This window comes from Clarias gariepinus, chromosome 6 (genome assembly GCF_024256425.1).
Source record: "Clarias gariepinus isolate MV-2021 ecotype Netherlands chromosome 6, CGAR_prim_01v2, whole genome shotgun sequence".
NCBI lineage: Eukaryota > Metazoa > Chordata > Actinopteri > Siluriformes > Clariidae > Clarias > Clarias gariepinus.
This window is the reverse complement of record NC_071105.1, coordinates 31,686,478-31,813,406: the sequence shown is the minus strand read 5'-3', so window position 1 is coordinate 31,813,406 and position 126,929 is coordinate 31,686,478. Positions and strand designations below refer to the sequence as shown.

The window sequence follows — 126,929 nt, the reverse complement described above, 5'->3', positions numbered from 1 at the left end:
GTCTCCAGTTTTCCTCATGATAGGGCTAAACCTTGTACAATTCTGCATTCACAGCCAACGTCTTGGCTGAATGTCATTTGTCCAGGCAGAGTTTCTACAAAATGAATTAAGGGAGTTTTACACAGGCTATTATAGCAACCAGAATATAATGTTGTTTCAGAGTGGGAAAAGAGACAAGATCCTTGCTAGATCTTCACATCTGACAGCCTAATTTGAAAAAGGTTCGAAAAAGTTCACACTGGAGTAGAAGAGACTCTATAACCTACAGTACTATAATGAGAAGCCCATAGGTGATGTCTGAGAGATCAAAGGAGGAAGGAGGAGCAGAGAGTGATGAAAACCGAGAAAAGAAAGGACCTTACGAGAACGGAAAGTGGCATTGTGTGAGAAGGATTTCATTCATCTTACTAGGAACAGTCACAAAGTAAGAGATTGATTTTGTTGACTTGTATGATAAGGAGTTGATGCTCATAAGATAGGGGACTATTTTGAATATTTGACAGGCAACACCAGCAGATTTCTTAAAAAACAGTTGTCAGGGAATTTTTCCTAACTCCCACTAGCTCTGCATTAGAGATTTATTCATTTATTTATTTGTTTGTTTGTTTGTTTTTTTGTTTAACCTGTATACAATGCTTCCAGATTTATAATACCATATCATGGTAGGTACTGTGACACTTCGGGAATCTGGAAAAAGATGCAATCACTCCTTAGGGAGTGTTCTTGGTACGTCCAGCTGGGAGGAGGTCATGGGGCAGACCGAGGACTAGGTGGAAATAATTTGTCAGCACACTGGCCTGGGAACGCCTTAGGATCCTCCAGACAGAGTTGGTTAAGGTGACCTGGGAAAGGGAAGTTTGTGATTTCCTACTGGAACTGTTACCTCTGCGACCCGACCTCGGATAAGCTGTTAAAGATGGATGAATGGATGCATGGTACTGTGGCATTAGAGTGGGTGGATGGATGCATGGTACTGTGGCATTAGAGTGGGTACCATGGTAGGACTACGGTGTATACAGTACATTAATGCTTTGGTCAATATCATGTTACTTTTGGGTATTACAGTGACTACCCAAGTTCAGCAGGTAGCTACAGTAATATGGTATGTTTCAACATACACTATGGTATTCAATTAATGTTAATGTTATGTAAATAGGCAGCATGGTGGTGTAGTGGTTAGCACTGTCGTCTTGCACTTGATTCCCGTCTCTGTGTGCATGGAGTTTGCATGTTCTCCCTGTACTTGATGGGTTTTCTCCGGGTACTCCGGTTTCCTCCCACACTCCAAAGATGTGCATGTTAGGCTAATTGGTATTCCCCAATTGCCCGTAGTGTGTGTCAGTGTGTATATGTCAGTGTGTACTGCCTCATGCCCTAAGCCTCCTGGGATAGACTCCAGGTCCTAATTACCCTAAATACAGGATAAAGTGATATAGAAGATGAGTGAGTGAGTTAAGGAAATACAATGGCATCATACTGTATAAATGTTACCATTTTTGATTAAATTAGATTAACATGAATAACATATTTTTGACATATTTTTGGTGTGTAGGTGTTCCATAGCGCCATAGTACAGTACATGATAGAACCATTTATCATACTTTAGTACATGTGACATTGTACTGTACCAAAATATGTACCATGTTATAACTATGTACAATAATGTGGTACATGTACTATGTCAACAAATAAGTAACATGTTACTGTGCACGGTACTATATACTATTGTACATGTACCATAGGACTTATACCATGGTGAAATTTCTTATGATGCAAAAGGTTGGAAGCCCAGGCTTGGACAGAAAGCAACGCATTATAAAACTTTGCAACAGCAGACACATAAACAAAGATATATAGCATAATAAATAAAAAAACCTGCACAGAATATGAGACATTTATTTACCATAAAACAGGTATTAGCACCTAAAGAGGCTTACTAATTTTAGCATGCTAAGACTTTCCCCTCCCCTCTAATATCTTTGTTTCTGGGATGTGGTCTGTACAGCTTGTTTTAATACTTAATTTGTGTGAAATGAAGTCTTTTATGCCTATTAGAAGTCTTAAGGGTATTGTCTGAGACTGGATTTGGGTTTCTCCAGAATTTATTCAAAGAACCTGCATCTTATACTTATCTCTATGAAACCTAAATTTACTTTGAGTAAATTGGAAATACATAGCATTTGCATATTTTAGTTCTGCTCACATTTGGGACAATTTAAAATTGCCTTTATGTATCCTTAGTTTGTTTCACATTGTAGCTTTGTAATGTCTAATTGCACAACTGTGATGCAAAATAGTATTAGAAATAGTAATATAAAATAGTAAAAGAAATAATAATAATAAAATCTGAAAAAATAAAGAAATAGTCCCACCAAATGACTTTTGCATGAATGTTTCAATAGAGACCATTTTTGGCCATTTATAACTCTAAGCATCAGTAGACAGGAAGGAGAAATGTGATGGACACCATGGGCTGTCTGAATTACTGGTGAAAAAATCATAATGCATAAACGAAAGACTTTGTCACGTTTAGGAAACATTTCCCATGAATCCCTGCCCTGTGTCCATGGCAACATTGATGGCTGCGGTTTAGCTCAGACTCCTGAAGTAATTGGGTCAAAGCAATGCATACCTCCACCAAATTAATACGACTACCGCTTCATATCTCCCAGCTGCCCTCTCTGAGATGCACTGGGACATGATTGATAGAGTTTGCATGTGAGATGCAGTTTTCTTAAATAGTGCAATAGAGCATCTTTTTGGAAGAAAAATGAAAAAATACCCATCTGATACATAATACAAGAAACTAAAGCTCAGTGTCGATGTTCTGTAAGTTTATCAATTTCTCAATAGAAATCTGACATTGTTTTATTTCTAAGATTTTGTTTCTTTTGTAATTAAGATCTGTTTAGTTTCTTTCACCATACCCAATTTATTTGTTATAACTCGTTTTGGGGATATAATGACAGATTCATTTTTTCTTTATTTGAATAGTTTTAATGTATGTTCACTCAGCACCCACTTGAAAAGGAACATCAGTGATCGTGCACAATCATGCAATTATCCAGTTATTGGATTTCTTGGGATTTTCATAAACAACAGTGCATAGAGTTTACACAAATTGGTGTAAAAAAGAAAAAAAGTAAGAAAGAAAATTATTCAGTAAGCTGCAGCTCTGGAGGCAGAACTGCCTTGTTATAGAGAGAGGTCAGAGAAAAATGGTAAGACTGGTTAACCCCTGTGTTCCTGTTGATACTGCATTGTTATTTGGGGTCCCAGAGACCTCAGTGTTGCACTTAAAAAACGAACACACACAAAAAAAACAACAACGAGCATTGAGTGCACAATAGGAAAAAAATCTTTTCAAATATTTTTATAAGTCTATACCAAAGATTCTAATATTCAGTACACTAAATAATATAATTATATAATACTGTGTTTGCATGTGAAGCAGAAACAGAGTCAGCTTTACACTCCTGATAGAATCTAAATGTGCCAAAAATCTTTTCACATTATATATTATATATTTCACATTGATATTTTAGAGCTGTTATTTATATATACTGTATATAATATGCAAAAGTTTTTAATACAAACTTTTTTTTGTAATTATATTTTTATTTTAATTTCATGATTTGAGTCAGTTTTTCGATCACCAGAATGATTTTCAAAAACCATTACTACTCAACCTTAAAATGAAACGTTATATAAAAATATTTGTATGCTACTGTAGAAAAAAAAAACAATTAATTTCTGTTTTCTAGCCTTTATTATTTTTGATACTATATAGTATAAATTTGCATATATATTGGCAGATTACACAGAATTAGAAAAAGTTGTGAAATACAGTATAGTGTTAATAAAATAATAAAACAGAACATAACGACAAGGCTGACAGAAAATCTACTGCCGTGAACTGGAGTGTAGCTTTGGTGATTGTGTGCCCACCTCTTTTGTTGTAGCCCATCTACCTCAAGGTATTAAGTGTTATAAGATGATTTCTTGTTTACCACAGTTCACACAGACTTACCACAGCCTTCCTGTCCAACCTTTCCTCCTGGACTTCTCCCATCAATAAGCTGCTTCCATTTTCCCCCATTCAATGTGAAATGCAAATATTAACTAAAGCTCTTTAAGTGTAACTGCAAGATTGCATCCATTGAGCTGCTGCCACATGATTGGCTGATTGGTAATTTCATGACTTCCCACATGTACAGTTGAATTATGTACAGTATTAAGGTCCTATTAAGGTGGCTGGTGAGTGCACTGTTTATAAGAATCATAGCGAACTGCATGTGAACTGCATGTATTGCTTCAACCTATTTGGTGAAACAATCAGTGGTCTTGATCTTTAACTCTTTGAACTGAAACAAGATGCTAATATATTACACGATTTTCACTGCATTATACAGGGAGGCATGTGATACTTGATACGATTAATATATTCAGAAACACCCCCAGGCTGATAACCCCTGCATAATGTTTATTCTGACCTGTGCTTCTCAGCTGCTTTCTCTGAGTTAAAGCAGTATCGGAGTAATTTAACACAATTTAACCGATTTCAGCCAGATTCCATCTTACTTTGTGCGAAATAGAGATGCGTTGGATCAAGTAGACTTGAAGGAAATTATCTTTCTTGTTCAATAGCTTTTGGTTGTCCTGTTGAATCAGCATGCCTTGCTCTAAGACTTTGTTTCATCTGAGGGCATGTTTTACATTCACAGGCACATTAGTTAAATCCTCTGTCTGAGACGACCTCTTTGTCAGGGTGTGTTTTACCAGTTCCAAAAATCAGCATAACATGAGGCTATAATTAATGAGAACATCAAACCCCTGGTCCCATCCCCAGGGTGCCATTTTGATTTGGGTCACAGCCTTGATTTGCCTTGTAAGTTGAATACTTAAATCTATTAACCTAAAGCTATTTTTGTGCCATCATGATGAGTCAAGGAGGCTTTAATTAGCTAAAACGAAAGTGTAATTCAATCTAATGAGCCATGCTGTGGCACTTTGGCACCCCACTGCCTTACTCAGCCAGAGTACTGATAGGTTAGTGGCTGTTTAAGCAGCACCCTGTTATATTTAATAGCGCATGGCATTCAGTCACCATTTCAGCTAAACATTACCATTAGTGGAACCAGCTCCAGCATCTACTGTAAGTATGAAGGTAAATGTTAAGTACAAATGAAACTCCCTAATTAATAACTCTTGGTGGGATTCGCGGTAAAAGGTAAGAACAAAAGGCCTTGTGTTCGGTGTTGCATAAGAGAATGCACTGAGAGATTTAAAGTGAAGCGTTAAGTGCAGACGTTGCCCACTCACTAGCCCTTGTAATGGCTCGCATTCGCAGTAGGTCTAAGATTCTGTTGGTCGGTCCTTAGACAGAATAATAATGTGCATTTAACATATTCACAGCACTTCAAAAGGAAGATACGTGGAGGGTGAGACTTGTGCTGTCTGAAAGCCTATGATAAGATGTCTTTAGCAGTGAGGACACTGTGATAGCATTAGATTGTTACACTTAAGCATCATCTCACCGAATGCCTAAAACCTAGGCGATTCATCCATTAGTGACATCTTTCAGCACTCACTGAGACCTGGGCCTGTGCAGTATGAAATATTAAATAGTATCTACAAATTTATGCACATAACCCATTAAAATTGCATTCATAAGAATGCAATAAATATGCTGTCCTCACCAAGAATCATATCGAGTCCAAAAAGACAGCGCATGAATGTGACAGCGCTGATGCAACACAACTTCAGCCATGAAGGTCTTTCCTTTCAGGTTTGATGACAGTTAGGAACACTGGCGAAAGAAAATCTGTGTTAGCCAGTGTGTATATATATATATATATATATATATATATATATATATATATATATATATATATATATATATAGGCCTATATATATATATATATATATATATATATATATATATATATATATAGAGAGAGAGAGAGAGAGAGAGAGAGAGACAGAGAGAGACGCTACATTGCATAAAAGGTATGTATCATATATATCATATATATAGACGCTACACTGGATAAGAGGTATGAAAATTGGATGGATGAAAATGATTAAATTATGTAAAACGTCAAGCGAAAGTGAAAAGAAATCACATTTAAAAATAAGTAGATATTTTATCTATATTGTATATACAGTATATACACCTTTATATTTAATCATTAAATTTTGTTAGCATATAAAAAAACAACAACATTATTGCTAAATTTGAAAAAACAAACAAAAAAAAAAAAACCAGGCAGGTTTTTCTAGGCTGCCACACATATACCTTTACCAAATACATTTATATCTCTTTCTCGTTTGATTAGACCTCTTGTGTAAAGATTTATGGAGGATTAATACTTGTCTCAACGATTGTACTTATTTTACAGTTAATTTTACAAATAATATAGAAAATTCCAAGATGATTGTGTGAAAGTATTTGAAGTCTCATGCAGAATTATTTGTGCTTTCTCGAAGATGGTCTGCCATGCGGCTCTATATGCTATCAGACAAAATCCCATAAGAACCAGGAACAATGAACATAGTGTGAACAACAATTAAGGCTGATTAACAGAACTTTGTTTTATCAGATGAGAAAGGGGAAATAAATAAATATTGCCTTTCAAACTGTTTCAAACAGATGCTATGTTAATTCATGTGAATTCAATAGCTTTTCCTCTAATGGAAATCTGAAAACAAAGACATTAATTAGTTACATATTTTACACTGCCAGTATAATCTTCATACTTTATTTTAGTTTTTGAACTTAAAGTAAAGCATATGGCTCACAGTGAGTAGGAATTAATTGTAAGCTCTCAGGAACAGATTTTTACCCATCTGGTATATCAGAGGCAGGAAAATAAACCAAAAAAAAAAAAAAAGAAGTGTAAATAGCATGCTGCTTTTTAAGGATGGCATTGACGCACCTAAAAAAGATTTAATTTAAGATTTCAAAATACCTTACCTCCAATCCCTTCTTCCTCCTTTACACATTATGCTCTGATAATCCCAAAAGCTGGACAAAAATAGTTAACAGTTGCATCAAATCATTTGTGAGAGAATCACTCAGTATCAATAATTTTATCTAACTTCAACAGAGAAGACTCTCTAAAAATAATTTCTTATAAATATTTTTAAGAAATTTCTAAGTGATAAAAAAGTATGAACACCTCCCTGTACCTCATGCATTGTACTTCACATTCAGTGAAACATCACCATAAGCCATTACTACAAATCTCATCTTCTTCCCTTTAGGGCCTTTTAAACATCAAGAGCAGAATACTGATGCACAGAATGTGAGTAATAAAAGAGGAAAGAGATTATAGGCAGGGAAATGATCATGTAGAGGTAATCACTGAGGATGAGACAAAGCTTGTCAATGCCCACATTCTGATCATTTCAGTTATCCAGTTTTGTTACTTGCATGAAAGCTTTCAGGTAAACGTCTGACATTATGTGAATAATATGAAAATCTGAGATTTGAGAGTCTGAGAGTGGTTAGCAATGTTGCTAATAATGGAGATTAGCACTGTTGCCTTTAGTAATGAGGCTTCGAATCTTCAAATTTTGTGTCTGTGTGTCTAGTTTACATCTTCTCCTTGGAAGGTTTCCTCTGAGTACTCCAGTTTCCTCCCACACTAGCAAGATCTGCATTGATTTGCATTGCACTCTAAATCAAGTTAACAGAAATAAATCAGGACAAAAATGAACAAAGTTAAAAATAAATCATATTTTTTTAAAATACATTTGAAAAAAATAAATCAATCATTAAAAATTTGACTCCAGTGATGCCAATAGGGATGTCTCAGCTATCAACAATTATAATCGTTTTTAGACATTTGACCTTTATGTGAACCTGAATCTGTTTGGATCAATTCCAAGAACTAATCAGTACATCTGTTGTTTACAAGAGGATTTCTATATAAATCCTACAAACATTCAACCACTCGTTCTTAAAATATCATGCCTTTAATATTTTTGGAAGCATGGATTGACAGACAAGACAAAAAAACGTCTAAAGAAATTTAATTATAGACAAAGTAAACAGACCAAATACTTATTGATATAGCTTGTTTGGAAACATATAAATAACAGGGAAAAAACATATTAGTTATTGGGGTATTTTTGTAAAAGATTATAAATGTCTTAAAAATATATATGTTATATTTAGAAACATATTTATTCACATTAATTTTGCTGTCAGTGATTACTGGGCCATCCTGTCTGACTGCCTCACCTGAGTCAAACAGTGCATTATCTCACAGAACATTTCCTCCTGACCATGTTCTCTACAACTCAATGTCTCTCCACTATCACACTTTCAACATGCTCTGCTTGTCCAATCTGCTTCATTCCCCCTTTACCACACTTGCCTTTCATCCCTTTTTAACCGAAATTGATGATTATCGGCAGGTAAGGGAGACCGCTGATGAAATCACTAGAAACAAGGACAAGTAAAGAAAAGGTGCCCTGCTATGTGCAATGAGAGCTAACGTGTGGTAATGACGAAACCAGTTGTTATTTTATGCCTACAGTTTCTGATTTCACAGCATTTTCAAAGCCTTTCTTCCTGTCAAAAACTGTCTTTCTAATGATGGTCACCTATAATTGAACATGAGCCGTTGGCAGGGGGTGACCTAAAAATTTTTTATTATTTTTTCACAATCGGTTTTGCCTGCCATACAAAATTATTAATTCTAGTGTCTGTTCTGTACTAGTCTAACTCCATAAGGTCTCACAGTCTGTTAAATTTACAGAAAACAAAAGTAAAGTCTTATTCATTTTATAGACTTTAGTACGAAAAAATACAATACATTTATTTTTAAACATTAGTAAAATATTGTGTAAAATATTGGTTAGTAAAGTTCGATTTGATATTTAAAAAGGTTTTTTTCTGTTTCCTTCTTTTTGCAAAAAATAACCAGGTTATTCTGAAACACCCACTATCTTCTCAGTTTATATCACACTTATTCAGAAAGGTCTGCATGCTGATACAAATTCTCACCTTAGCAGTACTCTAGTAAGATTCTGTTATGTCATCCAACTTTTCCCAAAGTTCTAGACGTACAAAGAGGAGTTCTTCTAGATTCATGTAGACTTCAGGATTACTTGGTCACTATGGTAATCTCTATCACTCTGAACTATGATACTCTCATATTTACAATCGTGATGTGGGTTATGATTTGATAATGAGATTAAACTAGTTTGATTTGGTACTTATTTTTATTGAAATTGATTACCAGATATTTAATATGTTATGCCATAAAAACTGTGTAGCCATAACACGCAACAGCTTAAACATGTAGAAGAAGTATAACATGTAAAATATATATATATATTGTTAAGTGCCCTGCTCTAATCATGCTTGTCATCTGACCTTATTATTAATCATTATCTTCATCATCATTTATACTTTCACCATGTTTATTTAACGATCTAATATCTCTTTAATCATCCATAAACACAGGTTTTAGAATTTTATCTACTGTAACAAAATGACTGTAACATTCTTTAATGGGTCTTTTTTTTTACTAGAGAAAGTATGGTACTACAGGACATGTTCACACCTGTCTAAAGGTGGCTTAAATTGCTAGTGGATCATATGGCCATTTTTTTGCATTTCTATTGGTTAGTGTTGTGTTCTCCCTTGAAGATGATAGTGAATAGACTTTTTTCTTTTCCTGCAGCAGGCCAAATTTGTTCATGTTCCCTGGGGGCAGGTACTGTATATGTAAATCATTCATTTCTACAACCATGCATTCATATACTGCCTAGCCGAAAAGTCCCACACTCTAAGATTTCATTCAATCATCAATGTGATCTCCAGTTTATTTGTAAAAATGATTCATAATGCTCCCAGGACCATTCTTTCATGACTTGAGTCCTAAAATATGCCTGTGCGTTCAGGGAAGAAAAAAAAATCCACTGATGTAATACCCTTGTCATTCAGTATTCAGGTCATCAGCTGACTTCGTTTTATTGCCACAAAATGTGACTGAGCCTGGACCTGACCAACTGAAGCAGCCCCAGATCATAACACTGCCTCCAGGGGCTTGTACTGTGGGCACTATACATGATGCATCCTATTCTTTCCTTTTGACCCTTATGCACCCATAGTTTTGGAATATGGTCAACCTGAACTCATCAGCCAAACTACATCACATTACATTTTTCCATTGCTCTACACCCAATCTTTATGCTCCCTAAAAAAGCTGAAGCCTTTGTACAGTAATCTCACTGGTGACTACACAGGGGTTTACTCCCAATCGCGTATGGAAGTGTTCTTACTTTCACTATTAAACATACAGTAGCAATGGTTTTGAGTGATTTTCACCATGCAACGTTACCAAGTGTTAAAGTGATCTTTAGTCATATTCATGATTCATGATATGACTTCATGATATTTTCTGACCATACTGCTTCTACAAAGTTGACGTTCCCCACTATTCTTCCAGGTTGGACTAATGTGTTGGAGGGTAAACCAGTTCCAATAATTTCTTTGCTTGATGCAGCCCAGTAATTTGGCTCTTCTGTAATGGCTAGGCAGTGTATTTTCTCCAAAGATTAGTCTGATATGACATATTTGTAAAACTGTAAAACCTGATAAGTAAGTAACAAAATATTCATTTAACAATGGTTCATCAGCTAAGGAGAGTACAAATATGGTGGTTTCCTTGCAGAGCTTGTAAAGTTTTTCCATGTGTTTATTACCTAGCCAAGAGTTACATTGTAACAGCATAACCTTCAGTTCTAGTCCCTTACATTCAAGTCGGTGAATTGGAGACCTCACTGATGATGAGAATCACTGTCTGTTCATACTGATTCTTAGTGAGGCTGAGAATCAATCAAAATACCAACGTTTTATATCTTAGAAGCTATTCGGGAACTGAAAGTAAGAACTGCTTCAACTGCAATAGAAGGAGACTTAATGCATTTTAAGTACCCACATCGTGAGACTGTTTTGTGTTGAAAAACAGGGGCTGATTACACAAATGGAATAATGTGGGAGAATCAGAATTAAAATCCAAGGGACGGAAAGAAACAGATGCCATCAATAAACAGGTGAGTGGGAGCAACGCAATAACCAGATTGGATTTTGTAAGTGTTGTTTTGGTTTCTAGACTTGCAGTAGATTCTGATATGACACCTCTTCACAATGTCTGTTAGTGGCACACATTTTAGGACTGCCCAGGAGGTAACCATAGCTTGTGTCAAGCATCATATAATGGAAGATGGCACCTCTTATTAATGCTACACTACACAATAGCTTCAAGACAATTGTTGCACTAGTTTTCCAACACAACACTATTCTTGCGTAGTCCATGTGCAATGTCCTGTGCATTCATTGTCCAGTGTTTTTATTGTCCTGTACTTCTCTCACACTGGTTTGCACTTTATCTATTCCTGCGCACAGTGCCAATGTTTTGCACCATGCTCCTGCACAAATTATAGCTTGTTCCGATGTACACACAATGACAATAAAACCCGCTTAAGCTTGAACATAAATTTGAACTCTTGGTCTGCAAGCATATATGTGTGCGCACACATTTTTCCAAACAGAAAAGCATATTTGTTTTTATCCTCATAGCACACTAAGAGCTAGGGCCAGATCGCATCTGCAAGTGCAGATACTGTAGATGGATAGGTTCAATAACATTTGTGACAAGTTTGAATCACGGTCAACCACATAAGCTTTTTCTAGTGAATGCAATTCAATGACCCGAAGTCTTACAGTTTTCTGGTAAAAAAAAAAAAGTTGTTTTTGAAAAAGCCAATTTATATACATATTTCATTTGGTTTATTGCAGAAACTGCCTAACACCACATTCAGGTCTTACTCTAGGCACATTAATATGCAAGGGGAGCTATGTTAGAGATATGATTTACCTTTGAGAAAAGTTTGGAATAAACAGATTTGCATCTAGAAGAAAGCAGGGGAAAACGTACAGTCTTAATTTTTTATTTTTTTTTATTTGTGCTTGTGTGTCTTATATTGTCTGCCGTGATACGGACATTTGTTGTCTGGAAAAAAGTACCTGTCTTTTAGTCCAACCTGGCCTCAGGCTCTGACTCTGTTAAGTCTTTGAACCACCCTGGACGGAAATTTGTCTTTTTAAAGTGACTTCCTGCCTACCACAGGTGTTCTAAATTACCTGAACTACCTCTGTCCAGAGACTTACTGTGGGCCAGTACATCAGTTGTCTGATCTCAACACCCTAATAGGGAGGTAGCTTTCAGAGACAGAAGGTGTGCATCTGTCTATTTCAATTCTACACCACTGAACTGCATGGCCCTAAAAGGACTAAAATGGCCCTTTTTCTGATTGACTTTTAGTTCCAGGGCTTCCAGATGTGAAATCAAGAGCTCCATCTGTCTTGTCACTTGCTGCCGAGACTATCTGCATAGCAGCAAATCATCTAGACAGGAAAGTACAAACAGACCCTGGCATGGGATGGGCTCTAGGGTGACTAGTATACACCTCACGAACACCGTGGATGCTTCAGCAAATGCAAAGGAGAGTCCCTGAATTGGGAATGTCACTCTGCTTATGTGGAAGTAAAGAAATCAATATGGAATACGGAAATATGCATTATTCAGATTGGTAATTTGCTCAATCTTTGATTGTCTTGTCTTGCCTGAAACACATGATTGTTGTACAAAGTGGCACATGCTCTATCTTGCATAATAATATTAATCTGTGCTTGCAATATTTTTAAAAACTCAAATCGGTAATCACTCCTAGTAGTAGCCTGCTGTACCACTTCACTAGATCTGCAAGGAAACTACAATAATGATACTTTACTTAGGTGATGAACCATTAATAAATGCTTATCCTGTTTCCTTATTACATGAAAATGGGTTATGAACGCTCCAACATATTACCAAAGCCTGGAAAAATAGCGGTGAGCTGTCAACTTCAACATCTTTGACTTTGTTAAAGAAATAGGGTAAAAAAAATAATAAAATAATAAAAAAATTGTTTATGTTTCAAACAAGGAGAGTGAATCATTTAGTACCTGCTGAACCTGTGCAACCTGCCTATAAATCAGCAGCAAGAATAACAAAAAGTTTTTATGATGATCTGGCAATTGACAAAGCCAAACTTACCTTTCATATTCATATTGACAGTGATTTGTGGCACTGGCAAGGTTTCCTATCTTTCTATCGACAAGACTATTATTCTTATCTATCACAAAGAGTCTTTTTTTGCATTTTGTTGCAAGCCCTTTAACATTTATTTCAGCCCACATTCTTTATGGCATTGTTTCAATAACCTTATGCTACATCATAACTTGTCCATTGCTCCAACACCCAAAGGTTTACTTCCTAACTTTAGCTTTACCAACAAATGCTTTTCTTATGGCCCATAAGACACAGCTGTTTAGTCCCAATCCTGCGAGTGCATGTGAAGATGACTATGGATGCAACTTAGCACTTAATTTCTTCTGTTAAGTTGACAATTCAGTACTATCCTTCCAGGGTTTAATAATGCATTGGACAGTTTTTTTTTTTTAAAACTGTAGCTAGTAATTTAATTATTGTCTTTAGTTGTTATAAAGAAGGTACGAATATACAGTGGTGTGAAAAACTATTTGCCCCCTTCCTGATTTCTTATTCTTTTGCATGTTTGTCACACAAAATGTTTCTGATCATCAAACACATTTAACTATTAGTCAAAGATAACACAAGTAAACACAAAATGCAGTTTTTAAATGAAGATTTTTATTATTTAGGGAGAAAAAAATCCAAACGTGCATGGCCCTGTGTGAAAAAGTAATTGCCCCCTGAACCTAATAACTGGTTGGGCCACCCTTAGCAGCAATAACTGCAATCAAGCGTTTGCGATAACTTGCAACGAGTCTTTTACAGCGCTCTGGAGGAATTTTGGCCCACTCATCTTTGCAGAATTGTTGTAATTCAGCTTTATTTGAGCGTTTTCTAGCATGAACTGCCTTTTTAAGGTCATGCCACAACATCTCAATAGGATTCAGGTCAGGACTTTGACTAGGCCACTCCAAAGTCTTCATTTTGTTTTTCTTCAGCCATTCAGAGGTGGATTTGCTGGTGTGTTTTGGGTCATTGTCCTGCTGCAGCACCCAAGATCGCTTCAGCTTGAGTTGACGAACAGATGGCCGGACATTCTCCTTCAGGATTTTTTGGTAGACAGTAGAATTCATGGTTCCATCTATCACAGCAAGCCTTCCAGGTCCTGAAGCAGCAAAACAACCCCAGACCATCACACTACCACCACCATATTTTACTGTTGGTATGATGTTCTTTTTCTGAAATGCTGTGTTACTTTTACGCCAGATGTAACGGGACACGCACCTTCCAAAAAGTTCAACTTTTGTCTCGTCGGTCCACAAGGTATTTTCCCAAAAGTCTTGGCAATCACTGAGATGTTTTTTTAGCAAAATTGAGACAAGCCTTAATGTTCTTTTTGCTTAAAAGTGGTTTGCGCCTTGGAAATCTGCCATGAAGGCCATTTTTGCCCAGTCTCTTTCTTATGGTGGAGTCGTGAACACTGACCTTAATTGAGGCAAGTGAGGCCTGCAGTTCTTTAGATGTTGTCCTGGGGTCTTTTGTGGCCTCTCGGATGAGTTGTCTCTGCGCTCTTGGGGTAATTTTGGTCGGCCGGCCACTCCTGGGAAGGTTCACCACTGTTCCATGTTTTTGCGATTTGTGGATAATGGCTCTCACTGTGGTTCGCTGGAGTCCCAGAGCTTTAGAAATGGCTTTATAACCTTTACCAGACTGATAGATCTCAATTACTTTTGTTCTCATTTGTTCCTGAATTTCTTTGGATCTTGGCATGATGTCTAGCTTTTGAGGTGCTTTTGGTCTACTTCTCTGTGTCAGGTAGCTACTATTTAAGTGATTTCTTGATTGAAACAGGTGTGGCAGTAATCAGGCCTGGGGGTGACTACAAAAATTGAACTCAGGTGTGATAAACCACAGTTAAGTTATTTTTTAACAAGGGGGGGCAATCACTTTTTCACACAGGGCCATGTAGATTTGGAGTTTTTTTTCTCCCTTAATAACGTAAACCCTCATTTAAAAACTGCATTTTGTGTTCAATTATGTTATCTTTGACTATTAGTTAACGGTTTTTGATGATCCGAAACATTTAAGTGTGACAAACATGCAAAAGAATAAGAAATCAGGAAGGGGGCAAATAGTTTTTCACACCACTGTATATATATATATATATATATATATATATATATATATAGAGAGAGAGAGAGAGAGAGAGAGAGAGAGAGTTTTCCCGTAGGTAGGCGTGAAGGTATTGGATCAGTGGTGTTGAATTGTTTAAGAGATGTTCGATTCACATTGTCTGTCTGTGGGTTGTGCGATCACCTAATTACTGCACATAGCAGCATATTGTTTGCTGTGTGTACTCCAAAGTCTGCTGACATGGCATTCCGTAACCCTAGCCAATCAATGATGTTCCTAAACACTCCAGGTTTGTGTGTGAACAGTGTGTGGACTCCTCTAGTGTTTAATGTAAGAGAAGAAGTACCCAGTCAGTGGGTTACATCAAAAACTCAATGCATAACAAAAAAAACTCTTCTAATTTCTCCCCTGAATGTGGCATGGCCTTCCGTGCTCAACAATAACTATATGAAAAGACTTTTTTTTTTTAAGTGTTTCCACAACTTAATTCTAAAGTCTATCCCCAATATTAATGGGAAGCAATAACACAGTAACTTTTAATTAACAAAATCTGCCCCTGATACAGGCATTGTGTTTATCAGTCATAAAACCGGGGCACTGTGTTTTCTTGTTAACTCCTCCTGTTGAACAGCACTTCACGGCAGGGTCTTCCATCGTGCTGTATAATTAGCTGCTAGCGTTTAGCCTCTATCACCCTGCAATCACAATCACCAATTAAACAGCTCTTTTTGTTGTGCTATTCACTGCTTACTGTGTAATGATTGTGTTTTTGTTCCAGTGTTAGATAGAGGTTACTGGAAGGTAGTTTGTAATTTCACACATATGAGTAGAAAGTAATGGGAATAAGGTGGCGTCCTTCGACAGTTATTAATATGATCAAACTCCTTTTTTTTTTGTGAATGCTTTTCTATATATATATATATAAAATAATAATAAAAAGAAATAAAAATCCAGGACACTGAGCACTTAGTGTTTGCTGCAGGTTTTAAATACAAGAGATTAGATTAGGAGTGTAAATCCTATTTCCTCCCACATCATTACTTATTTTAACGTTCAGTAAAGCGTAGGTGGCAAAACGGGACGAGGCAATAGCCTGAAGGGACAATCTGGGGTTGGGGTGTAAGCGACAGTGTTCAGGAACACAAACCTAATTTCTTGGAGTCTGTGTTAGTCGTTATGACACCTGGAGGCCATCTTAAACTGGCCTGTAATTCTCTCTAACTCAATCAGGCCTTTATTGTGATGTAAGCTGGAGGTCGAGTCACAAGCCAGTGTATGTGTGTGTGTGTGTGTGTGTGCGTGTGACTGGATAGAGGTGGTTATATTTATTTATTAATGTGTTTTGAGAAGCTATTCATGGTTCTTAGGATCCTAATGGTTATGTCAGCATTCAATTCAGACTTTACCACATCAGCGTTTAGTACTGTACAGTCACTGCAGGAACAACTAAACATCTAATAACAAAAATAACACTTTCCAAAAGTGCACTTTCCAAAGTATAGCAGAAGTACTACACCGTACAAATACAGCACATCCTATTTGCAGGTAAAGTCTAAAATTGCCTTCAGGTAATTATAGCCAATCATCACGTCTTCAGAGAGTCTTATAAAAACAATAGCTAATTTCTGAGATCGCGAAATCAATTTGCAGCAGATTGTGATTACCCCTAGGCTGTATTTAGGAGAGTGATTATGACTGATTAAAAAAGGCACTTTAATGACCTTTTAATTGTGTCATCAAATTATCATTTCAGGTAAAGATCGATTAGCCCCCAGGAGAAGTAATACAAGCAGATTAATTAATTAAATCCAGCTATATTAATATGAATAGGTTTGTCCGGGGATGTGTTTGCCTAACATTTCATCGCAAATGCCAGAAATGATTCCGTTGACAGGGCAAGAGAGAAATGTCATATTATCATATGTTTGTCCTTGTTGAGGCTTCAAATAGATTTTCCTCTGGACACAATTCAATAAAAAAGCCTTTTCTCGACTGTAGTAGAACACAAGTCATAATAACAATGCAGTATGATCCAAGCAGCAGGTGCATATAGCTGTGTGCATGCAGGTGAGTGGAATCACTGGCCTTTCTAGGCACCTGAGGGTGTCCATCAGTCACCACACCGATAACATGGCAACGTTTGGGTGTCGCAGTGACAGGAAATCGATACTGGCCCTGTTCGCTGTGACTGTTTAGCAGTCAGGACAGGGCTTGGTGCAGAGTGTGGGTCTCTATTAGTCAATGAGGCAACACACAGACACCCTCTCCCTATAGGTGCATAGAGCATGAAACTAGTAATGCAGATAAGGACAGAATTAGACATCCGTAGCAAATTTATGCCTTGTCCTGTCTGCTTAGGTCCTGACTCTCCTGGAAACGGCAAATGCTGAATTTAAAGGTTCTTTTAAATTATGCCTTACACACAAAGGAAAAATAGAAATCTCAGTATAGGCTTTCTAACCCTCAAAGAGCGCTGTTCTGCCCAGATCATGTTCACACAAAGCTTCTAATGCTCACAATATTGCTGAGAACTTGGTACTATTTTCAAATGTCTCACAATGCTGCAAAGCTGGCTTAGAGCACTGTAAAACTTGCGCTGACAATTTAAAGCAAAATCGCACAGAAAAAAGAAATGCACCCTCAGTGCCCATCTCACATCTTTCTCCCATCCTTCCATTTCTAACTCCCACCTCTACATCCTCCATCATACCACACTTCTTATGAAAGATAGCAACAACTGAGGCCTCTTCATTTTGAAAAATGACACGATGATAACGGTTATCAAGTTTTATAGAGCTATGAATAGAAGCGAGTGCGTTGCCAAATCCTGTTGCCATAACCCTGACATTATTATTTATTTTTTTCACTGCATGGTTTAGGATTTACAATAAATGCTTGTATGCTTGCCTCTATCGCCGGACTAGAGGTATTGAGGTGGACGAGTGCTAAGCTGCACAAACATTGCCTCTAAGGTCCTATTTTGTGTGTCTGAACCCAGTGTCAAACTCATTACTGTGGAGGATGGTAGGTTCATCTGGAGCCTGAAGCCAAAGAAACACTTGGTCGTGTTGAGAGGAACTCACTGATCTGGAATCAGGTTCGATAAATGTATGTGCTATTCCCCACAGAGGGATAATGAACAGGGTCAATCACGGGCTGATGAAGAATCTCGGGGAGTGTTCAGTTCACCCACTACCAAAAACACTGGCTGGTTAATCACTATAGATTCACATTTATGTTACAGAACAGCTTAAAACTGTCCACACGGTTTGAAATGGCGGAGGAGGAAAAGGATTTGTGTTTTAAGGATTCGCAGCGGTATTACCTACTCTGACCCTGGGTGTGCAGCTGAAAATGAAAGATGAGTGTGTATTCATGAAGTGCTGTTTAGGCGCTTATTCGTCCTTTATCGTCGGCATATAAACAAAGTATTCTCACATCCATACTAAATCCTTTCCCATTGTTTACGCCTGCACTTTCACCTTTCGAGACTGGAAGAGGGTGAAAGTGGAATACACTACTATTTATTTATGCGGAATATGAATTTGACTTCTTCCTTGTACTAAGTGAGGTCAGGAACATTGAGAACCAGGATTTAACTGTAAGAAGCTCTAGCCAAAAAGATTTCTGTAGCCCAAGTAACCCCAGGGCAGGCTAGTGGACACCAGGAATGATGGAAGCCGACAGACTTAAGTTTATATTGTTTTTTTGAACAACATTTATGGTTACAATTTGGCAATGAGAGGTAAAAGAGAACAAAGTGTATAAATGAGATACTAGTCCACTCGGGGCACCAATCATGCACACATATACTCGCTCACACCAATTGGGCATAGTTAATGCAAAACCTACTGGTGGCACAATGGCGTAACATTTAGCATTGTCCCTTTGCACCTCCAGGGTCCAGGTTTGATTCCCATCTTGAGGTCCGTGTACTGTATAGAGTTTGAGTTCGCATGTTCTCCCCGTGCTTGGTGGGTTTGCTCCAGGTACTCGCAATTTCTCAGATTTCTCAGATTAGGCTAATTGACATCATGTATGTATGTATGTGCAAATTGTGCCTGGAATGTTGAACTGCAAATGGTGTAGGAAATAAGCAAACGATGGTTCATCACTTTGCTGAAATGGACAAGCAAAATAACCAATCAATCGCTGCACCTTGCTAGAGCACAAAAACATAAAGTTCTTACGAGAACTGGCAATAATTTCATGCACACCATCCATTATTATCAAGGCCAACATAGTATTACATAATTATCTGTATAGGTAATCTACTGTGCATATATTTTTATCATTAGTTTTGTTTATGTGACAAAGGGAATTAGGGAATGGTATTGTCCATCTTGTAAACCAATCAAATCACATCAAATGTACAGTATAAGTTATAAGTAATAGGCATTTCAGCAGGATACTGTATGTTTTGTAATGTACCAGTTTTTGTCATAATATGTAATCAGTATTTTATTTCAGCAGTGCACATTTTCATCAGGTTTCTAAGATGCTTACATTACCTGAGTAATGCACGGAGGAAGATGTCTAAAATGGTGACATTGCAGGGAGTTCTAAATAGAGGAATTTTTCCAAGAAAGTTCCCTTAACCAACATTCCCTGCACAGGGAACAGGGGGCACCAAGTACACTTTTTAAGTACACTGTGGAATGGAATGCAGAATTAGTATTAGTGTTACGCCCTTGAGAATGTAAATGATCTTTATTAGCACTGCAAGCTGGTGCATTAATTAACAGAATGAAATTAGATACATGATATTTAAGATTAACATTAATATAAGGTTATCTATAGAGTGCATGACTCACCTGCATATTAACATATACACTTTGTGATTTCCTGGACAGCTGAGGAATAATTCATCATTATAAAAGTGTTGGTTAAGCATTAGGCAGCACGGTAGATTAGTGGTTAGAACTGACGCCTTGCACCTCCAGGGTATGGGTTCGATTCCCACCTCTGTTCTCTACCTGCTTGGTGGGTTTCCTCCGGGTTCTTTTTCACCTAAGACATGCAGATTAAGCTATTTGGCATTCCCAAATTGCCTCTAGTGTTGAATGAGCGTGTGAGAGTGAGTGTGCCCTGCAATGGATTGGCACCCTATCCAGGGTGTAACCCACGTCGTGCCCTAGGTCTCCTGGGATAGACTTCAGGCAGACAGAAAGTGAGGGAGTAGTTAAGCATTAAGAAGTGATAGAGTTGTTTTGAATCATTAGCCACCAGATACTGAAAATGAATAAATGGGTGACTTTTATTTATCTCCCAACCAACAATCCTGTATTAGGAATCCTTTATGTCATGATTAACAACTATGAATTAACTATGTATTAATAAGAACACCTTTACTATTAGATAACATTTGGGTTCCTTGTTTATGGTGGTTTCTTTCTTTCTTTTTTTATCCCTCTATTTTGAAAAACAGAATTTTTGCTTCCCTTCCTCCAACCACACTGAACGCTTCAAGCAGTATGTTACTCTACACACCTTACCACTGAATGAATTTATGCTTTAAAACATAAGGTCCATTGCTGTATTTGTTATACACATACTGTAGTATCTAAACCCAGCCTTAGTTTAGATTTGGCTCTCCTTACCCTCCTTCTTAGTACCCGTTTGAATGTAAGTGTAACAGCTTACAGGATCTCATTTATTTCTGCTGTTCTAAACCATGTTTTCCTCTCCAGGCCTGAGGTGCTTGTTTGCTTTTACAATAGCATAATGCGTCTTGAAAGAGAGCCATTGATCACAGTGCACTGTGAAGTGTCACCACATACTGTACCTACCATACAATGCAGCAAAGCAAGCTGTCACCCATATTCTACAACTCTCATTAATCCCGTCCGTACTGTTCTTACAATTTCTTGTACAATGTACTGTAGTAATACAACAGGTCTTTAACATTTTAAAATGCAATAATATATACAGTTTAAATCATTATACAGTAAGATACTAATTTCTGACTTTCACACTGCTTTTTCTCTTTTTCTTTTAGTGATGTAGAGCATTACATTAAAATAAATACATGACTTATTTTTAATGACACTAGGTAAATAAGGTATATTAATCAGGACAGCAAGATTACTGTTAAATATAAAAGGATTTTCATTAGAAGTGTCTGATTTGTTATTTACAGATAACCATTACCATATTTTTTAATGTGTATTATGGTGATAATGTGATAATGGTTAACAAGGACAGAACATGAGATTGATGTTGTGAATCACATATTAGATTTTACAATAAAAGTCTCAATGCTGTTATTCTTTTCTGAGAAGCCTTCACTAAATATTACAGTAAATATACAGTAGTAGGCTGGGTATGTGGTGGGGTGGGGGGTCAAATCACTTCCTTTCAAATTAGCTAATTGAGCATACAGACTTTCAATCAACATGCGAGATTGTCCACCACCGTAAACAATGGTTGTTGAAATGTTTGCCTGAGATTTAAAAATGATCTAATTTAAAAATTATATCTGTTCAATAACATGCAGAAATTTCTCACACCCATGGTGCATGGCCTCTTCTCTGCTCTAAAGACATGTCTGCTCTATTGACTGTCCAGATGGACAGTTAATCATTAAAAGAAACAAGTATTTTTCATTTAATGGAGAGGCTTATGAATTTTATAACAAAAAAAATATAGTTTTGTCAGTGAAATATTTGGACAAGAAAAAATTGTCACCACAATGGGTTTGAATCGGTTTTAAAATAAAGCAATTGAAATGTGACTGAATCCACCTGGGTCTTCTGGAGACATTCTAGGGATGTCTAGAGACATTTAGAATTTTAGCTTTATTTCAAGGGTTCTGACACAACAAATCAACACCAGACCTCCTTAAGTTGTTGTTATGGAAACATGCCCCATCTGTTCATGAGGCCATCAATATGTGTCAATATATATATACTTACTTTAGGACCTTGGAAATAAATAGCTGTAATTCCTGAACCGTTAATGCAATATTTTTGGTAAACCTCTTGCTAAACACCTTATCAAACGGGTATATTTTGTGAATATCATCATGTGAGGTTTTTATTATAGATGGAATTAAAAGATGAAGACTTTGTACAAGAAGTATTCGAGTCAAACCCAGGACTTTTTACTGTATAGAATAACAGAACACAGTTATAAGAGTAAACCTTTATTTCTCCATATGGTCCCCTACTACACTAATGCATTTATCCCAGTGCTTCACTAGAGCTCTCTCGGTACCCATAGTGCACTCACTTTTTTGAAATGCATGTGTTTGTCATTAATAGTGGCTATATCTCCCACAGACAGATGTGTCTCTTCGGCCACAAGTTATCTGTTGATTTTTATTGACCAGTTGTTTCACTCACCGAATGTTCACTGGAGCAATTGAAGTGTGTCCGAGCCACCTCGGCTGGGATCGTCATTTATCAATGTATGGCTTTCTTTAAAATGTGTGCACCATTCACATTTGACTGCGATTAAGAGACCCATCGCCATAGTGTGCTTGAACTCTTCTTCAAATGTCACTCGTTTTACAGTTTCACTCTTCTGCTCATGAGAGTTACAAAAAGGTGTTTTCTTGCTAGCATCCAGCATTTGTAGCATAAAATGGTTATTATCATGCAGAAACATTGCTTAAAGTAGATGTGGTACATACATGAGACGATGCCTTTTACATGAGGATACTTACAAAAAAAAAAGGTAGTCGTTATTATGTAATATACTCGAATATAGGGCAGTGCCTCATCAGGACTTTTACAAATAGTTGAATACGCAAATATTTTCACAATCACAATATTCTGCAGCTCTCTTGGTAGCTGTGCAACTTAGGTCAGCACAGTGTATTTCAAGACAAGTCTCCTGACAGCTATAATGGCAGAGCAATTTCATCCTCCACTCAGTATAAAGTAAAACATCATCTCCCCAGCGCTACTGCTCACAGCTGAATTGATGGAAAGAAACATGCAGGACCAATACCACCTACCCCACATGAAACAAAAGTACTTCATCTAGCTGAGAACCCTAAGGAATATGTCATGATTCTCATCTCCTCGCCATTATCTTGGTTCGCACAAAAAATGTGCACCCACCTTTTTGCTGAACTGAGATGTGCATCACCCAGGGGTGGAAATGTTCTCCCATAGAGTGGAATGTGAATCCCCCATAGTGGAAAAGATATCTCTTTAAGAGTTTCTTCTGGACAGTAAGTAGAAAAGAAAATATTTTTCTTCTAAAACACAAGACGCTAGTGATATCACATGTCTTAATTTCAGTTAAGACCTTAACAAAGTCCCACATTAGACTCAGATCTGCCACGTCCAAGTGCAGTAATTAAAGTGCTTGTATTCTTATAGTGAATCAGGAATAATTCTCTTCTTGTTCTGCTAACTTCAGTCCAAGAAACAGAGGAGAAGATCAGAAAAGCAAAAATAAGGAAGAATTTATTAGCAAAGACAAGGGCAAAGAGGCACATCAATATAGGATAAACTAAGTCCCGCGGGTGAGCCGATTCAGCTGACTGACCGCAGAGATCGCTCTCGGTCGGCCTCTTTTCCCACAGTTCACATTTCAATCCTGAAGAGACCTCTGTGAGCTTAAAGGCATGAAAATCGATGAAGAGTATGCTCTCTTCCTGCTTGCCAGGTGATAATAACATTTTTGTTTCGTGTTTTGTTTTTTTACATAACCAATATTATTTTCCCATATTTGGTAAAGTTTTCTGTTACAGGTAATCTCAAGTAGCAGTTTACGAACCTGCAACATTGCTCACATAACTTGCCATGCCTTTGTCTAGTCTAAGGGTACTGTAGATCATACTATTTGTCTGTATATGGTTTGTGAAGGGTTTTACATACGTACTGTAAAAGAAGACCCCCAAATACAAGTTGGTGCCTTGCTAGCACAGTTGGATATTTTGGATTGATCCACACTACAGGAATAACACACACACACAAACCTATTGATAAACTTTTGGAAAAAATGGCTTGCTGTGAGACCCAACCTCCAGACCTTGGTGATAGCAAAGTGCCAGCCGGGGAGGTAACATCACAAGTTCAGGGATCTACAACGTCCAGCTCCAATCGTCTTTTCAGCCTGAGTCTAGAGACTATTGCGACTTTGTTTTCCATTGACATGGCTTAGCGACAAATTTCTGGAAACTGAATATTTAGATATATGGGCCATATCAACTTGGAATGGTACAAAAACTCTGCATTGGTAACTAGTATCTAGTAATTATCGTCTGCGAAGTTGACTGCTACTGTAGATGTAAACCTTTTTATTTACAATGGAAGTTCCCTTGTGTCCTTATTTCATTGTTCTAACACCCCCCCCCCCCCCCACACTGAACACTAAGGAGGTGTGAAAAATACAAACTGCGAATTACAGATCCAGATGCTCACTATACTGTATTGTTGACGGAGGTTTTGATTATGCAAATCTTAATTTAGTGCTCACTAAATTCCTAAATGAAGTAGACACACTTGATCCTGGAGTACAGCTTTGATGGCTTTGGTAATGCCTGTCCTTGATTTTGGGGATGGAGCTTTTGGGTGAGCACTGAAGTGCGGATGTGGTGGGATGTGGTGGTTTGGGGGGGGGCAGGCTTGTATTTGTTTTCCTGTTGAGTTAAAATATGAACAACATTTCTCCATAATCATTTACTCCACCTTTAATAACAGGGCAGTTATTAAAGCCATTTTATGTTTACTACAAGCTTTCTAATCATTCTACAGTAATTATTTTTTTTATACACCCATCATTAGTTTTATTAACAACACTTGTTCACCTGCTCATTCATGCAGTTAGGAGCCATCAGTTATTATCATTATGTAGCAGGGGCATGGTACATGCAGACCCAGGTCAAGATCTTTAACATGATGGTGGTGAGTTATCAGGGAAGAACCTCGGAACACACAACACATTGAAACCTGACAACGACAAAAGACCAAGTTCCATTTCTGTCCAAGAACAGAAATCTACAACAGGTATACACTAGTTTACATACCTTAGTTTCTCCATGTATGTACCATGTCGTATGTTTGGATGCTGCATTCCCCCTTCTATCATGATCTCACTCTGGTTGGTTGACAGTGAAGTGGCTGGTTGCCTTACTTCTCGGGGAGCCCTTATGTCCGTGTTAGCTTCTGGCGTTCCTTTCTAGTTATGCTGTCAAAGCAAGTTCTGACTTACCTGCTTGCACTCTGCACAAAACATTCATTGGCCTTATTTATTTAATGAGTGAGTATACTGTACATAACTACTTTTTCACTCTATCTATTATGTATGTCAGTCTGTTTTTCTGTCAAGCTACACATAGCACTTGTGCCTCTGGTTGCAGTTCTCATCACATGAAGACTACTAACTGATGCTGAGGATGGCCCATATGGTCTGCTGAAAGATTAATGTAATAACTGAGGACAGTTTCCACCCAATAACCATTAAGATGGCTTGGATTGCACTTACATGATCAGTTTTACTATGATGACTTATGACTTTAGTAAAGACTAAAATTGTCACAAACAGTTTTTTACCCAAAGTTCCATTAGTGAACAATTGGTAACCTCAACCAAGTGGACTTTAAATCAACTAAAGCATGTTTTCTGTTATACACTTGCACTGTCATCCTCATGGCACACAGTTCCAAAGGGAATTTATTTATAGTATCACTTTCTGGTGTCACCCAAATAAGGATGGGTTTCCTTTTGAGTCTGCTTCCTCTCAAGGCTTCTTCCTGGCATGATCTCAGTTAGTTTTTACTTCCCAATGTCACCCCTGTCTTGCTCATTAAAGACAATAATTTTAAAAAATTTATATCAAAAACTTTTATTTCTGTAAAGCTGCTTTGCAACAATGTCCACTGTTAAAAGTGCTATACAAATATACAAATATATATATATATATATATATATATATATATAAAAAAAGTGCTATACAAATATACAAATAAAATTGATTTGAATTGAATTGAATTGAATTATCCAGTCTGGCTTTCTCATCGACAAGGACAGCTGCTTGCTTAGATGTTTTTTTTTTGTGTGTTTGCATTTTTAAGGATAAATCCTCTGACTTTTGTTGGAAATCTCAGAGTATACGCAGTTTAGGTAGTATCAGTATTGTGATGCTAGACTTGGATTGGTTTGAAAATCAGAGGAATCTCCTATTCCTAGCTTTGACTGAGTGGTAAGCACTGTGGCTGTGCACCTTCAGGGTTGGGATTCGATACACGGCTTGGGTATGTGCGTGGAGTTTGCATGGTCTACTCTGTTTTCCTTCCACATCTCAGAGACGTGCAGATTAGACTAATTGGACGGTAGTACCTGTGTGCCCTGTAATAGATTGGCACCTCGTCTAGGATGTGCCCGTCTAGTGCCCTGAGTCCCCGGGGATAGGCTCCAGACTTCTTGTGACCCTGAACAGGATAAGCAGTATAGAGAATGAAAGACTGAGAGTGAGTGGATACACAGGACATTTTAAATACGGTTTAAATATGGCTCATACAGTGTCTAAGCAAAATGCGTTGTTGTACTGTGTGTCATTTCAATGTCTTGAAAGCCGAGGAAGTAACCCAGTAAAGCAAAATGATTCATAAGTATATAACAATTTCCTTGTTAAACATTGAGTGAAGGACAAAGGAATGTTTAATTGCAATTCACTAATATTACAAATTGTTGTTGGTCTTACTGCAAAGCTACAAAATTCAATTGATTTGGCAGCAAAGAACAAAAAAAATGTCTCAATTTAAGCATCAAAAATGCTATCATACTTCAGACAGAGTTTTCACTCTTTGGCATGAAAGACGAACAGCATGCCTGCAGCTAAATTGGGCTGCATGGTGATTGTTGATTTCTGAGTTAATGTATTCATATATTTTTTCCCCCCACACCCCTCCCTTTTTATTATTTTTTCCCTCATTGCGAGCATCAACAATGGCATTCACCATCTCATTAAAGACCTCGGCGCCTGAGGCGGGCCGATAAACAGAAACCATTTGCATAAATATGAAACACCTCTATTTCGGAGTGGCGCGGGGCTAATAAACCTCGTGCACCTAGCTTAGGCATAAAAGCGGATTGACTGGCGTTTGATCCTGCTGGAGACAGATGGACTGCTTCCACCAGGCAGTCTGATGTGTTAAAGCTATTTGTTGAGAAGGAACACTTGTTGATTTGTAATGATTAGCTTTTTTCCCTCACTGTTCAGTTAATTGGGAGGCTCTTTACAGCTCCAAACGTATAAGCGTGCATAACTTTATAAATTGGGTTTGTTCAGTCCATTTTACTAAGTCAGAGGTCTTACTATGGGCCGAAAAAAGCCTGATACATACAGGGTTCTGGACACAAACAAAGCCTAATGCTTAATTGCAAAATATCTCCATTATGAGCTCCTGGATGAAATATCTCACCTTGCAAATCAGAATACGTTAAAGAACAGAGGAATAGAAAAGGATGAAACTCGAAATTGCCTCCTATTATACAAGTCTGAATGAGTCTTTTTTGTGATTAACAAACACTTGCTATATAAAGCACTGTTGTCCTAAGTCTTCCCAATTACATATTAATTTATTTTGCTCAGATCCAATTAGTGTTTTTTTTTTTTCTCAGACTCAATTGCAATATTTTATATTCACTCTGTCTATTATATTAGTATATTTTTGCCTGTGTTAATGTAGCGCAGCCTCTATTAGATATGCCACCAACAGCACGGGTCACAGAAACACAATCTTTTGCTAATAGTAGTGTTCTCTTGGTTTCATATTGTTTTTACCTTTTTTATTTAGATCACATAAAAAAAAAAATCTAAACCAAACAGTTTCTGTCTGACTGACTGAATGTGTGTGTGTGTATGTGTGTGTCTTTCACTCACATAAATAATCAGTATCCCTGCAGGAGAAGACACTACTGTGCTCTCTGTTTTCGTCACCCAGTTTTCCCCCTGCTCGGCACCTCGTCGTACTCTCCATCTCGCCCTCATCTTTGCATGTCAAATGATGAAAGAGTTTTCCGAACAACTCACTGTAGTAAGGGGTTATGATCCAAAAGCATTCATGAATATCACTGCAGGGCACAAAACAGTGAAAAGCTGTTTTAAAATGCATACTGACTTGATGAACCGAGTTAGATAAAAACCTTCAGTGTCACAATCCTGCAGTCCGCAAAAAAACAAGGCATCTGAACTTAAGCAAGATCACTTCCTTGACAGAAGCTACACACACTATTCGAAGATCATTCAAACACATTGAGGCATGCTATCATCAAAAAATAATCAATATATTTTTTTATTTATGAATGGAAAACATGAATCATTTTATTGTATTATTTTGTATATATTTAGTTTTTGTATACGCTTACACTTAATGCTGTGGAAGGTCTGTATAAAAAAAAAGGTTGTTCCTATTTTCACTTAGTTTATGGCAATAATATGAGAGTTGAGTGCTTACCAGTGTTTTTTTTTTTTTTTTTTGCCTCTCTCTTTAAGATAATAAGACAAAAAGTGCAATTCATCAGAACCTGAAAATATGTCTCTCCTGAAGACTTTTTAAAAGTTGCAGCTTTACTTTTGACTGCTACAAAGCAGTGGCCCTGGAGACTTCTTTAAGAAATACCAAGTAAACATCTCCTCATACACTTCAGGTAATGGTGTTCCTAATTAGATTTTTTTTTTTTTATTCTGATCTGTGTTTTTTTTTTTTCTACATAAGTGTTAACAGCACACATCACAGAATCTGATCTTTTCAATTTACAATTCTTCCACTCCAATATTTGGCCCTTAATCAGATACAGGTTCGATTTTTGCAATGTGACCTCAGACTGAACAGTCAAATCAAAATTTGTGGGATTTTACAGTATGTCAATCTAACTTGACTTTTGTCATAATTTCCCACTAGGATCAACAAAGGATGACAGTGAATTTCACTGGCAGGAAAGTGGGGTAACAGATATCAAATATTTCAGCTGATGTTGGTGTAAGAGCCAAATTATAAGGCACATATTGGAATCCCTCTGTATTTTAAGAGATCTTAAAAGAAATAGTGAAAGTGGTCAAAGGAAAAGCTGATTGCAGTGTCAAAAAAAAAAAGATAAAACTTTAATAGCAAATTGTTAAAGAAACCAAGGTAAAGTCTAGTAGAAAAGAAAAGAAGTTTCTAAATAACCAGGCCATTTTACAGCAATCATGAATGCATCATAACACATAACTTATTGTTACCTTGCACTTGCAGGCAAATTTAAGAGCACGATCTGTTCAGAAATAGGTCACATCGAAAAAATAATATGAACAGCCCTACAAAAATTTGATTAGTAAATTGGATATGTGCCGAAGTGTAAACATAGCCACACTAAACATCACCATATCCCCCATGCAAACATATTTTTAAATCCAAGTTCTTGTCTAAGTTGTTACTATAAAAATTATAGTATAGCAATTTATATAGATATGTGATTTGCCTTTGCCTTACTCTCAGAGCTGTATTTATATTTAAAAATATATATTTAAAAGCTTCCAACCAATTTGAATCCAGCTTTTAACATCACTGGTTTAAATGACTATTTTTGTATCTTGGACATTTTATCTGTTTTTACGTATAGGTGCAAGTGGACTGCTATAGCTGGTGTTTGAAATTTGAATTTGTCCACATAATGGTTTCACAAAATTACAAAATATCTTAGCTAACCTTACATAAATAATATGGCAGGTGCTAGTGCCCTGTGCCTTAGTACCAGTGTATTCTAATCACAGGCTATGCAGAGCCTATGATCCATTTGGAAGTCAGACACAAATTAATAATAATAATAATAATAACAATAAATTCTGCAACATGTAGCCCCTATTGTTTACCTATATACTGTAGGTAGATGTGAAATAATGTATTTTGTGTACCACATAGTCCAAAGTATATCCTACTTATACACTGATCAGCCATAACATTATGACCACCTGCCTAATATTGACAATGTCTCCTCCTTTAGCCACCAAAACATTAATCACTTCTGTGTTTATAGAACACACTGTGCATTACAGTTTTAATGGCAAAAGGAAATATATTAAGTGAGTGGTCATAAAGTTATGACTGATCAGTGAATACTAGGTCGGTTGGAGCTGAAGGGACGGCTACAGCAACAGGTACAGTATGAAATGCTAACTTTTGACTTTAAAGTGTTGACTTTTACAACAGTTATGAAATGCTTTTCTGCTCACCACAGTTGCATGGAGTGTATTTGGGTTACTGTAGAATTCCTGTCAGCTCGAATTAGTTTTAACATTCTCCTCCGGCCTTTCTAGCCAAGGCATTTCTATACACAGAACTGCTGCTCACTGATGTTGTTTTTTTAGTGACTGAAAGTCCCAGGAGGTTAGCACTTAAAATCCTCAAACTATCCTGTCTGACACCAACAACCATGCCACCGTTATTACTGTACATATCCTTCATTCTGATATACACTGTAAACGTGTCCAGTATGTGTATGCATCGTGCACTGTGAGTTGATTCAGTAATTGCATGATGAATTGCATGAGGTGCACAGACAGTCCTAATAAAGCAGTAGATAAGTGTATATTGCCACACACTATGTAATGCCACCCCATGCAGTGCGGCGCCATACCCATGTAAAACCTATATAGTATTCAACAGGGAGCCATTTTGAAATCATAATAGTTGTCATCAGAGAGTAGCTGCAGTTCAACATGGCATCTGAGGCCCCAAAGTTCTTGGGCAAGAGCAACCCAATTAGCCTGTCACTCCAGAGCCGTGAGGGAAACGGCATTGGGACGACTCGGTGGAGGAGGAGAAGTCACGCAGCACTTAGTTTCATATCAAATCTTTCTCAAGCTTTGGGGGTGTGTGTGTGTGTGTGTGTATCTGGCAGTGTCATTACCTGAGGGGAGTTTAATAATTCATGAGAATGTCGGTGAGACTCAAAGATTCCCTCTGCATGGCAGGCCTTTTGTTGCATGCTAACGCGCTCTACTTCACCGTGGTACGCGACGTTACACACCCTGCAGTAAAGGCAGAAGACAGACTTCGCTTCTTGAGCTCTTGGATGTCTTTATAAATATTAAAAATGTCTTTGGTCTGTCAGGAGTGTGACTGAGAACACGCTCGAACCTTTTGAGTAGCCTGGTGGCTAAAAGGTGAAAGAGTGTAGAGAAAAAAGAGTGTAGGAGTTTTCTTTCTTTCTTTTCTTTTTTTTTTTAAAGAAGAGAAAAAGGGTCAACATTTTGGCGCCAAAGTGGTGTATGGTCAAAAGTGCTCTGTATTGCTGCATTGTACTGAAGAAAAAAAAGACAGAGCCACTCATGCCTCAAGTGCTCATTCTGTTTGCCAGGGGAGTTTTTGTCTAATGTTAAAACTGAGTCACCTACAGGCACTTAGGACCTGCTGTGATTTTCTTGTAACTCAACGTGTTATTTTCATGTGACAAAGTAACATGACTTGACATATCTCTCTTTTCTCACCTGCCAATGAGATTTTGGAACTATACAGATAGCCACATTCAATTACTAAGCATTTTGTAGTGGGTTTTTTTCCAGTAGTCTGTTTGCCCTCTCCAAAAAAAAAAAGATGCATTACATTACTTTCCTGTCAGATGGCTGTCATAGTGAATAAATTTCAGTAGGCTGAATATTTGTCAATTCGACTGATAAAAAAAAAATGCATTATAAAATAAGAAATTAAAATTCAATTTGAAACCATTTTACGTACACATCTATCAATAGGCATGAATGTGCATATGATGAGCGTGTTTAGCTGGAAGTAAGCACACTGAGTTGCTGATTTGCGATATGATAGGTGTGTGCCGAATGTGTGTGTGTTTATACAGACAGAGCTGGAGGGTCACACTCCTCTATTATCACTCGTTCACCCGTCTGTCTGATCAATAGACTGTCAGTCTCCGCCTGAGAGGGAGATTGATCATCAGCAGTCGCCCCTTGCTCGTTACACTTCTCTCAGTCTTCATTACGTAGACCATTAGTCTCTCTCTGAGCCCCTCTCTCCTTCACACATACACACACACACACACACAAATACATAGAGCATAACTCATAAACTGTCTTTGTGTTACCAGACACACACACACACACACACACACACAGATACATGCACACACTTATGTTCACTATACTGTACATATACGCCACAATTATATGCACAGATGTAGCATAGGAAATTGCATTAATCACACAGGCACATACATGAGCAGGTTCAGGTGCATGCATATACATATTCAGGTATTTATTCACACGTGACAAACAGGCATGCACCTGCATTTCCAACAATCCGAAAGCATCATTACAATGAGAATGATGGAAAGAGCGAGGCGGATGTGTACTGTATGTATGAAAAAGGATTAAGGAATCTATTTAAGTGGATGGAATAACCTGCCATTGCTTGGGAAATGCAAACCCCAGTGGATATGAATGAGGTCTTTTCTGCCGAAGGAAAAATAAATCACATCCTTTTCTTATCGTCTCTTCCTTTCTCTACTTTCTTGCTTTCTTCTCTGCACCTTTCTCTCCTCCCTCCTCTCTCCTGCATCAGGTCGTTGCGAGGAGTTTTTCACTTTGCACTGGTTTGCTAGGCTTAGACTGTGTGGCTAGTCTACAGACTGACTATCTCTCTCAACTATGTGTGTGTTTCTTTCTCTCTTTTCCACTCTCTCACTCTCTCTTGGTGAAAATGCGTGTGAGAGGACTTTGGGCATCAGCTACGTCAGAGGCAGAGAGGAGTCGAAGAGAGAGAGAGAGAGAGAGAGAGAGAGAGATGTGGAGCTGAGTTGACAAGCAAAGCAGCGACTCACTCACACTCTGGAGCATACAGCACTGAGCCTCTCCTCTTTCCCTTCTCTTCGCTCACCCTGCTCCGCTTTTCTTCACCACTGGAGGACTCTTGTGCTTCTCATTTGCTGGAGTTTGAAGGACCACTGCTTCAGTTTGACTTTTGGAAACAGAGAGTAGACCAGAATAAACACGAAGGATGGAGGAAAAGAGAGCACAGAAAAGAAGAAAGTGTTAAAACAGACAGGAGTTGTGTAAGGAAGCGGGGGAAGCCAGCTGGAAAAAAAATAGACGAGAAAAAGTGTGCAAGGGCAGAGAAGTAGTAGGAAGTGTTCTCTAGCAAGTGAAAAACTTGAAGAGTAAGACCGACAAGCAATTCTAAGGGACACTGGAAGAGTAAAAGCCCTGGCGGCCCACATGCCCATCGAGTTTGTGTGCAAAATCAAGTTTGCAGAGGGAGATGAGGCCAAAGCGACCCCATCCAAAGGAGGTGGCAGCCACACCATGGACAAAGGGGCAGGCATGGCTGACCTGGCTGCTTTCGCCAGCTCTTCCTCCCTGCATGGCTTGGCCCAGGTGATGGGGTCATCAACATCGGGCCGGGCAAGCATGAGGCGGACAGTGTGGGCACTGGCCCTGCTGGCATCACTGATGCTTTTCCTATATCAAGCATCACGCAGCACAGGTACTTACCTGGAGCACCCTCATGTGGCCGCGTTGAACGAGGAAAACCGACGTGAGCTCACTTTCCCCGCCATCACCCTGTGCAACGTCAACCGCTTCCGTTTCTCTGCACTTACTGATGCTGACATTTACCACCTGGCTAACATGACCGGGTTGCCGCCGAAAAGCCGTGGTGGCCACCGACCAGGTGAGCTGCAGTACCCACCGCCTGACATGCTGGACATCTTCCAGCGCACGGGCCACCAGCTCGATGAGATGCTCAAAAGCTGCAACTTTAGCGGACAAAACTGCTCGGCAAATGACTTTAGAGTGGTAAGTATGCAGTCTTCCATTTGGCTTTGGTGAGTGGTTGTGGTACTAGCTGATTATATGTGATGTTCTTGTTGGGTGGTGGCTTTCAGTACTGGATTCTGGATCTTTTGGCACAGATAGTTACAATATTGACATGCGAATCTTCTTGATTAACAGTTGAACATTTGAATGACATAACAGCGCTTGTTGATTAACTTGGCTATCATAAAAGGTGTAAGCTTTTTAATTTGGTATACATAGTCAAGAGTAATGCACCTATTTAAAGAGGTGATGACTTGCATCACAGGTATCTCCAAAGATCAAAACCTGTTGCTAAAGAGCCGGACTTTAGGCTTGAATAACTTGGTCAAACAAACTTGAGTAAAAGCAATAGGGCTGCTGTATATAGTACGATTAACTTTTCTAGTGAAAATGATATAACAGATAAATTCATTCATGAAGTGTTGTGTTTTGCGTCATTATGGTTTAAAATCTAAAGAAATTACACTTTTACTGCTAAATTTATTTTTTTAGTTAAGCTATGGATTTCATTAGATCAAAAATGAATCGGATTGGATTAAAAAATGTTGTGTTTACTGTATATTATTAGCGTATATAATTAAGTGCTGTGTGATGCTAGTTCTGTCTGAAGCCCATTGTAATGTCTTTATCTGTGCGGCATTGTAATCTTGTTCTTGGTATGAAACATGTTCATAAATATATAGATAAAATCAAAGAATGATAGAAGCTGTATTACAATCCCAGTGCTTTTCCTGTCTGCTCTTCTTTACTCAACTCCTCATCGCCTGTCTCTGTCTCTTCCTCTTTTTGTTACCTCATGAAGAACACAATTTTGGCCACAGAACAGATGAAATATGCAGGAGATGGACAGGAGACATGATTCTTGCATCAACTAAATCAGCTTAGACCAAGAAGGCACTTCAGCGCAGTCTTTAAGATACAGTAGGAATGTGTGGTACAATTGCTGCAAATATAGCTTTTTTTTTTTTTTCACCTGTCCTGAGAATACCTTTCATTAAAAGATGCTTTTCCCCCCTCAACCATGAGTATTCCCTAAAGGTTGTGGACTAGATTAGTATTTCAATAGTTGAAGTTTTTTTTTTTTTTTTTTTTAAGTATACACCTACACTGCAAAAAGTCATATCATACTGTTAGGAAAAATTATTTTGCCTATTTCTAAACACATTTTATAAAGTTTCAGTTTTTAAAGCTAAAAGTTTAGGCATTCCTTTCAGAAAATTTTTTTAACAATATATTCATGCTTAAAAATATTGAGAATAATATTAATAATAATTTTTTTTATTTGAATAAATTCAAGATATATTCACTTGTTAATATATATTTTTTTAGGTTTGAGACTTAATATGAGGTCGGTTTGGCTAAAATTAAATCTTTAAAATTTTATTTATTTATTTATTTATTTATTTATTTATTCATTATCCTTACATTGTACTTCTTGTTAGATTCATTCATTCGTCTTCAATAACAAGCACTAAATAAGGAAAATGGCATCACTGCAATTACAACAAGCGACAACAAAAAATTGTTGCATTACAATTAATAGCACAACCCAAAGTTTAAGAAAGCGTAAGGCTTGAATCTTGTTTATGGCCCTGTGTGCACCGTATGTCTGCTTCCTTTCCTTTTAGAAAAACAACACATTTCACTGCAGATGCCTTTAGGTGCATGTGTGTGTTATAGTCTGTTTTTCTCCTGTGCTCTCTCAGGATTAGGGCGACACGAGGGTTTCATTTTTCATTGCTTGTTTGGATGCGATGTTCAATTCAGCTACATTCCATGAAACCATGTGCGTGACATTTTGTGTCTGTTATTCGTAAATCCTCCCGAAGACATCTTTCAGGATTACATTTGTTTGAACATGATCGGAATGTGAAGACCTTCAAATGGGCAGAGGACACCTCTTCTTTCCAAGATGCTCTTATAATATTCCTGCCATTTTATTTATTTATTATTTCTTTCAAGGCTTTTTTGATAACCTTGCAGTTTTGATTAAACAGTCTAATCACAGTAGCAGAGATAGTAGCTTGTATAGTGGCAGACTGGGAGGAACATGAGCTAAAATGCTTTGCTCAAGGAGATACATACAGTGAAATCTTGAATTGCGAGCATAAGTCGCTCCGGAAGTAGCTTGTATATCAAAACATTCGTAAATTAAAGGAATAAATTGTGTGTGTGAAGCTAAAGTAAGACAAGAGGAGGAATGACTCCCTAACTCCTCTCTTATTTGAGAGGGGGGAGGACTATTGTGCAGGACGACTTTCACACACACTAATGGGCACGCTATCCAATGACAAATGAACAAACACTACCGGAATCCTTGCAGGCTGACAGAGAGAGAGAAACTGGATCTTTAACCTCTTTAAAGAGAATTGCTTTTGCTTAACATGCGTGCACACACGTGTTATAAAAAAACATGTGCATGTTAAAGGGCAACTTTCACACACAGACACATATACAAACACAAAATAAAAGACATGTGGTCACAGTGTTATAGTAAACAGTACACATGCGCACAGATGTTGACTATACAAGTAAGAGACACGCATTAAGACAGAGCAGTGGAGATAATTACCCACAATTACGCAGCGTGCAAGAGATAAGTATCATTGGCTCAGTTGTGATCACGTGACACTCGATGATGCTTGGTACTTATAAATCAAGGCGCGCTTGTTTTTCAAGTCAAAATTTATGTAAAATATTTTCTCGTCTTGCGGAATGCTCACAAACCGGGTTACTCGCAATCTGAGATTCCACAGTATATATGAAAATACTATGCAGTACAGGTGATGGAGAGGTTAGCACCTCCAGGATCTGGATTTGATTCTCGTCTCGGGGTCTGTGGGCATGAAGTTTGCATGTTCTCCCTGTGCTTAGTGGGTTTCCTCCAGGTACTCCAGTTTCCTCTAATTGGTGTTCCCAAATTGCCCATGTGTGTGTGTGGCCTGCAATGGATAGGCACCCCATCCAGGGTGTACCCCGCCTCATGCCCTAAGTCTTATGGGATAGGCTCCAGGCCCCCCCGCGACCCTGAATACACAATAAACCGGTACTGGTGATGAAAGAGTGAGTGTGATTAGGGACATACTTATGTTACCTTGGTTTAGTTTTTCCATCCTTTAATGAATATTATAACAACGCAACCACTGAAATCTGAAGCTCTGATGTGTGTGTATGAACAGAGAGATTTGTTGCAGTTTAGTTAATCTCTCTCTCTCTCTCTATTACTGATCTCTTTCTCCACACGCCTGGTGGCCACTCTGGAGTAAGTATATACAGTACAGTATGTAGTGCACTGGCACATCTGCACTTAATATAACTTAATATCACTTAAGGTAAGGCCAGAAAGGTTTGCCTTAAAGTGTGCTCCCATGTTTTTATTTCATTTTATTACTTTAACTAAATAGAAACTCCAATCCTCTAATCCACTGAGAAGTTAAACAGACATCAGAGGGGTCAAGTGATTATGAGATCGCGTTTGATATTAAGCTTTAAAACCAGTTGAGATTTTGTAGAAGTTGAAGCGTCTCGTATGTGCTTGTAATGCTGGTGTCCACATTTATCAGCCTGTGGATGAACGTGTACAAGGTGTACTGTTGTTTGTGCATTGTGTTTGTGCGTGCTTGTGTGTTCACGGCAATCTCTTCTGCAAATAATGACTCCACAACAACAAGCTGGGAAACAAACAGAAGCAACAAGCTAACCCCCTGAAGGTCACCAGAAGCTCGAAACATGGATCAGCTCTCAGTCCAGCCGCTGTCTTTTGGCGCGGTAACGATTTTGCGCGTTTGATTTTTCCGTAGCGGAGCTGCATAAATTAGTGATAGTCATGTAAAACATTAATCAAAGCCCTCCTAAGCTGTGGCTGTAATGGATGGCTCTGTCCTGGTACGCATCCCATCTAGATTTAACTAATCACCTATCACGTGCTCAGACTAGCACATATGTTATAGATCTAACATGGCGCGTGTATTCACCTGAGAGCAACATAGCGCCGACCAAAAATCCTCAGGCTGTCACGACTGCAAATGAGTTAATGACAGCAAAGCCATAAAGCTAACATCATAGTTTTTCAGTACGACGTCTGATTTCCGCAACAAAACTGCAGTGAAGTGTGGATTATTTAGTTAGATGGACAAATCTAACTGGATCCCTGGATATCGAGAACAAGCAGAATTTTTGTCCAGGCTATTCATTTTTTATTCATAGCTGTGGGGAAGGTTTAACAACCAGAGGAAGACAATAAACCTTACTTCCTATCAGCGTTTACAAAGTTTTAATATTGTATACATATTTCAATTTAATGCACATTATGGTCCTACACTACATAGCACCTCGATAAAGTAATTATAGTGTGTGCACATTGCTCGCTGGACTACATGCATCGGATGACTGTAGAACAATTTTTACTAAGTAGATTAATTACTGTACATAGATAACGTACAAGAGGTAGTAGAAACACTGATAAAAAAAACTGAACATAAAGACTCTGCTCTGTAACTCTTCTGCTAGGACAATATAGAGAGATTTGTGGTAATCAGAGAGCCTTGTGGTCAAAGATGAAACCCTGCTGGCGATAGGTGGCGCTTGTGTTGGGACCATTTTCCCTCAGGTAGCATAATCATGAAATAAATGTTTGGTAAATTTAACAATAAATATGTTAAACATGATGTTCTTGTGTTATGTAGAGCATATACTGTATATTTTTGCTCCTCTGACTGCTCGCTTGCCCAAGTCAACTGGTGTTGGGCTGTTTTTCAGAGGTTTCTCTTTTACAGTAAAAGGAAATCTTAATGCTTCAGCATACCAAAACATTTTGGACAATTTCATGCTTCCAACTTTATAGGGTACAGTTTAGGGAAGGGCCCTTCCTGTTTTAACATGACTGCGCACCAGTGTAAAAGCTAGGTCCAAAGACATGGATGAGCGATTTTGGTGTGGAAGAACTTGACTGGCCTGCTACCTGATAGAACACCTGTGGGATGAATAAGAGCGGAGTCAGCCTTCTCGTTCAAAATCACTGTCTGACCTCACAAATGCGCTTCTGGAAGAATAGACAAAAATTCCCATTAACACACTCCTAAACCTTGTGGAAAGCTGTTACAGCTGCAAAGGGTGGGCCAACGTCATATTAAATCCTACGGGGAGTAAATACTTTTGGCAATATAGTGTATATATATATATATATATATATGTGTGTGAATACGTACATGAATACTAATGGTATTCAGTTAGAATTTATTTTAAAAAATTGTTAAATCGCTGTTTTCTCAAAGCTTAAATTAGAAATTTTTTTCAACCTATTTTTTTATTTAATCAGTCCGGTTATATCCTGTGCACCAAATGGCTAAATACACCGGTTTAAATGAATGCGCAGCAACCTCAGACATCTTAGTGACAGGTCAATAGCAAGGTAGGGACAGAAATAGGTCAGAAACTGATGTGTTAATAACAGAATGTAAACTATGCTGACATTCTGCTTAAACAACCTTTCGATTTGACTAAATTAAAACTTCCCTAATAAGAGAGCTATACAGTAAATATCAACTTATCGTAAAGATGCACTATTCTCGAAAGTTTTTTAAAGAACAGGTGGTGGATAACAAAAATTGCATAATATGCAATGACTTAAGATTTCTTAACATACATCATTATCTGGTCTTGTGTCATATGGTTAGTAAAATCCATAGGTTGATTTCAGCCAACAGTTTATCATTATTTGTCTGTTACAGGGATGATTGAAAGACAAAATGGTAAATGTTTTGAATGTGGATCTCATGACTGCAAGCATTTTTGCATTCACTCCATAGTAAACACGTTGAATTGCTAGTCAGAGACACAAATGACATTTTTAGTGACAGTGTCCATGGGAATTCATATTGATCCATTTCTCTTAGTCTGCATTAATGTATTTAACTAGCTAAATGTCCACCTTTATCCTACAGTAGGCAGTGATATCTGCTGGTGATATTGGCATGCAGGCTAAAATGTAATATATCTCAATATCTAAAGAAATTACACTATCAGGGTTGAGCAATGTATCATATCAAGAGGTCTCAGTAAGTGTATAATAAGAGTAAACAGGAAAATACAGCACTGGCAACCTATTGGAGATTATTTACTTTCCTGCCTAGTTTTTGATTTCCTCCAATGCTCCACACCTGATCCAGTTGATAACATAATAATTAATCTTAATAATCATAATTAATCATAATAATTAATCCTAAAATTTTAAGTATCATTGGCTGGTGGAATCAGATCCAACCCAGCTCCCTATGTCTGGCCGGAGTTCAAAAGAAAGTCTAGGACAGGGTTGACCAACCCTGTGGTTCTCGAGAGCCACAGCCCTGCACTTCCTACTGCTATTTACCGAGTGAGTGCAATCGATCAGAAGCTGGAAGATACCGTCATAGATGAGGGTAGAGTGTGGGAAGGCAAAATGAATTGGTATCTTCCAGCTTCTGATTGACTGAACACATGATCCAGGTAATCAGCAGTGGGATTTGGAAAACATGCATGGCTACGGTTTTTGAGGACTAGGGTTGGCCACTCCTGGTTTAAAGTTTGCAGTGTTTCAGAGTGGATAACCTTGTTGTTAAGCCACTTGCACTTTGTTAAAATTCAGATATAGGCTTATTAGATTCCTGGTTAAGCTCGATTCCCGTCTCTGAGTGCATGGAGTTTGCATGTTCTCCCCACCGCTTGGTGGGTTTCCTCCGGGTACTCCAGTTTCCTCCCACAGTCCTCCCACAGGTCAGACATGCAGATTATGCTAACTGGTGTGTAAATGAGTGTATGAGTGAGTGTATGTGTGTGTACCATGGTATGGATTAGCACCTGTACCCGCCTCATGCCCTAAGTCTCCTGGGATAGGCTCCAGCCACCCCCCACCCCCCAACCGACCGTGAATACAGCAAGCGGCATAGACGATGAGTGAGTGAGAGTGAGTAGTTACACTATTCCTTTACCCCATAATATACAATATAACAAAAGAGGGGGTGGCTCATAGGTAGGTTTTTTTTTACCTGCCATGCAGAAGGATTGGTTTTGATTCCCAAACCCCCAAGCCTGGATAAAATGGGAGGGTTGCATCAGGAAGGGTATTCGCCATAAAACCAAGCTTGTGTGTGAACAGGATGGTCTGCTGTGCTGACCCCTTGACAGGAGCAGCCAAAAAAACAACAACAAAAACCCTACAGTGAAACTAAATGCAGAATATCTTTTTCCAGAATATTTAAGTCGCACCTCCGAAAGAAAATATATTTTCTCTGTTCTACCTTTTCTGTTCCACACTCTGTTCCCAGAAACAGATGCTCCTTTTTGACAATCCGGTCTAATTGGATGCTTACTGCATATATACTGATGAACTGACATGTTTACCTCGATTACAGTGTACTTGATGTTTCTGAATTCTCAATTGCAGTCTACATGGACTAGATTATTTGTTACTTCGGAACTACATCCTCTCTGGTGCTATTGATCAAATGTATTCTGAGTGAAATCCTGAGCCAGACAAGATGAGTCACAGGAGATAAAGTGGATTCAGTTCAAATCCCTGATAAAGTCACATTTAACCCCACTTGCAACTAGAGTTTCTGTTCTTTTAAAAAATATACAATTGCATAGTCTGCATTAAAACACCCCGAAGTAACAAAAACATCATAAATACCACAGTATACACCAAATTATAGGTGTTGGTTTTTCACATCACTTCTATAGTTTCTTATGGAAAATGTAATGTAATTTGAATAATGCTTCGTTTCCCAGGACTGCTTGAAAATGAGAACAGATAAGATCCAACAGTAACAGCTGCAGGCTGAATCTTCTGTCTTTTGGAAAGTCGTGATACATGCTGATACACAGCTCGTCTTTTCGATGCAGATCTGCAGATTTTACTGCGTCTTATCTACAGCGCAGATCCCCATCCCCCCCCCCCCCCCCAATCCCCATCTTATTTTAAAAACTTCTGATCTGATTTTAGGTATGATTTTAAAGTCTTCGTAAAAGCAAGGTACACTTTGTAGTACATTTCATACGTCTGTCAATCTTTTATAAATTAGGATACATTACTATCGCAAAGGCTATGCAAATTAAGCAAATAATTGAAGTGAAAATGAGTTTTTTTTTTTTGTTTTACCAAAAAAGTCTTGATTAACATTTTAGATATGAGCTGTACTGTATGTGCGTGAAAGTGAAAGCAAGGTGACTGTTTAATCACAAACTGGCAAGTTTTCTGACAACTCTTTCTACTCCTAATTCTGGCTCAATCCTGACAGTATATTCAGGAAGAGAAGTCATTTGATGCTTGACCCTGGTGCAGCAGGTGGTTGGGTCGTCAGAAGAGTACACATCACAGCATCAGTGTACGTTGTGCCTTTGTACACCTGCTCATTTATGCTATATATCAAAATTTCAAGACTTTTATGATATTTAACCATCCAGTGTTTCCCATTGTGGCCTCAGATTCCCATACTTGGCTGACAGGAATGGAATCTGAACTGGGTGTTGTAGCAAATGCTGCCTCGAGACTCGACATACTGCATTCTGGGATGCTTTTCTGCACACCATGCTTGTAAAGGGTTGTTATTTAAGTTACCATTTCCTTCCTGTCAGCTCGGCAAGTCTTGAGATTCTCCTCATCAACAAGCCTGACAGGCACTGCACACTTTTTTGTTATGCATGCATGTCTGTGTGTGTGTATGTGTGTGTGTGTGTGTGTGTGTGTGTGTGTGCATGTGAGAATGATGTACTGTATACTGCAATGACTGACTCTCACAAGTGGAATGCTGATATCTTACAAAAAAGTCAGGCACATCAGGAGGGAATTCACAGGGCTAATGATGAATCCGATGCTTTATGAGCCACACAAACACCTCAGCCACAGGTGGTGTGAGACACAGCCTACGCCGAGGATGGCAAAGTGTGCTGGTGATGAATCAGCTGTGAAAATGCTCCAGACTGGAAAGCGTGTTTTTAGTTGGAATGCTGTCATTCTGCCTCTCACTTGTTCTTAGTCACAACCTTTCTATCTCACCCTCTCGTCATGAAGAGCCATTAAAAACGGCCAAGGATTGCTACTTTTTTGTTTTTCTTTTTATCAGTTCATAAATGTTGAGTGAAGCAAGGTTTGTGCTTTTTCGAATGTTCTCTTTGTCTCTCTTTCTCTCCCTCCCTCCCTGGCTGGTATGCACCTGTTTGTCATTTTCTGAAAGCTGAACTGAGTTTTGTTTGCTTTCGGATCGAAATGTGTAAATGCCACATGTGTAAATGTCTCATCTAAAAATCCTGTCTTCTCATCTATATACAAATTAGAAATGCATCAGCGGAGTCCCAGCCTAATGCTCCCTGTTAGACGTTTTGCGGCTCCCTTTTCTTTTGTCTGTTCTCAAACCAGTGTGAACGATATACATTATGTAAAACTTTCAACTGCCCTGTTTTTTTTTTTTTTTTTTTTTGGTCACCAAAAACCACTCTTTTGTGGGTATTGATGCAGAAACTGATTATTTCTGCCTTTAAAACTAAGCTTTTTTTACAAGAACCCTCCAGAAAAAATGATGTATCTCTTTAATGTTTTTCAAAAGAGTCCATCGGATAAAATGGTCACAGTCTGAGGACTTTTTATCTTTTTATTGTCTTTCAAATTTGTCTGTCAGAAATAAGTAGCGGGCTGAACGTAGAAACAGCATGGAAGAGCAAAAAGCAAGAAGGGATGCATCCGATGCCTTGTAGTCCCATGATCTGTTGGTGTTTCCGGGGTTGATGACCCAGAAAATCACTCCAATTGATTTGTCAGGTATCGGCAGGTTGGAATGATTGTAATGATTGGATTAGGCTCAGGGGGGAAGGGCTTGTGTTTCGCTGAGTTGCACTAATCTGGCCTGGGGTTCTGACCCATTTCTGGCACACTTGGAGGCAACACAGCTGCATCCTTCTGTTCTTTACTCACACTGAGAGCGTGGGAATGGTATCATATGCATGATAGAGCATGTGCCAATAAGCGTGTTTCCATTTTACATTAGTTCTAAAGTCTCTAAGTGAGACAAAAAAAATGGGTCAGAACCCCAGGCCAGATTAGTGCACTTCAGCGAAATACAAAACCTCACTCTGGGCATTTACCCACGGTAATCCAATCACTATGATCGTCCTGGTACCCGCCAAGCCAATCAGGACGGATGAACAAGACAGTACATGGAAGTCTGTACTCTGCAACTTCTATAGCTCAGGGTAACATAAAGTCTATTCCATTGTAATCAATGCATTATCTTGAGGTTTTATTATTAAATTTGTTTCCAGAAATCCAGCACTACAATAGCAAGTTTAAATATGGCAGGATGATTGAAGTAATCTGTACTGCACAAAATGTTCTTCATAGCATTAGGATAGTAACAAAAAAAAAAACTAAGAGTGATGTTCAACTACAATAACAAATGTACTATAATATGAAAGACAATTCCTTTTACAAAGCTTTTATGTCTAGAAGTCCTTAACAAATGAGATCATTATTCACACCAGTGTGTAGCTTGACTGACACAATCAAAACATGTTCATTTTATATGGGAAATGGAACAACTCCTCCAGCTTTAAATGCTCCAGGACAAACATTGCCTTTCACTGTCCATTTAGATTTCTCATTTGTTAGCTATGTGTGAAACATCAGTCAAGTCCTGCCAGAAAATGCAGCCTGACTCATTAATCCATCAATTTTGACATGAAGTGAATGGATTGGCAATTTATGAGGGGCGTTCAAGTCAAACCAGGACTCGTGATAAAATTTGTCATGAATGAAGGCGTAAAAAACACATTTACTTCAAGCACAGCACGGTGATGACTCGCAGTAAAACATTAGTGCAAATGTTTTAAAGAAGGCTGGACAGAGGCCGCTGCAATCGTTCCTATGAACATTCAAGTGAGTGGAACGCCTGATCCTTGAAAATCAACATATAACTTGTGAGAGAACAACAAACTTGTGAGAGAGATACATCTGTCGAAGGCAGTGGTTCTCAAACATTTTCTTTCATTCCCCACTTAAGGGGGTAGGCAAATTTTCAGGCCCCACTTGTAAACAAAATAATAATGAAATCAGCCAAGTTTACTATTTATTGAAATATTAATTTCTAAATCAATAAGATCAAATAACACCAAGTTCAAAACAAATAAAATACACATGCAATTGTTATAACACGCTTACTTTGTCACTTATCTAGAGCTTTCTTTCAAAGAAGTCGAGTGGCTTTTTAACGTGACTGGGGTGTGTTGTCTCTAAGTGTCTTCCTACTTTGTTGGGTCTCATGCTGTCTGCTGCCAGCGGTTTAAGACACAAAACACACACAGGTCTCTCCTCTGCCCTCACCATCACCACCATGAATCCAAGCGCAACATAAACTTCATCATTTTCCTTTCGGCTGGCTTTTTGGTTGATTAGGCTGATAGTGCTGAATCACCTGCTTTTTTGTGGTCCATGTAACAAATGTATCCATTGACGTTATTATGCTCACTACATACAGCACGCTACTGACCCGGTTTGTGTCCACGGTAAAGTTAGTTTGATATTCGCAGCTCCGAATTCAATAGCTGCGTAAATAAACCCGCAAATACTGTAAGATACCCACATATATTTCCTCTCTACATTGTCTTTAAGCTACATCCGCCTTAAATTATACATGTTTAAAAGCATAAACACCATTATTCTCTACAGCGCAACTAATGATTTAGGGATCATCGCAAAATGCCGCACAGCAACAAAAAGCGTAGAACGATATTGATCTTCCCTTCTGTTCAGCGCCTGAAGGATCAAAAAGCAACTTTGTTGCCTCACTGGAAACTAGAAATGCCAGACTAGTACTGCCTGATAAAATATTAATGTTTAACAAAAATACAGAAACATCAGCATACACGTTGGAATAAATCAAATTACATATATAATACCGAATGTTTCCTTATATATTGTTCCTCTGCAATTAACATGCCGACGTTAAACCGTTATTGTTGCACTATGGTTCCACTTTTTCTCTGATGTTATTTTAATTTACTTGTATTAATGATCCATTTCTTTGCGTGTGATTGTTTAGTTTTGAGTGTCCGATCTTTATTGTCAATAAAGAAAAGCATAAATTATAATAGGTACTTTCCTATTATTTTTCACTAGTTCCCTCCCGTTCATTGCGCCCCACCTGTCATGTTTATATTCCCCACTAGTGAGAACCATGGGTCTAAGGGAAGTGCACAGACAATAATTCACGAGCACCACTTGCACGTTACAGAAACTCAGTTTGGAGTTATCACCCTATCCCCTTACAGTCCTGACCTTGCTCCAAGCCATTTCCATATATTTGGGGCGTTAAAGGAGTTCCTGGGAGGCCAGTGTTCAGAAGTGATGCAGGTAGTCTGAGCATGGCTCTGGCATGCTAAGAAAACTTTCTAAATGAATGGTATCTTAATAAAATGTTGGGAAATGATGTTGGCACTAATGTAATGATGGAATAAGTGCATAAGATTACTTACTCACTCATCGTTTATAACGCTTTATCCTGTATTCAGGGTCGTGGGAACCTGAAACCTATCCCAGGAGACTTAGAGCACGAGGCGGAGTATACCCTGGACAGGGTGCCAATCCGTCGCAGGGCACACACACTCACTCATTCACACACTAGGGGGAATTTGGGAACTCCAATAAGCTTAATCTGCAGGTCTTTAGTCTGTAAAAGGAAACCCACCAAGCACACGGAGAACATGCAAACTCCATGCACACTGAGACGGGAATCGGGGCTGGCCAGGAATCGAAACCAGACCCTAGAAGTGCAAGGTGACAGTACAACACTCTGCGTGTGTTTAGTTATTCTGCACAATTAAATATACAGTATCCACAAATATGAAAGGTGTTCAGCACACACACTGACATACATACACACAAACACTATTATCAATTATATACCAGTAAACTTGCAACAGGAGCACAGACACCCAAGGCTCACCCATGCCTGCAGGGACCGAGGTGAAGCCCAAGACCACCAACTCCCCAGATCCCAGTCCGATTGAAGAAGAACAAGGAAAACCCAAATCCTAGGTGGTTATTATGTACATTTTTTTTATATCATGGCTGATCTTTGTAATCAGTACTAGTAGCTTTCAGTTATGACCTAACCACGTTAATGATTTTGACTAAACAGCCATAAGAAAATTTCTGATTTAAAAAAACTTTTCACAGCCTCTGTGTATTCTTGCTGAACAGAGAGGACACAGAAGGAATATTGTGCCAACATGATCACCAGCCTGAGAGAATGAAACCGGAGGCAGTACGATCTGGATCAAAACCCACATACCACAGTTCGGATGATGTCCAACAAATTAAATTCAAGTTTTAGTGCAAGATACGTTACGCACCTTAAAGCATAATCATCTCACCATTGAAAAGAATATCTCTAATTGAGATAAATAGGAGTTCAGTGATGCAGAAGTGGAGAAAGGCGCATATTATGGAAAGACAAGAGTCTCTAAGGGAGATGTGGTTCTACATACCTCGCCAAACACCCACAAGCCTCCCCTCACTAGCTATTCAAGCAGCTCTCCGAGCAGTGGGCTAGTTTACAAAAGTGTGAATCAGATGAAATCTGATTTGTGGGGAAGTGAAGAAGGAAGCTTAGAAGAAAAGCTCCATCTGTAACTGACTTAAGGGTAAACAAGGCTCACAGTCGACCTCAAGATAAAGATGATAGAAATTGTAATAAATTTAATAGACATTGTAGTAAGATTTTTCCACTGTAAATTTGGTAACCTTGCAATTGCACCTGAATATTCTTTATATACTGTAATATCTTTAGCAACTTTAGCAACTTTAATTCAATTCAATTTAATTCAATTTTATTTGTATAGCGCTTTTAACAATTGCCATTGTCCCAAAGCAGGTTTACACAATCAAAATAATTATTTAAGTTTATATGGAATTTATATGTGTATAAATCAAAATGGTCGGATCGTCCCTGGTGAGCAAGCAGAGGGCAACAGTGGCAAGGAAAAACTCCCTGAGATGGTAGTAGGAAGAAACCTTGAGAGGAACCAGACTCAACAGGGATCAGGGATGTGTTAGTTGGCAGGCAGTTCAGCATAACAGTTGATGTTAATTGATGTTAATATGGAGTCCAGTTAGTTATTGAAAACTCAGGTAGACTTGTATAAAGTTCCAGTCCTGATCTATCGAACGGTCAAGTCCTCAGAGAAACAGCTGCCAACATCAGTCAAGGCCAGAACCATCTTCTAGGTAGAGAAAATCATCCCCAGACACCAGACGCATCCCAGAGAGACACACGGGGCATCCATGTGACAAGATCTCCAACCAGAAGCGGGGCACCAGGATGGGTCAGACAGGTCCGGAGGCGTTGTAAGAAAAAGCTCTGCCACCAGCTGTAGTTTTCATAATAATAAGCAGCCTGAATCCTTTGATCGAAGTAGGCGTGGTGGATTGTAAGACACTAGCAGTTCACTCAGATACTGCGGTGCGAGACCATTTAATGCTTTATATGTCAAAAGTAGTATTTTAAAATCAATGCGAAATTTCACAGGGAGCCAATGAAATGAAGATAAGATAGGTGTGATGTGCTCGTATCTTCTGGTTCTAGTGAGGACTCTCACTGCTGCATTCTGGACTAACTGAATGCACCTAGTTGAACAACCAGACAGTAGGGCATTACAATAGTCCAAAGTAGAGGTGATAAAAGCATGAACAAGTTTTTCTGCATCGTTTTGCAACAATATATTCCTTATCTTGGCAATATTTCTGAGGTGAAAGAAGGCTATCCTAGTTATATTATCTACATGTGCTTTAAATGAAAGGCTGGAATCTATAATCACACCAATGTCTTTTACTGTTACACTTGATGAAACAGAAAGGCCATCTAAAGTTACAGAGTGATCTCGAATCTTACTTCTTGCTGTATGCGGTCCTATTACTAGAACTTCTGTCTTATCTGGATTAAGCAGAAGGAAGTTAATTAGCATCCAATTTCTTATATCCTGCACAAATTGCTTAACTTTAGTAAGCTGGTTTATCTCATCAGGTTTTGCTGAGACACATAACTGTGTGTTGTCATCATAACAGTGAAAACTAATACCATGCTTACGGATTATGTTGCCCAGAAGAAGCATGTAAAGGGAAAAAAGCAGTGGACCTAAAACTGAACCCTGTGGAACACCAAACTCCACTAGAGAACATGCAGAATAATCCCCATTTAAGTCTACATACTGATACCGATCGGTCAAATAGGATCTGAGCCAGGAGAGGGCTGTATCCTTAATTCCTACTACATTTTCTAATCTGTGAAGAAGAATACTATGATCAATGGTGTCAAAAGCTGCACTGAGGTTAAGGAATACAAGCATGGTTACACAACCTTGATCAGAGGCCAATAGGAGGTCATTTACTACTTTAACGTGTTTACCGAGTGCTGTCTCTGTGCTGTGATGAGGCCTAAATCCTGACTGATACAGTTCATGTATGCCATTTCGATGTAGATATGAGCATAGCTGCTCCGCTACTATTTTTTCCAGAATCTTAGAGATAAAGGGGAGGTTTGATATTGGCCTGTAATTGGACAGCTGACAGGGGTCAAGGTCAGGTTTCTTTATAATCGGTTTAATAACTGCTAATTTAAAAGATTTTAGAACATACCCAATGCTGAGTGAGAAATAAATTATTTTTCAACAGAGGTTCTGTTATTGCTGATCTGTTTAAAAAAATGTGTCGGTACAGGATCTAATATACAGGTTGATGAATTTGCAGAAGAGATGAGTGAAATTAGTTCATTCTCTTCAAGGGGAGTAAAGTATTCTAGGTTCCGATCTGACATGGCTAGTTTAACATCTGCATAACTTACATTGTTTGGTTTCAAAGCCTCAATTTTATGCCTAATATTTACAATTTTATTATTTAAAAAGTTCATGAAATCCTCAACTTTAGAGTTTTAGCATCTTTAGAGTCTATCCTAGCCTACACATTGGACGGCACGATAATTTATTACAGCAATGTAAATGTAAAGCTTTTTTTTGTATAATATACCAATAGACAAAGCCTTTGCATTTGTAAAAGCCCACTTAAGACTTTCCGCTTCAAATTATTTGCTTGTTCTTGTGTCGGTATCAAACAGATTTGCACATTGGTTTAAGGAGGCTTAATAATGATGGCTTCTCTATTGCATTGCCTGCAGCATCAAAGCCAAATCTGGCCACACTAACGGGATTTAAAGATTATATTTCTGGACCGGCGGTAAATCTATGGGCCTTTTGAAGTCGTCCTGGCACAAATGCAGCACTGCGCCTTACTCAGCAACATGTAAATAGCAGGGCACATGAAGGCTGAAGGAGAGATCACGAGGAGAAGAACTCCTTGGCCTTGCTCAGCATGGATCATAACGCAAATCTCACCGCACTCTAATGGTGCCCTACTTCAAAGCCTATCACACCCAGCTACTTTCAATCAACACTTTCATCTAGTTTCAACCCAGCTACTTTCAATCAAATCTGCTTTAGTTACTGCAAGTGTAGCAAAGGATGTGTGTGTGTGCATTCTTGTGTGTAGATGACTCTTCATTATGTAGTTAAAGACTGAGGAAATGAAAATAGCACTCACTTCACTGAACGGCCCTTGGTGAATGCTGTGGCTAATGAGTTGTGTGTTATCTGGAGCAGCATTGGGTAAATACCCTGGATGTGCATAAGCATTCTACTTCACTGTAACAGCACATATTCCAGCTTGACTTCTGATTGATTGTTTGGCGAAGCTAGATCAAACACTTGTCCAAATACTCATCAATCAATAATGGCATCTTAAATGTGTTCGAAATCTGCGGCAAATACGATGATCTGTATGCTAATGGCTTAGTCAAACAAGCAACTTCATATAGAAAGAGATGTAATGGTTTTCTTCTGCTGACTGAATAATCAGGATGTATTATATGATGTGTGCATTAGGGATGTAACTGAACACAATTTGAGATGAAGGAAAATGCAGGTGCAGATCTGTATAATTAAACAGTGCATACATCACAACTCAAAATCATATATGGGAACACGTACAGGGAATGAAACACAAAGACTATCTGCAATACTGAGAAACAAATAGTCTTTGAAAACAGGAACTTAAATAACCAGGGATTGAGCAGACACTACCTTAAATAAACTAAGCCTAGCACATTTTAGATTGTGATACTTTCACTGAGATCAAAAGGAATGCAGTGTTACGCTTATAACTGCTTGAACTATAAAAAAAATTTCACATTTCAAATGGAATCTACTGATGTTATTTCACTATTGATTCAATATGGTGCTGGCATCTGCTGGCAGTTACGTCGGGTACATCAATCCACTCTATATAAGATGTCTAAGGTGATGAGATACTTGTAACATACCAGGGCTGATGGGAGATGAAGTCCAGTGCCTCCATAGTGCTACGATGAAACAAACACAGGCTAATAATTGTGGTGAAATAGAAATAATTATATTTTTAAAATTATATATTTTACTATATTAAAATATAGTAAAATCCCCATGTACATGTGTAGTTACGAAGAATTATACTTACTTGTGTTTCATTATTTATTATCATTATCATTATTACTATAACACTATTAGTGCTGTTACATCATGAGATTGATTTTTTGATTCTTTATTTATTTAGTTGACTAAAATTTATTTAAGCCAACATAAAAATAATAATTAAAAAAAGTTCATAAATCAAGCTAGGTTTTGACTGCGCCCACTTTGGGTTTAAATCCGGATACAAATACACAATGGTTACTCATAAAATTAACTCTAAGCTTTGGGTGCCCCTTGGGGTGTGGCTCTGCAGGGCCTCAGCGGATGGGCCGTGATGTCTGGCACTGGCACATTGGAAGCAGATCCTGTAGGTGCTGGGGATTAAGGGATCCTTGGATCTGTGGACTTTTTTACTACATTGGTTTTTCAATTCAATCTAGTCTAACTCAATTAATTTTTAACTAATTCTTTTAACAATGCTTATTTGTTGCAAAGCAGCCTTACAGAATAAAGATAAAAAATTGAGAAATTAGCGAAATGTGTGAAAAAATATGTATAAAATAATCCGATTGTCCTTAATCAGTAAGCTAAGTCTTACGGTGGCAAGGAAAAACTCCCTGAGATGACAATGGAACCAGACTCAACAGGAAACCCATCCTCATTTCTTGTGGTATTACTGTAGACAGGCTGGTCTTTGGTCCCCATGAGTGCCATGATCCTGTCACCAGTTTGCTGGTGTATAGTTGTTGATTAATTTTGTTCAGCTCACCTGATGGTGTTTATGTTATGGCTGATCTTTACAGATATTAATATAGATATCATTTTGTTGCCCATCTAATGCAGATGCCAAGCTTGTGTAAGCTTGTTGTACTGTCTTATTCAATAGATTCCAAATATATACATACAGTATGTGTATATTAAAACACTATTTATAAAAAACTATATGTATATTACATATTTATTATATATTTTACATCGAAAAGTTGCAAGCACAGACTGGTCATTTTATTGTATTTATTCCTGTAATATTATAAAAATATATATTCCAATGATAATACTGACCGTGCTATTAAGAGACACTGCCCTGTTTTTAAAACTGTTTATAAAATTAATCCTCTTCATTAAATGTGTTGCTTGGTGTTATTTTGCACACAGGAATATCTATGCACCTGCTTTAAGGGTTTTTCATTTCAGAGTTTATGTTTTGATTTCTACTGGTTACTCACTTTCTAACGCTCTGTTTTTTATGTTTTGCTTCTTCTCTTATTTTATTTTGTTTTATTCTAGGCATTTTGCAGAATCAAATCAGGCAATCAATCAATCAATTAATCAATCTACTCTATCTATCTATCTATCTATCTATCTATGGTCTACAGGGAAGTACTTTACGGTATATTAACTGCTGTTGTATTAAACATGCATGCTATACAAATAAATTGACTTGACTTGCTGTTCATACACACTCATGGTCCAATCACCCAACCATTTGGCAGCAGCCCAATGCAAAAATTCATGCAAGTAATGTCATAACTAAACTTCAAAAAATAAATATTATAACTAAGATTTGTTTTAAATGTGATTACGCAAAATGGTGTGAGAAACAAAGGCTTAGGAATAAATCTTCTCAAGGAATCAGCAATCTCTGTCAGGTTAGCTCATCATATCGAGTTTCACAAGCTACTGTAGCTTAGCTCTTCAAAATCAGCTTTATATTGGCTAGTTAACATTAGCAAGGTTTATTATGCGCACTTTTTAATCAACTTAGAAAACAACCCCCACAACCCCACCCCACCCAAAATAAAAGTATAAATCAACTGTTCGGGAAACTCAGTTTCAGTAAAATTCTTCTAAAAATGATGTATGTCTGAATTCAGTGCTTCAGACGTGTTATTCCTCCAGTCTAAGACTGACTGACTGAGTGCACTTCGACCAATTACTCCTTAACACAAAGAATTTGTCTATCATGTTAGGCTACATATCCTGTTTTCTAGATTTTCTGCCCATATCTGTACTCGCTTTCAACTATTTCCTCCTCTGACAACTCGGCAATAATCTGTTAGGCAGCATGTGCCGCTATTCTCTGAAGGAGAAACGAATTTCACTTCAAACTCTCAGCTGTCACTGTCTTATTCACACACACACAAAATGTTCATCACCATCTATGCACACCATGCCAAACATATGAGATCTCGCCATGCCACACAGACTGATATAGCTTGCTAGTTTGGAAGATTTTCAATCCTCAGTTTCTCTCTCTCTCTCTCTCTTTCTCTCTCTCTTTCTCTCACTCACTCTGACACAAACGCCCACATATAAACACCCACATGTTTTGCCCCCAAGCTCTGACAGACTTGTTGACATCCCTCATAACCTCTAACCTCTCATTTCTGAGACGTCACGATTGATTGGCTGATCTTGACAGTGCGTGACATTGTTTTGTAATGCTGCAAAGTGTTGTGGTCAGTGTCAGAATGACACAGATTTATTCCCTGCAGCATAGATACATCTCACTCTCTGGTGTGATTCAGTGCAGAAAAACGTGTCAGAATGTGCTGGAGTGAATTGATATTGTTGTGTTAAAAGGTGTTGAGGTCAAAGAATACACACACACACACACACACACACACACACACAAACACACTTATACATGCTAGGAAAGAAACATAAAAAGTAAAAATACAATAACACTCTGAGTCACAGTAAGGACACAGGATGAGAGAGACAGAGAGACAAATAGAGAAAGACCAATAATACTATAAAAATATTCTATTTTTCTTATTACAGTAGATCTAACAATATCTGATTATTTACAGTCAGGAACAGCTGGTCTTGATGTAGAATCTTAAAATATAGTATATTTATTGTTCAACAGTAAAATTATTACTGCTAAGCAATGTATAATGTAAAAAAAATCTTTTTTAATAGAATTTTTTTTTAAATGATGCACATATACAGAAATACAGATATATACAGTAGCTGCATTTGTCTACAAACTACCTATTGTGGGTATGCCACATTTCCTTAACATACAAACAATGATAAAATCTAACACCCCAAACCATGAAATCTGTTCTGTTCTGTTAAATGTCCCTTATGGGTTATTTTGCATTTTGATTTGGACATGGTGTGCTTTCAGTCTAAAAAGATAAAATGTACAAATTCAAATAGAAATACTGTCGGAATCTTCCTCACATCGCTCAGCATCTGGTTGAGACTAGAGTTGTGCATCTGTCGAGAGGATTTTCTCTTTTATGTGCGAAAAGGTCAGAAATGATTCTTGCAGGATGAAAGAAAGACCACATGCATTAACGTGAATAAGGCAGGTACAACAATGCTTAAATAGCATTTGGTCCAGCATCCTTTACAATTACAGTACCTAGTCAGGATCAGGGTGCATTAAATTAGGTTAATAGTTTCTATAAGAAACTTTAGGAAGGCTCATTTGCTATAAATAATAACTATGTGAAGGAGATTAAAACATACACATGTGAATACATTGTGAATTTAAAAGAAAGAAAAAAGAAAGAAAGAAAGAAAGAAAGAAAACAAACTCTTAGGTTCTCTAGGTTATACAGTCTATGGGTTGCCCACATAGGGCAAACATATACGGACAAATATCCACTTTTTTGTAATTGGAGAGAAATCATTAGATCAAGTGTTTAGATGGATAATATTTACCTATTAAATGGATTATTAAAGGTTTACATATTTCCACTCCTTCCAATTGAAAATCAGCCCAGGGCTACCTGCAACTACACATTCAAAACAACTGCTCAAGGACAGAAAACACACACTCACACACGCACGCACGCACGAACACACACACATGCACACACATATAAGACAGGAGTTTTGAGCAAATGAAAAATAGCAGACATATTTCCTTGATATCGTGCACTCCTGCATTCTGGGAATTGATGATTGGCCTTAGAGACATAAAAGCAGTTGAAATGTGTCTTTGCATGTGTGTGCGTGTGTGTGTCAGCATAAAGCAGCCTAAATCATAAACTTGTAATAGGCCATTCACTTTAAATTAGGTGACAAATATGGACAGATTGATAGCTGAATTATTGCCATCTTCGAGACTGGAAAGGCAGCGCTGAGGCTCTGCTGAATATGAATTTCCACACAAGAGCTCCTCAGCATCACAATATGCTTGTGACTGAAATGCCTTTGTGCTTATGACTAAAACTTTCTTTAACTTTAGCATTATAAAAAAATAAGGGGAATAATTTTTATATCAATAAATTTAAGGATGAGTCTTGACCTGCATTTAAGCCGATACGTACATTAAAATACAAAACATTAAAGCTGATACTTTGTAAGTTCCCCTTGTGCTGCCAGGGCAGCTGTGGCTCCTTAAGGTATGCTTTTACAAGACCTCTAGGGGTGTAGCTGGGGTTCTGATACCAAGACATTTGGGGTAGATACTTTGGGTGCTGTTAGTTGCAGGGTGGGACCTATATGAATATAACTTTCTTAAATGCCACATTTAAAGGATGCGTATTCAGATCGGTATCTGGGGAATTTGCTGGACTAACAACCTTGAAATATTTACCTGTTAAACCCCATATGCAGCAGGCTGTGCTGCATTAGGTGTTCTAATATCATTCTATTACGGACAGAATTTACAGTACTTTTTTCTGCAATTTGTGCTGTATTGTCTTTTTTGTGGGCTCAGACCTTTGTATAGACTGTCGACCAAAAATGAGCCTTGATGGTCTCTGATCCTGTCACCAGCTGAATGGTATACAATTGATAGTCATTTTATTCAATTCACCATGCAGGGTGTTAGGATGGTTGCTAATCAGTATATGTGATCCCAAAAATATCATGACAAATGCTAAATGACAAATCTGTTTACAAAAGGCTTGGCTAAATTAATTAGTTTTCAGCCTAGACATAAAAAACTTAGACTATGTATGAGTCCAGAACTTTAAAATGAAAGGCTATTTCATAACTTTGAAGCTTTGTAAAAAAAAAAAAAAAAAAGGCTCTGCCATATGCTGTAATTTTTATAATACAAGGTATCAACAAGTAGCCTGCACCCTTTGACCAAAATAGGTGTGGCAGATCATAAAACACAGTTCACTCAGGCGCCATGGCGCAAAATCATTTAGTGCCTTATGCCTTATACCCAACAGGCGTCTTTTAAAATCAATGCAAAATTTCACTGGGAGCTAATGCAGTGTGGATAAGATAGTGGAGATGTTCTCATATCTTCTGGTACTACTAAGGACTCTGGCTGCTGCTTTCTGGATTAACTGGAGCTTGTTTGTGCACCTAGTAGAACATCCAGACAGTAAAGCATTACCGTAGTCCGACCTAGAGAGAACAAACGCATGATGCATCATGTAGTAAAAATATATATTTTTATCTTTGCAATATCTCTGAGATGAAAGAAAACTATTCTGGTAATATTAAACATAAACATACAATAAATACATGAGCTTCAAATAAAAAACAGGAATCAGTAATCACAATATATATATATATATATATATATATATATATATATATATATATATATATATATATATACTAAGATGCTCTCCTTCCGTACTGTTTAAAGTATTACAAATGTTTTATATTATTTATGTTTTATATTATTTACGTTTTATCTGAATGTATGTTTAATGTGGTAGCACAGCACTGTATGTACATTAGTACCAAGACACACTTTAAATTAGATGAGGTAATGATCTGAGATAAGTTCATACTGTGGAAATGTCACTATATTTTCTATATTTAATTCAAAGTTCTGCTACTCACTGATTTACTCCTACTGAGTCTGGAATGGACATAAATGTTGAAATGGTTTTCTGGATTATTAAACTAAATATTAAAGTCTTCAGCAATTAATACTTTGTCTACAGAAAAGACCAGGTTTCAGAGTAAAATCCCAACTTCACAAAGAAATTTAAAGTATGGCCCTGGAGAATTTGTGGAATTGGCTGGGCAGATTTTTTATTTGTGGCTCTGATCTGAACTTCAATTGCAATAAATTTGTATCCTGGCTTTTAAATGATGGTTAGATTATCATTATAAATACAGTAACGGTGACTCCTCATCATCTACCAGTTAGACATGGCTGATGTATGTAGCTTTAACCAGGAGAACTAGATTAATTTACTGCTACATACTCATTTGGTATAATAATCTACATTTCTGTTAAACACAGTATATCAGACTTCTAATTAGTAATAGTTTCATGAATAATAAACACTTTATGTGAAGGATCTAATATTTAACAGTCATAGCTTTAGATCAGAAGTGCTGGCAGTGTCTTAAAATAAATAGTTTAGATTACACAAACAGACTCCCTGAGTCTTTCTACATGTTTGTTTAGCTCGAGAAACTGACACAGTCTTAATATGGTGGAACCCGCCCTAACAGGCTAGCTTTGTCCTCAAAGGTCCTCCAATTATTTATAAAGCACACATTGTTTTGGAACACTACCTGGACATCCAGCAGTTCAGCAACAATAAGCTGCTGTAAGCTATGTCGGCATGTCACATTGGAATGGGGCCAGAGCATAGTACTTGAACGGACCTTGCCTTCTCTAATTTAGATACCTCTACCAGGTTACTAAGTTCTGACTGATTAAGGCATATATCCTAAGCTCCAGCATGTGATCTTGGAAAACCTATGCTTGCCTATGTCCCTGAGATTACCTGCTATGTCTGTCGCCCTGGCTTCTGGGATACACCTAACTACGGCTGTTGGTGCCACTGAAAGCCTAGCTAATTTCACGTGCCTCAGAATAGAGTCTCCTGATGGACACATGAAGGGAAAAGGAGGGGTGTTTGGGGTTTGGATGCCTTCCCTGTAATGCTACAACCTTCTTTGTCAGAGTGTTAACTACTAAACCCCTGTCACTGAGTACTAACGATGGAGAAGGAATTACTAAACATCCTGCTCAATGTTGGCGATGAAAAGTGTTTAACGTACCCGTGTTAGTTTTGTTGCTATTACATACTCCAGACAGATCCGGCATGGGTGGGTTCTGCTTGTTTTCTTTCACGTTCTTCAAAAATTAAAATAGTGTAAAAAATATAAACATGAAACTGTTGATTGCTTGATATAAATGGTGAAAAAGCAGGATAATTAAAACTCTGATACCCGCATTAAACAATTCCTACATCCATGATAAGAAATGAGATGAGAAATGAGAAAAATGGTATCTCAATGGCTTTGATTATTGCATGGTTGTTTGTCCCAGAAAAGCCAGTTTAAATAGTATAGAAACTGCTGTTTTCCTGTAAGTTTCACACACATCAATAAAAATACAAAATACATCCAATGCATGCCATTTCCGATGACAGAAATGACTTGTTGAAAACCTGAGCAGACAGGACTACATGTCTTTAAGACCATGGTGAAAAGAAAAGCATCCAAGAAAGTATAACCCGTTGAGCCTTGGGTTGGACAGGCAAGAACAACAAAAGACCACATTGAATGCCACAGGAAACTGAGGCTACTGTGGGCACAGGCTTACCAAAACAGATCAGTGGTTCCAAAAATATCAGGTGATAAGGGCGAACCCGGTTGTGAACATGGATACCTGCATATACAGATACACCTAATAAAGTGGCCGTCAGATATATTTAATATACTGACAAAATGTCCTTTACTGACTTGTGCCCTACTAAATGTTCAGAAGGTGGAGAAGTATGCATGGGTGTGTAAACCGTATTTTCTTAATGGTAGACACCATATGGTTAGTGCGTGAATGAGTGTAGTGTAATTTCGTGCACCGCCTGTAAATGACTCATCACGAAAGGAGCATATGAATGTGCTACAGAAAAGACAGGAAGACACAGAACAGTGGGAGATTCTGATGAGAGCAGCATGGTCCGGGTGAGTCAGCATGCGGAGGTCAGGAACTCGGCAGGAGATCAATCAAGCTGATTATTAAGTATGATGTGGTGCATTGATTGTCCTCAGCATGTGTTAGGGAGAACAGTAAGCAAGAGAGTGAGCAGATAGCATGCCTTTGTTAGCTTTGCATGCACACAGAAACAGAAAATGAAACAGGTGACTTTCAGCTCATGGGAATCCGAACAGAAACTCACCTGGAGTCGAATGCACGAAAGTGGATCGAACTGGGATCGGGCTAAATTATCTTGAGTATTTGAGTGTGAATGCTGAAGGACAAAGAGTTAAATTTATCTTCTTAGTTTTGGCCCTGTACACTTTAGCACTTTGCATCTTTCTTTTTTTTTCACAAAACATACTCTGAGGAAATGCTGCATTTTAAAAAATTTGATAAAACATCTCATTTATTTATTCTTGCCTTGTGTATATTTTGATTGAAACCAGTTCCTATGCCTCTGACGTTCTCCACAATAGATTTGAATCCTGTTCCCTGTTATATTTAGAAATAAAGAAAAAGAGAGAGAGAGCAAGAGAGAGAAAGAGAAATATGTCTACCACAGACTGCTATGCAATTTCTGAACGAAAAAAAACCTCAAATAAACATGTATCACTATATAATACATTTGCTTTGCTCTTTTGAGCAGAATGAGAACAGCATAAGGCTATTTGTGTGTGTGTGTGTGTGTGTGTGTGTGTGCCCATTTCTCTTCATGTGTGTACCATGTTTGGAAATTGCTGTTTGTGCGAGAATGAATAGTAACCGTGAGCCATTTTAGGCAGGGGATATTCCATTTTTCCCCTGCAAATGAGACATCCTCACCGAGCAAATAATCCATTTACGCAGCATGAAAACATGCCAGAGATGCTGCACAGTGTGTTTTGCAGTCCGAACCGTTCTTCATGTGGCGGCAGACAGATGTTACAGGACATAACTTGTGTCTGTAGAACTTGGAAATGGAGCAAACATAATCACACAGTGTACAAAGTGTACCTACCTATATACTGTGGTAACAAACAAATAATAAACTGGCAACTTGATACTTTCAGCAGGTGTACCTAAATGTTTTACAAGAGGTGCATGCCGTATACATTTAAAAGTCAAACTCTAGTTTTAGTTAAAGTTAAATATTTGAATATAAAAAGACTGCTTCACCTTGAGCAGAGGCAGAGTTAAGGGGTGGCACGGGGTAGCAGTGATCCTCACTGAAATATCATTACTCACTCAGGTCATTGTTAATTTGTGTTTGGGGAGAACAACAGCATTCAGTTATGACACAATTCTTAATGTTCATGCGATTTTAGGCAACTTGATCAGTGAGCCTGACCTCTTATTTTTATTTGTCTGAGGCACAATTTGTGAGTTACAATCAATTAAATGTTAAGTAGCTTAATCTGATGTCTAAATAGAGCTTGAGGTGGGTGCAAAGTGATGTTAACTCCCCAGAGTTAGGGTTAAAAAAGTGCTTCACTCATTAAATCATGTGTCTACAATAACTCCTTTATCCTGGAGTGGATCATATCATAGCAGCTTCACAACCATAATGCAAAACAACCCTAATTCGTGCAGTATCTTTATTCACAGAATTTGGCAAACGCCCTCATTACATTTATCTCTTAGTACATCTGAGCAGGCTGGCGCATGGCCTGGCATTTCCGCCCTTGGTCTGCGTGCGTGGAGTTTGCATGGTTTTCCCGTTCTTGTTGAGTTTCCTCCAGGTACTCCAGCTTCCCACCACAGATTAAAGACATGCATGCAGATTAGGCTAACTGGTGTTCTAAAATTGCCTGTAATGTGTGTGTGTATGTCCTGCGATGGGTTGGCACCCTGGCCACCCAAAGTCTTCTGGGATAGGGTCCAGTCCTGCAGGATAAGTGGCAGAAAGTTGAATGAATGAATACATCTGAGCAGGTGAGGGTTAAGGGCCTTGCTTAAGGGCCCAACAGTGCTAGATTGATGGGGTTGGGTTTTGAACCTTCTGATCCAACATCTTATCCGTTGAGCTATCTGCCCTTTTGGCTACAAAAAAAACATAAATCTTAGGGAGTCTTTGGCAACTAAACCCAAAATATTAAAGAACCAAATCAAGTATTTATGGGACAAAATTTACTCCACTTTTTTATAATGTAACCAGGTGAACTTGCCATGTAGCCATAGTGATTTAAACCAGAGTTGAGGGTACAAGACACTAAGTTAGCTGTGGTACTATTGCTATTATCATCTGATGTAAAAGATGACTGAATAATAAGGAAGTCTGGCTGGGATGACTCTACCTGAGAACTTACACTTAGTCTTTGTATCAATGGCATGTAATGTAGAGAATTGATTTGGATGAGCAAGGAGTGAAGAAAAGTAATTTGCTTTGTTCGATCAGCTAGTAGCTCCCTGTGAGGAGGAATGCACAAGGCATTCACTCATCTTAAGTAAGAATTCAAACTGTAAGAAGTGGAATTACTCAGCTCAAAGGTTATTAAATGACTAGTTAAGCCAAAAGGTGAACAATGTTTCATCACTTTGCTGGAAGTTACCAATCAGTCACTGTGCCTCGCTGGTCCTCAAAACAACATGGAGATTGACCTGGCATTAATTTTATAGACTATTTAATGTTATCAAGGACAATGTTGTTTTATTGTTACTACAAATAAAATAAAAAATAGTAATTTGTAAGAAATCTACATATATTGTAATTGATTGTAAACAGATAGTTGTTATCAATCAATAATTAATACTTAATTGTGATTAATAGAACTGTTAATATGATAGGTTAGTAATGCACAATATTAATCTTTTTAATAATGACAGGATTAAATGAATTAAATCACATTTGTCACAATAGTATATGTTTTCTAATATATCATAATATAATCTAATATAAAATATTTAATTTTTTCATGTGTGAAATTTCCACAGTAGCAGCAACAAGGTACCCTGGTAACGTAAGCACCTCGGGTACCTGTTGCTGTTATTGTGGAAATTTCACACTTCCATATAAATAAAAGAAAGGTTTTGTGTCTACACTGGTCAGAACCCATTCTTTTAATGATATCTTTATGTTTCATACATTGGAGGACCTGAAACCAGGTTTAGAAAAGTTAGTCTGTATGTCTTTCTGTATGTCTGTCCAGCCAGATTTTGTTACAGCATCACGCATAACTGGCTGGAAATTTCTTGAAACTTTTGTAGTACTGTATTTGCCTGAAGTTAAACTTGTACAATTAATAACCATGACCATAACCATAAGGTGGCTCAATCTCTCATGGACACATTAAATTACAGCGAAAGTATTCACTGGGAACAAAAAGAGAACGACATGTTATTGGTATTCCATCAGCGGAATTCACTAACTAAAGACTTGAACAGGGAGTGTATTTGGCTGATGATGAAAAAAGTGCAACCTTTTAACTATTTCTACAATCTTTTTTACCATCAACGATGGATACTTCTGCTAGTCAAAAATAAAATAATGAGTAAACAAAATCAGATACTTTACAAAGCGTATACTAATGAAATATAGGTAGCTTGAAAATAAATGTGATTTTATTAATTTACAAGATGAATCCTATCATTCATAAAGAGATTAATATTATGCAGATTAACAAATTATAGACTACACTCAAAAAAATAACTTGTTGAATGAACCTAATTAAATTATGGAAAGAATTTCCACCTGATTTTATGGTTTTCTTTCAGAGTTAAGCAATTTTGTTGGCCCAACTTAATGTTCTTGGGTTCAGTCAAATTAATTTTATTAGGTTCATTTAACTTATTTACTACAGCTGCGTCCAACATAATTTAATACTGTTAACATAAATAAATAGCGTTGGTACAACACATTTTTCAGTTGTAAATTAAGTTGATCCAACTCAAGTAAATTTAAATTTCAAGACCTGGTCAACAGCATTCTGTGAAGGAAGGAAGCATAAGACAAACGGGATAAAACAGAGATTTTTATTTTACACCAGCAGCAACTTAAAAATGAACTCTCAATTTGAAAAGATGTACAAAACATAAAACACCACAAATAAGTATTAATCATAGATAAAAAAATATACACCAACAGAAACGTTTTGTACTTTATAACTGTTCGTTATGACTTTTAAATATGACCGTTAGAGACGGTTGGTCAGGAAACTCCTGAAGTCAGATGCAGACAGGACACTTTCACTCACAAACTCCTGTGAAAAAAATACAGAGATAGATTCAATTAAAATTCATGATACTTAATTTATCAAATGAACAATATTTATACTTTCTTCCTCTCGCTTCACAACTCATGAGAACAGACCGAAACCAGAACCGAACCGCAGATTAAGCACGCGCATATAACCGCCGGTATTTTAAGTGTGATTAAAAATACAAGAAATAGCTTAAACCAAAATAACGTGACTAAACATCGCTAAACAGAAGGTGACATTTATGTTTAGTATTTGGTTTCTATTTAGAAAGACGGGAATTAATTCCTGCTTACCTTTTCCACACGCTGTGTTCTCTTCTCGATGTCTTCTCGCGAGATTTCCGGTTTTGCTATTTCCGGTTTTCATAGTGACAAGATCTCTTTGGTTTATCTCAACATGATTAAATCTAATACATGTTAAGTTGTTGAATTTCATGTAAATACAACATAATTTATTCATGTTCATCTTGGAAACATGAACTTATTATGCACAAAACACATATTACATTTTAGTACATGTAACAGGTAGCCATGTTCATTTTTTTGAGTGTACAATATAGGTGGCACAGTGGTGTAGTGGTTAACACTGTTGCCTTGCACCTCTAGGACCCTGGTTTGATTCCTGGCCAGACTCGATTCCTGTCTCTGTGTGCGTGAAGCATGTTCTCCCTGTGCTAGGTGGGTTTCCTCCGGGTACTCCAGTTTCCTCCCACAGTCCAAAGACATGCAGATTAGGCTAATTAGTGTTTCCAAAATTCCCGAGTGTGTGTGAGTATGTGTATGTGTTTGTGCCCTGTAATGGACTGGCACCCTGTCCAGGGTGTACCCCGCCCCGTGTCCTAAGCTTCCTGGAATAGGCTCCAGGCCCCCCCTGAATACAGGATAAAGCGGTATGGACGATGAGTGATAGTGAGATTACAATATATTTAAATTACTTACAAATTACTATAATAATTATTATGTTGGAGGTAGTGATGTCTGCATTGGTGATGTTGCACAGTGTTCTGAATGGACGAATTGTATATCTATATTCACCTTAACTGGCATTCCCTCAACAGGGAGCAATGAGTTGGTCAAAGTGTTTAAAGTATACTGTGGAACAGAATGCAGCACCTGACTAACATTAGCTAACTTTTGCTAGCTAGCCAGCTAAGCTATGTCAGATGTGATAGCACGACACTGGGAGACTATCAAAAGCTGTTGAGGAAAAAATGTTAAGGAATGTACAACAATGAAAAGATCAAAGGAATCATCTTATTTTCAGGAGCACTCTCTTCTTTTAGAACCCCTCTTTTACAATTTGAATCCTGGAATATGCTTGCACCATCAGATGAATAGAACTTACATTGCCAGGAGAACCTGGTCATTCAGTCCATTCAGGTCATCAGCTGACTTTTTTTAATTGCACGCATATGGTTTCTGAGCCTGGACCTCACCAACCGAAGTAACCACAGATTATAACAGTGCGTACAGAGGCTGGTATAGTGGCCAGCATGTATGAAGCTACATTTAGATGAAACTGTGCTAGAAAAATCCTGTTTCTCTAAAAACACTGTCCACTATTCCACAATGTTTCACAACCTATTTCAACAAGGCATGCAATCCTTGTATACTGTTTAAAAGACGCATATATTCATCATAAACTTTTTATGAAATAAAAAATTTAATGAAAGTGAACTTCAAGGCATACAGGAGGTGTGATTGAAAGAAAGATTGAACACTTGAGCACTGGGCTATTATGTAAATCAATCTGAAACATTAATTAAAAACAGGGAAATTCATTCACAAACAAAAAACGCCTGAGGCACGGCTGCTAGGGATGATGTCTCCTGTGCGTCCCTGACACATGTGCACATACACCTAATCATCATGGGTATCATCCTGCCACTCTGGATTACCTATCACAGCTGCTAGCCCAAAGCTCTCAGCAAAATCCTTCTCTCATTAAAACACTTTCTTCGTGTTTCTTTTCCTTTTCTTCGGTGTAACGGTACAATAACAATCCAAACACACAGACAAAAAAAATTGAAGATCGTTTTTGGAGTCAGTTATTTATAAATTGGGACTAATTCTACATTCATAATTTAAGAGATCGTATAGGTGGCCTCTTAGAGTTCTGGGGTAAAACAAAGAACTGGAATGCAAGAATCAATTGGAATGTATTAGGCGTTAAAGGACAAATTTTCAGGGGAGATTTTTAATAAAGCAATAACATTTCTATTCACATAGTTAGTGTGTTGCTCATCCACTTATTGCCTATACTGCTTTATCCTGTATACAGGGTCTATCCCAGGAGACTTAAGGCACAAGGCAGGGTACACTCTGGAAGGGGTTTTAATCTATCACAGGGCACACACATACACACAGTAACATGCTCAGACACACACTTAGGGCAATTTGGGAATGCTAATTAGCCTAATCTGCATGTTTTTGGGACTGTGGGAGGAAACTGGAGTACCTTGAGAAAACCCAACGAATCATTGAACCTGGACCCTGGAGGTGTAAGGTGACAGTGCTAACCACTAAGCCAGCATGCCGCCCGTTAGTGCATGACTATCAAAACTATTTCCCAGTGTTAAGGGAAAAAACAAACAAACAAATAAAAAACTACAACTATTTTAATGGAAATCTAAAGCTAATGACTCATGGTCTATCCCACTTTATCCTGTATTTAGGATCACGTAGGGCCTGGAGCCTATCCGAGGAGGCTTAGGGCATGAAGCAGGGTACACCCTGAATAGGGTGCAAATCCATCACAGGGCACACACACTCTCATTCACACACTACAGGCAATTTGGGAACGGCAATTATCGTTACCTGCAGGTCTTTAGAAGGAAACCGCAGGAAACCCACCAAGTACGAGGAGAACATGCAAACTTCATGCTCACAGAGATGAGAATCGAGTCTGGCCAGGAATCAAACTCGGACCCTGGAGGAGCAAGGAGACAGTGCTAACCACTAAGTCACCATGCCACCCGTTAGTGTGTGACTACCAAAACTATTTCTCAGTGTTAAGGGAAAAAAAAAAAAATTTTTTAAACCTACAACTATTTTACCAGAAATCTAAAGCTAATCATTTAAACAGTAAAAGCATCAGTCCAATCCAATTACGTTTGAATTGTATAGCACTTTTAACAATTGTTATTGTCGCCTTTATACAATCACAAGAAAATTATGGAAATTTGTATGAAATGTAAAAAATGTGTATGAATTAAGTGATTGGATAGTCACTGATGAGCAAGCTGAGGGAGATGGTGACAAGAAAAATTGATTTAACCAGGGAACCCATCCTCACTTGGGTGATCATGGTTAGCAGGAATTTATATACTGTGTTATTTATATCTAATACTGTGTGTTAGAAAGACTAAAGGTATATTATTATCTGTTACTGTATACAGTAAGTAGTATTATACAATCTAATTTTCTAATCAGTGTGAAAATTTGCTTTACACGTTATACAGTATACTAGTCTAATTGCACTAGCTGCATTCAACCCTTTGTGCTACTTCCTTTCAAGCTGCTTTCTTTTGTTTTGTAAATATGAGATAATTGAAGTTTTAAAAAAGCAATTGACTAATGTCCCCCCGTAGGTTTGACCCTAGGAATCATTTAAATCCAATAACCTTTTAATTTGTTGCTTTACCATGTCATTACTAATTTGCATAGAACTGTAAAACAAATCCTATTCAGATTTTGTTTGTCATGCTGTTGCTCGCCACCGTCATTGCAGTTGTGTTTTTTTGTGAAATACAGAAAATAAATGATTGCTGGTTGTATTTCTCCTTGCTCCAGTATTGTTCTCCTCCACACATAATACTGTACCCACCAGAGGCATCTTAATAACCCCATACGTTTGTGCACATGCATGATGAGATACTCCAAAATGCTTATGTAGTGATGTATGATTTAGTATTTACAATAAATCCTACTGTCATAACACAATCTTTCTTTTTTTTCTAGTGTATCCAAATAACAAACCCAGCATTTCTAATATTACAAGCACTACCGAGCATCCGTTTATTGGTAAAGTCAGTTTTTATCTGTTGCATATTCACCTGCTCCGCATGTAACATTCACTAATAATAACCTCTCTTTTCCCATGTGGATAATATTTACTCTGCACTCACTGAGATGGTACACTGTCTGTTGTTATATACTTTGTTCATGCTGAATTCTCTTCGATGAGCTGAGTGAATTCCTGTTGAGTGAGCATGAAAGCTCCACTCCCTTTTCTCCTTTAAACTGCTCCTCATTCTGCTGGGTTCTTGATGGTTAACCGAGCTGAGGGAAAAGGAGTTTAATAGGAGCCCGACCTGGAGGAGGTCAACGAGAAAACATTAACCAGAGAAACTACAACTCTTGTATTATGATCCACATTCTGAGTAGGAGTGGTATAGTATTAGAGGAGTGCATCAGACTGAAAAAGATGCACACCAACAAACCAATAGGCATACTGTACAGTACACATAACTTGGTCGGCCATAATAATAATAATAATAATAATAGTAAACAATCAAGCAAGCAAATATTTGTTTTTCTGTAGATTAATACAACACAATTTATTATCAATAATAAATTAGTAATCAATAATAAATTAGATGGTGAGTTCTATCTAAGGTAAGTATTATGAGTTGCCTGACTTACAGTATAATGTTGGAATTGCTACAAGATCAGCACTCTATTTGGGAAGTTAAAAAGTGAGAAATGGGACTCAGCTGAGACTGCAGCAGGTTCAAAAGGTCTTAGTCATGGACCAAAACTGACACAGACAATGACATGACCAAAAGTTTTAAATCTATGTGGCCGCAGGAACTTTGACATGGGTCAAAATCGATGTAGCTTACAACTAATTTTAATTAGAATTTTGGCAAAACTATTGCAATGGATAATTAAGTTTGTTCTTGAACAAACTGTTGATGAGTATTGGACTCAACACGAAGGCACCCTGCCAATCTTTATCTGAGAGTTCATCACCAAGGTCCTCCCTCCTCTCACATGGACTTAATTGTATTTAGAGAATTTACAGATCTGAAAAATTTGAGATTTGAAATGACTGTAACTGGGTTAGCAAGTTTTCAACACATTATCAAAGTCTAGGAGACAGTGCTGAACTGTCAACTTTGTGGAAAAAATGTCAGTAAAAAAAATCATGAATAAAGATCACTTAATCACTTGGTGCCAAAGCATACTTAAGCTTACTTGCTCCAGACTAATGACTAGTACGGTTTACTTGAAGTTTGCTATTTTGAAACAAACAAATTTTGTACTAAGTGTATTTAAGTTGTAAAGCACAATTTTAAGTGTATTAAGTATACTTTTGTGTGCTAAAGTATACTTAGTACACTTAAAATATATAGCTGTGTGTGTACTAACGTACATACCTGACAGTAATTAATGCATTTTAAGTATATATTAATGTATGTACATTACAGCAGTTAGTACAAATACATGATTAATATACTATGAGTATACTGAGAGGTTAATACAAATATACTATATTATATGATATACAGTACTATACACAGTCTATTATAATGTGTAACTATAATGTGTTACCAGTACACTAAAGGTGTTTAGGATAATTTACAAATGCTAAATGCATTTTCTACATTATACCATGTTTTTGAAACCCATTACATTAAGTAGTATAGCGACAGATTTCATTCATTTGTTCGAGAGATTTAATTCCCACAAGGTTACAAAAAGAATAGTACTATAGTTTAGTTGTGTTAAAAAAAACACAAACTAAAATTTAAACAGTTGTCTGAACAAAGACAGACATTAGTATTAGAGTATACAGGTACAGTATTAGTTTAAACCTGGTGTGTTGATTCTAGCTGTTACACAGAGAAAACAGGCCGAGAGCTACGAAGCCATTATACCACAAGCAAAGTACATAAGATTTAGCAGTAACAATACATTCTATAGTTTAAACTATGTACTAAATCACATAACAAAAACCATTAAATTTACCTAATGCTGAGAAAAATAAAATAATAACGATACCAACTAACGCACGCAACGATGCAGCTTACAGGCGTTAATTCAAACTAGAAGTGGATTACTAGGGAGCCAATCAGAAAACAGACAGTTCAAATCTGCCCGCCTCCAGTTTCGGATTTGCTGGTATTGCGCCGATTCTATTCTCTGTTTGGCTGGAATAGTTAAAGAGCTACAGTATAATGCTGCTGCAGTTCGTGCAAGTGTGGCTTTATTATAATGGGTGCACAGAAGCAAGTTTAAACACACAGAAATTATCTTAAACGTGCGAACGTGATTTTCAGCGCGCAAAAAACGAGTTTGAAAGCACATGCGTGAGAGAGAAATATTCAGCGTGCACGAGAGAGTAGTGCACTAAATCTAAGCATAAATAAGGACATATGAATGAGTACTTTTAAATTTAACTGAAACTATACTGAGTATATTAAAATTTGTATTCTAATGTATAGTTTCTGTACATTTCTACAATGATTATTTCAAACATATATATAAAAAAAATATACCAAAAATAAAATGAAATTGAAAAAGTCACACAGAGTGTGCTTTGGAAATTAGATCAAGTGTACTATAATACAACTTTTTTAAAGTAGTGTATGTTTAAAGTTTAATTCCAAAATTTGGTAAAAGCATGACGTTAGTATATTTTTTATATATTAACTGATGGTACAATTTTTTGTTAGTATATTTGCAATGTACTATCAAAGATTTTAATATATTTGTAATACACAAAAGTGTTTTTTTTCCCACTGGGGGCATACACACAATGTGACAAGAACTCACGTGATTAAGGCATAACAGCTGTTTGGCCATAAGAAAATCAAATGAAAGGTTTTTAGCGAGCATAAAGATTGGACTTTGGAGCAAAAGAAAAAAGGTCATGTGGTCTGATGAGTTCAGATTGACCCTCTTACAGGTTAAGAAGAGAAGCTCATGAAGCGATGCATCCATCATGAGTTGTGGCTACTGCACAAGCCTCTGGAAGCAGTCTTATGATCTGGGGTTGCTTCAGTTGATAAGACCTAGACTCAGCAATGTTATGTGGCAATAAAATTGGCGAACTCAACTGATGATATGAATGTACCAAATGACCAAATTACCACAGATGTGCAATTTTTCTTCCCTGATGGCACAAGGTATATTCCAGTACTAAGATGTTGAAAGAGTGGTTCTGGGAGCATGAGAAATCATTTTCAGACAATCAAAGCCAAAGCTGAATGAAGGAAATCTTAGAGTGTGTGACTTTTATGGCCAGACAGTATATATACTCAGGGCAAACCAACAAAGAAATCATCATCATTTATCAAAATCGATGAAATGGGTTATCTCCATACTATTAAGGAATATGTGAGAATCTTAGGCTTGACTTAAAACTTAAGTTATTAATAATAATAATAATAATAATAATAATAATAATATTTTAAAAAGCAAATATTAAAAGGAAAAAAATTTATATTATAAAAGGAATATTAATGAAAGGCAGAAAACTGAAATTAGATTAAGCCTGTTTTAAATCTATAGTTACAGTAAAATACCATTAAAAGATTGAAAAATTATATTGAAAATTTGTTATGCTGTCTTAAAGAAAATTTTTACACGCCTTCCATAGCAGTTAACCAAATATTCATACCTTTTAAAGATATTCAAGTATTAGGATTAGAACGAAGGTCCATCCCTAGTGGCAAACTTGCTGAGTTATGCAGCTGGCAGTCCCACTTAATGCCAAACACTGTTTGTTGCTGAGTCTGTTATTCTTATTTGGAATTCCAGGTAATCTGCAGTTCATTGGTTTAGAAGGGGTGGGCCATCTAAACAAACGTTTGTACACAAACCTTTTCTATACCCTGACTGGATTTTTCTCTCATAGTCGATAGAGCTTGTGCTAATGTTTAAATATTTCTGAAAACAATTCTGGGTATGAGCTATTTGCCCACTGCCTTGGCATGGACCATCATACGCATGCTGTGTCTGACTCAGACAACTCATGCTTTGACAGTGCTGACAGTGCTGAATCTGCCCCTGGCTCGTCAGTTTAAATATCTTGTTTGTAAATGGCCAAACACAGTGACAACCGATAAGCACCGCAAGAAGCCCAGAACCCAGTCTACTTTGCTGTCCTGGTGAATGAACAACTTGGCAGCAGACACGGCTCAGCTAAAATCAATGATCCAGGGGCAGAGCCTATGTAACTCAGAGACTTGCATTATTCAGAACAGCACTCCTTAATACCTTAGTGGTCTGATGATGACCTGTGAGTGTAAACCATACATCTACTTTGTAAGGAGGGTCCTATTTGGCATTAATGAGCATGTACCTAAATGGTATTGACTAATGATCTGAAATCCTATCAGTAGAAATATTACTTTTTAAAGGGTTATTAAATTAGATCAACATTTAACTTTAACAACAAATGTTCTTCCTTTCTTAAGATATTTGTTGCTTCAAGGTTCCTTGGTATCCAGACTACTGCCTAGTGTTACTTGCCCCAGACTATCCCTTTTTCAATTATCCATCCCAGAAAATATCTTACATTTCCCAGGATGTATTTTCCAGGTTTTTCCTATGTCTGATTTTATGTACAGCTACATTTTATACATCTATGATGCATTCTAATGCTGGGCGATATGGAAAAATCATATATCACGATATGGAAAAATTTTATATCACGATAACGATATATAATCACGATAAACCACCCACAATAAAGTACGTTTTCAGTTATTCTCTGAAAAGTTTGACCAAAATATTATTGCATACTTTTTTTTGCAACTTTATTTTGAAGTGACATTTAACTGAACTGTCACAAATGAGAAAAATACATTTTAGTTTAGCAATATAAATGTATCAACTGACATATGTGGTGGAGTTAGAGCTACGGTAGCCTTCACATTTTTTTATCCACATCATAGTTATTTAAATAATATTATCAAAATAAACTTTATTAAAAAAAATAATAAAGCGCGCAACCATTTCAAGTTTCGGAAACAGTCTTTTGGCAGAGTTTGCACATGACTGTCTTCTGCTCCATGTCAGAGCTCTTGAAGCCAAATCACTGACATACCCCCACGTTTTAGTAAAAGCACTTTTTGGGCTGCTGCCTGCATAGCAGTTTCAGTTTGTTGTGACTCCGGGCATTCATCTTCAACCGCTTGCGTCACCTTCTTTAAGCACTCACGAGTTAACTAGCGTAAAGCATGTCGTAAAGCATGTCGCAAAACCACAAGACGGAGTTTCTTTGCGAAAAAGTTCATTTTTATTCTTGATTATCACTTATATAAAGGGTAGAGTATGCATTGCATAGGGACTTTATCATACATTTGTAATAGCCTATTTAATGCAATATTTTCTTTAGTAATTAATAAAAATTAGGTAAGAAACAATAGAAGAGAAATAGGACGATAGACACTTTTCTATCGTCCCCACGATATATATCGTCATATCGCCCAGCACTAATGCATCGTCTTCATCACTCACTGTAAGCAATCCCAGTTGGACAGTCTTTTTTTCTGTCAATTAGTTGTGTCAAGCCTTTTGTACAGTCAGTAAAATGTTGCAACCTATGGGCTAATTGGTATGGGGCTAATGATCTGATTAGCACTCGCTCTTATGTATTTCTTTTGGCTGTGTAAAGCTGCTTTGCGACAATGACTATTGTTAAAAGCGCTATACAAATAAAATATAATTTAATATTATCTATAATATATTATAGATAATACTTATCAAGTAGAAGGTCATCCAGAACATATCCACTATTATTTTATATAGCGCCCGTGTGTCACTGTATCACAGATCACTTTGTTGATCTATTTTGTGGAAAATGTAATATAGGTTCAAGTTGATTTTGTCAAATAGCTACACTGTAGTTTGTTTACCTTAAGGCTGGTTTGTATTGTGTTACTTTAATAATTAGTTTCTATAACTAGCTAGATATAAATTAGCTACAGGAATTGGGATGTTGCTACCAGCTGTGTGGCTATAGGAAAATCATTAGTTGGTGAAAAAACAGGGGGAAAAAACACTTTTGTTGGAAGCATATAGATGAGTATATGGAGCAATAGAAAAAGTTCATGCGGTCTGAATAGTCCAGATTGAACCTATTCCAGAGTGATGGGAGTGTCAGGGTAAGACAGGTAACATGTGATACAGACAACGGACCCATTATGTATAGTGGCCGCTTCACAAGCATCTGGAGGCAGTGTTATGATCTGGGATTGCTTCAGTTGGTCAACGTTATATGACCAACGTTATATGACCAACGTTATATGGCATATTTCAAGTTTTTCAAGGTCACAAGGCTTGTGACTTTTTTGGGCCGTGTATCCCCCCCCCCACTCTAAGAATAGAGTTAACTTTCCTTTGAGTTAACTCTATTCTTGTTTTCTTTTTTTAGATGAAAATATTGATACACTTTAAAATCTCTTTTTTAGGTTAATTGACCCCTGTAACTTTTACAGGAAAATATAATCAGGGTTCACCATTACATATCAAAAATCAATGCAGTACAACAGTAGTAATTTAGCTCCATCAAAGCAATGTCATGCTCAAGCAAAATGGGCCTTTTTAGCTCCAGGTCAGCTCAGGATTTCAGTTCAATTTGTTAAACCCTGGGAATGAAAAAAGAAAAACTAAATCCCGCCTCGGAGATGACGAAGCAGTATGCAAGTAGTCTGACTGCTAGGATGTCCCTTCAGTTCCCCTAGATAGGAATTTAGTCTGTTACTTATGACAATTTATTGCTCTATTAAAAACCTGGGTTATACTTACCAGTGCACTTAGGCTTACAGTAAACCTGCTAATGTCAAAGCAAATTACATAGTTTATCGGTATGCAGCTGTATTGCCTAGCCACTCTATTGTTTCATTGTGGGCAGATCTTATTATGCTTGCCAGCTCAGCCATCTGTCAGTCACAACAGTAATTCTCCTAGAATTGCAAGTATTTGAGAAGTGGTGGGGTCTTAGTCTGCAAATAGATTACAAATCCTGTAATATGTTCTTATTTCACGTTAAATTTTTAGCATGCTGGGAGTGCAGGGCAAATCTAGCAGGAATCCAGAATAAGGCTTTTCCCCACTGGAGAGAGAACCACAGATGCATTCCTCAGCTGCCATTCGTGCAAGTGTAACATATAACAACTGTCTACAATTGTGGGCAGTCAATCTTGCCCTGGCACCCTTATTCCCTGTTCTTAGACAGTGCCATGCTCTGGTCCACTTAGGCAATAATAAGATGGGTATTTTATGAGGACTAGTGGCTCTCTCTTTCCACTTATCTGTTGTTTCGGCTACTTTCTGGTCAGTCTGCAACTCTTTTTGAGTGGCTGTTGGCTTCTTTTTTACCATCCTAATTATTAGTTTGATTTTTGCATGTTTAAATCATATAAGGTACACCGGCAGCACGGTGGTGTAGTGGTTAGCACTGTCGCCCTGTGCTTGGTGGGTTTCCTCCCACAGTCCAAAGACATGCAGATTAAGCTAATTGGTGTTCCCAAATTGCTCGTAGTGTGTAAGTTTGTATATGTGTGTGTGCCCTGCGATGGATTGGCACCCTGTCCAGGGTGTACCCTGCCTTGCGCCCTAAGTCTCCTGGGTTGGGCTCCATCCCCCCCGCGATCCTGAATACAGGCTAAAATAGTATAGACGATAAGTGTAAGTGAAAGAGTAAGGTACACCTATCCAGGAAAAAACAGTTATGGTTCCATGCACCTTTCCCTTGCATATTATCGAGCCAGCTGTACCAACACAGAGGTTTAAAAAAATATAAGGATTTAATAATCCTTCTTTATCTTCACCAGGACTGCTACGTGTTGCATGAAATCATCCAATTCAGTTTTTATACTGACACCAAAAACAATTTATACTCATCCCCTTGAGACCTGAATGTCCTCATATGACATATTTTCTCAGCTACACTGTAGATCTGTTCGTGCATAATAATTCAATGACTATTAGGTATAACTCTTGGCTTAACTTTCTCCTATTTAAAGACAATAATTGAGGTAATTGATAAATCAGGTGCTAGAAATTAAATAAATAAATAAATAAATAAAAAGGAGAATAGAAATTGCAATGTACAGAACACTAGAGTCAGGGTCTTGGTAGGTTAAGAAGATTTTTCAAGCATATATATATATATATATATATATATATATATATATATATGAACTTTTTTTTTTAATGCAAACTTTAGATATAATTTTTGTATAGTGCCCAAATACTTTTGACCCCTTGATTTCAGTTTAAACACACGGAACTGCTTATGTACTGTATAAGCTTTTGTGTTTTCTTTTAGAAGCAAATCAAAGTTAAAGACATTACTGTATACACATTTGAAGTGAATATATGCATAGGCTGTATATCAGATGGCAAAAACAAAAAAATTTTGGAAGATGAATATTTATTTTTCCCTTATTGTACTGTGTGCAGTTGTGGTTCTTTGTTATTACTTGTAATATATTTCAGTTTAGTTAGAAGGTTCCAGTGAATTATTGCTGTATAGCAACAGCATTTTAATTAGAATATTTCAGCATGCATGTTCATGCATACAAAGGTTATTCATCTATTATATACTGCCTCTTTACATTTTTTCACGAGTCTATCATTTTGCACATGGACGAATTTGTGATTAAATAATAACAGAATAACAATATAGTCAGCATAGTTCAAGGTAGACCAGGAAAACAGATTTGGGTGCTGCAGAACCAAGTGTTTAAGTATTTTTTTTTTTTAAGTATAAAGGTAAATGTAAAATGTATAAATATTGTAGTATTGCAATGGTTGTACTGTAAATTATAAGTAAACATGTTTTTCATTCTTTTCTCAATGCAGAGAAAATGCTTATCTGTAGTAGCTGCACACAATAGACTTAAGTTAAAGAAATGCTGGAGTTTTTCTTTAAGATGGTGTCAGTCTTTTCCCACAACGAGTATTGTCAAGAGAGTTGACAAGGCTATATTAAAAAAAGGATTGCAACTAAGCACCGGTTAGAAGCATGCAGGGCATACAGTACGTGTTTGTCTGTGCTATAATATATAATAACAATGCTATAGAATATGTTGCACGTTACGCTTTATTAAATGATGTGCAAGTTATGTTAACTATTACTTATTTTTCAAGATTTATCATTAATAGCTAGCCAACTGTTCTGGGGTTGAATCCCAAATAGTGTAAAATGGAAAGTAAGTGTGCTAAAGTGTGTGAAGTAGTGCCCTGGATCAGGGTTTAGAGAGAGCTTTGGGATTCAGCCTGCTAATGCATAGCCATGAAACACAACACAGATGGTTCAGAGGAATTTCAGAACAACTTGGAAGCAATTGCTAAGGAGACAAAGTGTAGTATAATATGACATAACATTGTCAGATGTGTTTTCTTGATACCGGGAATGGTTATGTATGTGGGTTTTGGCCCTGGCATCTGATAAGTAACGTCCCTTTTGCCAACCAGACTTGGGTGGGTCCAAGATGGACAGACAAGGCATTGTGATGTCATTTGCAAAGTCAATAGTTTTCATGCATTTTTAGGATTGTACAGTATTTTATATTTATATTAATTAGCTAGCTTGTGCATATCAACAACCATCTGTCTCATTGAACATTTTGTGTGAGTAAAGATTTAAAAATGTTTTAATGAGATCAAACAAAGTTACATATTTTTTCTCTATTAATTGAGTGAAAATTTTGAATATTATTTATTTCATGCAGGATTTTTGCTCATTTTATGACTCTACCGCTGAAGGCACTTTTAGCATTTCTAGATGATGACATTCATGTCATATATGCAAAGTTAAGTATACATTTAGGCATTTGGGCAGAGATGTTATTATATTTGTTTATTCATGTGAATGAGTAATATGATAATATGCCTTCACCTTGTGTCAGTTTAACATTAAATCTGATCCTGTGACCCTTTTAGTGACCTTATAATCACTGGTTAGGGACAATCATTATGTTATGTATCACCTTTTATGGGTCACCTGAAGCAGAAAATACAAAAAAAAAAAAAAAATAGCCCTAAATGTTTTAATAAATTAAAAGCTGGAGTGATGGATGGAGAGACGGAGGAAGGAGGGGTCTGTGTTTAGCATGCTTTGCGTTGTATAGAGGTTCTCTTGGCCTCCCCGGTGGAGAAGGTATAGGTTTAATCCCATCTGCTTCGATCTGGCTTATCATAACTTCTGCTGAGGTACAAGTCTGACTCATGTTGGGAAAAGCATATCAGATTTAGAAGGGACTTGTTCTTGACTCTCTTTTTCTTTTGTGGTTTTCTACTCTGCAGAAGATCATAATGAAGTAGAAAAAAAAGAGTGAAAGTTCTGTTGCAACAGAATGGATTTCTGTGCCATGGATACAGATTACAATTTTTTAAGCATCTTAATTGAAAATCCATTATACAGTATTTAATCTATTATACAGTGCCTGGCAAAAAAAAAAAGTCACACAATCTAATATTTGGTTTGACCCTATTTATCTTTGATTATGGAAGGCAATGTAGGGGGTCAATTATGTGTGAAAATGATTCCTTATGGAACCAGAACCACTATTTCACAATCATAGTCTTGGAATATTGCCATGCCATCTGGAAAACTTTGCACTGATGTAAGAACCGGGTCATTCAGTACAGTACATTCCAGTATTCAGCTGACTTCATTTTGATGCCATATAACCTTGCTTTATTATGATTTTATGATGCAACTTGACCAAGTCCTTAAATGCTCTCTAATCATCATGGTCATACATGTTTTTTTAAAACCATTTTTTTTTATTAAAGCTGATCTTTTACTACAATCCTTACAGGTTTATATAAATACTCTATTGTTAAGGATATTCTGGTAATTTTAATATTTTTCTTTTAAAACACATTTGTTTATGTGTTTTAGACAACAAGATAAATCTAGAACTACAGATTCAAAGAAAATTTATCAATGAATCAATATTCATAAATGTTGGCAATTATCTTTCATGTTTTTGTTTTTCAAAAATTACATGAAAACAATATGCATTAATTGCCAATCAGGCACTGCTGATCTTTGGCTTTTGGCTAAAACAAAGCACTTCTAATGGCATTTTAAAGACCAAATCAATCACACCATGCTGACAAAGCCACCAGAAGTTACTTTAAAAGGGAAAGACAGCAGAATGAGTGTAATTGTCTGTAATTGTCGCTGTCTGAGCAAAGGAAGAAGAATGTACTACTGCAAGTATGGCAACTGTGAAGTTGTAACGGTTTTTAAATATAGGCTATTTGTAATATTTACAACCAAATGACTTGCTTTGATGACTGGTATGCAATGTGTGTGCTTGAAAAAACAGGTTTCACTTTATAGCAAAAAACTGTGTGAAAGTCCTTTCAGAGAGAGATAGAGAGAAAGAAAGACCACACATCTTGTGTTTTACCTTTTCCCATCTGCTCTTAACTGTGACTTGACATGTAGCTACAAATCCACCATTACAAAAGATTAGGACCATGGTGTGCTGTGTGATTCATTAAATGAAACAGATGAATGTTGCGTAATCATCGCTGGCTCGTATAAATGAAGGATTACATTAACAAATCATTGTTTCTCCTACTCGGATGACATCCAGATTTGATTTTATCTAAAAATTAAGTGCACTGCCAATGAACAATCGTGGATAAACTCATCATGTATGCTGTATGATTATTTGGTGTTGTTTCTAACATGCACATGAAACATGAACACAGAGAGAATTCAGAATGTTGACATGCCATAATGTGTTTCACAACTGCAGGTATACACGCGCTATGGGAAATGCTACACCTTCAACGGTAACAAGACCTCACCAAAGCGGACACGGCAGGGGGGCATGGGGAATGGCCTGGAGCTGATGCTGGATATACAACAAGACGAATACCTCCCCATCTGGAGGGAGACCAGTGAGTCTGTGCAAACCTACTGTTAGAGTTCATTTAGCTGTCAACATTATCAACATACAGACCATTAAAATTAACGGTAAAGGGAAAAATAATATATAATAAAGTCATTACACCATATGTTTAATACAGATCACAAACAGTTCCTTTATAAATACCAGGGACTCTATACGGATGCATTTGTACTGTACCACAGTGTGAATGCAAATGACTAGTTAATAAAAAACAACATTGTTATTTACACTGTTTAGAGTGAGGACTAAAGCCAACCATCATATTTCTCGTAAATTAAAGTAAATTTGAGTCTATTAAACAATAGAAAAAACTGGCAGTTCACTTAGATGTTGTTGGATTTCCCATGAAGGAAATGTAACAACAATAATAATAATAATAATAATAGTAATAATAGTAATAACAATAATTTTCATGTTGTATGTTCATAAAATGTATTTTTATGAACATACAACATAAAAATTATAAAAATACAACATGAAAATTGTTGTTATACAACATTAAAATTATATATACTGTATATATATAATTTTTTATTATTATTACTTTTTTTTTTTCATTTAAATAATGGTAGACAAAACTTCCACATATTTTCCACAACCTTACACTTTAGTGTACATTTCCTGTGCTTATATTAATGAACATTGGAATCAGATGGAAACTATACGCAACTGTTTAGAACATTTTTTTCCTCTCTGTGCATGAACCCAGTGTGTCTAGAGGCAGTTTGCGGAAGTGTTTGGTGTCCCTTGCTTCACCAGCAGACCAAAGGAAAAAAATGTATTCTAGTCACAACAGACAAATAAAATAACTCCTGCAACCTGCTTCACACAATGAAATACCTGAATGGCCCCACATAAAGACACTGCTTTGACAATATGTGTTCAGTCTAATAAATCTGTAGTTTTCTTCTGCCTTTTAAAAGTTAGTTCATATACTTTTATTTATGTGTGTTGATATAAAACATCATTTATATCCAATATAATCTCTAGGTGCTTTACATAAAGTTATGAGACTAGATTTAAATCATAAAATAAAAAAGTGACTTTTGTTTATTTTGAAATGTATTTTTCAGTGTCAGTGTCTCGTAGATTGCGTGCTCATAAAATCGCTGCAGTCTAAAGATTCCCATAATGAATTACAGCATGCATGATTATCAGCAGGGGAGAGAAAAATGAGACTGCAACATCTTTACCTGAATACAATTCATGATGTATTCAATGGAAATGTGGTGAATAGTTGGATATAAAACAGTCAGTGGCATTCTGTCTCTTTCTCCACAGACGAAACCACTCTGGAGGCTGGGATCCGTGTTCAGATTCATAGCCAGGATGAGCCTCCCTACATCCACGAGCTGGGCTTTGGAGTCTCACCAGGATTCCAAACCTTTGTGTCCTGCCAGGAACAGAGGGTATGTTCCAGTCCAGAGCATTGTAAAATATGCTTCTGATAAACAATGGAACAAGGGTACACGGTTATAGCTCTAAGGAAAATGCTTGTGAAGCGTTTATTTATTCCCTTTTTTTTTTCTTTATTCTATAATATCCAAGGGATTTTTTCAACACAGAGAAAGTTATGTTCAGTACAAAGAAGCTATTGCTCACCACCCCAGGGGCAGTTTATAGTTAAAGACATTGCTTGAGTCTCAGTCTTAATTACTAGCACAGGACCTTTACTGCTATGCAACCATCCCCTCCTGACTCCAGTAATATATAAGTAGGCAAAGTAAGAAGTGATTTTACCAAACTTTTAAACATATGTGCTACGTCCTGTAAATTAGGCATGTAACCAGGTATATTTAAAATAAACAGATGATCTGTTAGGAGTGTTCAAGTTCTTTGACTTAAACTGGCACAAACAATTGCTACTGTTATCTGCCGTGAGTTAAAGGGACATTTTGACATTGAATGTCAGGATTTTTTTTTTTTATCTCATTGTCACCTGTGATGAAACACAGGTGTATTATTTCACCCCCGAATAGAAACGCACATCAATACAGCGGAAGCAAACAGACTCACCACCTGCAAAAAGAATTCTAAACAATTTCATCTGTAGGTAAAACTATGGCCAGTGTTTTTGAAACATCATTCATGTGGAGATGTGCATAACGTTAAAAAAAAAAAAAAAAAAAAAGCCTGGTTTGATCGCCATCATCCTGATTTTGCAGGACAATGCATGACCTCATTCTGCCCACCACACAATTACAGGAACTCAGCTGGGAGTTATTATGTATCATATCCCCCATACAGTCCTTGAAAGAGTTCCTGGGAGGCCAGTGAAAAGCAGGTAGTCTGATCTTGGCTCTGGCAAACTTTCTAACTTGATGGTATTCAGGCACTAGTGAAACGCTGGCATGAGTGCGTTAGCTTTTACTCTCATCACTGTGTTCTGATATTCTGCACAATCCTGGTTTAACTTAAATGGCCCTCATAGTTTTTCTTTTTTTAGATTTCCAACAAAGGACTAGGAAGGCAACAAAAAATTTAAAGGGGAACCTTTCCCTTTTAGGTGCAAAGTTTCCAGTATAACGAAAAAGCTAATTCAATTAAAAAATATATTTTTAAAAGACTATGATAGCTTGTGCAATGCTCTAATAAGGTTCATTTATTTATCCTTAGTAACAGCCTGTAAATAAAACAGAATTAATTAGAAAATATTGCAAACAACAATAATAAGTGCAGGAAAGTGTAAGTGCAAAAAAAAAAAAAAAAAAAAAAAAAACATTCCAATCCACACAATTATGAACCAGTTATAAACTTTTGTGAACCAGTATCTTTCAGGGCTGCATGTTATGGTTCATATTTAATTTGGGGAAAGTGTTACATTTGGGAATGTGAATATCAATGTGAAATCAGATAAAGATACAAATATTACAATACAGACAGAGATACAGGTAGCGTTATCGTGTTACAGTTTTAAGACCTGTCTATGAACAGAATGACACTGCACTGTACAAGTAGACATTGCTGTAAACGAATGCAAAGTATAGTTTATTTCTGGTCACCTGTTCAATACAAAGTCTTATCAGTGATATCTTCCCTAACACCTCTGCGTTTGGGATGGATTCTGCTAGACTTTACTTTTGCATTAAAGGATCTGTAAAATACAGTATGTTAAATATACAACTCTGAAACTGAAAGGATTTTTTCTTTCTTCTAATGTCCTCAATGAAAATTACTCTGCTAGCTGTCGTACCTGCCGCAGCCATGGGGAAACTGCCGCGCATCGTCAGAGCCAGTGATCCCTGGATACGACACCTACAGCGTGAGCGCCTGCAGACTGCACTGTGAGAGCGTCCATGTGCAGAGAGAGTGCAACTGTCGAATGATACATATGCCAGGTGTGTGTCTGTTAATCAGCGTCTACGTACGGTATATGCCCTCATCCACTTGATAAGCTGCTATTAATGTGCATGTCTCTTCTGTAAACTCATTCTTATTGACTGGCACAGGCTATCAGTAGACCCATCAATCATCCTTGCACTTGTCAGTCAAACCCTCTGCCAGAAATGGGATTTCGGGGCCATTTATATAATGAGCTTTCCACTCAGATGAGCCAGTCATATGCAAGAATGACATACCTCATTGGCATTCACGCTTTTGGTGTCCTGACCTCTTTCCTTGCCATTGCCTTTTCTATCATTCTTGTCTGATCATTATAATTTTTTTTTTTTTTTTTGGAAGAGTGTGACTGGCCTGACGGCATTAATCAGATTATGTCTTAAAGAAAAGAGTATAAATCATTCATTCATTTACTGACCATGTCATATCTATTTATCTTTCCATTTACCATTAAGTCTTATCTACATACATCCTTTCTATTCACGTAACAGCACATTCATGCAAACTAGTAGACTTTATATCTTTAATTCTAAGCTTTTCAATACAACAAACGTCTTTCTGCAGGAAACGCGGATATCTGTCCACCGGCAAAAGTGAAATGTGTCGACAGAGCACTTGGTAAGATCAAAAAAATTATAAATTTTTACTAATCACTTAAGTAATGTATTTAACACTTCATCATGTCACTAGCTTAAATTCACTCCCTATGCTATTATGTACTAGACTGGTAATTAAAGTGCTATAAAAAGTTATAAATGACAGATCTCTTTTACAGCTTTGCTGGAGGTTAGTGCCGGAGATTCCTGTGTGTGTGAGACCCCCTGTAACATCACACGCTATGGAAAAGAGCTCTCTATGGTTAAAATCCCCAGCAAAGGGTCGGCACGATACCTCTCACGCAAGTACCACAAAACCGAAGAGTATATCAGGTGACACACTCAAACATGCATGTTCATATTAGTCTTTTTGTAAGGACCTAAAATTCGAGACAGTCTGCATTTCTAACATCAAAAATCTGAATCCAAACCAAAATATATTTGACGTATTTGACGTTTGGAATAAAAATGTATAATATACGTATGAAAGCATCTTCACTTGTAGGAAATAAACTGGTTTTGCAAATCTCATGAAAACATCTGGGCTTCGGGACTCTAGAAAGAAAACACACATACTCATAAAAAAATATTCCATTTTCTAGTTTGTTAACATGATAGAAAGGGCTCTCTCCTGAAAAGTAATTAACTGCGTATTCAAATAGAGAGCTAAAACAAGATTGCCAAGGAGGCAAAAAAAAAATCGCTGTCCGAGCTTCTCTGATAATCAGAACGTCTCTCTTGATTTCCTTCACTATTGTTTGTAAAACTGCAATATTGAAAATGAAAATTTAATTTGGCTCCTCCATGCATGGGCTAAACGAAGTAGTGCTTTTTAAATAGATTGCTCTAAATTGAGATTATGTTCATTCCAGTAATTATTTTTCTCCCAGGATTCGTCACTGACAATCCTTTATTTATAACAACACAATAAGCGACATCTTCCTATTTTTTTTTTAGGCAGTAGAATATTAAATGATTCTTTTAAGGATGTCATAGTTTTGCTGCTTATCTCTAATACTGCAGGGACAACTTCCTCGTCCTGGACGTTTACTTTGAAGCGCTCAACTATGAAACGATTGAGCAGAAAAAAGCATACGACATAGCTGGACTTTTAGGTGGGGTTTGTTTTGTTGTACACACATCAACACTCGAGGTGTTCTTATGATGTCATTCACACCTTGTTTGTTCACCGTGAAAATTAATTTATCTTTGTATTAACTGTAACCATTTATTCCTTTTTTAAACATGGCACTACAGAAAGGAACATATAATAAAGGGATTCATTTTTAAAGCTGGAAAACGAAATTGCAAAACTAAATTAGATTCACATCATTTAAAAGCCACTTAAGTACAATACTGATATAAATGTTAGATTTTGGTTTCCACTAATATGCCTGTGCTTTCATTTTCACACAAAGCTTTCCTTTTGTCTCTGTGACATTCAGGGGACATTGGAGGGCAGATGGGACTTTTCATCGGCGCGAGTGTTCTCACAATATTAGAGATACTCGATTACATCTATGAGGTACACTTTATCATTGTTGTTACACGCTATTGCACCCTCTTTTGTAATGACGCTGCATTGAATCTTTTGTTAATAATTAGAAAAAATGACAATTGAGTTGAAGGACAAAAAAAAAAAATCTCTGAGGTGCTGTGAGTCACACTGACAATTCTGTAATAGGAATTCGCACTCAGTACTGTGCTGGTTGAAATTGGTTTGCGAAACTTTCCACATGGAATGTTGAACGGCATTACACTTTAACTTCAGGCATACAAAAAAAAAAAGAAAAGGGAAAGAAAATAAATGAACAAATGACTAAAAGTCAGAAAATATGAGTTACTACTGATTTTTATTTTATATTTATTTATTTAGAGTTAATTATTACCCAGATAGCACACACACATCGTGGAGACGTCTATGCGACGTCGTCTTTTTCATCTGGCAGATGTCTGTCAGATGTTAGAACGACGTTTAGCCTACGTATTTAAGACGTAAATGAATTTAAACGACCCTGATTCGCTCTTTAGACGATGTTAATTCAATTCAATTCAATTTTATTTGTATAGCGCTTTTAACAATTTACATTGTCACAAAGCAGCTTTACACAATCAAAAGAATTGTTTGTATGAAATATGAATGTGTATGAATCAAAATGATATGATTGTCCCTGATGAGCAAGCCAAGGACGACGGCGACAGTGGCAAGGAAAAACTCCCTGAGATGGCAATAGGAAGAAACCTTGAGAGGAACCAGACTCAACAGGGAGCCCATCCTCATCTGGGTGAAAACAGATTAAAACAGATTAATCAGATGTTCATACATCTGCCAAATGTCTGATTCATGTCGGATAGACGTCGTTTTATTAAAACACCCCACTCCCATTATTTTAATTAAATACCCTCGGTTAATTATAATTAACCATGATCAACAGAATTCTGTGAAGGAAGGAAGCATAAGACAAACGGGATAAAACGGAGATTTTTATTTTATATTTAATAAAAACCCTGTTTTACACCAGCAGCAACTTACAAATAAGGTCTCAATTTAAAAGGATGTACAAAACATAAAACACCACAAATAAGTATTAATCATAGAAAAAAAAAATAAACACCAACAGAAACGTTTTGTACTTTATAACTGTACGTTATGACTTTTAAATATGACCGTTAGATACTGTACGGTTGGTCAGGAAACTCCTAAAGTCAGATGCAGACGGGACACTTTTCAGTCACAAACTGCTGTGAAAAAATACAGAGAGAGAGATATTTAATTAAAATTCATTATACTTAAATTAGCAAATAAACAATATTTATACTTCGTTCCTCTCGCTTCACAACTTATGAGAACAGACCGAAACCAGAACCGAACCGCAGATTAAGCACGCGCATATAACCGTCGGTATTTTAAGTGTGATTAAAAATACAAGAAACCAAAATAACGTGACTAAATATCGCTAAACAGCAGGTGACATTTATGTTCAGTATTTCGTTTCTATTTTAAAAGATGGGAATTTATTCCTGCTTACCTTTTCCACACGCCCGCCAAAGGTTTGTCTTCTCAACAAACTGTTCTTTTTCTTCTTTTTTGAAGTTTAACGGCGGCTTGCATCAGTAAGTGTTGCACTACCGCCACCTTCTGGTTGATTCTCCTTTGGTGTTTCTCCACTCTATTTCCAGATTTTATATATATATATATATATATATATTTCCCGTCCACATACCAGCAAATTTCGGATGATAAAGATACATCGTATAGATGTCGTATAGATGTAAAGACGATGTATCATTTAACAGCTCAAACAGGCGATCTACAGACGATCAAAATACGACTATAAAAAAACGATGTTTACCAGATGATACGCTCTTTAGCAGACGTCTCCGCGACGTACCTGTGCTATCTGGGTATGTTTATAATTTACTTTTGCATTAACATTTATATTCCATACTAAATGTATTTTATTAAATTTTATTTACCTTTTATTGCTGATGTTTGGCACATTGTGTAAATTTTAAATGTGTAAAAAGCTCTATTCTCAGAGCTTAAGTCCCAGATTTTACTATTTCTTTAAAAAATTAACACAGGATTTAGAGGTCCCCTAAAGTGTGTGTTAATGCTCCAGTTAAAATACACCTCACATAATGCATTTTCATACTTCAAACTCCCTTTTTTGGGGGGGATTTTTTCCCCGATTTTCTCCCTAATTTAGTCGTGGCCAATTCGTCCCCGTCACTAGGGGGCTCCCACATTAAGGCTACTACTAGCATTCAGCCGGGAGGACCGAAGACCATTACGTGTTTCCTCCGAACCGCGTGACGGCCGCATCTTTTCGAACTGCTTGCTCACGCACCATAAGGGGCGGAATAACACACTTAGAGGAAAGCGCTAGCCGCTCCTTTCGCATGCGCAAGCTCACAGACGCCCCTGATTGGGATTAGAAGCTCTGTAGAGCTGGGATTAATGTGGCAGCACAAAGTACCTCTCACCCCTCCCCTCTGAGAGAGCTTGGCCAATCAGCTCTCTCTAGACCTCCGGCTGCGAGAGGTAACAGCATCACCAGCGAACCAGCGATCCCCGGATGATAGGGCGAGCACTTTACCACTGCGCCACTCTGAGGCCAAACTCCCTTTATTTTACTCCTTTTCCGAATGTGCTGCTTCAGTGTTCATGTAAATAAAGTACTGATCAGCCACGCCTGTCAGAGAAGAGCAGAGCTGAGAAACAAGCCAGGAAAGGGGCTCTTCTTATATGATGTCACAAAAGTTTTTCCTCTTGTTTTTGTTGCTCATGCACACTAGAGATGCTTTTAAAAGTCTAAAAAATTACGAAAAGGTACTTTTTTGCATGTAAGCAGAGGTGGAAAGAGTAATAAAATTTTGTACTCAAGTAAAAGTATGGTTACTGTGAAATTTTACTGAAGTACAAGTAAAGTTACCAGTCTAAAAATCTACTCAAGTAAAAGTAAAAAGTAGTTTATTGAAAATTTACTCAGAGTAAAAGTTATGTTACTTTTTTTAACAGAGGTGGGATGGGGGATTCTAGTGTAGTTAAAAAAAAAAAAAAGACAAGGGGATATAAATCTCAAACTAGTTGTTTTTAATTAAAGAGAACCCCTTTGCATAATAAACCTGTTTCCTTCCTAAGCTCGAAATCAAAGTGGTCGCTTAAATATGGTTTGCTTCATAGCTGGATCTGCAGACCTGACTGCATCTGTTTTGTCCGTCTCCATTGTTCTTGTGAGTTTAAGGCGTTTGTTCTCCCCGCCCATCAATCAATCAGAGCAGTGGTTTCCGGGGTGCAATTTTTTTTCCTTCCCCGCTGCATTATTTATTTTCAAGATTTTTTATTCATTTATTTTTTTTGCAGAAACAAATTACAAAGTACAATACGTCTACCAAAACACACTTAAGTAAAAGTTAAATTACAGATTACAAAATTACAAAACTACTTTAAAAAAGTAGAAGTACACAAAAAATGTTTAATTACAGTAACGCGGGTAAATGTAATTCGTCACTTTTCACTTCTGCATATTAGGTGCCATAAATAATCTATTTTATTGAATAACATGTTGAAACTGGATTGCATAAGTCTGTTCTCTCATTTACTGTATGTTTTCTCTTTTCTTAGCTGCTTTACTCCCTTAAGTCATATTTCTGTCCCACTTAAAGGTGATCAAATATAAGATCAAAAGAGTACTGAGGCCACAAAAGTACCAGAACCAGCAGAGCCAGAGGAACCAGGTGCCAAGAACAAAGAACCTCCGTGATCTGAACCTTAAGGCCCAGCTAACACCAAGCACCATTGCAACAGTTAGACTAGAAGAATATAAGCCCAGAGTAAGTACCACAAATTAAAGGAAAACTCAGGTATTTTATTTGTTTTACTGAAATCAGAGATTACCTCTCTCAGTGGAAAAACACTTTAATTTGCTTAAATAAGTAACTTTTAAACAATATCTATGCGTTCATGTTTCTTTTTTAAATAAATGACAAAATTTAACTACCTTTTCTCAAAACCACTACAGATTATTTACTTTTCCATTTAGGCATTTGGCAGACGCTCTTATCCAGAGCAACTTACTAAAAGTGATTTGAGGTTTACATCACTGGATAGATACTTAATTTAACTTACATTTGTAAACAGAATCTCATAATCTATTATTAAAAAGAGTGCACTAGTTTGCCCCCTTTATTAGGAACACCCTTACACCTGTTCATGCAATTATTCACTCAGTCAATTTTGTGGCACCATGCACAAAATCAAGAAGATACAAGTCAAAGAGCTTCAGTCAATGTACACATCAATCTCAGTGATTTTGACTGTGGTACGGTCGTTGGTGCTAAACGGTGCCAAGCCTGCTGATCTCCTGGGATTTACAAACACAAGTCTATAGAGATTACGCAGGAAACCTCTAGGCCACAAAGCGGCTGTTATGTGGGTGGAAATTGCTTATTGATAAAAGTTGGTTTGAGCTAATAGGCAAGATATAATCATTTAAACAACATTGATAACTCATTAAAACCTTGCTGAGCAGAAGAGCATCCCATAATAAACAACGAATAAAACTTTAAGTTGATTGGGCTCCAAGAACAGAAGACGTACTCCCCTTCCCCCCGGCACAATTACAAACCCAAGTTTCTATTATGCCCACAAAACTTGGGTGAACACATAAGAACTTGGGCAGTTTGGCAGAAAAGCAATAGAAACAGTTAAGGATAAAGCAGTGTCTCCCTTGATTTTATTAGACATGTTTAACAAGAAAGCTGGGTGAGGACATGGATGAAGCAAGACACAGGTAAAACTTAATCAGGATGTTTCACCTCTTAAGGACTTTATTTGACATGCCACAAAAATGGTGCAAATGGTGGAAAGACTGAATGGAATTAGCTAGGGGAGTTGTTATTGGGTGTCACTGCATTGAATGAGAAGTGTGCCGTAAACCTTTAAACCTATCCATTTAATAGGTAAATATTAGCCATAACCATAAACCATAAACACTCAATCCCATCGTTTCTCTCTTGTTTGATCATTCTTTCTGTGCATGTTTGTCCCACACTGGGGTAACATTAGATGATGTGATAAATTTCTGGAAAGGAAAGTTTGTATCCAATTCTGATCAGAAAAATCAGTTAGAATAGCTTCATTCTTCAATTTGGACTTTCATCCACTGTGTCTCTGGGTGAGGAAGGGGCACTCAATGGCTCGCTATTTAACAAACAGCAAAGCATCTAACCAATCATACACAAAACTGCATTCTTGCAACCAGTCATAGCATAAAAGGTGGTATTTTTCAAAAGAGGATTGGAAAGCAAACCTTAGCTCAAAGATTAAAAAAAAAAAACGAGTATCATTTTAACTGCAGAATATCACATGTGCACACATTTATGTCTACCTTGATCAAGCCGGCATAATAATGCACCATGGCCTAAAGCACAAGCCATCAACACATTTTAATAAACATGCAGGTAGCATATTTGCAGCAATTAGGAGATGCCTTCATGTCACATGTCAGCCTAACTCAGGATCTCAAATGAATGAGCATGGTATTCCTAATAAAGTGGCCAATTCACGTACGTTTTCATGAAGTAAAAGGTGAGTTTTCATTTACAGGGATTATTTTCCAAGTTGAAATGACTACAAAAAAGTCAATTGTCATAAAAGCAGCTTGGGCCTCTTACGCTTTAAAATAGGGATGAGGATCACCAGAGACTAGACGATACGATGTTATCATGTTACCTAGGTGCTGATTCGAATAGTGTTGCAATTTGCAATTCTGTTAGTGTAATAATTTAATAAATATACTGAATATAGATTTTGTTTATATTCCAAACAAAGTTATTGCTGTGTATTGTTGCCATTGTGTGAACAGTTTAGAGCATGCCACCAGTAGGATTATAGAGGAACTGCAATGTTTTATCACCTTAAATGCAAACATATTAATCATACAATAATGATTAAAACATTTATTCAGTGGGACGATGCATGACATGCCAAAGAAAAGAATGACGATTATACCCCATCAGTACTGTAGGTCCTTACTATACATTTTTTTGTCAACAGGATGCTAGTGATGGGATGAGAGCTCAACCACACAGTGTATATCCAGCTTCAGTGTTACCAAACCATCACACACAAGCCTCTGGACAGCAGGACTTTGCTTGCTAGGAGATGATTTTTTTTTTTTTTTTTAGTTTTCTGGCACCATCTACAACAAAGTTCTCATTTGACTTTTGGCCCTTGGTTGGAACCACGCATTGGAATTGGATATTTATGTTTATCACCTGTAAAGGCTGCAGCCAGAGTCAAACCCACAGGGAGCTCAGAATGAATGCTCCTTTTCAGCCAGTGCAAGGTATGTGGCGAGGCGGGGGGTCAAACTGGCTCAAACCGCCTCCGTTATATCAGCACGTGGTCGTATTGGCAACGTCCTGCAGCAGCATCAGTGGAACAAGGCCAATTTGATTCACACATGCTCTTATATACTGCATGTCAATTATGTTCTTAAGTAGATGTTTAGCATTTTTATGGAGGTTTTTTTTAACATTCATATTAATCCTCTCACTGGAGAAGAACAAGCACAACATTTTTAAAAATAGAGATGAAAATGAAAAAGATGTGTTTTTCACTTTTAATTTTTGCATTTAATGATACCGTTATTTTTTAATAATTCCTGAAACGTTTGTGTATTTATTTTTATCATTTACTTTGACTTATTTTCTATGCATTTCATACGATCCTATTTATTTATTTGTTTTTGTTTGTTTATTGGGGTTTATTTTTATTTTAATTAATTAAATAGTTTAAAATATATATATTTTTCCCACACACACTGTAAAGCATCTGTAGCCCATAAGGACCCACAGTGACTGAGGCGTCACAAATCCTTTAAATGTTCTGGAAAGTTTCTTATTCAGCTTTACTCTTAATCAACTCATGAAGTCCCTAAGTGACATCTAACGACCATCCTGGTGCAGTCATTTGACAATCTATGAATTTGCGTACCTATGACATCATTTCCAATATGGTGGTGTGGCAGAGTAGCACATGTGAGGGCAGTTTAAAAAGCTTCTTTTTTTTTTTTTTTTTTTACTGAAAGTAAGTTTCATCCAATTTAAAAATCCTAGTGATTTAATAACGCCATATATTTCATATTTTACCAGTTCTGACAAATTCAGAAAATACTGCTGTAACACGTCACATAAAGATTTTAACACTTACACAGAAAATGCCATGTATTCTCTTTCAAAAAGTGGTTCCATGTGGTCTATTTGGTCTGGGCTATATATCCCATAATATAACTTTTAGGAGAAATGGGTCTGGGCTCTTATGGGTTAAGATTAATTTACAGATGTTTAACATTTTTGCATTTTAGAGAATATAAGACCAATGATCCCTAGTTGTCTCACCCCACAAAATATCCTCTGCACGTGTTCACCTCAAGGATATGACACAATTCGCATATTATTTTATTTTAGTCTGCTAAAAGGATGACCAGAAAGAACTAAACTGCTGTAACGTTGTTTCATTTGGACTGTAACTGTAGTATGATCATTTCTTAGTGCACTAATAAGAATTTCTAACAAACAATTTTTCAGTGCCTGTATTGCTCACCTTGTATCATTTGATTCATTCATATACTGTATGTTCTCGAAGATCTTAAGAGTACACGTCCTCCCCTTATAAATGTTTGCTGGGAAACCCATCCCGATATGACTGAAAACAGTCATACTAAAAATGACAACTTTGCCAACAGAGCTGACAAGCACTAGCAAAGTGCACAGTTAAATCGTTTTGTTGCTTTTTCATGTGTCTTGTTTTTTTTTTTTTAGAATGATATAATAACCTATAGTGCCTCCAGGAGCCAAATACTAATAACAGCTCAACCTAGAATCAAAGTAAAATCGATATTTGCTCAAACATCGCCAGTGGGTATGATCATCACTTTTTTTGTTTTATTTGTATAACAAAAATGGTAAAGCACATAAAACATCAATAAAATAGTTTTTTTTTTTTGATGGACAGCATAAAAGGATAACTAATATGATAGTTTTATAAATGCATTTCATAATCATTTAATAAGAGCATCCATCAATCAATTTGGGAGAGAAATCAATTCTGGGATTATAGGCAATGTAGAAACAGTTTTATTTTGGAATGTCAGCAGAACAAATGAGACTTATAAGACCTGTCATCCTCTCTTATGATAAAATAGTTTCTTATTTAGAGCTAAAAATATATAATACATGTATAAGTATAGGTTATATCTTATCACCAAGCGAGACAGCTGGCTGCATGGAAGATGAATTATTTTAGTGAAGTGATGTATTTGCCTTTCATGCCATCTAGTGACTATTATTGAAACTACAACAACAGGTCACAGTTCTATGATATGTAGTATTTATATTTTTTATCACAAATAAAAAAAAAAAAAACAAATCAACTATTCTTCAGACTCAGACATGGTAAAATGGTTACCTGCATAAAACACAGCCCCAGTGTTTTTTCCATTCATAAATCTTGACTGTGTGCAATAAAACTTCATATAGTTGCCACTGAAAGTAGAGGCAAGGTACAGACTGACATTCAATTTAGCAGGAAAGTGTAAGTGTGAAAAGAAATTTTTTAAAACATTCTTAAAACACGCTAAAACTTGTGATTTAGGATACAAATTCTTGTCACTGGATATATTTAAAATCTCTCATTTAACAACTTAAACAAAATACAGAAAACAACCCCCAACTAAGGGTTACGGTTTTTACTCAAGGACTCAACCAGGGCAGCATGAGGATGCTGGGAATTCAACTCACAACCTGCTGTATAAGATATAACCACTGAGCCAACATACTGGTTGGACATACTCTTTAAGAAACATCATTAAGCTAGACATTGAGACCTTTAAAGTAAATAAAGATGGATTTGTTCGGTTTTGTTTACATTACAAGCATCATTGTTCAATTCTGCTTTTTTTTTTTTTTTTTTGCTCAGATCTTAATAGTTCACAAAGCTGTCCAAAGCTACAATTTAACCCCCAAAAATGCATGTCAATATCTTGGGCAAGTGTTTCGAACACTGCTTGGATTTAATACATTCTTTTCAGGTTTGTTTGTATGAAGTCCCAAAATGCCAATAAAACACCAATTTTTTCCCTGTCCTACTTTTTGTACTGGGTGCTGCCACCACTGGAGGATGTCATGGATCATGGTTTGGTCTAAAGTGTATCGCTTCAGTCAAGTAATGTAAACATTATTCAAGCTACTAGGGAATTTGTCATCAAGATGGGGTGGGGGGATGGGGGGGTAAATGAAAACGGGTTTAACTGGCAGCAAGTTACCATTAGTGATTATGAGTTCATGGTGTAATTGCTTTAATACTGAACATACAATTTGCTGTTTCGATTGATAAAACAGTGAACCATTTAACATACCCAAGCTAATCGATCTAAAATACATACTACTATAAAGTCATGTAAAGTACTTGAACGTGTGAGCAATCATTTAAGTTGAGGACATCTTTCTAACTTTCCTAGTAGGTATTCCTACTAGCTGAGAGGCAGCTTTTTTTGTTTTTAGCAATCATGCTGCGTTCATTACCAAGTGGTAATTGGAACATTTCCAGTAGGAAAGATTAATTTAATTATTTTTTCTACACATAAAGCGATTCTTTGATGTCACTTCAACATGACTGTGCTCACAGTGAAAAGAAATGAACTTGGTTTAAGGTTTCCAACCAGAGGTTTTGGGTTTGTGTTTGTACCTGAAATTGCTAAATACTCAGTCATACTGAAATGTTAGTCAAATGTTTTGATCAAACTGGTCTCTCATGCCATTTTTGGCACAATTAATAGGGAATCATACATAAAAAAAAAAAATACACGCATTGCTATATATATATATATATATATATATAAAAAAAAAAACACTAACCAAATACCACTTCAGTTCCAAGTTGTGTAAAACAGCTTACAGAGGGTATTTGTTTAATTGGCTATTTTAGATGGCCGAGTTCGCATGAACGCTCCAATGATAGAAGTAGAAATGCCAGTTGTTGTGATCGCAACAGTGGTTCTTAACGTTAATCCTGGAGCACAAATGTCCTGCATATTTTAGTGTTTTCCCTGCTCTACCACACCAACTTTAATTAAGATGAGGATGTTAATTAGATGAATAGTGCTGGGAGCTGAGACAGGGCACTGGTCCTCCCGGGGCGGAGTTGAGAACCACTGACCTGTAACCTTCTGAAACCTAAATGTACCATATTGTCTATATGCATGTAGCTCTGCTCTGCTACTGGGGCATCTTTAATGGGCATAAATATATGTACTGTACATCTAATTTAATTTGGGATTTTGAGTCACGGTCAGCTGTCAGTCCTGGGATTTAACAGCTGCAGCAGCTACATGTGTATATATTAATATATAGATATGTAAAACTTAATTTATACTGCACTACATATTATAAATAATATGAATGATAATAATCTCATTCAATAAAATAGTGATACCACAGAGGCCAATGTCAAACGCGCGCGCACACACACACACACAATGTGTGACGTATACATTCATATCATTGTAAAGCACTGACCACTTGTGTTGCTTACTTCCTCAAGTAAAACAATTCGGGCAAATGCAACACAATTTGGAAAAATGCACAGTACGGCACTGACACTTGGTTTTTCCAGATTCTTTACAAGTCATGAAATACATTGTACCGTGATGAAGGCAAAGAGGCTACACAGATCTGATTGTTGGCCCCCGACCAAAGAAAAAAAAAAAAAGCATGAAAAGGAATGTGAGACAGAAATACATTTTTTAACACAGGCATTTGGAGATTCTTGGAATTGGCTGCAGAACTGGTTGCTTTCCCCCATTCTGAGGTCTCTAGTTTTGTTGTAAACAAATGTAACCATAAAGTTTCCTCCGTGATTGCTTCTTATTGCTTCTGTCAGAGCCACCACAGAGCCATTCTCCAGTCAGAACCACTACTACATTTTTCACACTCTCTGAAAAAAGGTCCTTCAAATGATTTCCATTTCAGGTTTCATGTTTCCATTCTGCCCACTGCTGGGTTATGGAGTGGTGGCTTATTTAGAGGATCCCAAGCACCTTGTTGTTTGCATGTTCTTTCAAATGATTTGTAGAAATCTCGCAGGACAGAACATGATAGCCTGTCGCCTGTCTCTGATTCCTGCAACGTGACTCATGAAAGAGGTCAGGTGCTGTTGCCTTGCTCTTGTTCGAACATGAGCATGGCGAGCTGCGACCGGGAGCCGATGCTCTCGCGTTTGCTCTGGAGGCAACGATGGAAGATGTCCTCGCTAAGCCGCGCGTCGCATGTGTGATTTCGGTACTCCTGGCGCAGCGCGGGCTCCACGGCACGGAACACGTGCAGGCCTGAATAGCGCACAAACACATCGTAGGTATCCAGGCTCTCAAGCAGGTCTTCGTCCTCACGCGCATCGGCTTCCATGTGTGCGCGAGCAGACATGTAGTCGCCGTTGTAGAAGCATGCCTCTTCAAAAGAATAGCGGTCGAAGTGGCCCGCCTCACGCACCAAATCTGTACCCGTGGGCAGAGGCTGATCAGGATATGCCACACTTGGGTTGAAGTTTTGAAAGTGGACGGGGAAGAAAACCTGCCAGCCACATATGGCATTCATACGACAGCGATTCAGGAATTCAGGGTTGAGTGCTGTGTGAGCAGTAGCTAACAAAAACAACGTGTCTGCCGGATGTTTCCTTGATACCACATCCAGCACACGCAGAAGACCTGGGTTCTCGGTCTTCACACTGATCCATGGAACTTTGACATTAGGAAAGCGCCGTTCTATAGCAGCCACTTTTGCCTTGACCTCTGCGAAAACATCATCAGTGCTCACTTTCTGTGCCTCTGCAGGCTCATACAGAAAGAGGAAGCTGAGTATTGCATTCTCAGCTGGCTCAAACAGACTTGAAGCACAGCGATCAAGGAAGCGAACCACTGAGGGAAGGTCTGCACTAGTTAGGGGCAGCAAAATGTGTACCCGTGTTGCCTCGGTCACATATGGCATGGGAATGATCTCCACCCGACTTAAGGGCCTCAGCAAATGGACACGCCGTGAGAGCAGTTGTCCCGAGCCTGATTCAGTCTCAGCACGGAGCTCTAGGTCAAGTGTGTATTCCATGCCGCGGGTTGGATCAAATCGTCTGTAGCCGTTGACTAGCTGTGGGGCACTCAGGTGCAGAACAGGTGAGTATTTCTTATTTAGCTCAGCCACAGCAACCTTAATGACATCATCCACATCGGCACGGTCGGCACCACTCAGCTGGCACTTGGGTGAGCCGTCGGCACAGGAGAACAGCTGCTCCTCGGTAAAATAGTCCCAACGCAGCACCTCAAACCGACTCTTTGGCTCAAAAGGCGGCTGGACCCCTACAGGCCATGCTGTGCTCCTGTTACCATCCACAGCCAAGTGGCTAATGTTCTTTATCTCCGCCTGAAGAGAACACAAAATAAAAGCACCACAAATCAACATCAGAGTAACTGGAGCATTGCTAATGTTTGTGTACAGCTGATCAGTCAGGTATGTTTCTTTTGGAGTGGATCACGTTCAAGATGTTCACATAAGGTCACTGAGAGTGGGGCCAGTTAAAATACTGTGTGTTTCAACAGCTGCATAGTATTTTCATTTTATTTTTTCCCTTTTTTTCTAAAAAAAAAAAAAACTGAAGCCACAGTACACTACACGAGCACACACTCCACTGCATTTAAGCTATCCATTAAGTATGTGTGGTCACCTGGGAAGAAACCTAACATGATAACATTTTCATCGGTTCTGAAAACTAAATACGAGTATTCCATTATATTGTATTGTATGATATTATAGATATTTTGACAAACAATATCTGATGATCAAACCGAATTGATATGTCAGGTTGGCTACAATGTGGCACGCACGCACACACTTACACTCACTCTATGCACACAGACCCGAGGGAGGAATTAAACTCAGACCCTGAAGGTGCAAGACAACAGGACTTACAGTATAGTGCCACAAAATGTTCTACTATGTACTAAAATTGAGCAAAGTGTGAGAAAAACATGAACATTTTGCACAGTATTTTGGTGATATATACTTATGATATAGAACTATTTTGACCAATATTTTTTTGTTGCCGGAATTTAGACAATGGAACATTCAACATGTTTTGCTAGGACATCACACATACATATATCAGATTCCAATTGAAACAAATAACCTGGTAAACTGGCCATAGTTTACGACTGATAGGCCTTCATAGGGATATAATATGGGTATAATTGTGAATTTCTTGTGTGTGACAATGCACTTTCTGAGGTATAGTCTTTTACCTTTTTTTATTTCTATTAATTACAAACCTACTGTGAGCACCATCTTATATTTAATCATTAACATTGCCATTATTAGTAATAAACAAATTATTACAACAACATTAATTATGATGATGATGATGGTTTTTTACAATCCTTTTCCAAAAGTATTGGATTGGCAAGGCCATTTTCAGATCAAAGTGTTAATATGAGACGATAGACCAGAATTTGAGCTTCCATTTCCTGACAGTTACATTTAGAAGTTCTACAAGTTAGAACACAGCACCTTTGGCAGCACCATTCTTAGTTATCCAAGAGTAAATAATAATAATAATAATAATAATAATAATAATAATAATAATTAAGTAAATGACATTTAAAATTAGCTTGCATATCCTCATCTTGCATCAACTGCATCAAGACACCAACCAACTGGCATCACCAATCTTTCTGTTGCATTCTTTGTTTCTGAAACTTGAACTAAAAGCTGTGAATCGTATTTGGACTGTCACTGTTAAAGTAATCATAAGCTGTTGATTCAAAATGATTTTTCACCACCTCCTCACCCATGCTTGACTAATCTTCTATGTTTTGGCTTATAAACAGACAACACTTTTCAACACTTTTTTTTCAACACTTTTTCATGTCTTTGGTAGATCTGGGTTACAGAGCTTTTGTTGCTAATCCCTACCATTTCTTGGTAAATACCCATCTGACTCTCCATATCCTCCTCCTGATAGTGGTTTGCATCTTGTAGTATGATTGACTTCATATTTCTGCTTTCAAGGTCTCCTATAAACGGTGGATTGTAATCCCATTACGCCTGCCACGCGGAGGTTGTTGGTGAGATCACTGACTGTTGTGGGAATTTTCTTCTCAGCTCTCATGGTGTTATCAAATGCTGTTGTTTTCTTTGGATGATCTGTTCAAGGTCTGGTTGTTAGTACACCAATGGTTTCTGTCTTTTTTTTCAGGACATTCCAAATAGTTGTAATGGCATTGCCTAATGTTTGTGTAATGACTCAGCCATTTTTTTCCCCAAATTTGAAATTTGCTTTTCTCCCACAAACAGGTTGATCCTCTGGTTTATTTATTTTAAAAACTGCAAACCCCCAGAGGTAAAACCCATGGCTTAAACAAAGGAGTGAATATTCACAGTTTTTAATCATTTAAACAATGAATCCAACAGGATACACCTGAGCAACAATAAACGTGGCTGTTCCAGTGTTCGTTTGTTTTTAATCATTTAAAAAATGGGTGGGTTCGAATAAGCAAAGGTGGCATGTTAAGTTGTTAAACAAATCTAGATGGAGATATATATTCACTGGTTTCTAATGTGGTGGAAATCCTGGAAAACTACAAATTCATTTACAGGTTAAGAGCAAAGTAAGAAGTGTTCATCAAAACTTCAGAAGGAATAAAAAGAAAAAAAAGAAAATAATTGCAGCATGGAGAAAAGGTGATTTCTTTCTTCCAGCTGTTCCATTTTATACACAAACTTCTATATACTTCAACATACAAGCAATTGATCTCCGTATCTGATGCCTTTACATTATCACCTAGTGGCGGCTACAATCAGTTTGTTACTATTTTAGGTCTCACAGGCCTTGTCCTTTTACATCCACAGCAAGCAAGCTTAACGCTTCTACGGTCTACGTGGCACATTTCACACGTGATTAATATGCAATTTCCCTTTTCACTATATAAACCCATATGTAGAATGATTTTAGGGAGAAAACAGTTTTCACAGACTGGGTAACATCTCAGGAAATTAAAGCTGAAATTCTGATCGATTGTCTCATATTGCTCTTTTAATTCCAAATGCAAATGTCTTCAGTAAAACAAAATAATTGGCATTACTGTTTCAAGACTTTAAGTTGGGACGAATTTTAAGAAATTATGCACTATGTGGTGTGTGTATATTAAATATGGAAGGAAACAAATATTGAAAGCATATCTACTGCACAGCAACAATAATCCAAATGGGCCAGAGGGATGGCACTAATATATTTATGTATTTTTTTAAATAACGAATGTGTATGTAAGAGAGCTTTATTATATAACTAAATGTGTCCGCTACTTTGTTTGTGTGGAATTTAACTGCTCGGTCATAGGTGCGTTTCAACGCCATCTGTTGAATTTTGGACTTAACAAAAGATTTTACATGCACAGAATGAAGGTGTGAGATTGCATTTATTAAGTAGATTTTCATCACACCCTCATAAATGTGTGTTAAAAAATGTCCAGCGCCATGTGTTGAATTTTGAGATGAACTAATGACTATTTAAAGGCATTAGAAATGTAATATTTAAATGTTAATGTAGCATATCTTCTCTTCCCTTCAACCAAATGCGGTGAAACAAACATGCTTTATTTATATTTTATTCCAAACTCGGACAAATACACCTGTGAAAACCCCATCAAAATTAGTTCAGCAGTTTTTACATGATGTGTGCACAAACTAACAGACAGACAAAATCCTAAAAGAACATCTTGGTACGTTCTATTACTCATCTTACGGCCACCCCAATTATTTTTTCGCAAATATCTACAATGTACAGACATGGCAACCTTACAGTTTTATTATATGTATAGATTATGAAAAAAGAACGATGGGAGGCAAAGGAATGAAAGACAGACCTTGGTACAGTGGGGCACATAAAGAACCCAAAGAGATTTACCTGAAGTTTCTTGATCTCTTCATAGGTTTTCTGAAGCTCTCTTTCTGTGAAGTATCTGTGCAGGCGATACATCTGCTCTGGGCTGGTCACCGGGTGAACCGATAGAGCGTTCTGGAAGTCAGGGCTTTCGTCTCCATTTAGGTCCATGTTTTTTTTCATCTCAAAGTAATTATAATTAAGACCCTGTAAGACAAAACAAAACAAAAGATCCAAATATGACATGCAGTCAAATACTTAGTGGTACGCATAAGCACACAGCTTTAAAGCATGCTGTACCTTTAACATACACGGCCCAGCCAAAGTGCTCATGCTCGTATAACCCCTTCTGACAGCAGTAATGCGGTTTTAAACATCTCATCCTAATTACCTTAATGACTCTCAGCAGGGCATCCTGTAGCGGGCAGGAAGTCCTTTCACTTCTGGCTTGCTCCGACTACTCAATCCTCTCTGCTAATCCTACTGCTACTGACCAAACACATGCCAAGATCTAAACCTCATTCCTCAACAAAAACAATAATGGCTGACAAAGTTTACATTATAGTCCATCTAGGGATAAGCCAAATTTGAACATCTAGCCAAGCGTGAGCTTTACTTAAAAGTGGTGATTTTGTATTGGCTGCAGTTTTGCTGTATTATTCAATTATCTTACTATTCAATACTCTTACTGGCCTGTCACTGTTAAACCACTGGTGTTGTATACAAGGAGGGTAGACACTGGTGTTAAATACAAGGAGGGTTCAAGCTATACAGAGACTTTTGATGAAATCGTAAAACTGAATGACATTTAAAGAAGACTTCAGTACAATGTTGAGACGCTTAGCCACTGTAAAATACTTGAATGATGCAAACGTTTTATGTCTGTCAATGACAATCAGCCAAGGTGGCTTGGAGCACACTGCAGCTGTTCTCGTGAATATTCAGAGAGTAGAGCATCTGTTCCTTGAAATTCAACAGATAACTTGTCGCCAAACTGGTGGAAGAGGTGCATCTGTCTGTTTTAACAGTACGCACAATCATTCACCAACACCACTTATTGCCACATTCCCCCTACAGTCCTGACCATGCTCCAAGCCAATTCCACATGTTTGGGTTATTAAAGAAGCTCCTGGGAGGCCAGACGTGAAGCAGGCAGTCCAATCGTGGCTCTGGTGTACTGAGAAAACTTTCTACCTCAATGATATGCATGCAGTGGTGAAACGCTGGGATTTGTGCGTTAGTGTAGTAGGGAATTATATAAAGGTATTTTACTTTCATACATTTCTTTTCTTAGTTTGCACAATCAGAAGTCCTGGTTTGGCTAGTAAATACTAGTAAGACTAGCATTTTTTTTTAATGTGAGGTCATCGTTCATTAGATTTTATTTTATTTGAAACATGTTAGACAGTGATGTTCTGACATTCAAGCACTAACTAGTGGACAACGTGTTCTGCCAGATGTTTGTAAAGTATGCAGGTGAGTATGTGAAAAATGCTGCATGCATTGCATATAATATGCCGCGTATAATCAAGACCTGCTTCCTCATTCCTCTGCCTTCCTGCAAGTCAAGTTGTGATATTTATGGACTATAAAGATAAAGTTAACCAAGAGAATTTCCTTCCTTTTTTCACGGTTCTATAGTTTTATACTTTTTACCAAGACATTATGTGTATCAGGGTAAAACATGGTACTTTTCCTACGATTTTGGTGTAAATTCTCAATATAAACATGAATGACATTTGTTTTTTTTTTGGTTATGTCTTTCGTGGATTAATTCATCTTCTACTTACTAACAGTACCTACTCATAATAATAGAAATTCTTACCGGGGGATGGGGGAGTTTTTTTGTTGAACAGGTTGGTGGATTAGTTTTAAGTCAAACTGCTTATTACCGCTTCTTAAGCTCTATTCGCGCAGGATTAGCATTACCTGCGGACCGCTAGTCATTTGTAATAATTGCAGAAGGTGTCTGTAATCTTAATCCCATGCGAATCATCATGTCTGTAATTTTGAAAGTATAAATTCCGCTGCAAATGACCTGACATATTTTGCCTAACACCGTGTTCCTGTGATAATATTAGCCCTGTGTGAATCAGCATGTCTGTGATTTGGCCAGGATTTGGTGGGGCCACAGACATGATTCACACAGGACTAATATTATCACAGGACCTTGATGTTAGGCAAAATACGGTACAGTAGGTCCTGAGATAATACTAGTCCTGTGTGAATCAGCATGACGCCACCAAATCCTGGCCAAATCACAGACATGCTGATCCACAAAGAATTAATATTATCTCAGGACCTCAGTGTAAATCAGATTTGGTGGGGTCATACGATATCATTTTATCAAGGTTTTTTTTTCCTGTGTGCCTTTTTATCTATTTTTCGAGAAGAACGGAGGCTGCGTTGGAGTGCTTTTCAAGTATTTTTGAGGCTGGGGGATATCACTATACACCATACAACAATACAATGTACAGAAAGAGAAAGCTGAAAACTATCTGAAGAGCGAAAGCTGACTGTTAGAATGATTAGATAGAGATGGATGACACGTATAGCAGCATGCTTTAAGAAACACTCTTCTGTTTATATCATACAGCCAAACCTATAATGAAAAAATGGGTTTTATGCTGACGTTATATCTGGGCGATAAGTCAGTAAATTTGAGCAAAATGGCACACAAAATTCTTCCATTTTCTTCCACAAATGTTTTCCTAGTATTTCCAATGTTAAAAGAAACTTCTTGTGGCTGCCCCAGGCTCTTTAAAACAATAGACAACAACCAGCTACATGAACAAATCTTGACAAAGAGGTGCCTCTACTTGTTTATCATCCATGTTGGATGATAAAATCTAGAGATTCTAGCTCAGGCATTTATATACAGTACATTTTATATTTACAGTATATGAATAAATAAATAAATAAATAAATAAATAAATAAATAATCTTAGTCAGATAATTTTCCACTTTTAATGTAAAAAAATAAAAACTAATAAAAAAGTAAAAACCAATAGAAACATTTTAGGGGACAAACGAGTACAATACTCTGGTTTTACTAGTTTGTACACCTAATGACTCACATGTCTGTGCTCAGCAATGCATATTAAGCAATGCATAAAAGTAATCAGATAAACCTCAAATAAGCTCAGCTGTCTTTTTTATCTTGATATTTGGCCGAAGCCATAGTCTGCAAAGAGCTCAGCAAGAATATAAAGGATCCCATTGTTCAAAGGCGTCAATCAGGAGACCAGCACAAAAGAATTTTAGATTAGATGTACCATGGAACACTGTGAAGGCCATCGGCAAGAAAATAAGGGGGACCGGAGTGACATTACCATAAACAGGACATGTCCCCGAAATAGACAAAGATAAGAAGAAAACTTATTAAGGAGCCTGCCAGGCCTCAATGTCTTGTATACTTCATATCTGGGATATGGTGTAGGGTGGCTAGATGAAAGCCTTTTCCCGATCACATACACACACACACACAAATATGTCCTTAAAGTCATTGCAGTCTTACAACCCCTTCTTGAGCAAACTATTGTAGAAAGAAAAAAAAAAAAAAGCTTGGTCAAAGATATCATCACAAGGACATCAATGAAGCACAGTTGTTATTACATTGTGCTTTGGAGCGGTTTCCCTTTAGTGTGGACTGGGCTTTATTCAAGATATCAAGGGTATCATGGATTGCTGAATTGTCCCCTACCCCGCAGGGCTCTGTTAAACAGCTGACAAAGACAAATTTAAACTTTCTGCATGACAATGATCCAAAGCACAAGTCAACAAAGGAGTGACGTTAAAAGAAGCAACTCAAAGTTCAGTCAGAGCTCGGGTCTCAAACCATTCACATACATGTAGAGTGACTTTAAGAGGACAGCACACATGAGATCCTCTCACTTTTGGGGGGTTAAGCCATTATAAGCAAATGGTGCTTAAACGGAGTATCAGATAAGGTGTGTAGTACAAAAAAAGAACTAACAATAACCTGTTTTTTAGGAGTGTGTGCACACTGTGTACACACTCTTGAAAACAGGTTATTGTTAGGTTTTTTTCCCCCAAAAGCTTTGTTTTTTTCACCTGAATCCTGGTGCTTGTTACAACACATTAAAGATGGAAATGTTGACATGAGTTTATCTATTCTTACGTTTCTTTTAAACAGCAGGGTGTAGCCCTTTTATTTTCACTGAGTTAGGCATTATTATGGCATTTGTGTCTCTCTAAATCTGTCCATTTAAAAGGCATTTTCAAAATAGTAAAGGATCTTGTAAAACAACTGCATGTGTTAAAATTCCATTTTCTCCCATGTCCCAGCCCAAAAAAATCATAACTGTACCTAAAGATATGCTCATCTAAGGACTTCACTCAAGCCTGTTAACTAAACACAATCACCAGATATAAGGTTTGTGTAATATTACTTAGCCCATGCCCCAGTTTTCCAATAATAAGAATTTGCAAAACAATTCTACCCGCCCAGATCTGAAAGCTAAAAATGAAAAGAAAAAGAGTTCATGTGCACAAGTTTAAGGAGAACCTTTTCAGCAGTCAGCATCTGTTTCTTGCTAGTGGCACTTACGTATAAAATCTAGATTTTTAAGATGCTCTGTAGTAAAGGGTTAAAAGCCACAACAAATATTTTCATTATAAGCTTTTAAAGAATGGGGTTAACTGTTTACTTGTCTAAAGTTTAGTCAAAAATGCACTGAGGAAAATCAGAGCATGTGTCAAGAACAGAATATGGTGGAGCTTACTGGTGGCCTCAGTTAATAGTGTTAACAGTATAATAACATCCAGTGTCAATAAAGAGCATGGCACGTCATGTAAAGGCAGGTACATTGCGCTTAGATCACACGCAGCTATAAATCATGTATGGGAAGAAAGCTAAATAAGTTTTAACTCATTACCCTTATGCCTCATTTTTTGATCATTCTATGATGATTATTCATCCAACAATAAAAATATAGCCATTGTCAGCAAATGAATGTGATATTGTTCCCTGAGATGGGTTAACACTTTTCTACATGTTACAAGTGTTAAATGCCACCCCATCTTTAGAATCGCGCCCAAATAAAGATGTTAGAAGATAAAGAAGTTTTAAGGTATCTGACAGAAAAATCTGATCATGTTCTGTAAACAGCAGGCAGCATACACTACCAGTCAAAAGTCTGGATACACCTTTTAATACAATAGTCTTTCCTGATTTTCATTTCTTCCTTCATTGTGAAACAATGCTGAAGGCTTATGAAATTTGCAAAAATCTTCTTTGAACAGTTGATATCGAGATGTGTCTGCTACATATGCTCTGTAAAGCCTTCATAACTGCTGTAATCTGAGGTGCTATTAATTAGTCATTTTTGAGGCTGGTAACTCTGAATTAACTTCTCCTCTACAGCAGAGGTAAGTAAGTTTCATTATGGTGCTGGATGGGTTTTGCAAATGCAATCCCAGAACAGCTGACCTTCATGTCTTAAAATAACAGCTGACTGTTATCACATAATGAAATATAATTATATGTTTTATTACAGGTTTAAATTCTCCAGTATTGTTCTAGAATGTAGAAAATAAATCATTAAAAAAAAAAAAACATGCATTAAAAGGTGTGTGCAAACTTTTATATTTTGCAGTGGACCTTGGGACATGTTCTGCCAGACTGTGCTGAGGTTCACAAACTTATGACTGCTTCCTTGCAAGCACATCTGCAACAGAAATAGGGACTTTGGCCCTGAAATACTGTTAGCGTTCATAATTTTGACCCGATACTGTGCAACGCCGGACTGCATCTTAATCCGAAACAAGCCACCTTCTCATCGGAGGCGAAGACTCCTGGGAACGGTGGTTTCCTGCTGACACACGAGAGCTGAGCTTAAAAAAAATGAAGTCACTTGTGGCCAGCACAAACAGGGACCTCTCAGGGGAATCCAGCTACATGAACAGTTTGCTTTATCTACACTGGTCTGCTTTCGGAGCTGGCCAGAAAATCCATGCCAGGTTATAATCTGTTAAACTCTCTTCCAGATAGATACAGCTCTACACTCACGTAGATGCTATTTTACATACAATTTAATTGGGCCTCATGATGAGAATGTTCAGGAAGAAGTTCAGCCACTACTTAAGAAACATACTGTATGCACTGTGTGTTTGGAAAGGCTTGAAGCACACAACTTGGAAAGCCACGGAATTACAAAATATGTTAGGAAGAGAATATAGCTGCATAAAAGGGAAGGAAAGAGGAACCATTATGAATTATGAGTCATAATTGTATGGTGGCCTGCAAAAACCCTTCATCTGCTCAACACATCTCATTTTCTAATATACATCCTTCATTTTCCCCAACAAACATATGTTTATATGTGCACCATTATATGTGCACCATTCAGTGCACCGTAACTGAAATATATTTATTTTATAAACCTGTTTTATCACTGAGATGCCACAAAAAGACATTGTGCCTACTTCTTCATTTATAAGCTAATCTACTTAGATAAGAAGATTAATGCAAATTTACATAATTAAAGACTTAAAAATGGAAATGTGTTATCACTTTGATCTGTTATCATCTGAGAGTTAATCACTTGACTGATCTCTTTTCCTAGTGACATCAGAAGGGAAATAAGTGTAGATTTTTACACCTTTTCCCCCCCTACTTTCACCCATCATCAGGGTGTGCAAGTGCTCTTCTCTGTATTAACAATGTGATTAATAATGAGATGGCATTGATCACACTTTTGTCTGTTTTACTACGGCATGTAGTCTACCATTCCCAAAAACTTCAACAGACTGAAAAATGTTATACATTTAGCTACCAAGGTTTTAGACATCTTCATGTAGCCTTTACAGCACTTGGCTGCTTACCCAGGATGTTAGCAGAGGAAGAGCCAAGGCAAGATTAGAAAGTACCCTAAAAAAAGAATTAGCATATTTTTTTGATAAAATATATTTACGTTTTCTTCTCAAGTAGAGGTCTCAAAGTACATCACATGATGAAGAAAAAAATTTTGGTCATTTTTACAGAATTTTGCTGACCACCAAACTGTACACATTCAGTACATGCTAATTGGTCTGTCCTACCTCATACTCCTTCACACAGCTAATGCCAGCATAGTCGACGATGCATCGCCCCAGCCACTCGTCAGGCCTGACACTTACAATGTCAGTTCTGCAACGCTCCAAGAAGGGCTTAATCTTCAGCAGTAAGGCCCCGGATAGGAGAAAACCTGAACCTCCATGACAATACCTTCCCTGGGCTTCACCTCCAATGAACTCCCCTGGGTGGCCCATGTACAACTGGAGGTCCATGCTCAAGTGGCCCACCAGTGTCTTCAGTCTGTCAGGCTGGATATAAGTGTCATCCTGAAGTATGTAGAACCAGTCATACTCAGCTACATGGTGTTCCAAGAGGTACTGCACCGTCTGGAACATGTTAGGCACAGGATGTTCATGCCCGTGGGCCACCACAAACATTCCGTGAGGCACTTTGCGGTTGTGCAAGCCGGTAAAAAAGATAAGCCGGCCGTCCAGGTAATGATTCAGTGTCCGGTTGACTGCCACGGCCAAAGTGTTTAAGTTGTTTTTGGAGGTAATGACTGCTACAAAGAGACGCTCATGAATGCCGAGCTCCGAGCTAGCATATTTGGATCTAAAGGTAAAAAAAAGAAAGGGTTGCATGAAATTTACATTAAAAATACATTTTTTTATATTATATTTCCTTAAACAGTGTCTTATAATAAGCTTATATCGTTTCCATGGGCGATCTACACCGATCAGCCATAACATTATTATGGACGCGCACCCAAGGCTCACTCATGTGTGCAGAGACCAAAAGCAATTCCCACCCCCAAAGAAAACCAATTCCGATCGAGGGACCATGGAATGGAGGAAGTCTAGGGAGGCCCTACACCACCGCCCACAGGACCCATCCACTGCCAACGCCCTGGTGCCAGACACCACAGCACTCCCCAGAGGTCTTGTGGGGACATGCTTCAAGGGGCCAGAACTGCTCAGACAGCAAAATAGGAACCTACACCATACTGGGAATAATGTTTTGCATTGTAGTGTTAAGGCTGGTTGGTGTAAGTCTAAATTTCCTCACTGAAAATACTAAGGATCATTCTGTGGCTTAAAGATTTTCAATTTTTCTTCCCCAGATTACAACCCCAACAATCCGAAGGTGTCTGGTCACAAAGTAGGAACAATCAAGCATATCCTTTGGATGAAATGTGATCACTGGGAAGTGAACCAACAACGTGGTCTACAACAGGATGCTGCAGGCTCATGAGCTCCTTTTAATAACAGGAGAAAGAGGGCAGACATCAAAAGCGTTAGCTCAAATGTCTTTAATCAGAGCAGTGTGGAAACCCAAGGGACTGTTGATGCCTGCACAAAACAATATGCCATGTCAAGCGGCTCTAAGACTTCTAATGTATAAACTGGCTGTGCAGTAAGAGCGCACAGATGTGGCTGTGGCAGAGACGGGCGTGACCGCTCCAAAATAGTGATTGGCATTTAGACTCAGCTTGGTGATTCGTCTGAACTACTGGAATTTACCGTTAGTTTTATTGTAGTGTGGGTTATAGTGTGACCCCCAAACGCAACACGCAATCACGCTCGTACACAGGCACTATTTACAGCTAAAAGGGGAAACAATAAAACACGTACCGTGCTTGACACAGAGTGCCAATTAGAGTGTATTTATAACGTAGAATGAAATGCGTTAAACAAGACGAGCACGTCGGCGGAGAGAATAATAAAGATTAAATAAAGATTAAATAAAGCAAAGCCTCGGAGTTCTTCCGCCTGGGTTGCCCTGCATTTAAAGAGCCGACGCGGATCATCCAGCCTACAGAAACTCCAGAAGCCAACCCGAGGCGCTCCTTTACGCCTACCTGAAAACTTTCTTCGGCGGACCCTGCTCAGAAGGTTTGTTGTATGGCACTATTTTGGGCTCAAAGTCGTCCTCGTCGGTGTTACCGGTTGCTATGGAGCTCGGTTTGCGCGCTCCCTTTGCAGCCCCCGGCGCAGCCACCGGCGCGTCCTCGGTCACCCCGACGGCGCCGTAGCCGCAGCTCTCGTCCACCCAGGTGACGCTGAGCAGGCTGAGAGTGAAGCCCAGAGAGATGCCGACCACCACCGGGCCGATCGGCCTCGCCAGAGAGATCAGCGTCGCGATCCGCATTGCTGATTTAAAACCGCCGCCTGGCCTGGCTTTCTGTGTCCCGCTACTGACACGGTGCAGATCTCGGAGGAGAGAAAGCGATACAAAGCCTCTTTTCTCAACGCTTCGAGGACAAGACGACGTCTCCACTAGTTTAGTGACGTGTCACCGCCCGGAGCTCCGCCTTCCAGATGACGTCACCCAACACGCTCGCGCTGTTGCCAGCTGACGGAAGAGGCGCGGACTGTTTCGCAGGAGCACCATCTGCACCAGGCCGATGCAAACCTGTGTTTAGCGCCTTTAGTTATTTTAAATAAGCAAAACACACACACACACACACACACACAACAAAAGATAAGATGCATGGAAAGCGCCTAGAGCCGAGCATAAGTTGAAGTGGCACGTCCTGAAAAATAATCTATCTATTTACACTATATGGACAAACACAATTGTACTTGGTTAAATCTGTTAATTATCCAATTCAAGTGCTACGCTTCTAACTTTGTGGCAACAAAGAAGATTGGAAGCTGTTATAGCTGCAAAAGAGGCGACCAAGCCCATATTGAAGTACTGTATACAGTATAGTGTGTGTGTATGTATGTATGTATGTATGTATGTACACTCACCTAAAGGATTATTAGGAACATTATACTAATATGGTGTTTGACCCCCTTTTGCCTTCAGAACTGCCTTAATTCTACATGGCATTGATTCAACAAGGTGCTGAAAGCATTCTTTAGAAATGTTGGCCCATATTGATAGGATAGCATCTTGCAGTTGATAGAGATTTGTGGGATGCACATCCAGGGCACGAAGCTCCCGTTCCACCACATCCCAAAGATGCTTTATCGGGTTAAGATCTGGTGACTGTGGGGGCCATTTTAGTACAGTGAACTTTGTCATGTTCAAGAAACCAATTTGAAATGATTTGAGCTTTGTGACATGGTGCATTATCCTGCTGAAAGTAGCCATCAGAGGATGGGTACATGGTGGTCATAAAGGGATGGACATGGTCAGAAACAATGCTCAGGTAGACCGTGGCATTTAAACGATGCCCAATTCGCACTAAAGGGCCTAAAGTGTGCCAAGAAAACATCCCCCACACCATTACACCACCAGCAGCCTGCACAGTGGTAACAAGGCATTATGGATCCATGTTCTCATTCTGTTTACGCCAAATTCTGACTCTACCCTTTGAATGTCTCAACAGAAATCAAGACTCATCAGACCAGGCAACATTTTTCAAGCTTCAACTGTGTAATTTTGGTGAGCTTGTGCAAATTGTAGCCTTTTTTTCCTATTTGTAGTGGCGATGAGTGGTACCCGGTGGGGTCTTCTGCTGTTGCATACCTCGGTTGTAACAAATGGTTATTTCAGTCAAAGTTGCTCTTCTAACAGCTTGAATCAGTCGGCTCATTCTCCTCTGACCTCTAGCATCAACAAGGCATTTTCACCTACAGAACTGCCACATACTGGAGGTTTTTCCCGTTTCACACCATTCTTTGTAAACCCTAAAAATTGTTGTGCGTGAAAATCCCAGTAACTGAGCAGATTGTGAAATACTCAGACCGGCCCGTCTGGTACCAACAACCATGCCACACTCAAAATTGCTTGAATCACCTTTCTTTGCCATTTTGAAATTCAGTTTGGAGTTCAGGAGATTGTCTTGACCAGGACCACAACCCTAAATGCATTAAAGCAACTTGCATGTGATTGGTTGATTAGATAATTGCATTAATGAGAAATTGAACAGGTGTTCCTAATAATCCTTTAGGTGAGTGTATGTATGTATCTATCTATCTATCTATGCTATGCTTGCTATTGTATATCTTAGGGCTGTAATACAATTGCACTATAAATATCTTTATCTGTTTAGTGCTGATTGGCACCCCGTCCAGGGTGTACTCTGCCTTATGCCCTAAGCCTTCTGGGATAGGCTCCATGTCCCCGTGACCCTGAATACAGGATAAAGCGGTATAGAAGCTAAGTTAGTGAGTGAGTGTTTAGTGCTCCAACTATCTGTGTTCATATCATTATTCTTGTTTCTTGTAGTTGTTAGTCTTTTGGCTGCTTTTTGTTTCTTGTGTTCTATAAGTTTTTTTCTACCCTTTAAGACTTTCCTACAAGTAGCCCAAAATGATTATTTATCGGTCTGCACTACTTTATCAATTTTCCTAGTTATAGTTTTAAATGCTGGTAGAACTGCAAAAATATAGTACAGTTTTATGAGGTAGCATCTTCTGACATACTAGGGGCACTCTGTAACACATTGTGTTAACATTATCAGAATATAATCTCTATAATTTTAACCCTGGTAGGACTTTCTGACAAGTTGTTTTAATATTATATGTTAATTCGCATGCAAATCATATACAACGAACAATAAAACCACAGCTGATTAAAAAAACAGTAGTAGCATGGCTACTAGATTTTTAGGCAGCCACCACTGTGCTTGACAGCTTAAGGTATTCCTGCTGAAATGCTATTTGGTTATGCCAAACACTATACTATTTGGTTAAGGTCAAACAATTTTGCTTTGGTCTTGTCCTTTGTGCAGTTTTGCAAACATCAGTAGTACGTCCATGTTTTTTAAACACAGAAGAGACTGGCAACCCTTTCAAACAAACGATGGGTGTTTAGTAATATTCTAACCTTACTGTCATGAACTTTACCATTTAATATGCTCAGTGAGGCCTGTAGAGTTTGAGATGTAGCTCTTTGGTTTTTGTATTTCTTTGTGCATTGCACAGTCTCACCTTGGGGTGAATGTGCTAGGACATCCATTTCTTAGACGATTGGCGACTATCTTGAATGCTTTTCACTTCTGAATAATCTTTATCACCGTAGAATGTTGAACTTCAAATTGTTTGAAAATCGTTTTGTAACTCTTTCCAGATGGATGTGCAGCAACAATTGCTTCCCTTAGACCATTGCTTGTGTCTTACCCTTTTGACATTATGTTAACAAACATCTAAATGCTCCAAACCAGCAAAGTGCCAAAACCTCTGCTTTTATAGAGGTTGTACACCTGCTGAACTACTCAAAGGATGATGATTACTACAGTAGCACCACAGGGCAAGAGGAAGCTTTGGGTACCCTAGCTACCTCTCACCGTTCCAATGCTCAATGGTTAAGGCTCTGAGAGACTTATCAGAAGGTCAGGGATTCAAGCTCCAGCGGGTTGCCATACATAACTCTCTTAGAAAATGGTATACGCCAAGAAAAGAATTTCATACTGTAATGTATATATCATATAGACAAATCAATGTTTTTTTTGTTTGTTTGTTTGTTTGTGTCTCATCTGGGGTGTATTCCAATCACATTTCTTGTCACATGTCTTGACAAAATAAAATAAATAAATAAAACAGAGAAAACAAAATAAAAAACAAAGAAAAGTAAAAATGATACTAATATGTCAAAGGTTTGTTTTAAATATGGCAGTGAAGATTAAGGGGGAAATGTCCAACACAATTATTTACAATAGACATCCCAAATTATCAAAACAGGCATTAAAATGGCTTTCTTTTTTTATTATATATTTTCAGAATATGTAGATTGTTCTTTGAGGCTTTTGGAAGTGTATTGTGTTTTAGGAATTTTGTTTTATTGTTGTGGAGAAAATGTCGAAATTCTAAAACTGCCCATATATACTGTACATACATTCATATACTGTAAATGGTTCCATTTCTTCAACACATTAACACATGCTTTTTAACACTATATAACAAGTAGGTATCTATTTCTTTTAACCCTATATAACAAATTTTATGCCATATAGAACTTTGAAGGCAGAAAAAAACCTTTCTATTCACATAACCCATGAGCATACTGTTATCTATAAAAATAGACAGAAGGATGTCACATCTTTATAGGAAATTAAACCACTCTCTCTGGTTGGGGGTGTGGCACAGTTCTGTGTTAGTAGTGATTTAGATTATAAAAAAGCACACCTAAAATCAGCAGTTTTATAGCAGCCCTTATTTTCTGCCAGTGCTGGAGGCGTGTAAGATAGGGTTTAGTTAAACATTTCTATTCTCAGCAAAATCACCAGTGCTGAATTAACACCCAGTGTGTTTATAGAAGCCCAGCTGGACAGAAATGTGCATGTAAATATACTATACGGCCAAAGGCATGCGGTTGCCTGAGTGTGTCACCCACATGGTGGGCCTCTACAAACTTTTGCCACAAAGTTAGAGGCGCAAGGCTGTCTAGAATGTCTTTCTCTGCTCTAGCATTATGATTTTCCCCTCATTGGAATTTTAAGGGACATAGCCCAAACCTGTTCCAGTGTCACAATGCCCCTGAGCACAAACCAAGACTCAAAGACATGGTTTGCAACAAGTGGTCTGTAAACACTCAACTTGCCTGCACAGAGGCCCTGCCATCAAACCTACTGAGCACTTTTGGGATAAATTAAAACACAATTTTGTGCCTGCTCTCACTTATGCTCTTGAGGCTGAATGGGCAGAAATCCCTATAGTCACGTTTCACAATCTAATGGAAAGCTTTACACCAAAGAGGGGGGCCTGTTTTACCATAAAAGGAGGAAGTAACTCCATATTAACACAATGCCTCTGGGCACATACTGTATGGATTTTTCAGTTGACAATTCACATTTTTGTTAATAAAGTGTATGATTTGCTTCCTTACGTGACCAGTAAATAAGAACATGAAATTATAACTATTAATAGTGAAATGAGTCCCAACCATGGCAAATTATCCTGCTTAGAAGATCAAGATGTGCTAAATAAACAGTTTAGAAAAACCAGCATTAATAAAAACAATAATTTTCTTAAATTACTGGTAATGTTATTTCCACCGTGCTCTTTAATCCTTATGCACAAAATGATGTTCATTAACCTGTTAAAATTTAATCATTTGCAAATTGCTGTCATATAAGTAGATATAACAGGTGGTGAGATATGCTAAATGCAATGTTTTAAAAGTCTATAAAGCCCCTTTAACCATAAAGTGGAAAATGAGCAATGCTTTTAATGTGAAATTCCACACAGTTCTTTGGTAGTAAAGTTGTTATGTGTACCACCTAGTAAAAATTAATGTGAGAAACCTTAAGGGAACCTCAGGCCGTGTGCGCTCTAACTCCTAAGGTCCATCTTCCCTGTAATTTTCTTGTTTTCTCTGTTTTAAGACACCTGAACAAATAATCAGCTAATTAGCAGAACATTCTTGAGTGTGTTAGAGTAGAGAAAGCCCTAAAACATGCAGGGCAATATTACTTCTGAAACATACAATAATTGTTTATAGCCACAGATCATTAAAGGTTGTATTACTTTGGTCAGTGTGAGGGCTGGCTTTAGAAGAATACTCATAGAAGGGTTGCTGATAAAGATAATTCATTTTATGTACACAGACAGATAGATAGATAAACACACACACACACTGTACAGACTAATATTTCCCCCTCCATATAGCTGAGCTAACCATAAGATCAGTAATGTTTTTTTTAAATAAAACACAACTCTTTTGTTCTATCTTTTATTATGTTGTATTATTTATTCATATTATTTGGTTCTTTTTTTAATGATTTGGCTTAACAAGTTTTCTAATGCACATGCAAGCTTTTCTGCCCACTTTCATTCAGTGTAGTCCACATCTGGTCGCTCTTTTCTACCCTTGCCAGGGGCTGCTTTTTAGGAATTGCGAAATCTCGTCATAGTGGCGATTCCACTGCCAGAGGGAAACGTCCATCTGTGTGCTTGCTATAACCATTATTTAGATTTATATGGGGTGTTTTACACATGGCAGCGTGATCTCGTGTTTAGTGTCACTTGACTGCAGTACTTACACTGAGTGCAGGGTCATTTTATTCTTTTTTTCTCTTAAAAGTTGAACCAAATGCATACAATGTTTATGAACTGACTAAAAAGTAAAATCAGCTGTGCTCAAATTGGGAGGTAAAAAAAGTAATACAAGCTTCAGCGTTCCTGGAGAAAACGCCTTGCCCTTATAACTAATCAAGTAACTGTCTTAGGACAGACAAGACAGAAAACCTGTTATATTTTTTTCGTCATTTAGTGGAAAATATTTCGCCAGACTAAACTGAACCTGAACTAAAAAAATACTTAGCAGAATCTATGCATGTAGTCTTTAAACAGATCCTGGCTGTAGTTCAGCAACCCCAGCTTCCACAGCAGCTCCTCTTGGAGCTATGCCCATCACAGTCATTTATGTTAATTATTTAGCTGAAGGCAACTCATCTGACCAGAGGGAACTAGAGAGGTCATAAAGCGAAGACAAATGGACAGATGTATTCGTTCATCTCTCACGGTTCCAATTTAAAACAGATGTGTTTATGGTAGAGGAGTGCATGGGAACAAAACGAGACATGGGAGAGAGTGTATTTTTTGTTTTAACTTTATAGATGGTTTAGAAGACAAGGAAAGACCATTAACCCTGGTATTAGTATTATCCATGGGAATTTACACATTGCTTCTTCAGGACTGATAGGCATGAATTTCATTCGTTCATTCATATTTAATAATTCCTTTATCTTGACAGTGACAAATCAGTGACAGTGATTTAATTTACCAATTTGTTTATCATTGGAGAACAGAACCAATGGGTTTGTTAGAAAAATCACAGGCACTTACCGTACAATCATACATACGGTAATACTTGCTGGAGCATGCACAATTAGTCAAACAGTCTTGAGTGGGATTAAAATATGCTAGTCAGAAGTAGTAACATGAAGCAACACTGGAATACAAAACAAGTGCTTATTCATATTCACAAGCCATTATTAGTTAAGCATGAAAAAGTAAAAAAAAAAAAAAGGCATATAAGTAGAGGATTCAAAACTTCTACTTGACTGTCTACATTTTAATAGGACACACTTTTTCATATCTATGCACACACAAAATTTAATTAATTAAATAGTATAAGAAAAGCCAGTATTTGCAGGTTATGTACAGGTTCAATGCTGAATGGCATTGTTCCTATTGAATGGCTCTCCTGGAGCTTTAGTCTCATTCTTATTGGCTGCCTACATCAATGTAAATCATTGACTCTAACCCACCTCAAGATGATCTATTTCTAGGCCTTGATCTCTCCCGTGACTTTGAAGCCATAGGTCAAGGGTCACCAGTCTTCACCTCAAGTCCTCAAAACAATTATTTAAAGAGAATGTAGTAATCGTGTTCTGACACTAGATGGCAGCGATTTGACAAAATCAAAAGATTTTCCTGTATTATCAGAACCAGAGTAGCAGCAGCAAGACTACACATGGATGTACTGTACAGTCACCGCCTGTCCAAAGGCAATGTGCACACTCGAACATTTAGTTTGATCACCTTTAGATTTAATTACGCTGCACAAAACAAAACAAAAAAGTTTCTAATTCATGTGTGAAATTATTCCTTATACTCCCAGAAACCCAGATCTCTTTCACTATTTGTGTCCTTAAATATTCCCATACTTTCAGGGAAGAAATACTGCACTGGTGGGATAATCTGGTCATTCAGTATATTCAGGTAGGCAGCTGACTTTGTTTTATTGCCACATAACATAGACCTGAGGAACCGACATAACCTCAGATCATTACACTGCCTCCAGAGCCTTGTAGAGTAGGCATTATGCATCTCTTCATGTGCTTCCCGTCTTACCCTAACGCACCCCTCAAAATAGGGGCCTTAACTCTAAATTCACCAGACTATATGACCTTATTCCATCTTTATGTTCCTTTTTTAGCCTCCAAAGTTTCCTTATGGCCACACTGCTGTTTAGTCCCAATCAAGTGACTGTGCATGTGGAAATGCTCTTACTTTCATTATTAAATGTAGTAGTAATTACTTCAACTCGACTTTTTCCAATCTAACTTTTTTTTTAAAGTGTTTTTGTGATCTCCATTCATGAATTTATTTAATTATTTCTTAACTCCAGTAATTTCAAATGTCCTTAGTTGTTTTCTTAGCTTGAAGCAGCCAATTATTAGTCCCTTCTGAAATAGCCACTTATTTATTTATTTATTTATTTATTTATTTTTTATTTTTTAGTGAGACATTGTAGTTGGATATTTTTTTTATGTTAAGACATACAGTACTATGTATATGATGGACATAAAAAAAACCTTCAGGGAAGTGATAAAATATATTTAATTATTAGAAAATATACCTATGAAAGTCAAAATCAAGATATTCACAATAAGGCGTATTCTCTACGTTGCACTATGCTTGTGAAACATGGACACTGAGAAATAGGGACACAGAACAAAAAATGGAATCAGAATGGCATAGAAAGATTGTGAAAACTGGGTGGAGACAAAGGTGACAAATGGAAGAATCCAAAAAGATCTCAGATGAGAAAAAAACTGTTGGCAAAATTATCACGAAACATAAATGGGGTATGTTTGGGCATGTAGGACAGCTGGGAGAGAAAAGATAAATCAAAGTGATGATAGAGAGAAATAGAATGGAAACAGAGAGTACGATTGATGGTATTATAGACTAGGAGTAGGGTTAAGGTTAACGATGGCTAAGAAATGAAAAGCATTCTGAAAAATATCAGGATTGAAATGAGAACATTCCATCGGCCACAGAATTCGATAAATAGAATTTTATTTAATATTATTACAATACATTAAAATTACCTGAAATGCCTTCATGTACTTTTCAATGCCAAGATTTATAGCCCATTTTGTGTTGTTGATTTTTTCAGCTCTTGCTTCAAAAGAACAGTGCAGCAGCACTTTAGTTATTTAATCTGTTCAACTGGCTCACATATTGATCAGGTTGTAAGGCTCTTAATACCATCATCAGTGCCATCATGCTTGTGATATTATTAGTTACGCCAATTCTTTGATGTAGCTCGGCTCAACATTGTCATGCCCATACCGGCCAAAAAAGTCACTATTTCAGAAGAGTCAGAAGTTACATTAAAAAAAAATCAACAGTAAAAACCATGGTTATGTTTAACAGTGAAAGTAACAGCATTTCCATATGTGCACAATGTGAAGATAACTAAACAACTATGTACAACTATGTGGCTATAAGAAAACCACCTACTAGTAAGACTAATTAAAAAGAAAAGGTAAAAAATTTGATAGAAAGCTTAAATATGGGAGCTTTGAGAAATGTAAAAAAGGTCGTGTGATCCAATAAGTTTAAACTGACTCTATCCCAGAGTGATTGGGGTAAGAATGGAAGCATCTGAAGCAATGCACCTATCATGCACTGTACAAGCCTCTGGTAGCAGTCTTATGACCTGGGGTTGCTTTAGTTAATCAAGTCTAGGCTCAGGGATATTATTTGGCAATAAAATCAAGATAGCTGATGACCTGACTGTCCTGAATGACCAGGTTGTCACATCAATGGCGTTTTTTTTCCTTGATGGCACAGGCATATCCTAGGTCTTAAATTGTGAAATAGTGGTTCTGGAAGCATGATGAATCATTTTCAGCCGTGAAATGTACACCACATTGTGTGCTGTAATCATTGCTAAATGTGAATAAATGAAATCTTGCACTGCATTCTGGAGCTTGAGTGCAATATTTACATCTCAACTATGTTTTACGTTGTAAGTAGTAAATAATGAAAATTCAGTGCCAACCAACAAATTACCTACACAATCACTAAATACATTACAAGTAATTCAATTTAAACATATGTGTTGTGTTTTAAGTTGGAGCTTTCTTGTTGTCACAGGATGGAGTTTTTATTACCCTTTAAAACATGTCCATACTTACAACACATTGCCATGGCTTGATCTAATTCCTTGAGCCTCTTCACAGTTACCGCTTGCCTGTTCTGCTGACATATGTTTAACTCAATTGCCTAGAAACCCACCCACTTAGAGGGTCAAAGGAGCAGGAAAGGGACTTAGCAATGCTGGACAGAGGTTATTGTCCAGACTTTCAGCATACAGAGAGAGCCATCATAGAGTAGTGGGCCCACATCCAGACATTGTCCATTCATAACAAGCATCTGAATATGAGAGTTGTTTACTGTCACTGGAGCAAATGCAGGGAATTTACACCACTGTTTACCAAATAATGTCAGTATGGTCCCACCTTCCCCCGTTGGGTACGATCACATGATCCATGGCAGCCTCTTTCTCCTCAACGGCCTTGCTGTTACTGCCAGAAGCTTTTATTATGACATTCTGTGCTGAGGCTCACACAGGAAAGGTTTTATCAAGGGCTATAAAAATATTTGCCTTCATATTTTCACATAATAAGATACAGTATATGTTTAGATTGAGCAATTATGTTAGTGTAATGTTTTGGTGATGTTTTGGAAGTGGCAAAATGCCTCAAGGTCACTCTAGGGAGATTTTTACTTGTGAAACTTTTTCAGCTTTTTTAGTGGAGGAAGAGTAACTAACAGGACAGATAATGACAGTGTTGCCAGGGCTGTGGTTTGTATGCCAAATCCGGCTACTTAAAAATACTTTGCACCCACCACAGAATTAAATCTAATGGATTTACACTAACAAAGGCAATGAGCAAGTTCACACATGTATATGATGTTTAGAATTATTCGTATTGTAAGATATATTGTAAAGACTGAGACAGGAAAAGGGAGTGAATAATGTTTGTACATCTGAAATGCACGTACACCATGGTAACTTTGTTTTCCACACAAAGGTTGAGGAAAAAAAGGATTCTTTCTTATTTTGTGTATACTTTACACACTGTGACAGTGACCAAAGATGAATAAAAGTACTTCTAAAACTGCGCAAAACAAGATGCATGTATGCTTGATGACTGTGTGTTGTTGACTTTCCACTACATATTATTATTATTATTATTATTATTATTATTATTTATCAAGTGTAATAACTTGTGTTTGAGACTAGGTCCTGCCCCACCAAAATCAAAGGTCACCAGCCAGTGCTGAGATGTACTGTAACTGCTGTTTACAATTGTTGTGTTTAAATTAAACTACTACTTTGTTTATATTTTGGGAAATATGACCTACAAAACTATTTGTTAATTGTTAAATTTAATCTAATTAATTAATTGACTCTTAAAACAAAGTCAGGTGCACATTTGTAATAGTATATACAATGTGTAATAGCAAATTATAAACTCTTAGTTGGGGAATTGTCTGGGCCAGAATTCACAGATAATGCTGATAATGCTGCATTGAAAATGTAGTCACTGAAACGAAGAGGTCCATATGCACATATTCCAGCATGAAAAAGCCTCTGTGCACAAAGAAAGGTTCATAAGGTCATGAACTGTGCAAGAAATTGAGTTGCCTGTCCTGATTTAACTCACTTGAACATTTCAGGGATGAAATGGAATGTCAACATGCCCTAGGCCTCCTCACCCAACATCACACCCCAAAATGTAGTGCAAAGAAGAATAGATGTTATCATATGAGCAAAGACACAAAATATAGAAAGGAATGTACAAAAGCACATGTGAATATGATGCTCAAATGTCCACAAAATTTTGGCAGTTCAGTTTATACACCGTCGCCTTGCACCTCCAGGGTCCCGATTCAATTTCTGGCCAGACTTGATTCCCGTCTCTGTGTGCATGGAGTTTTCATGTTCTCCCGTGTTTCCTCCGGGTACTCCGTTTTCCTCCCACAGTTCAAAGACATGCAGGTTAAACTAATTGGCATTCCCAAATTGCCCGTAGTGAGTGTGTGTATGTGTGTGTGCCCTGCGATGGATTGGCACCCTGTCCAGGGTGTACCCTGCCTTGTGCCCTAAGCTTCCTGGGATAGGCTCCAGGTCCCCGCGACCCTGAATACAGGGTAAAGCAGTATAGACAATGAGTGGGTATACACAAAAGATACAGTACCAATATTACAGTTTAATTCCAGCTTTCACAGCTGAACTCATAATCCACTGTTTCTGTGAAATTTCTGTGAAAGGTTATTTTACACTAATTCCGTTAGGTCAGATTTGGCACAGTGCAGGCTGTAACCATATAAAACTTATTATCTTTTCATTAGGTTTGCAGATAGAATCTAATAAAGTTTATGAAAATCACTGATAATGAAATTCTTATTTTTTGTGTTGATAAAGTGTTTTCAAAGCTCAATGCCTATGGTTTCCAAAAGTAAAAGATACTTATGACTGTAAAAACAGCAGGCTGATGAAAATTCAAGTATTGCCCTGTATTAAATAAGGTGTACATTTTTATAAGTTACTAAAAGTAAATATTAGGATGCCTCAAGCTTTATGGCAGCATTTGATTACCAAAACAAGGCCTTTATATCAACTTTTACCATAAATTTTTCTCATTAAACCATTTAATACAGGTTTGCTGTTTGGAAGAACACTCACCCACTCTCTCATTGTTTATACCACTTTATCACAAGGCAGGGTGGAGCCAATCCATCGCAAACACATACACACATTTATTCACATTCTATGGGCAATTTAAGAATGCGAATTAGCCTAAACTGCATGTATTGGGACTGTGAAAAGAAACCAGAGTACCCCAAGGAAGTCCACAAAGCACAGGGAGAACATTTAAACTAAAAATGTGGGTATGCAGCCTAGGCTGTGCAAAAGTACAAGTGCCCTGGTCCACAACAACGTTATTTTGATCAGTGTGCCTTTTAATTATGTAATCATTTTGGATTAATTACATAAATGTCATGTTAACGCAGATTTTCACAAGTTTCAGACACAATGTGAAGGTTTAAAAATTCGAAAAAGTTTTGTCCAGCAAAGGTATAACCCTAGACAGGAAAAATGTGCCATGGAAACGCTTAGAAGTTCTTACTGTATGTAGAACCTACAATAGAGGGTTTCACTTGCAGCAGGGGTGCCTTCGGTAAACTAAGAACACTTTATTTCAAAGAGCAAAACTTTGATCAAAACACAAGCTGTAGGCTGGTAAAAATTCATGCAGGGGCATTTCAAACTCATCGCCGTCTTTTTTTTTTAATGCCCCTGACAGATAAACCATGCTCTTTCTCTGACACTCGATCCTCTGAGTGGGAGATTAGCAAAGATAAATCAGGGAGGATCCATTCCCTCCTCTGCCCTCATATTTCAGGAGGGGTTTGGAGATTTGGCATCAGGATTTGACATTCATTCTCTTAGGTGTGCAGAGGCTGTACAGAGTTCTCACATTTTAACTCCACTTGATAGCACAAGACATTGACATAGCTGGAGGCCCAGAAGGACTTGCCAAGGTCAACAAACAGCAAAGGGGGAAATTTTTATGGAAAACATACCAGGACTGACATCATAACGCAAAACCAAACACAAGACCTCAATAAAATTTAAAAGAAAACAGACAGAGCTGTTCTGCACTTGTACTTTTTTCTTTCTTGAGTGGCACAAACGCAGGGGTGGGTTATTTTTTCCCCTCGCTTCTCCACAAAGTCCAAACTTCAGCTTTTGTGCCAAAAAAAAAAAAAAAACGCCTCCAAAGGAGCCGATGTGAAGGCGGAACTCGCGCATGCTTCTGTCGCGTGCGCACTTGTGAACGCGTAAACTGCGCACGAGCTGTTTTAGAAAACTCCCGGGCGAACAGCGCGATCTATGTGCACGTCTACGCGAGTGCGTGCGCTCACGGGACGACTCTTTACAGTACCTCCCGCATCTACCTCTTGCCTTCGCCAAATCCTCATGATTTGTGCCTCGTGAGGTGGCTGAAAGGATGCGAGCTTTAAGGCTCTCTGCTGTTCACGATCACCTGTATACAATAGCTGCAGGTGGATTTCATTTATTTTGATCGATTCTCTGCTGGATGATGCTCCCAACGCAAGTGCACCTTCTTCTTGTCTTTACTCTCACCGGTCGCCTGTTGCGGTAAGTCAGAACTTCATAAAGTATAAACATACTGTAGGTATAATGCATGCACGGGATTTCTTAAAATCTATTAGCTCTAAACAAAAATCTAGGCACGCACACACTATGTTTTCTCAATGTATGTTACTTCACAGAAACCCTCTTAACATTGGCTACTGCAACAGATTGTAAGAACAATTTCTTGTAAATACTGTGAGCTCAAGGCATAAATACACCATGTATAAGAGATTCATCATATCTGATAATATAGTAAGTTAAGCAAGAATAATGTATAAAGCAATTAAATTATTTTACAATGATGAGGAAGAAGATTAGTCACTCATGTTTTCACATTTGACTCACAAGTAACATCTATAGGATGCATTTCTTTGGCTACCTCTGATAATAGAGGTCACCATATGAAAAATAAAATAGATTAATGCCATTTTGGCAGCACGGTGACACTGTGGTTAGCACTAGGGTCAGGGCTTAATTCCCGCCTCAGGTCTGTGTGCATGGAATTTGCATGTGCTCCCCCTGCTTGGGGGATTTCCTCGGGGTACTCCGGTTTGCTCCCACAGTCCAAGGACATGCAGATTAGGATAATTGGCATTCCCAAATTGCATGTAGTGTGTAAATGAGCATGTGACAGTGTGTGTGCCCTGCAATGGATTGGCACCCCGTCTCCATAGGCTCCAGGCCCCCGCGACCCTGTACAGGATAAGATGGTATAGAAGATGAGTGAGTTAATGAATGAATGAATAATGCAATTTTATGTTGGAGCACAAGCAGAAAAAGAGAGATAAAGTAAAGAAATTCAGCTGCATCCTTTCTCAGAATGCATGCTTGGATTAAGAGATATGTTAAGAAAATTATATATGTATGCATGTGTGAATGCTCTACAAAAAAAAAAAAGTTATTATATTCTCCACTTCATTAACTTTAGTGTGATGGGCAGTCCTCTTGTGATGGACCCAAACAGCATTTGCAGGAGAAGTAAGCCTTCAGGAGGTGCAAACAATGAACTGTGCCAAACCCAGCCTGAAATAATTCAAGAAGTTGCCAAAGGTGCACGGTTGGGCATGCGCGAATGCCAACACCAGTTCCGCCACCATCGCTGGAACTGCACAGGTCATGGCAAGAATCTAGGCAAGATCCTGCAACAAGGTAAAGCTCACTTTCATTAATGTTGCTACTTGTGGTCATGTCTCCAGCCAGATAACACAAGTTTCTCAGAAAATCAGTTTGTTTAGTTTTTTGAAAGACAATGCTTTTATGTGTTCATGGGTAAAATGTGTTAGACATACCTGCAATCAGGGGCTATGTTTCTGTTTGGCTGTGGTTTGTTTAACTTCTTTGGGATTTTTGATGACTTAATTACAGTCTTAATTACATGGTTACATGTCTTAAATACTGTTACACTAAGATTAGAAGAATTAAAAGAAAATACAAGTATACAATAACAGTGTGATGCTGCTTCTCAGTTATTTAAAAAAATTCCCCCCAAAAAAGATTTTGATAAAAGGGGTTATTGTTAGTGAAAAAACAAATCTCCCAAAACGGTAACCTGCTTTATTTCTGAGAAAGAGATTTTGGAGGGAACATTTTCCCAGGGAATGTCTAAAATGTAGAGTGATGCTTCACTACAGGGGGTGGGTGGGGGTGCACCTCACTCCTTAGTAAAAGATTAGTCACGGTTTAGTAAGACCTGTTTTTATTTCAAACACACGCACACATACAGACAAGTGTTCAGTGATAGTCTTTCTGTGTAGTCTAATATTGTTCTTAATCACATTCTTGGGTGACTTAAGAACATTTTTCCTACAGATAAATCCTGTTACCTGTAACAGTAGTTTTCAGAGTGCTATGATACTTAGACAACATGACAGTAGATTTCAGAAGGAAAACATCCATAGAAAAACGATGATTGTCATTTCTGAAAATAGAAAGCTGTTCATACAGTAGACAAGAAAAATATATTTTTTTTCTAACTACTATGCATAATCCATAAAATGCTTGGAGAAGTGCTCTATCTGCCCCGTCCACATACATATGTCCATATGTATTGGTTAGAGTCTCTGTACTTAATAGATAGCAGGTTTACATTTGCACCTGAGTACAGATGGCCAATGATATGATCTTTTAAAAATGGGCCAGTTTAAAATATATTAAGTCCATAGTATTTGAAAAATGAATCAAAAGAAATATTGCAAAGAGGAAAATTCTCACGTCTTCCACTCCCTTATACACTCCCTGGCTTGTACTGCAAGCGGCTGCTTGTGTGATCTAGGTGCTATAGACTTCTCAGACATGAATCAACAAGAGCATGTTAAAGCATTATTGAAATGCAAGACATGAGTGCTAATCCTGTAGTAGCTTAATAAAGCCAAGGGTCTCAATTTTGCTAATGGGGACTTACAGCAAAGTGTTTCATGAGCTGAATCAGGTGTATTAGGCGCAGGAAAAGATCAAACACTGAGCACTAGATGCCTAGGATTGACCCCTGTGAGACAGAGAGCTGAGAGCAGAATTCAGTTCTATTGTAGGCCATGAGAGGGCAGGAGTTTTCACCATCTGGGCTTTAACAATGCATGCAAAAAAAATATAAAAAATCCCCACATGAATAACAATGATCTTCTCCCACCCCTTCCATTTGAATTCAAGTATAATATTGTCTTAGTGTGAGTTCCTGGTAGTTACTGCAACTTAAGCCAAGCATTCTTATTGAGAAATGAGAGGCATTCTCTCTTCATTACACACCTGTATGAGCAGGGCTTTTAGGAATGTGACATCCAAAAGGGCAGCAATTTGCTCAATTCTGATAGATGGAATGTGGCCCATGTGAATCCGACACCAATAATTAGCGTTTCTTGGATAACTCCTTGATTCCTCCAGAAGAAAACACACCCTTTTGGCAAATGAAGGTGCATCTAGACAAGTCTAGACAAGAGAGATGTGCTAGGAATACACATGCACACTTAGGTCAATAAGGTAATGCTTTTGTATATTCAGAAAGGTTAATAAAATGGAGAATGTAGGATATAAATGAGTGTTTTTCCCAACTTAACAGAGTAGGCGCAAATACTTTAATGCCAAAAGTATGTGGACACCTGACCATCACACCTATAGGTCCGCCTTCCCCAAACTTTTAACACAAATTTGTCCAGAATAAATTTGTATGCCATAGCAATTTTCCTCCTGGCCAGACTCGATTCCTATCTCTGTG

The 126,929-nt window shown here is 37.6% G+C and overlaps 3 protein-coding genes across 3 annotated transcripts in view; 2 read left to right on the top strand and 1 right to left on the bottom strand.

Moving 5' to 3' along the window:
- Window positions 1–33,030: 33,030 nt before the first annotated feature.
- On the top strand, window positions 33,031–91,097 carry asic4b (acid-sensing (proton-gated) ion channel family member 4b). The gene is made up of 10 exons (XM_053498469.1): window positions 33,031–33,932; window positions 79,264–79,408; window positions 80,701–80,828; window positions 82,604–82,757; window positions 83,323–83,376; window positions 83,534–83,687; window positions 84,378–84,469; window positions 84,800–84,879; window positions 88,524–88,691; window positions 90,916–91,097. Exons 1-10 carry the CDS (start codon window positions 33,354–33,356, stop codon window positions 91,018–91,020), a joined length of 1,659 nt encoding a protein of 552 aa, XP_053354444.1. The 5' UTR covers window positions 33,031–33,353; the 3' UTR covers window positions 91,021–91,097.
- Window positions 91,098–94,745: 3,648 nt separating this feature from the next.
- On the bottom strand, window positions 94,746–110,129 carry chpfb (chondroitin polymerizing factor b). Its single transcript, XM_053498468.1, has 4 exons — window positions 109,716–110,129; window positions 107,902–108,469; window positions 100,864–101,046; window positions 94,746–97,328 (listed from the first exon to the last, which is right to left on the bottom strand). Exons 1-4 carry the CDS (start codon window positions 110,003–110,005, stop codon window positions 96,066–96,068), a joined length of 2,304 nt encoding a protein of 767 aa, XP_053354443.1. The 5' UTR covers window positions 110,006–110,129; the 3' UTR covers window positions 94,746–96,065.
- A 12,895-nt stretch (window positions 110,130–123,024) lies between these two features.
- The window catches only part of wnt6a (wingless-type MMTV integration site family, member 6a), a 7,543-nt gene continuing 3,638 nt past the window's right edge, over window positions 123,025–126,929 (top strand). Inside the window, exons 1-2 of the mRNA XM_053498916.1 lie at window positions 123,025–123,724; window positions 124,650–124,870. Coding sequence (XP_053354891.1) covers window positions 123,663–123,724; window positions 124,650–124,870 — 283 coding nt within the window. The 5' untranslated portion in view covers window positions 123,025–123,662. The remainder of the gene's footprint in view (window positions 123,725–124,649; window positions 124,871–126,929) is intronic.

Coding starts and splice junctions, on each gene's coding strand:
- asic4b (XM_053498469.1), top strand. CDS start 33,354: ATGCCCATCGAGTTTGTGTGCAAAATCAAGTTTGCAGAGGGAGATGAG. Junction 80,829..82,603: donor TGTCCTGCCAGGAACAGAGG/GTATGTTCCAGT, acceptor TTACTCTGCTAG/CTGTCGTACCTGCCGCAGCC. Junction 84,470..84,799: donor CGACATAGCTGGACTTTTAG/GTGGGGTTTGTT, acceptor TGTGACATTCAG/GGGACATTGGAGGGCAGATG.
- chpfb (XM_053498468.1), bottom strand. CDS start 110,005: ATGCGGATCGCGACGCTGATCTCTCTGGCGAGGCCGATCGGCCCGGTG. Junction 108,470..109,715: donor CCGCCGAAGAAAGTTTTCAG/GTAGGCGTAAAG, acceptor TTTTACCTTTAG/ATCCAAATATGCTAGCTCGG. Junction 97,329..100,863: donor AAGAGATCAAGAAACTTCAG/GTAAATCTCTTT, acceptor TGTTCTCTTCAG/GCGGAGATAAAGAACATTAG.